The sequence below is a fragment of the Schistocerca gregaria genome, chromosome 11 (assembly GCF_023897955.1).
Source record: "Schistocerca gregaria isolate iqSchGreg1 chromosome 11, iqSchGreg1.2, whole genome shotgun sequence".
In the NCBI taxonomy this organism is placed as follows: domain Eukaryota; kingdom Metazoa; phylum Arthropoda; class Insecta; order Orthoptera; family Acrididae; genus Schistocerca; species Schistocerca gregaria.
In genome coordinates this window covers 98,198,421-98,342,599 of record NC_064930.1, presented here as the reverse complement: position 1 = coordinate 98,342,599, position 144,179 = coordinate 98,198,421, and positions in this window count along the sequence as shown.

Sequence of the window (144,179 nt, the reverse complement as noted above, 5' to 3'; positions counted from 1 at the left end):
ACAAAAAAAAAAAAGTTTTGCAGTCCAGAATCTTGGTCATTCGTATGGCTGAGGTGGTGCCTCGTTTCGTTACGTAATCCATTCAATGAGACATTAAGCATTGCTGCCATACGAGCATATCACCCTGTCACCCTGCTGTGGAGAACAAACAGATTAGTTGACTTTAAATAATGTAGGTATTTTGAACCTGAAGTAGTAGTATGTTACAACAGAAAGTATCAAAGAGGAAGGACTTACAAAAAAAAAAGAAGTTTTGCAGTCCAGTATCTTCGTCGTTCGTATGGCTGAGGTGGTGTCTCGTTTCGTACCGTAATACATTCAATGAGACATTAAGCATTGCTGCCATACGACCATGTCACCCTGCTGTGAAGAACAAGCAGATTAATTGACTTTAAACAAAGTAGCTAGCTCGAACCTGAACTAGTAGTATGTTACAATAAAAAGTATAAAAGGAGGAAAGAATTACAAAAAAGAAAGAAGTTTTGCAGTCCAGAATCTTCGTCGTTCGTATGGCTCATGTGGTGTCTTTTTCGTACCGTAATCCATTCAATGAGACATTAAGCATTGCTGCCATACGACCGTGTCACCCTGCTGTGAAGAACAAACAGATTAGTTGACTTTAAATAATGTAGGTAGTTCGAACCTGAACTAGTAGTATGCTACAATAGAAAGTATAAAACGAGGAAGGGCATAGAAAAAAAAAAAAAGAAGTTTTGCTGTCCAGAACCTTTGTCGTTCATATGGCCCATGTGGTGTCTCGTTTGTACCCTAATACATTTAATGAGACATTAAGCATTGCTGAAATACGACCATGTCACCCTGCTGTGAAGAACAAACAGATTAGTTGACTTTAAATAATGTAGGTAGCTCGAACCTGAACAAGTACTATGCTATAATAGAATGTATAAAAGGAGGAAGGACTTACAAAAAAAAACAGAAGTTTTGAAGTCCGGAATCTTCGTCGTTCGTATGGCTCATGTGGTGTCTCGTTTCGTACCGTAATCCATTCAATGAGACATTAAGCATTGCTGCCATACGACCATGTCACCCTGCTGTGAAGAACAAACAGATTAGTTGACTTAAAATAATGTAGGTAGCTCGAACCTGAACTAGTACTATACTACAATAGAAAGTATAAAAGGAGGAAGGACTTGCAAAAAATAGAAGTTTTGCAGTCCAGAATCTTCGTCGTTCGTCTGGCTCAGGTGGTGTCTCGTTTCGTACCGTAATCCATTCAATTAGACATTAATCATTGCTGCCATACGACCATGTCACCCTGCTGTGAAGAACAAACAGATTAGTTGACTTTAAATAATGTAGGTATCTCGAAACTGAACTAGTAGTAAGCTACAATAGAAAGTATAAAAGGAGGAAGGACTTACAAAAAAAAAAAAAAAGATGGTTTGCAGTCCAGAATCTTCGTCGTTCGTATGGCTCATGTGGTGTCTCGTTCGTACCGTAATTCATTTAATGAGACATTAAGCATTGCTGCCATACGACCATGTCACCCTGTTGTGAAGAACAAACAGATTAGTTCACTTTAAATAATGTAGGTAGCTCGAACCTGAACTAGTAGTATATTACAACAGCAAGTATAAGAGGAGGAAGGACTTACAAAAAAAAAAAAAAAGAAGTTTTCAAGTCCAGAATATTCGTCTTTAGTATGACTCAGGTGGTGTCTCGTTCGTACCGTAATCCATTCAATGAGACATTAAAGATTGCTGCCACACGACCATGTCACCCTGCTGTGAAGAACAAACAGATTAGTTGACTTTAAATAATGTAGGTAGCTCGAACCTGAAGTAGTAGTATGCTACAATAGAAAGTATAAAAGGAGGTAGGACTTACAAAAAAATAAGAAGTTTTGCAGTCCAGATTCTTCGTCGTTCGTATGGCTGAGGTGGTATCTCGTTTCGTACCATAATCCATTCAATGAGACATTAAGGATTGCTGCCATACGACCATGTCACCCTGCTGTGAAGAACAAGCAGATTAGTTGACTTTAAACAAAGTGGGTAGCTCGAGCCTGAACTAGTAGTATGATACAAGAGAAAGTATAAAAGGAGGAAGGACTTACAAAAATAAAAGAAGTTTTGTAGGACAGAATCTTCGTCGTTCGTATGGCTGAGGTGGTGTCTCGTTTCGTGCCGTAATCCACTCAATGAGACATTAAGCATTGCTGCCATACGACCATGTCAGCCAGCTGTGAAGAACAAACAGATTAGTTGACTTTAAACAAAGTAGGTAGCTCGAACCTGAACTAGTAGTATGCTACAATAGAAAGTATAAAAGAAGGAAGGACTTACAAAAAAAAAAGAAGTTTTGCAGTCCAGAATCTTCGTCGTTCGTATGGCTGAGGTGGTGTCTCGTTTCGTACCGTAATCCATTCAATGAGACATTAAGCATTGCTGGCATATGACCATGTCACCCTGCTGTGAAGAACAAACAGATTAGTGGACTTTAAATAATGTAGCTATTTTGAACCTGAAGTAGTAGTATGTTACAATAGAAAGTATAAAAGAGGAAGGACTTACAAAAAAAAAAGAAGTTTTGCAGTCCAGAATCTTCGTTGTTCGTATGGCTGAGGTGGTGTCTCGTTTCATACCGTAATCCATTCAATGAGACATTAAGCAGTCCTGCGATACGACAATGTCACCCAGCTGTGAAGAACAAACATATTAGTTGACTTTAAATAATGTAGGTATTTTGAAACTAAAGTAATAGTATGTTACAATAGAAACTATAAAAGGAGGAAGGACTTACAAAAAAAAAAAGAAGTTTTGCAGTCCAGAATCTTCGTCGTTCATATGGCTGAGGTGGTGTCTCGTTTCGTACCGTAATCCATTCAATGAGACATTAAGCAGTCCTGCGATACGACAATGTCACCCAGCTGTGAAGAACAAACATATTAGTTGACTTTAAATAATGTAGGTGTTTTGAACCTGAGTAGTAGCATGTTACAATAGAAAGTATAAAAGGAGGAAGGACTTACAAAAAAAAAAAGAAGTTTTGCATTCCGGAATCTTCGTCGTTCGTATGGCTGAGGTGGTGTCTCGTTTCGTACCGTAATCCATTCAATGAGACATTAAGCAATCCTGCCATACAACAATGTAACCCAGCTGTGAAGAACAAACAGATTCGTTGACTTTAAATGATGTAGGTTTTTTGAACCTGAAGTAGTAGTATGTTACAATAGGAAGTATAAAAGGAGGAAGGACTTACAAAAAAAAAAGAAGTTTTGCAGTCCAGAATCTTCGTCGTTCGTATGGCTGAGGTGGTGTCTCGTTTCGTACCGTAATCCATTCAATGAGACATTAAGCATTGCTGGCATATGACCATGTCACCCTGCTGTGAAGAACAAACAGATTAGTTGACTTTAAAAAATGTAGGTATTTTGAACCTGAAGTAGTAGTATGCTAGAATAGAAAGTATAAAAGGAGGAAGGACTTACAAAAAAAAAAGAAGTTTTGCATTCCAGAATCTTCGTCGTTCGTATGGGTGAGGTGGTGTCTCGTTTCGTACCGTAATCCATTCAATGAGACATTAAGCAATCCTGCCATACAACAATGTAACCCTGCTGTGAAGAACAAACAGATTAGTTGACTTTAAATGATGTAGGTATTTTGAACCTGAAGTAGTAGTATGTTACAATAGGAAGTATAAAAGGAGGAAGGACTTACAAAAAAAAAAAAAAAGTTTTGCAGTCCAGAATCTTCGTCGTTCGTACGGCTCATGTGGTGTCTCGATCGTACCGTAATCCATTCAATGAGACATTAAGCATTGCTGCCATACGACCATGTCACCCTGCTGTGAAGAACAAACATATTAATTGACTTTAAATAATGTAGGTATTTTGAATCTGAAGTAGTAGTATGTTACAATAGAAAGTATAAAAGACTAAGAACTTACAAAAAAAAAAAAGTTTTGCAGTCCAGAATCTTGGTCATTCGTATGGCTGAGGTGGTGCCTCGTTTCGTTACGTAATCCATTCAATGAGACATTAAGCATTGCTGCCATACGAGCATATCACCCTGTCACCCTGCTGTGGAGAACAAACAGATTAGTTGACTTTAAATAATGTAGGTATTTTGAACCTGAAGTAGTAGTATGTTACAACAGAAAGTATCAAAGAGGAAGGACTTACAAAAAAAAAAGAAGTTTTGCAGTCCAGTATCTTCGTCGTTCGTATGGCTGAGGTGGTGTCTCGTTTCGTACCGTAATACATTCAATGAGACATTAAGCATTGCTGCCATACGACCATGTCACCCTGCTGTGAAGAACAAGCAGATTAATTGACTTTAAACAAAGTAGCTAGCTCGAACCTGAACTAGTAGTATGTTACAATAAAAAGTATAAAAGGAGGAAAGAATTACAAAAAAGAAAGAAGTTTTGCAGTCCAGAATCTTCGTCGTTCGTATGGCTCATGTGGTGTCTTTTTCGTACCGTAATCCATTCAATGAGACATTAAGCATTGCTGCCATACGACCGTGTCACCCTGCTGTGAAGAACAAACAGATTAGTTGACTTTAAATAATGTAGGTAGTTCGAACCTGAACTAGTAGTATGCTACAATAGAAAGTATAAAACGAGGAAGGGCATAGAAAAAAAAAAAAAGAAGTTTTGCTGTCCAGAACCTTTGTCGTTCATATGGCCCATGTGGTGTCTCGTTTGTACCCTAATACATTTAATGAGACATTAAGCATTGCTGAAATACGACCATGTCACCCTGCTGTGAAGAACAAACAGATTAGTTGACTTTAAATAATGTAGGTAGCTCGAACCTGAACAAGTACTATGCTATAATAGAATGTATAAAAGGAGGAAGGACTTACAAAAAAAAACAGAAGTTTTGAAGTCCGGAATCTTCGTCGTTCGTATGGCTCATGTGGTGTCTCGTTTCGTACCGTAATCCATTCAATGAGACATTAAGCATTGCTGCCATACGACCATGTCACCCTGCTGTGAAGAACAAACAGATTAGTTGACTTAAAATAATGTAGGTAGCTCGAACCTGAACTAGTACTATACTACAATAGAAAGTATAAAAGGAGGAAGGACTTGCAAAAAAAAGAAGTTTTGCAGTCCAGAATCTTCGTCGTTCGTCTGGCTCAGGTGGTGTCTCGTTTCGTACCGTAATCCATTCAATTAGACATTAATCATTGCTGCCATACGACCATGTCACCCTGCTGTGAAGAACAAACAGATTAGTTGACTTTAAATAATGTAGGTATCTCGAAACTGAACTAGTAGTAAGCTACAATAGAAAGTATAAAAGGAGGAAGGACTTACAAAAAAAAAAAAAAGATGGTTTGCAGTCCAGAATCTTCGTCGTTCGTATGGCTCATGTGGTGTCTCGTTCGTACCGTAATTCATTTAATGAGACATTAAGCATTGCTGCCATACGACCATGTCACCCTGTTGTGAAGAACAAACAGATTAGTTCACTTTAAATAATGTAGGTAGCTCGAACCTGAACTAGTAGTATATTACAACAGCAAGTATAAGAGGAGGAAGGACTTACAAAAAAAAAAAAAAAAGAAGTTTTGAAGTCCAGAATATTCGTCTTTAGTATGACTCAGGTGGTGTCTCGTTCGTACCGTAATCCATTCAATGAGACATTAAAGATTGCTGCCACACGACCATGTCACCCTGCTGTGAAGAACAAACAGATTAGTTGACTTTAAATAATGTAGGTAGCTCGAACCTGAAGTAGTAGTATGCTACAATAGAAAGTATAAAAGGAGGTAGGACTTACAAAAAAATAAGAAGTTTTGCAGTCCAGATTCTTCGTCGTTCGTATGGCTGAGGTGGTATCTCGTTTCGTACCATAATCCATTCAATGAGACATTAAGGATTGCTGCCATACGACCATGTCACCCTGCTGTTTAGAACAAGCAGATTAGTTGACTTTAAACAAAGTGGGTAGCTCGAGCCTGAACTAGTAGTATGATACAAGAGAAAGTATAAAAGGAGGAAGGACTTACAAAAATAAAAGAAGTTTTGTAGGACAGAATCTTCGTCGTTCGTATGGCTGAGGTGGTGTCTCGTTTCGTGCCGTAATCCACTCAATGAGACATTAAGCATTGCTGCCATACGACCATGTCAGCCAGCTGTGAAGAACAAACAGATTAGTTGACTTTAAACAAAGTAGGTAGCTCGAACCTGAACTAGTAGTATGCTACAATAGAAAGTATAAAAGAAGGAAGGACTTACAAAAAAAAAAAAGAAGTTTTGCAGTCCAGATTCTTCGACGTTAGTATGGCTCATGTGGTGTCTCTTTCGTACCGTAATCCATTCAATGAGACATTAAGCATTGCTGCCATACGACCGTGTCACCCTGCTGTGAAGAACAAACAGATTAGTTGACTTTAAATAATGTAGGTAGTTCGAACCTGAACTAGTAGTATGCTACAATAGAAAGTATAAAACGAGGAAGGGCTTAGAAAAAAAAAAAAAAGAAGTTTTGCTGTCCAGAACCTTTGTCGTTCATATGGCCCATGTGGTGTCTCGTTTGTACCGTAATACATTTAATGAGACATTAAGCATTGCTGCCATACGACCATGTCACCCTGCTGTGATGAACAAACAGATTAGTTGACTTTAAATAATGTAGGTAGTTCGAACCTGAACTAGTAGTATGCTACAATAGAAAGTATAAAACGAGGAAGGGCTTAGAAAAAAAAAAAAAGAAGTTTTGCTGTCCAGAACCTTTGTCGTTCATATGGCCCATGTGGTGTCTCGTTTGTACCGTAATACATTTAATGAGACATTAAGCATTGCTGCCATACGACCATGTCACCCTGCTGTGAAGAACAAACAGATTAGTTGACTTTAAATAATGTAGGTAGCTCGAACCTGAACAAGTACTATGCTATAATAGAATGTATAAAAGGAGGAAGGACTTACAAAAAAAAACAGAAGTTTTGCAGTCCGGAATCTTCGTCGTTCGTATGGCTCATGTGGTGTCTCGTTTCGTACCGTAATCCATTCAATGAGACATTAAGCATTGCTGCCATACGACCATGTCACCCTGCTGTGAAGAACAAACAGATTAGTTGACTTAAAATAATGTAGGTAGCTCGAACCTGAACTAGTACTATACTACAATAGAAAGTATAAAAGGAGGAAGGACTTGCAAAAAATAGAAGTTTTGCAGTCCAGAATCTTCGTCGTTCGTCTGGCTCAGGTGGTGTCTCGTTTCGTACCGTAATCCATTCAATTAGACATTAATCATTGCTGCCATACGACCATGTCACCCTGCTGTAAAGAACAAACAGATTAGTTGACTTTAAATAATGTAGGTATCTCGAAACTGAACTAGTAGTAAGCTACAATAGAAAGTATAAAAGGAGGAAGGACTTACAAAAAAAAAAAAAAAAGATGGTTTGCAGTCCAGAATCTTCGTCGTTCGTATGGCTCATGTGGTGTCTCGTTCGTACCGTAATTCATTTAATGAGACATTAAGCATTGCTGCCATACGACCATGTCACCCTGTTGTGAAGAACAAACAGATTAGTTCACTTTAAATAATGTAGGTAGCTCGAACCTGAACTAGTAGTATATTACAACAGCAAGTATAAGAGGAGGAAGGACTTACAAAAAAAAAAAAAAGAAGTTTTCAAGTCCAGAATATTCGTCTTTAGTATGACTCAGGTGGTGTCTCGTTCGTACCGTAATCCATTCAATGAGACATTAAAGATTGCTGCCACACGACCATGTCACCCTGCTGTGAAGAACAAACAGATTAGTTGACTTTAAATAATGTAGGTAGCTCGAACCTGAAGTAGTAGTATGCTACAATAGAAAGTATAAAAGGAGGTAGGACTTACAAAAAAATAAGAAGTTTTGCAGTCCAGATTCTTCGTCGTTCGTATGGCTGAGGTGGTATCTCGTTTCGTACCATAATCCATTCAATGAGACATTAAGGATTGCTGCCATACGACCATGTCACCCTGCTGTGAAGAACAAGCAGATTAGTTGACTTTAAACAAAGTGGGTAGCTCGAGCCTGAACTAGTAGTATGATACAAGAGAAAGTATAAAAGGAGGAAGGACTTACAAAAATAAAAGAAGTTTTGTAGGACAGAATCTTCGTCGTTCGTATGGCTGAGGTGGTGTCTCGTTTCGTGCCGTAATCCACTCAATGAGACATTAAGCATTGCTGCCATACGACCATGTCAGCCAGCTGTGAAGAACAAACAGATTAGTTGACTTTAAACAAAGTAGGTAGCTCGAACCTGAACTAGTAGTATGCTACAATAGAAAGTATAAAAGAAGGAAGGACTTACAAAAAAAAAAAAGAAGTTTTGCAGTCCAGATTCTTCGACGTTAGTATGCCTCATGTGGTGTCTCGTTCGTACCGTATTCCATTCAATGAGACATTACAGTTTCCTGCCATACGACCATGTCACTCTGCTGTGAAGAACAAACAGATTAGTTGACTTTAAATAATGTAGGTAGCTCGAACCTGAACTAGTAGTATGCTACAATAGAAAGTATAAAAGGAGGAAGGACTTACAAAAAAAAAAAAAAAAAGAAAAGAAGGTTTGCAATCCAGAATCTTCGTCGTTCGTATGGCTCATGTGGTGTCTCGTTCGTACCGTAATCCATTCAATGAGACATTAAGCATTGCTGCCAAACGACCATGTCACCCTGCTGTGAAGAACAAACAGATTAGTGGACTTTAAATAATGTAGCTATTTTGAACCTGAAGTAGTAGTATGTTACAATAGAAAGTATAAAAGAGGAAGGACTTACAAAAAAAAAAGAAGTTTTGCAGTCCAGAATCTTCGTTGTTCGTATGGCTGAGGTGGTGTCTCGTTTCATACCGTAATCCATTCAATGAGACATTAAGCAATCCTGCCATACGACAATGTCACACTGCTGTGAAGAACAAACAGATTAGTTGACTTTAAATAATGTAGGTATTTTGAAACTAAAGTAATAGTATGTTACAATAGAAACTATAAAAGGAGGAAGGACTTACAAAAAAAAAAAGAAGTTTTGCAGTCCAGAATCTTCGTCGTTCATATGGCTGAGGTGGTGTCTCGTTTCGTACCGTAATCCATTCAATGAGACATTAAGCAGTCCTGCGATACGACAATGTCACCCAGCTGTGAAGAACAAACATATTAGTTGACTTTAAATAATGTAGGTGTTTTGAACCTGAGTAGTAGCATGTTACAATAGAAAGTATAAAAGGAGGAAGGACTTACAAAAAAAAAAAGAAGTTTTGCATTCCGGAATCTTCGTCGTTCGTATGGCTGAGTTGGTGTCTCGTTTCGTACCGTAATCCATTCAATGAGACATTAAGCAATCCTGCCATTCAACAATGTAACCCAGCTGTGAAGAACAAACAGATTCGTTGACTTTAAATGATGTAGGTTTTTTGAACCTGAAGTAGTAGTATGTTACAATAGGAAGTATAAAAGGAGGAAGGACTTACAAAAAAAAAAGAAGTTTTGCAGTCCAGAATCTTCGTCGTTCGTATGGCTGAGGTGGTGTCTCGTTTCGTACCGTAATCCATTCAATGAGACATTAAGCATTGCTGGCATATGACCATGTCACCCTGCTGTGAAGAACAAACAGATTAGTTGACTTTAAAAAATGTAGGTATTTTGAACCTGAAGTAGTAGTATGCTAGAATAGAAAGTATAAAAGGAGGAAGGACTTACAAAAAAAAAAGAAGTTTTGCATTCCAGAATCTTCGTCGTTCGTATGGGTGAGGTGGTGTCTCGTTTCGTACCGTAATCCATTCAATGAGACATTAAGCAATCCTGCCATACAACAATGTAACCCTGCTGTGAAGAACAAACAGATTAGTTGACTTTAAATGATGTAGGTATTTTGAACCTGAAGTAGTAGTATGTTACAATAGGAAGTATAAAAGGAGGAAGGACTTACAAAAAAAAAAAAAAAGTTTTGCAGTCCAGAATCTTCGTCGTTCGTACGGCTCATGTGGTGTCTCGATCGTACCGTAATCCATTCAATGAGACATTAAGCATTGCTGCCATACGACCATGTCACCCTGCTGTGAAGAACAAACATATTAATTGACTTTAAATAATGTAGGTATTTTGAATCTGAAGTAGTAGTATGTTACAATAGAAAGTATAAAAGACTAAGAACTTACAAAAAAAAAAAAGTTTTGCAGTCCAGAATCTTGGTCATTCGTATGGCTGAGGTGGTGCCTCGTTTCGTTACGTAATCCATTCAATGAGACATTAAGCATTGCTGCCATACGAGCATATCACCCTGTCACCCTGCTGTGGAGAACAAACAGATTAGTTGACTTTAAATAATGTAGGTATTTTGAACCTGAAGTAGTAGTATGTTACAACAGAAAGTATCAAAGAGGAAGGACTTACAAAAAAAAAAGAAGTTTTGCAGTCCAGTATCTTCGTCGTTCGTATGGCTGAGGTGGTGTCTCGTTTCGTACCGTAATACATTCAATGAGACATTAAGCATTGCTGCCATACGACCATGTCACCCTGCTGTGAAGAACAAGCAGATTAATTGACTTTAAACAAAGTAGCTAGCTCGAACCTGAACTAGTAGTATGTTACAATAAAAAGTATAAAAGGAGGAAAGAATTACAAAAAAGAAAGAAGTTTTGCAGTCCAGAATCTTCGTCGTTCGTATGGCTCATGTGGTGTCTCTTTCGTACCGTAATCCATTCAATGAGACATTAAGCATTGCTGCCATACGACCGTGTCACCCTGCTGTGAAGAACAAACAGATTAGTTGACTTTAAATAATGTAGGTAGTTCGAACCTGAACTAGTAGTATGCTACAATAGAAAGTATAAAACGAGGAAGGGCATAGAAAAAAAAAAAAAGAAGTTTTGCTGTCCAGAACCTTTGTCGTTCATATGGCCCATGTGGTGTCTCGTTTGTACCCTAATACATTTAATGAGACATTAAGCATTGCTGCCATACGACCATGTCACCCTGCTGTGAAGAACAAACAGATTAGTTGACTTTAAATAATGTAGGTAGCTCGAACCTGAACAAGTACTATGCTATAATAGAATGTATAAAAGGAGGAAGGACTTACAAAAAAAAACAGAAGTTTTGCAGTCCGGAATCTTCGTCGTTCGTATGGCTCATGTGGTGTCTCGTTTCGTACCGTAATCCATTCAATGAGACATTAAGCATTGCTGCCATACGACCATGTCACCCTGCTGTGAAGAACAAACAGATTAGTTGACTTAAAATAATGTAGGTAGCTCGAACCTGAACTAGTACTATACTACAATAGAAAGTATAAAAGGAGGAAGGACTTGCAAAAAAAAGAAGTTTTGCAGTCCAGAATCTTCGTCGTTCGTCTGGCTCAGGTGGTGTCTCGTTTCGTACCGTAATCCATTCAATTAGACATTAATCATTGCTGCCATACGACCATGTCACCCTGCTGTGAAGAACAAACAGATTAGTTGACTTTAAATAATGTAGGTATCTCGAAACTGAACTAGTAGTAAGCTACAATAGAAAGTATAAAAAGGAGGAAGGACTTACAAAAAAAAAAAAAAGATGGTTTGCAGTCCAGAATCTTCGTCGTTCGTATGGCTCATGTGGTGTCTCGTTCGTACCGTAATTCATTTAATGAGACATTAAGCATTGCTGCCATACGACCATGTCACCCTGTTGTGAAGAACAAACAGATTAGTTCACTTTAAATAATGTAGGTAGCTCGAACCTGAACTAGTAGTATATTACAACAGCAAGTATAAGAGGAGGAAGGACTTACAAAAAAAAAAAAAAAAAAGAAGTTTTGAAGTCCAGAATATTCGTCTTTAGTATGACTCAGGTGGTGTCTCGTTCGTACCGTAATCCATTCAATGAGACATTAAAGATTGCTGCCACACGACCATGTCACCCTGCTGTGAAGAACAAACAGATTAGTTGACTTTAAATAATGTAGGTAGCTCGAACCTGAAGTAGTAGTATGCTACAATAGAAAGTATAAAAGGAGGTAGGACTTACAAAAAAATAAGAAGTTTTGCAGTCCAGATTCTTCGTCGTTCGTATGGCTGAGGTGGTATCTCGTTTCGTACCATAATCCATTCAATGAGACATTAAGGATTGCTGCCATACGACCATGTCACCCTGCTGTTTAGAACAAGCAGATTAGTTGACTTTAAACAAAGTGGGTAGCTCGAGCCTGAACTAGTAGTATGATACAAGAGAAAGTATAAAAGGAGGAAGGACTTACAAAAATAAAAGAAGTTTTGTAGGACAGAATCTTCGTCGTTCGTATGGCTGAGGTGGTGTCTCGTTTCGTGCCGTAATCCACTCAATGAGACATTAAGCATTGCTGCCATACGACCATGTCAGCCAGCTGTGAAGAACAAACAGATTAGTTGACTTTAAACAAAGTAGGTAGCTCGAACCTGAACTAGTAGTATGCTACAATAGAAAGTATAAAAGAAGGAAGGACTTACAAAAAAAAAAAAGAAGTTTTGCAGTCCAGATTCTTCGACGTTAGTATGCCTCATGTGGTGTCTCGTTCGTACCGTATTCCATTCAATGAGACATTACAGTTTCCTGCCATACGACCATGTCACTCTGCTGTGAAGAACAACCAGATTAGTTGACTTTAAATAATGTAGGTAGCTCGAACCTGAACTAGTAGTATGCTACAATAGAAAGTATAAAAGGAGGAAGGACTTACAAAAAAAAAAAAAAAAAAAAGAAGGTTTGCAATCCAGAATCTTCGTCGTTCGTATGGCTCATGTGGTGTCTCGTTCGTACCGTAATTCATTCAATGAGACATTAAGCATTGCTGCCATACGACCATGTCACCCTGCTGTGAAGAACAAACAGATTAGTTGACTTTAAATAATGTAGGAAGCTCGAACCTGAACTAGTAGTATGCTACAATAGAAAGTATAAAAGGAGGAAGGACTTACAAAAAAAAAAGAAGTTTTGCATTCCAGAATCTTCGTCGTTCGTATGGCTGAGGTGGTGTCTCGTTTCGTACCGTAATCCATTCAATGAGACATTAAGCAATCCTGCCATACAACAATGTAACCCTCCTGTGAAGAACAAACAGATTAGTTGACTTTAAATGATGTAGGTTTTTTGAACCTGATGTAGTAGTATGTTACAATAGGAAGTATAAAAGGAGGAAGGACTTACAAAAAAAAAAGAAGTTATGCAAACCAGAATCTTCGTCGTTCGTATGGCTGAGGTGGTGTCTCGTTTCGTACCGTAATCCATTCAATGAGACATTAAGCACTCCTGCCATACGACAATGTCACCCTGCTGTGAAGAACAAACAGATTAGTTGACTTTTATAATTTAGGTATTTTGAACCTGAAGTAGTAGTATGTTACAATAGAACGTATAAAAGGAGGAAGGACTTACAAAAAAAAAAAAAAAAAGTTTTGCAGTCCAGAATCTTCGTCGTTCGTATGGCTCATGTGGTGTCTCGATCGTACCGTAATCCATTCAATGAGACATTAAGCATTGCTGCCATACGACCATGTCACCCTGCTGTGAAGAACAAACATATTAGTTGACTTTAAATAATGTAGGTATTTGAAACTGAAGTAGTAGTATGTTACAATAGAAAGTATAAAAGGAGAAAGTCTTACAAAGAAAAAGAAGTTTTGCAGTCCTGAATCTTCGTCGTTCGTATGGCTCATGTGGTGTCTCGTTCGTACCGTAATCCATTCAATGAGACATTAAGCATTGCTGCCATACGACCATGTCACCCTGCAGTGAAGAACAAACAGATTCGTTGACTTTAAATAATGTAGGTATTTTGAATCTGAAGTAGTAATATGTTACAATAGAAAGTATAAAAGAGGAAGAACTTACAAAAAAAAAAGAAGTTTTGCAGTCCAGAATCTTCGTCGTTCGTATGGCTGAGGTGGTGCCTCGTTTCGTTACGTAATCCATACAATGAGACTTTAAGCATTGCCGCCATACGAGCATGTCACCCTGCTGTGGAGAACAAACATATTAGTTGACTTTAAATAGTGTAGGTATTTTGAACCTGAAGTAATAGTATGTTACAACAGAAAGTATAAAAGAGGAAGGACTTAAAAAAAAAAAAAAATAAAAAAAAACGAAGTTTAGCAGTCCTGAATCTTCATCTTTCGTATGGCTGAGGTGGAGTCTCGTTTCGTAACGTAATCCATTCAATGAGAGACATGAAGCATTGCTGCCATACGACCACGTCACTCTGCTGTGAAGAACAAACAGATTAGTTGACTTTAAATAATGTAGGTATTTTGAACCTGAGTAGTAGCATGTTACAATAGAAAGTATAAAAGGAGGAAGGACTTACAAAAAAAAAAGAAGTTTTGCAGTCCAGAATCTTCGTCGTTCGTATGGCTGAGGTGGTGCCTCGTTTCGTTACGTAATCCATTCAATGAGACATTAAGCATTGCTGCCATACGAGCATGTCACCCTGCTGTGGAGAACAAACAGATTAGTTGACTTTAAATAGTGTAGATATTTTGAACCTGAAATAGTAGTATGTTACAACAGAAAGTATAAAAGAGGAAGGACGTACAAAAAAAAAAAGAACGAAGTTTTGCAGTCCAGAATCTTCGTCGTTCGTATGGCTCATGTGGTGTCTCGATCCTACCGTAATCCATTCAATGAGACATTAAGCATTGCTGCCATACGACCATGTCACCCTGCTGTGAGGAACAAACAGATTAGTTGACTTTTATAATGTAGGTATTTTGAACTTGACGTAGTAGTATGTTACAATAGAAAGTATAAATGGAGGAAGGACTTACAAAAAAAAAAAGAAGTTTCGCAGTCCAGAATCTTCGTCGTTCGTATGGCTGAGGTGGTGTCTCGTTTCGTACCGTAATCCATTCAGTGAGACATTAAGCATTGCTGCCAAACGACCATGTCACCCTGCTGTGAAGAACAAACAGATTAGTGGACTTTAAATAATGTAGCTATTTTGAACCTGAAGTAGTAGTATGTTACAACAGAAAGTATCAAAGAGGAAGGACTTACAAAAAAAAAAAGAAGTTTTGCAGTCCAGTATCTTCGTCGTTCGTATGGCTGAGGTGGTGTCTCGTTTCGTACCGTAATACATTCAATGAGACATTAAGCATTGCTGCCATACGACCATGTCACCCTGCTGTGAAGAACAAGCAGATTAATTGACTTTAAACAAAGTAGCTAGCTCGAACCTGAACTAGTAGTATGTTACAATAAAAAGTATAAAAGGAGGAAAGAGTTACAAAAAAGAAAGAAGTTTTGCAGTCCAGAATCTTCGTCGTTCGTATGGCTCATGTGGTGTCTCTTTCGTACCGTAATCCATTCAATGAGACATTAAGCATTGCTGCCATACGACCGTGTCACCCTGCTGTGAAGAACAAACAGATTAGTTGACTTTAAATAATGTAGGTAGTTCGAACCTGAACTAGTAGTATGCTACAATAGAAAGTATAAAACGAGGAAGGGCTTAGAAAAAAAAAAAAAAGAAGTTTTGCTGTCCAGAACCTTTGTCGTTCATATGGCCCATGTGGTGTCTCGTTTGTACCGTAATACATTTAATGAGACATTAAGCATTGCTGCCATACGACCATGTCACCCTGCTGTGATGAACAAACAGATTAGTTGACTTTAAATAATGTAGGTAGTTCGAACCTGAACTAGTAGTATGCTACAATAGAAAGTATAAAACGAGGAAGGGCTTAGAAAAAAAAAAAAAGAAGTTTTGCTGTCCAGAACCTTTGTCGTTCATATGGCCCATGTGGTGTCTCGTTTGTACCGTAATACATTTAATGAGACATTAAGCATTGCTGCCATACGACCATGTCACCCTGCTGTGAAGAACAAACAGATTAGTTGACTTTAAATAATGTAGGTAGCTCGAACCTGAACAAGTACTATGCTATAATAGAATGTATAAAAGGAGGAAGGACTTACAAAAAAAAACAGAAGTTTTGCAGTCCGGAATCTTCGTCGTTCGTATGGCTCATGTGGTGTCTCGTTTCGTACCGTAATCCATTCAATGAGACATTAAGCATTGCTGCCATACGACCATGTCACCCTGCTGTGAAGAACAAACAGATTAGTTGACTTAAAATAATGTAGGTAGCTCGAACCTGAACTAGTACTATACTACAATAGAAAGTATAAAAGGAGGAAGGACTTGCAAAAAATAGAAGTTTTGCAGTCCAGAATCTTCGTCGTTCGTCTGGCTCAGGTGGTGTCTCGTTTCGTACCGTAATCCATTCAATTAGACATTAATCATTGCTGCCATACGACCATGTCACCCTGCTGTGAAGAACAAACAGATTAGTTGACTTTAAATAATGTAGGTATCTCGAAACTGAACTAGTAGTAAGCTACAATAGAAAGTATAAAAGGAGGAAGGACTTACAAAAAAAAAAAAAAAGATGGTTTGCAGTCCAGAATCTTCGTCGTTCGTATGGCTCATGTGGTGTCTCGTTCGTACCGTAATTCATTTAATGAGACATTAAGCATTGCTGCCATACGACCATGTCACCCTGTTGTGAAGAACAAACAGATTAGTTCACTTTAAATAATGTAGGTAGCTCGAACCTGAACTAGTAGTATATTACAACAGCAAGTATAAGAGGAGGAAGGACTTACAAAAAAAAAAAAAAAGAAGTTTTCAAGTCCAGAATATTCGTCTTTAGTATGACTCAGGTGGTGTCTCGTTCGTACCGTAATCCATTCAATGAGACATTAAAGATTGCTGCCACACGACCATGTCACCCTGCTGTGAAGAACAAACAGATTAGTTGACTTTAAATAATGTAGGTAGCTCGAACCTGAAGTAGTAGTATGCTACAATAGAAAGTATAAAAGGAGGTAGGACTTACAAAAAAATAAGAAGTTTTGCAGTCCAGATTCTTCGTCGTTCGTATGGCTGAGGTGGTATCTCGTTTCGTACCATAATCCATTCAATGAGACATTAAGGATTGCTGCCATACGACCATGTCACCCTGCTGTGAAGAACAAGCAGATTAGTTGACTTTAAACAAAGTGGGTAGCTCGAGCCTGAACTAGTAGTATGATACAAGAGAAAGTATAAAAGGAGGAAGGACTTACAAAAATAAAAGAAGTTTTGTAGGACAGAATCTTCGTCGTTCGTATGGCTGAGGTGGTGTCTCGTTTCGTGCCGTAATCCACTCAATGAGACATTAAGCATTGCTGCCATACGACCATGTCAGCCAGCTGTGAAGAACAAACAGATTAGTTGACTTTAAACAAAGTAGGTAGCTCGAACCTGAACTAGTAGTATGCTACAATAGAAAGTATAAAAGAAGGAAGGACTTACAAAAAAAAAAGAAGTTTTGCAGTCCAGAATCTTCGTCGTTCGTATGGCTGAGGTGGTGTCTCGTTTCGTACCGTAATCCATTCAATGAGACATTAAGCATTGCTGGCATATGACCATGTCACCCTGCTGTGAAGAACAAACAGATTAGTGGACTTTAAATAATGTAGCTATTTTGAACCTGAAGTAGTAGTATGTTACAATAGAAAGTATAAAAGAGGAAGGACTTACAAAAAAAAAAGAAGTTTTGCAGTCCAGAATCTTCGTTGTTCGTATGGCTGAGGTGGTGTCTCGTTTCATACCGTAATCCATTCAATGAGACATTAAGCAGTCCTGCGATACGACAATGTCACCCAGCTGTGAAGAACAAACATATTAGTTGACTTTAAATAATGTAGGTATTTTGAAACTAAAGTAATAGTATGTTACAATAGAAACTATAAAAGGAGGAAGGACTTACAAAAAAAAAAAGAAGTTTTGCAGTCCAGAATCTTCGTCGTTCATATGGCTGAGGTGGTGTCTCGTTTCGTACCGTAATCCATTCAATGAGACATTAAGCAGTCCTGCGATACGACAATGTCACCCAGCTGTGAAGAACAAACATATTAGTTGACTTTAAATAATGTAGGTGTTTTGAACCTGAGTAGTAGCATGTTACAATAGAAAGTATAAAAGGAGGAAGGACTTACAAAAAAAAAAAGAAGTTTTGCATTCCGGAATCTTCGTCGTTCGTATGGCTGAGGTGGTGTCTCGTTTCGTACCGTAATCCATTCAATGAGACATTAAGCAATCCTGCCATACAACAATGTAACCCAGCTGTGAAGAACAAACAGATTCGTTGACTTTAAATGATGTAGGTTTTTTGAACCTGAAGTAGTAGTATGTTACAATAGGAAGTATAAAAGGAGGAAGGACTTACAAAAAAAAAAGAAGTTTTGCAGTCCAGAATCTTCGTCGTTCGTATGGCTGAGGTGGTGTCTCGTTTCGTACCGTAATCCATTCAATGAGACATTAAGCATTGCTGGCATATGACCATGTCACCCTGCTGTGAAGAACAAACAGATTAGTTGACTTTAAAAAATGTAGGTATTTTGAACCTGAAGTAGTAGTATGCTAGAATAGAAAGTATAAAAGGAGGAAGGACTTACAAAAAAAAAAGAAGTTTTGCATTCCAGAATCTTCGTCGTTCGTATGGGTGAGGTGGTGTCTCGTTTCGTACCGTAATCCATTCAATGAGACATTAAGCAATCCTGCCATACAACAATGTAACCCTGCTGTGAAGAACAAACAGATTAGTTGACTTTAAATGATGTAGGTATTTTGAACCTGAAGTAGTAGTATGTTACAATAGGAAGTATAAAAGGAGGAAGGACTTACAAAAAAAAAAAAAAAGTTTTGCAGTCCAGAATCTTCGTCGTTCGTACGGCTCATGTGGTGTCTCGATCGTACCGTAATCCATTCAATGAGACATTAAGCATTGCTGCCATACGACCATGTCACCCTGCTGTGAAGAACAAACATATTAATTGACTTTAAATAATGTAGGTATTTTGAATCTGAAGTAGTAGTATGTTACAATAGAAAGTATAAAAGACTAAGAACTTACAAAAAAAAAAAAGTTTTGCAGTCCAGAATCTTGGTCATTCGTATGGCTGAGGTGGTGCCTCGTTTCGTTACGTAATCCATTCAATGAGACATTAAGCATTGCTGCCATACGAGCATATCACCCTGTCACCCTGCTGTGGAGAACAAACAGATTAGTTGACTTTAAATAATGTAGGTATTTTGAACCTGAAGTAGTAGTATGTTACAACAGAAAGTATCAAAGAGGAAGGACTTACAAAAAAAAAAGAAGTTTTGCAGTCCAGTATCTTCGTCGTTCGTATGGCTGAGGTGGTGTCTCGTTTCGTACCGTAATACATTCAATGAGACATTAAGCATTGCTGCCATACGACCATGTCACCCTGCTGTGAAGAACAAGCAGATTAATTGACTTTAAACAAAGTAGCTAGCTCGAACCTGAACTAGTAGTATGTTACAATAAAAAGTATAAAAGGAGGAAAGAATTACAAAAAAGAAAGAAGTTTTGCAGTCCAGAATCTTCGTCGTTCGTATGGCTCATGTGGTGTCTTTTTCGTACCGTAATCCATTCAATGAGACATTAAGCATTGCTGCCATACGACCGTGTCACCCTGCTGTGAAGAACAAACAGATTAGTTGACTTTAAATAATGTAGGTAGTTCGAACCTGAACTAGTAGTATGCTACAATAGAAAGTATAAAACGAGGAAGGGCATAGAAAAAAAAAAAAAGAAGTTTTGCTGTCCAGAACCTTTGTCGTTCATATGGCCCATGTGGTGTCTCGTTTGTACCCTAATACATTTAATGAGACATTAAGCATTGCTGAAATACGACCATGTCACCCTGCTGTGAAGAACAAACAGATTAGTTGACTTTAAATAATGTAGGTAGCTCGAACCTGAACAAGTACTATGCTATAATAGAATGTATAAAAGGAGGAAGGACTTACAAAAAAAAACAGAAGTTTTGAAGTCCGGAATCTTCGTCGTTCGTATGGCTCATGTGGTGTCTCGTTTCGTACCGTAATCCATTCAATGAGACATTAAGCATTGCTGCCATACGACCATGTCACCCTGCTGTGAAGAACAAACAGATTAGTTGACTTAAAATAATGTAGGTAGCTCGAACCTGAACTAGTACTATACTACAATAGAAAGTATAAAAGGAGGAAGGACTTGCAAAAAAAAGAAGTTTTGCAGTCCAGAATCTTCGTCGTTCGTCTGGCTCAGGTGGTGTCTCGTTTCGTACCGTAATCCATTCAATTAGACATTAATCATTGCTGCCATACGACCATGTCACCCTGCTGTGAAGAACAAACAGATTAGTTGACTTTAAATAATGTAGGTATCTCGAAACTGAACTAGTAGTAAGCTACAATAGAAAGTATAAAAGGAGGAAGGACTTACAAAAAAAAAAAAAAGATGGTTTGCAGTCCAGAATCTTCGTCGTTCGTATGGCTCATGTGGTGTCTCGTTCGTACCGTAATTCATTTAATGAGACATTAAGCATTGCTGCCATACGACCATGTCACCCTGTTGTGAAGAACAAACAGATTAGTTCACTTTAAATAATGTAGGTAGCTCGAACCTGAACTAGTAGTATATTACAACAGCAAGTATAAGAGGAGGAAGGACTTACAAAAAAAAAAAAAAAAGAAGTTTTGAAGTCCAGAATATTCGTCTTTAGTATGACTCAGGTGGTGTCTCGTTCGTACCGTAATCCATTCAATGAGACATTAAAGATTGCTGCCACACGACCATGTCACCCTGCTGTGAAGAACAAACAGATTAGTTGACTTTAAATAATGTAGGTAGCTCGAACCTGAAGTAGTAGTATGCTACAATAGAAAGTATAAAAGGAGGTAGGACTTACAAAAAAATAAGAAGTTTTGCAGTCCAGATTCTTCGTCGTTCGTATGGCTGAGGTGGTATCTCGTTTCGTACCATAATCCATTCAATGAGACATTAAGGATTGCTGCCATACGACCATGTCACCCTGCTGTTTAGAACAAGCAGATTAGTTGACTTTAAACAAAGTGGGTAGCTCGAGCCTGAACTAGTAGTATGATACAAGAGAAAGTATAAAAGGAGGAAGGACTTACAAAAATAAAAGAAGTTTTGTAGGACAGAATCTTCGTCGTTCGTATGGCTGAGGTGGTGTCTCGTTTCGTGCCGTAATCCACTCAATGAGACATTAAGCATTGCTGCCATACGACCATGTCAGCCAGCTGTGAAGAACAAACAGATTAGTTGACTTTAAACAAAGTAGGTAGCTCGAACCTGAACTAGTAGTATGCTACAATAGAAAGTATAAAAGAAGGAAGGACTTACAAAAAAAAAAAAGAAGTTTTGCAGTCCAGATTCTTCGACGTTAGTATGCCTCATGTGGTGTCTCGTTCGTACCGTAATCCATTCAATGAGACATTAAGCATTGCTGCCAAACGACCATGTCACCCTGCTGTGAAGAACAAACAGATTAGTTGACTTTAAATAATGTAGGTATTTTGACCCTGAAGTAGTAGTATGTTAGAACAGAAAGTTTCAAAGGGGAAGGACTTACAAAAAAAAAAGAAGTTTTGCAGTCCAGAATCTTCGTCGTTCGTACGGCTGAGGTGGTGCCTCGTTTCGTTACGTAATCCATTCAATGAGACATTAAGCATTGCTGCCATACGAGCATGTCACCCTGCTGTGGAGAACAAACAGATTAGTTGACTTTAAATAATGTAGGTGTTTTGAACCTGAGTAGTAGCATGTTACAATAGAAAGTATAAAAGGAGGAAGGACTTACAAAAAAAAAAGAAGTTTTGCATTCCAGAATCTTCGTCGTTCGTATGGCTGAGGTGGTGTCTCGTTTCGTACCGTAATCCATTCAATGAGACATTAAGCAATCCTGCCATACAACAATGTAACCCTCCTGTGAAGAACAAACAGATTAGTTGACTTTAAATGATGTAGGTTTTTTGAACCTGATGTAGTAGTATGTTACAATAGGAAGTATAAAAGGAGGAAGGACTTACAAAAAAAAAAGAAGTTATGCAAACCAGAATCTTCGTCGTTCGTATGGCTGAGGTGGTGTCTCGTTTCGTACCGTAATCCATTCAATGAGACATTAAGCACTCCTGCCATACGACAATGTCACCCTGCTGTGAAGAACAAACAGATTAGTTGACTTTTATAATTTAGGTATTTTGAACCTGAAGTAGTAGTATGTTACAATAGAACGTATAAAAGGAGGAAGGACTTACAAAAAAAAAAAAAAAAGTTTTGCAGTCCAGAATCTTCGTCGTTCGTATGGCTCATGTGGTGTCTCGATCGTACCGTAATCCATTCAATGAGACATTAAGCATTGCTGCCATACGACCATGTCACCCTGCTGTGAAGAACAAACATATTAGTTGACTTTAAATAATGTAGGTATTTGAATCTGAAGTAGTAGTATGTTACAATAGAAAGTATAAAAGGAGAAAGTCTTACAAAGAAAAAGAAGTTTTGCAGTCCTGAATCTTCGTCGTTCGTATGGCTCATGTGGTGTCTCGTTCCTACCGTAATCCATTCAATGAGACATTAAGCATTGCTGCCATACGACCATGTCACCCTGCAGTGAAGAACAAACAGATTCGTTGACTTTAAATAATGTAGGTATTTTGAATCTGAAGTAGTAATATGTTACAATAGAAAGTATAAAAGAGGAAGAACTTACAAAAAAAAAAGAAGTTTTGCAGTCCAGAATCTTCGTCGTTCGTATGGCTGAGGTGGTGCCTCGTTTCGTTACGTAATCCATACAATGAGACTTTAAGCATTGCCGCCATACGAGCATGTCACCCTGCTGTGGAGAACAAACATATTAGTTGACTTTAAATAGTGTAGGTATTTTGAACCTGAAGTAATAGTATGTTACAACAGAAAGTATAAAAGAGGAAGGACTTAAAAAAAAAAAAAAAATAAAAAAAAACGAAGTTTAGCAGTCCTGAATCTTCATCTTTCGTATGGCTGAGGTGGAGTCTCGTTTCGTAACGTAATCCATTCAATGAGAGACATGAAGCATTGCTGCCATACGACCATGTCACTCTGCTGTGAAGAACAAACAGATTAGTTGACTTTAAATAATGTAGGTATTTTGAACCTGAGTAGTAGCATGTTACAATAGAAAGTATAAAAGGAGGAAGGACTTACAAAAAAAAAAGAAGTTTTGCAGTCCAGAATCTTCGTCGTTCGTATGGCTGAGGTGGTGCCTCGTTTCGTTACGTAATCCATTCAATGAGACATTAAGCATTGCTGCCATACGAGCATGTCACCCTGCTGTGGAGAACAAACAGATTAGTTGACTTTAAATAGTGTAGATATTTTGAACCTGAAATAGTAGTATGTTACAACAGAAAGTATAAAAGAGGAAGGACGTACAAAAAAAAAAAGAACGAAGTTTTGCAGTCCAGAATCTTCGTCGTTCGTATGGCTCATGTGGTGTCTCGATCCTACCGTAATCCATTCAATGAGACATTAAGCATTGCTGCCATACGACCATGTCACCCTGCTGTGAGGAACAAACAGATTAGTTGACTTTTATAATGTAGGTATTTTGAACTTGACGTAGTAGTATGTTACAATAGAAAGTATAAATGGAGGAAGGACTTACAAAAAAAAAAAGAAGTTTCGCAGTCCAGAATCTTCGTCGTTCGTATGGCTGAGGTGGTGTCTCGTTTCGTACCGTAATCCATTCAGTGAGACATTAAGCATTGCTGCCAAACGACCATGTCACCCTGCTGTGAAGAACAAACAGATTAGTGGACTTTAAATAATGTAGCTATTTTGAACCTGAAGTAGTAGTATGTTACAACAGAAAGTATCAAAGAGGAAGGACTTACAAAAAAAAAAAGAAGTTTTGCAGTCCAGTATCTTCGTCGTTCGTATGGCTGAGGTGGTGTCTCGTTTCGTACCGTAATACATTCAATGAGACATTAAGCATTGCTGCCATACGACCATGTCACCCTGCTGTGAAGAACAAGCAGATTAATTGACTTTAAACAAAGTAGCTAGCTCGAACCTGAACTAGTAGTATGTTACAATAAAAAGTATAAAAGGAGGAAAGAGTTACAAAAAAGAAAGAAGTTTTGCAGTCCAGAATCTTCGTCGTTCGTATGGCTCATGTGGTGTCTCTTTCGTACCGTAATCCATTCAATGAGACATTAAGCATTGCTGCCATACGACCGTGTCACCCTGCTGTGAAGAACAAACAGATTAGTTGACTTTAAATAATGTAGGTAGTTCGAACCTGAACTAGTAGTATGCTACAATAGAAAGTATAAAACGAGGAAGGGCTTAGAAAAAAAAAAAAAAGAAGTTTTGCTGTCCAGAACCTTTGTCGTTCATATGGCCCATGTGGTGTCTCGTTTGTACCGTAATACATTTAATGAGACATTAAGCATTGCTGCCATACGACCATGTCACCCTGCTGTGATGAACAAACAGATTAGTTGACTTTAAATAATGTAGGTAGTTCGAACCTGAACTAGTAGTATGCTACAATAGAAAGTATAAAACGAGGAAGGGCTTAGAAAAAAAAAAAAAGAAGTTTTGCTGTCCAGAACCTTTGTCGTTCATATGGCCCATGTGGTGTCTCGTTTGTACCGTAATACATTTAATGAGACATTAAGCATTGCTGCCATACGACCATGTCACCCTGCTGTGAAGAACAAACAGATTAGTTGACTTTAAATAATGTAGGTAGCTCGAACCTGAACAAGTACTATGCTATAATAGAATGTATAAAAGGAGGAAGGACTTACAAAAAAAAACAGAAGTTTTGCAGTCCGGAATCTTCGTCGTTCGTATGGCTCATGTGGTGTCTCGTTTCGTACCGTAATCCATTCAATGAGACATTAAGCATTGCTGCCATACGACCATGTCACCCTGCTGTGAAGAACAAACAGATTAGTTGACTTAAAATAATGTAGGTAGCTCGAACCTGAACTAGTACTATACTACAATAGAAAGTATAAAAGGAGGAAGGACTTGCAAAAAATAGAAGTTTTGCAGTCCAGAATCTTCGTCGTTCGTCTGGCTCAGGTGGTGTCTCGTTTCGTACCGTAATCCATTCAATTAGACATTAATCATTGCTGCCATACGACCATGTCACCCTGCTGTAAAGAACAAACAGATTAGTTGACTTTAAATAATGTAGGTATCTCGAAACTGAACTAGTAGTAAGCTACAATAGAAAGTATAAAAGGAGGAAGGACTTACAAAAAAAAAAAAAAAAGATGGTTTGCAGTCCAGAATCTTCGTCGTTCGTATGGCTCATGTGGTGTCTCGTTCGTACCGTAATTCATTTAATGAGACATTAAGCATTGCTGCCATACGACCATGTCACCCTGTTGTGAAGAACAAACAGATTAGTTCACTTTAAATAATGTAGGTAGCTCGAACCTGAACTAGTAGTATATTACAACAGCAAGTATAAGAGGAGGAAGGACTTACAAAAAAAAAAAAAAGAAGTTTTCAAGTCCAGAATATTCGTCTTTAGTATGACTCAGGTGGTGTCTCGTTCGTACCGTAATCCATTCAATGAGACATTAAAGATTGCTGCCACACGACCATGTCACCCTGCTGTGAAGAACAAACAGATTAGTTGACTTTAAATAATGTAGGTAGCTCGAACCTGAAGTAGTAGTATGCTACAATAGAAAGTATAAAAGGAGGTAGGACTTACAAAAAAATAAGAAGTTTTGCAGTCCAGATTCTTCGTCGTTCGTATGGCTGAGGTGGTATCTCGTTTCGTACCATAATCCATTCAATGAGACATTAAGGATTGCTGCCATACGACCATGTCACCCTGCTGTGAAGAACAAGCAGATTAGTTGACTTTAAACAAAGTGGGTAGCTCGAGCCTGAACTAGTAGTATGATACAAGAGAAAGTATAAAAGGAGGAAGGACTTACAAAAATAAAAGAAGTTTTGTAGGACAGAATCTTCGTCGTTCGTATGGCTGAGGTGGTGTCTCGTTTCGTGCCGTAATCCACTCAATGAGACATTAAGCATTGCTGCCATACGACCATGTCAGCCAGCTGTGAAGAACAAGCAGATTAGTTGACTTTAAACAAAGTAGGTAGCTCGAACCTGAACTAGTAGTATGCTACAATAGAAAGTATAAAAGAAGGAAGGACTTACAAAAAAAAAAAAGAAGTTTTGCAGTCCAGATTCTTCGACGTTAGTATGCCTCATGTGGTGTCTCGTTCGTACCGTATTCCATTCAATGAGACATTACAGTTTCCTGCCATACGACCATGTCACTCTGCTGTGAAGAACAAACAGATTAGTTGACTTTAAATAATGTAGGTAGCTCGAACCTGAACTAGTAGTATGCTACAATAGAAAGTATAAAAGGAGGAAGGACTTACAAAAAAAAAAAAAAAAAGAAAAGAAGGTTTGCAATCCAGAATCTTCGTCGTTCGTATGGCTCATGTGGTGTCTCGTTCGTACCGTAATCCATTCAATGAGACATTAAGCATTGCTGCCAAACGACCATGTCACCCTGCTGTGAAGAACAAACAGATTAGTGGACTTTAAATAATGTAGCTATTTTGAACCTGAAGTAGTAGTATGTTACAATAGAAAGTATAAAAGAGGAAGGACTTACAAAAAAAAAAGAAGTTTTGCAGTCCAGAATCTTCGTTGTTCGTATGGCTGAGGTGGTGTCTCGTTTCATACCGTAATCCATTCAATGAGACATTAAGCAATCCTGCCATACGACAATGTCACACTGCTGTGAAGAACAAACAGATTAGTTGACTTTAAATAATGTAGGTATTTTGAAACTAAAGTAATAGTATGTTACAATAGAAACTATAAAAGGAGGAAGGACTTACAAAAAAAAAAAGAAGTTTTGCAGTCCAGAATCTTCGTCGTTCATATGGCTGAGGTGGTGTCTCGTTTCGTACCGTAATCCATTCAATGAGACATTAAGCAGTCCTGCGATACGACAATGTCACCCAGCTGTGAAGAACAAACATATTAGTTGACTTTAAATAATGTAGGTGTTTTGAACCTGAGTAGTAGCATGTTACAATAGAAAGTATAAAAGGAGGAAGGACTTACAAAAAAAAAAAGAAGTTTTGCATTCCGGAATCTTCGTCGTTCGTATGGCTGAGGTGGTGTCTCGTTTCGTACCGTAATCCATTCAATGAGACATTAAGCAATCCTGCCATTCAACAATGTAACCCAGCTGTGAAGAACAAACAGATTCGTTGACTTTAAATGATGTAGGTTTTTTGAACCTGAAGTAGTAGTATGTTACAATAGGAAGTATAAAAGGAGGAAGGACTTACAAAAAAAAAAGAAGTTTTGCAGTCCAGAATCTTCGTCGTTCGTATGGCTGAGGTGGTGTCTCGTTTCGTACCGTAATCCATTCAATGAGACATTAAGCATTGCTGGCATATGACCATGTCACCCTGCTGTGAAGAACAAACAGATTAGTTGACTTTAAAAAATGTAGGTATTTTGAACCTGAAGTAGTAGTATGCTAGAATAGAAAGTATAAAAGGAGGAAGGACTTACAAAAAAAAAAGAAGTTTTGCATTCCAGAATCTTCGTCGTTCGTATGGGTGAGGTGGTGTCTCGTTTCGTACCGTAATCCATTCAATGAGACATTAAGCAATCCTGCCATACAACAATGTAACCCTGCTGTGAAGAACAAACAGATTAGTTGACTTTAAATGATGTAGGTATTTTGAACCTGAAGTAGTAGTATGTTACAATAGGAAGTATAAAAGGAGGAAGGACTTACAAAAAAAAAAAAAAAGTTTTGCAGTCCAGAATCTTCGTCGTTCGTACGGCTCATGTGGTGTCTCGATCGTACCGTAATCCATTCAATGAGACATTAAGCATTGCTGCCATACGACCATGTCACCCTGCTGTGAAGAACAAACATATTAATTGACTTTAAATAATGTAGGTATTTTGAATCTGAAGTAGTAGTATGTTACAATAGAAAGTATAAAAGACTAAGAACTTACAAAAAAAAAAAAGTTTTGCAGTCCAGAATCTTGGTCATTCGTATGGCTGAGGTGGTGCCTCGTTTCGTTACGTAATCCATTCAATGAGACATTAAGCATTGCTGCCATACGAGCATATCACCCTGTCACCCTGCTGTGGAGAACAAACAGATTAGTTGACTTTAAATAATGTAGGTATTTTGAACCTGAAGTAGTAGTATGTTACAACAGAAAGTATCAAAGAGGAAGGACTTACAAAAAAAAAAGAAGTTTTGCAGTCCAGTATCTTCGTCGTTCGTATGGCTGAGGTGGTGTCTCGTTTCGTACCGTAATACATTCAATGAGACATTAAGCATTGCTGCCATACGACCATGTCACCCTGCTGTGAAGAACAAGCAGATTAATTGACTTTAAACAAAGTAGCTAGCTCGAACCTGAACTAGTAGTATGTTACAATAAAAAGTATAAAAGGAGGAAAGAATTACAAAAAAGAAAGAAGTTTTGCAGTCCAGAATCTTCGTCGTTCGTATGGCTCATGTGGTGTCTCTTTCGTACCGTAATCCATTCAATGAGACATTAAGCATTGCTGCCATACGACCGTGTCACCCTGCTGTGAAGAACAAACAGATTAGTTGACTTTAAATAATGTAGGTAGTTCGAACCTGAACTAGTAGTATGCTACAATAGAAAGTATAAAACGAGGAAGGGCATAGAAAAAAAAAAAAAGCAGTTTTGCTGTCCAGAACCTTTGTCGTTCATATGGCCCATGTGGTGTCTCGTTTGTACCCTAATACATTTAATGAGACATTAAGCATTGCTGCCATACGACCATGTCACCCTGCTGTGAAGAACAAACAGATTAGTTGACTTTAAATAATGTAGGTAGCTCGAACCTGAACAAGTACTATGCTATAATAGAATGTATAAAAGGAGGAAGGACTTACAAAAAAAAACAGAAGTTTTGCAGTCCGGAATCTTCGTCGTTCGTATGGCTCATGTGGTGTCTCGTTTCGTACCGTAATCCATTCAATGAGACATTAAGCATTGCTGCCATACGACCATGTCACCCTGCTGTGAAGAACAAACAGATTAGTTGACTTAAAATAATGTAGGTAGCTCGAACCTGAACTAGTACTATACTACAATAGAAAGTATAAAAGGAGGAAGGACTTGCAAAAAAAAGAAGTTTTGCAGTCCAGAATCTTCGTCGTTCGTCTGGCTCAGGTGGTGTCTCGTTTCGTACCGTAATCCATTCAATTAGACATTAATCATTGCTGCCATACGACCATGTCACCCTGCTGTGAAGAACAAACAGATTAGTTGACTTTAAATAATGTAGGTATCTCGAAACTGAACTAGTAGTAAGCTACAATAGAAAGTATAAAAAGGAGGAAGGACTTACAAAAAAAAAAAAAAGATGGTTTGCAGTCCAGAATCTTCGTCGTTCGTATGGCTCATGTGGTGTCTCGTTCGTACCGTAATTCATTTAATGAGACATTAAGCATTGCTGCCATACGACCATGTCACCCTGTTGTGAAGAACAAACAGATTAGTTCACTTTAAATAATGTAGGTAGCTCGAACCTGAACTAGTAGTATATTACAACAGCAAGTATAAGAGGAGGAAGGACTTACAAAAAAAAAAAAAAAAAAGAAGTTTTGAAGTCCAGAATATTCGTCTTTAGTATGACTCAGGTGGTGTCTCGTTCGTACCGTAATCCATTCAATGAGACATTAAAGATTGCTGCCACACGACCATGTCACCCTGCTGTGAAGAACAAACAGATTAGTTGACTTTAAATAATGTAGGTAGCTCGAACCTGAAGTAGTAGTATGCTACAATAGAAAGTATAAAAGGAGGTAGGACTTACAAAAAAATAAGAAGTTTTGCAGTCCAGATTCTTCGTCGTTCGTATGGCTGAGGTGGTATCTCGTTTCGTACCATAATCCATTCAATGAGACATTAAGGATTGCTGCCATACGACCATGTCACCCTGCTGTTTAGAACAAGCAGATTAGTTGACTTTAAACAAAGTGGGTAGCTCGAGCCTGAACTAGTAGTATGATACAAGAGAAAGTATAAAAGGAGGAAGGACTTACAAAAATAAAAGAAGTTTTGTAGGACAGAATCTTCGTCGTTCGTATGGCTGAGGTGGTGTCTCGTTTCGTGCCGTAATCCACTCAATGAGACATTAAGCATTGCTGCCATACGACCATGTCAGCCAGCTGTGAAGAACAAACAGATTAGTTGACTTTAAACAAAGTAGGTAGCTCGAACCTGAACTAGTAGTATGCTACAATAGAAAGTATAAAAGAAGGAAGGACTTACAAAAAAAAAAAAGAAGTTTTGCAGTCCAGATTCTTCGACGTTAGTATGCCTCATGTGGTGTCTCGTTCGTACCGTATTCCATTCAATGAGACATTACAGTTTCCTGCCATACGACCATGTCACTCTGCTGTGAAGAACAACCAGATTAGTTGACTTTAAATAATGTAGGTAGCTCGAACCTGAACTAGTAGTATGCTACAATAGAAAGTATAAAAGGAGGAAGGACTTACAAAAAAAAAAAAAAAAAAAAGAAGGTTTGCAATCCAGAATCTTCGTCGTTCGTATGGCTCATGTGGTGTCTCGTTCGTACCGTAATTCATTCAATGAGACATTAAGCATTGCTGCCATACGACCATGTCACCCTGCTGTGAAGAACAAACAGATTAGTTGACTTTAAATAATGTAGGAAGCTCGAACCTGAACTAGTAGTATGCTACAATAGAAAGTATAAAAGGAGGAAGGACTTACAAAGATAAAAGAAGTTTTGTAGGACAGAATCTTCGTCGTTCGTATGGCTGAGGTGGTGTCTCGTTTCCTGCCGTAATCCATTCAATGAGAAATTAAGCATTGCTGCCATACGACCATGTCACCCTGCTGTGAAGAACAAACCGATTAGTTGACTTTAAACAAAGTAGGTAGCTCGAACCTGAACTAGAAGTATGTTACAATAGAAAGTATAAAAGGAGGAAGGACTTACAAAAATAAAAGAAGTTTTGCAGTCCAGAATCTTTGTCGTTCGTATGGCTCATGTGGTGTCTCGTTCGTACCGTAATCCATTCAATGAGACATTAAGCATTGCTGCCATACGACCATGTCACCCTGCTGTGAAGAACAAACAGATTAGTTGACTTGAAATAATGTAGGTAGCTCGAACCTGAACTAGTAGTATGCTACAATAGAAAGTATAAAATGAGGAAGGACTTACAAAAAAAAAAGAAGTTTTGCAGTCCAGAATCTTCGTCGTTCGTATGGCAGAGGTGGTGTCTCGTTTCGTACCGTAATCCATTCAATGAGACATTAAGCATTGCTGCCTAAGACCGTGTCACCCTGCTGTGAAGAACAAACAGATTAGTTGACTTGAAGTAATGTAGGTAGCTCGAACCTGAACTAGTAGTATGATACAAGAGAAAGTATAAAAGAAGGAAGGACTTACAAGAAAAAAAAGAAAATTTGCAGTCCAGAATCTTCGTCGTTCGTATGGCTGAGGTGGTGTCTCGTTTCGTACCGTAATCCATTAAATGAGACATTAAGCATTGCTGCCATACGACCATGTCACCCTGCTGTGAAGAACAAGCAGATTGGTTAACTTTAAACAAAGTAGGTAGCTCGAACCTGAACTAGTAGTATGTTACAATAAAAAGTATAAAAGGAGGAAGGACTTACAAAAAAAAAAGAAGTTTTGCAGTCCAGAATCTTCGTTGTTCGTATGGCTCATGTGGTGTCTCGTTTCGTACCGTAATCCATTCAATGAGACATTAACCATTGCTGCCATACGACCATGTCACCCTGCTGTGAAGAACAAACAGATTAGTTGACTTTAAATAATGTAGGTAGCTCGAAACTGAACTAGTAGTATGTTACAAAAGAAAGTTTAAAAGGAGGAAGGACATACAAAAAAAACAGAAGTTTTGCAGTCCAGAATCTTCATCCTTCGTATGCCTGAGGTGGTGTCTCGTTTCGTACAGTAATCCATTCAATGAGAAATTAAGCATTGCTGCCATACGACCATGTCACCCTGCTGTGAAGAACAAACAGATTAGTTGACTTTAAATAATGCAGGTAGCTCGAACGTGAACTAGTACTTTACTACAATAGAAAGTATAAATGGAGGAAGGACTTACAAAAAAAAAGAAGTTTTGCAGTCCAGAATCTTCGTCGTTCGTCTGGCTCAGGTGGTGTCTCGTTTCGTACCGTAATCCATTCAATTAGACATGAAGCATTGCTGCCATACGACCATGTCACCCTGCTGTGAAGAACAAACAGATTAGTTGACTTTAAATAATGTAGGTATCTCGAACCTGAACTAGTAGTATGCTACAATAGAAAGTATAAAAGGAGGAAGGACTTACAAAAAAAAAAAAAGTTTTGCAGTCCACAATCTTTGTCGTTCGTATGGCCCATGTGGAGTCTCGTTTGTACCGTAATCCATTCAATGAGACATTAAGCATTGCTGCCATACGACCATGTCAACCTGCTGTGAAGAACAAACACATTAGTTGCATTTAAATAATGTATGTAGCTCGAACCTGAGCTAGTAGTGTGATACAATAGAAAGTATAAAAGGAGGAAGGACTTACAAAATAAAAAGAAGTTTTGTAGTCCAGAATCTTCGTCGTTCGTATGGCTGAGGTGGTGTCTCGTTTCGTACAGTAATCCATTCAATGAGAAATTAAGCATAGCTGCCATACGACCATGTCACCCTGCTGTGAAAAACAAAGAGATTAGTTGACTTTAAAAAAAGTAGGTAGCTCGAACCTGAACTAGTAGTATGTTACAATAGAAAGTATAAAAGAGGAAGGACTTACAAAAAAAAAAAGAAGTTTTGCAGTCCAGAATCTTTGTTGTTCGTATGGCTCATGTGGTGTCTCGTTCGTACCGTAATCCATTATATGAGACATTAAGCATTGCTGCCATACGACCATGTCACCCTGCTGTGAAGAACAAACAGATTAGTTGATTTTAAATAATGTAGGTAGCTCGAACCTGAACTAGTAGTATGCAAAAATAGAACGAATAAAAGGAGGAAGGACTTACAAAAATAAAAGAAGTTTTGCAGGACAGAATCTTTGTCGTTCGTATGGCTGAGTTGGTGTCTCGTTTCGTGCCGTAATCCACTCAATGAGACATTAAGCATTGCTGCCATACGACCATGTCACCCTGCTGTGAAGAACAAACACATTAGTTGACTTTAAACAAAGTAGGTAGCTCGAACTTGAACTAGTAGTATGTTACAATAGAAAGTATAAAAGGAGGAAGGACTTACAAAAAAAAAGAAGTTTTGGAGTCCAGAATCTTCGTCGTTCGTATGGCTGAGGTGGTGTGTCGTTTCGTACAGTAATCCATTCAATGAGAAATTAAGCATTGCTGCCATACGACCATGTCACCCTGCTGTGAAAAACAAAGAGATTAGTTGACTTTAAAAAAAGTAGGTAGCTCGAACCTGAACTAGTAGTATGTTACAATAGAAAGTATAAAAGAGGAAGGACTTACAAAAAAAAAAAGAAGTTTTGCAGTCCAGAATCTTTGTTGTTCGTATGGCTCATGTGGTGTCTCGTTTGTACCGTAATCCATTATATGAGACATTAAGCATTGCTGCCATACGACCATGTCACCCTGCTGTGAAGAACAAACAGATTAGTTGATTTTAAATAATGTAGGTAGCTCGAACCTGAACTAGTAGTATGCAAAAATAGAACGTATAAAAGGAGAAAGGACTTACAAAAATAAAAGAAGTTTTGCAGGACAGAATCTTCGTCGTTCGTATGGCTGAGTTGGTGTCTCGTTTCGTGCCGTAATCCACTCAATGAGACATTAAGCATTGCTGCCATACGACCATGTCACCCTGCTGTGAAGAACAAACACATTAGTTGACTTTAAACAAAGTAGGTAGCTCGAACTTGAACTAGTAGTATGTTACAATAGAAAGTATAAAAGGAGGAAGGACTTACAAAAAAAAAGAAGTTTTGGAGTCCAGAACCTTCGTCGTTCGTATGGCTGAGGTGGTGTGTCGTTTCGTACAGTAATCCATTCAATGAGAAATTAAGCATTGCTGCCATACGACCATGTCACCCTGCTGTGAAGAACAAACAGATTAGTTGACTTTAAACAAAGTAGGTAACTCGAACCTGAACTAGTAGTATGTTACAATAGAAAGTATAAAAGAGGAAGGACTTACAAAAAAAAAAAGAAGTTTTGCAGTCCAGAATCTTCGTTGTTCGTATGGCTCATGTGGTGTCTCGTTCGTACCGTAATCCATTCAATGAAACATTAAGCAATCCTGCATTACAACAATGTCACCCTGCTGTGAAGAACAAACAGATTAGTTGACTTTAAATAATGTAGGTAGCTCGAACCTGAAGTAGTAGTATGTTACAATAGAAAGTACAAAAGGAGGAAAGACTTACAAAAAAAACAGCAGTTTTGCAGTCCAGATTCTTCGTCGTTCGTATGGCTGAGGTGGTGTCTCATTTCGTACCGTAATCCATTCAATGAGAAATTAAGCATTGCTGCCATACGACGATGTCACCCTGCTGTGAAGGTCAAACAGATTAGTTGACGTTATATAATGTAGGTAGCTCGAACCTGAACTAGTAGTATGTTACAATAGAATGTATAAAAGGAGGAAAAGCTTATAAAAAAAAAAGTTTTGCAGTCTTGAATCTTCGTCGTTCGTATGGCTGAGGTGGTGTCTCGTTTCGTACCGTAATCCATTCAATGAGACATTAAGCATTGCTCCCATACGACCATGTTACCCTGCTGTGAAGAACAAACAGATTAGTTGACATTAAATAATGTAGGTAGTTCGAACCTGAACTAGTAGTATGTTACAATAGAATGTATAAAAGGAGGAAGGACTTACAAAAAAACAGAACTTTTGCAGTCCAGAATCTTCGTCGTTCGTATGGCTGAGGTAGTGTCTCGTTTCATACCGTAATCCATTCAATGAGAAATTAAGCATTGCTGCCATACGACCATGTCACCCTGCTGTGAAGAACAAACAGATCAGTTGACTTTAAATAATGTAGGTAGCTCGAACCTGAACTAGTAGTATGTTACAATAGAAAGTATAAAAGGAGGAAGGATTTAAAAAAAAAGGAATTTTTGCAGTCCAGAATCTTCGTCGTTCGTATGGCTCATGTGGTTTCTCGTTCATACTGTAATCCATTCAATGAGACATTAAGCATTGCTGCCATACGACCATGTCACCCTGCTGTGAAGAACAAACAGATTAGTTGACTTTAAATAATGTAGGGAGCTCTAACCTGAACTAGTAGTGTGTTACAATAGAAAGTATTAAAGGAGGAGGGACTTACAAAAAAAAAAAAGAAGTTTTGCAGTCCAGAATCTTTGCGTTCGTGTGGCTCATGTGGTGTCTCGTTTCGTACCGTAATCCATTCAATGAGACATTAAGCATTGCTGCCATACGACCATGTCACCCTGCTGTGAAGAACAAACAGATTAGTTGACTTTAAATAATGTAGGTAATTCGAACCTGAACTAGTAGTAGGTTACGATAGAAAGTACAAAAGTTGGAAGGACTTACAAAAAAAACAGAAGTTTTGCAGTCAAGATTCTTCGTCGTTCGTATGGCTGAGGTGGTGTCTCATTTCGTACCATAATCCATTCCATGAGAAATTAAGCATTGCTGCCATACGACCATGTCACCCTACTGTGAAGATCAAACAGATTAGTTGACGTTAAATAATGTAGGTAGCTCGAACCTGAACTAGTAGTATGTTACAATAGAGTGTATAAAAGGAGGAAGGACTTACAAAAAAAACAGAAGTTTTGCAGTCCAGAATCTTCGTCGTTCGTATAGCCCATGTGGTGTCACCTTCGTACCGTATTCCATTCAATGAGACATTAAGCAATGCTGCCATACGACCATGTCACCCTGCTGTGAAGAACATACAGATTAGTTGACATTAAATAATGTAGGTATTTTGAACCTGAAGTAGTAGTATGTTACAATAGAAAGTATAAAAGTAGGAAGGTCTTACAAAAAAAAAAAAAAAAAAAAAGAAGTTTTGCAGTCCAGAATCCTCGTCGTTCCTATGGCTGAGCTCATGTCTCGTTTCGTACCGTAATCCATTCAATGAAACATTAAGCAATCCTGCATTACAACAATGTAACCCTGCAGTGAAGGACAAACAGATTAGTTGACTTTAAATAATGTACGTATTTTGAACCTGAAGTAGTAGTATGTTACAATAGAAAGTATAAAAGGAGGAAGGACTTACAAAAAAACAGAAGTTTTGCAGTCCAAAATCTTCGTCGTTCATATGGCTGAGGTGGTGTCTCGTTTCGTACCGTAATCCATTCAATGAGACATTAAGCATTGCTGCCATACGACCATGTCACCCTGCTGTGAAGGACAAACAGATTAGTTGACTTTAAATAATGTAGGTAGCTCGAACCTGAACTAGTAGTATGTTACAATAGAAAGTATAAACAGAAGAAGGACTTAAAAAAAAAGAATTTTTGCAGTCCAGAATCTTCGTAGTTCGTATGGCTCATGTGGTGTTTCGTTCGTACTGTAATCCATTCAATGAGACATTAAGCATTGCTGCCATACAACCATGTCACCCTGCTGTGAAGAACAAACAGATTAGTTGACTTTAAATAATGTAGGCAGCTCTAACCTGAACTAGTAGTATGCTACAATAGAAAGTATAAAAGGAGGAGGGACTTACAAAAAAAAAAAAAAGGTTCGCAGTCCAGAATCTTTGTCGTTCGTATGGCTCATGTGGTGTCACGTTCGTAGCGTAATCCATTCAATGAGACATTCAGCATTGCTGCCATGCGACCATGTCGCCCTGCTGTGAAGAACAAACAGATTAGTTGACTTTAAATAATGTAGGTAGCTCGAACCTGAACTAGTAGTATGTTACAATAGAAAGTATAAAAGGAGGAGGGACTTACAAAAAAAAAAAAAAGGAAGTTTTGCAGTCCAGAATCTTCGTAGTTCGTATGGCTCAGGTGGTGTCTCGTTTCGTACCGTAATCCATTCAATGAGACATTAAGCATTGCTGCCATACGACCATGTCACCCTCCTGTGAAGAACAAACAGATTAGTTACTTTAAATAATGTAGGTAGCTAAAACTTGAACTAGTAGTATGCTACAATAGAAAGTATAAAAGGAGGAGGGACTCACAAAAAAAACAGAAGTTTTGCAGTCCAGAATCTTCTTCGTTCGTATGGCTGAGGTGGTGTCTCGTTTCGAACCGTAATCCATTCAATGAGACATTAAGCATTTCTGCCATACGACCATGTCACCCAGCTGTGAAGAACAAACAGATTAGTTGACTTACGTAGCTCGAACCTGAATAGGAGTATGCTACAATAGAAAGTATTAAAGGAGGAAGGACTTACAAAAAAAACTATGTTTAGAAGTCCAGAATCTTCGTCGTTCGTATAGCTGATGTGGTGTCTCGTTTCCTACCGTAATCCATTCAATGAGACATTAAGCATTGCTGCCATACGACAATGTCACCCTGCTGTGAAGAACAAACAGATTAGTTGATTTAAATAATGTAGGTAGCTCGAAACTGAACTAGTAGTATGCTACAATAGAAAGTATAAAAGGAGGAAGGACCTACAAAAAAAAAAAGAGTTTTTGCAGTCCAGAATCTTCGTCGTTCGTATGGCCCATGTGGTGTCTCCTTCGTACTATAATACATTCAATGAGACATTAAGCATTGCTGCCATACGACAATGTCACCCTGCTGTGAAGAACAAACAGATTAGTTGACTTTAAATAATTTAGGTAGCTCGAACCTGAACTAGTAGTATGCTACAATAGAATGTATAAAAGGAGGAAGGACCTACAAAAAAAAAAAAGAATTTTTACAGTCCAGAATCTTCGTCGTTCGTATGGCCCATGTGGTGTCTCCTTCGTACTGTAACCCATTCAATGAGACATTAAGCATTGCTGCCATACGACCATGTCACCCTGCTATGAAGGACAAACAGATTAGTTGACTTTAAATAATGTAGGCAGATCAAACCAGAACTAGTGGTAAGCTACAATAGAAAGTATAAAAGGAGGAAGGACTTACAAAAAAAAAAAGAAAATTTGCAGTCCAGAATCTTCGTTGTTCGTATGGCTCATGTGGTGTCTCGTTTCGTACCGTAATCCATTCAATGAGACATTAAGCATTACTGCCATACGACCATGTCACCCTGCTGTGAAGAACAAACAGATTAGTTGACTTTAAGTAATGTAGGAAAATCGAAACTGAACTAGTAGTATGCTACAATAGAAAGTATAAAAGGAGGAAGGACTTACAAAAAAAAAAGAAGTTTTGCAGTCCAGAATCTTCGTCGTTCGTATGGCTGAGGTGGTGTCTCGTTTCGTACCGTAATCCATTCAATGAGACATTAAGCATTGCTGCCATACGACTACGTCACCCTGCTGTGAAGGACAAACAGATTAGTTGACTTTAAACAATGTAGGTAGCTCGAACCTGAACTAGCAGTATGCTACAATAGAAAGTATAAAAGGAGGAAGGACTTACAAAAAAAAAAATTTTTTTCAGTCCAGAATCTTCGTCGTTCGTACGGCTCAGTTGGTGTCTCGTTTCGTACCGTAATCCATTAAATGAGACATCAAGCATTGCTGCCATACGACCATGTCACCCTGCTGTGAAAAACAAACAGATTAGTTGACTTTAAATAATGTAGGTAGCTCAAACCTGAACTAGTAGTATGTTACAATAGAAATTACAAAAGGTGGAAGGACTTACAAAAAAACCAGAAGTTTTTCAGTCCAGATTCTTCGTCGTTCGAATGGCTGAGGTGGTGTCTCATTTCGTACCGTAATCCATTCAATGAGACATTAAGCATTGCTGCCACATGACCATGTCACCCTCCTGTGAAGAACAAACAGATTAGTTACTTTAAATAATGTAGGTAGCTCGAACGTGAACTAGTAGTATGCTACAATAGAAAGTATAAAAGGAGGAAGGATTTACAAAAAAAACAGAAGTTTTGCAGTCCAGAATCTTCGTCGTTCGTATGGCTGAGGTGGTGTCTCGTTTCGTACCGTAATCCATTCAATGAGACATTAAGCATTGCTGCCATACGACCATGTCACCCAGCTGTGAAGAACAAACAGATTAGTTGACTTACGTAGCTCGAACCTGAATAGGAGTATGCTACAATAGAAGGTATAAATGGAGGAAGGACTTACAAAAAAACAGAATTTTTGCAGTCCAGAATCTTCGTCGTTCGTATCGCTGAGGTGGTGTCTCGTTTCGTACCGTAATCCATTCAATGAGACATTAAGCATTGCTGCCATACGACCATGTCACCCAGCTGTGAAGAACAAACAGATTAGTTGACTTACATAGCTCGAACCTGAATAGGAGTATGCTACAATAGAAAGTATAAAAGGAGGAAGGATATACAAAAAAAAATAAATTTTGCAGTCCAGAATCTTCGTCGTTCCTATGGCTGAGCTCATGTCTCGTTTCGTACCGTAATCCATTCAATGAAACATTAAGCAATCCTGCATTACAACAATGTAACCCTGCTGTGAAGAACAAACAGATTAGTTGACTTTAAATAATGTACGTATTTTGAACCTGAAGTAGTAGTATGTTACAATAGAAAGTATAAAAGGAGGAAGGACTTACAAAAAAACAGAAGTTTTGCAGTCCAGAATCTTCGTCGTTCGTATGGCTGAGGTGGTGTCTCGTTTCGTACCGTAATCCATTCAATGAGACATTAAGCATTGCTGCCATACGACCATGTCACCCTGCTGTGAAGGACAAACAGATTAGTTGACTTTAAATAATGTAGGCAGCTCTAACCTGAACTAGTAGTATGATACAATAGAAAGTATAAAAGGAGGAGGGACTTACAAAAAAAAAAAAGAAGCTTCGCAGTCCAGAATCTTTGTCGTTCGTATGGCTCATGTGGTGTCACGTTCGTAGCGTAATCCATTCAATGAGACATTAAGCATTGCTGCCGTGCGACCATGTCGCCCTGCTGTGAAGAACAAACAGATTAGTTGACTTTAAATAATGTAGGTAGCTCGAACCTGAACTAGTAGTATGTTACAATAGAAAGTATAAAAGGAGGAGGGACTTACAAAAAAAAAAAAAAAAAAAAGGAAGTTTTGCAGTCCAGAATCTTCGTAGTTCGTATGGCTCAGGTAATGTCTCGTTTCGTACCGTAATCCATTCAATGATACATTAAGCATTGCTGCCATACGACCATGTCACCCTCCTGTGAAGAACAAACAGATTAGTTACTTTAAATAATGTAGGTAGCTAAAACTTGAACTAGTAGTATGCTACAATAGAAAGTATAAAAGGAGGAGGGACTTACAAAAAAAACAGAAGTTTTGCAGTCCAGAATCTTCTTCGTTCGTATGGCTGAGGTGGTGTCTCGTTTCGAACCGTAATCCATTCAATGAGACATTAAGCATTTCTGCCATACGACCATGTCACCCAGCTGTGAAGAACAAACAGATTAGTTGACTTACGTAGCTCGAACCTGAATAGGAGTATGCTACAATAGAAAGTATTAAAGGAGGGAGGACTTACAAAAAAAAAAAAGTTTAGAAGTCCAGAATCTTCGTCGTTCGTATGGCTGATGTGGTGTCTCGTTTCGTACCGTAATCCATTCAATGAGACATTAAGCATTGCTGCCGTACGACAATGTCACCCTGCTGTGAAGAACAAACAGATTAGTTGATTTAAATAACGTAGGTAGCTCGAAACTGAACTAGTAGTATGCTACAATAGAAAGTATAAAAGGAGGAAGGACCTACAAAAAAAAAAAGAGTTTTTGCAGTCCAGATTCTTCGTCGTTCGTATGGCCCATGTGGTGTCACCTTCGTACTATAATCCATTCAATGAGACATTAAGCATTGCTGCCATACGACCATGTCACCCTGCTGTGAAGGACAAACAGATTAGTTGACTTTAAGTAATGTAGGAAAATCGAACCAGAACTAGTAGTATGCTACAATAGAAAGTATAAAAGGAGGAAGGACTTACAAAAAGAAAAAGTTTTGCAGTCCAGAATCTTTGTTGTTCGTATGGCTCATGTGGGGTTTCGTTTCGTACCGTAATCCATGGAATGAGACATTAAGCATTACTGCCATACGACCATGTCACCCTGCTGTGAAGAACAAACAGAATAGTTGACTTTAAGTAATGTAGGAAAATCGAAACTGAACTAGTAGTATGCTACAATAGAAAGTATAAAAGGAGGAAGGACTTACAAAAAAAAAAGAAGTTTTGCAGTCCAGAATCTTCGTCGTTCGTATGGCTGAGGTAGTGTCTCGTTTCGTACCGTAATCCATTCAATGAGACATTAAGCATTGCTGCCATACGACCATGTCACCCTGCAGTGAAGAACAAACTGATTAGTTGACTTTAAAGAATGAAGGTATTTTGAAGCTGAAGTAGTAGTATGTTACAATAGAAAGTATAAAAGAGGAAGGACTTACAAAAAAAAGAAGTTTCGCAATCCAGAATCTTCGTCGTTCGTATGGCTGAGGTGGTGCCTCGTTTCGTACCGTAATCCTATTCAATGAGACATTAAGCATTGCTGCCATACGACCATGTCACCCTGCTGTGAAGAACAAACAGTTTAGTTGACTTTAAATAATGTAGGTAGCTCGAACCTGAAGTAGTAGTATGCTACAATAGAAAGTATAAAAGGAGGGGGGACTTACAAAAAAAAAAAAAGTTTTGCAATCAAGAATCTTCGTCGTTCATATAGCTGAGGAGGTGTCTCGTTTCGTACCGTAATCCATTCAATGAGACAGTAAGCATTGCTGCCATACGACCATGTCACCCAGCTGTGAAGAACAAACAGAGGAGTTGTCTTTAAATAATGTAGGTAGCTCGAACCTGAACTAGTAGTATGCTACAATAGAAAGTATTAAAGGAGGAAGGACTTAAAAAAAATAGAAGTTTTGCAGTCCAGAATCTTTGCGTTCGTGTGGCTCATGTCGTGTCTCGTTTCGTACCGTAATCCATTCAATGAGACATTAAGCATTGCTGCCATACGACCATGTCAACCTGCTGTGAAGAACAAACAGATTAGTTGACGTTAAATAATGTAGGTTGCTCGAACCTGAACTAGTATTAAGCTACAGTAGAAAGTACAAAAGGAGGAGGGACTTACAAAAAAAAAAAGAAATTTTGCAGTCCAGAGTCTTCGTCGATCGTATGGCTGAGGTGGTGTCTCGTATCGTACCGTAATCCATTCAATGAGACATTCAGCATTTCTGCATTACGAACATGTCACCCTGCTGTGAAGAACAAACAGTTTAGTTGACTTTAAATAATGTAGGTAGCTCGAACCTGAACTAGTAGTAAGCTACAATAGAAAGTATAAAAGGAGGAAGGACCTACAAAAAAAAAAAGAATTTTTGTAGTCCAGAATCTTCGTCGATCGTATGGCCCATGTGGTGTCTCCTTCGTACTGTAATCCATTCAATGAGACATTAAGCATTGCTGCCATACGACCACGTCACCCTGCTGTGAAGGACAAACAGATTAGTTGACTTTAAATAATGTAGGCAGATCGAACCAGAACTAGTGGTAAGCTACAATAGAAAGTATAAAAGGAGGAAGGACTTACAAAAAAAAAAAGTTTTGCAGTCCAGAATCTTCGTTGTTCGTATGGCTCATGTGGTGTCTCGTTTCGTACCATAATCCATTCATTGAGACATTAAGCATTGCTGCCATACGACCATGTTACCCTGCTGTGAAGAACAAACAGATTAGTTGACTTTAAGTAATGTGGGAAGCTCGAAACTGAACTAGTAGTGTGCTACAATAGAAAGTATAAAAGGAGGAAGGACTTACAAAAAAAAAAGAAGTTTTGCAGTCCAGAATCTTCGCCGTTCGTATGGCTGAGGTGGTGTCTCGTTTCGTACCGTAATCCACTCAATGAGACATTAAGCTTTGCAGCCATACGACCATGTCACCCTGCTGTGAAGAACAAGCACATTAGTTGACTTTAAGTAATGTAGGAAGCTCGAAACTGAACTAGTAGTATGCTACAATAGAAAGTATAAAAGGAGGAAGGACTTACAAAAAAAAAAAGTTTTGCAGTCCAGAATCTTCGTCGTTCGTATGGCTAAGGTGGTGTCTCGTTTCGTACCATAATCCATTCATTGAGACATTAAGCATTGCTGCCATACGACCATGTCACTCTGCTGTGAAGAACAAACAGATTAGTTGACTATAAATAATGAAGGCAAATCGAACCTGAACAAGTAGTAAGCTACAATAGAAAGTATAAAAGGAGGAAGGACTTACAAAAAAATAGAAGTTTTGCAGTCCAGAATTTCGTCGTTCGTATGGCTGAGGTGGTGTCTCGTTTCGTACTATAATCCATTCAATGAGACATTTAGCATTGCTGCCATACGACCATGTCACCCTGCTGTGAAGAACAAACAGATTAGTTGACTTTAAGTAATGTAGGCAGCTAGAACCTGAACTAGTAGTGAGCTACAATAGAAAGTATAAAACGAGGAAGAACTTACAAAGAAATAGAAGTTTTGCAGTCCAGAATCTTCGTCGTTCGTATGGCTCATGTGGTGTCTCGTTTCGTACAGTAATCCATTCAATGAGACATTAAGCATTGCTGCCATACGACCATGTCACCCTGCTGTGAAGAACAAACAGATTAGTTGACTTTAAATTATGTAGGAAGCTCGAACCTGAACTAGTAGTATGCTACAATAGAAAGTATAAAAGGAGGAAGGACTTACAAAAAAAAAAGAAGTTTTGCAGTCCTGAATCTTCGTCGTTCATATGGCTGAGGTGGTGTCTCGTTTCGTACCGTAAACCATTCAATGAGACATTAAGCTTTGCAGCCATACGACCATGTCACCCTGCTGTGAAGAACAAACATATTAGTTGACTATAAGTAATGTAGGAAGCTCGATACACAACTAGTAGTATGCTACAATAGAAAGTATAAAAAGAGGAAGGACCTACAAAAAAAAAAGAAGTTTTGCAGTCCAGAATCTTCGTCGTTCGTATGGCTGAAGTGGTGTCTCGTTTCGTACCGTAATCCATTCAATGAGACATTAAGCATTGCTGCCATACGACCATGTCACCCTGCTGTGAAGAACAAACAGTTTAGTTGACTTTAAATAATGTAGGAAGCTCGAAACTGAACTAGTAGTATGCTACAATAGAAAGTATAAAAGGAGGAACGACTTACAAAAAAAAAGGAAGTTTTGCAGTCCAGAATCTTCGTCGTTCGTATGGCTGAGGTGGTGTCTTCGTTTCGTACCGTAATCCATTCAATGAGACATTAAGCATTGCTGCCATACAACCATGTCACCCTGCTGTGAAGAACAAACAGATTAGTTGACTTTAAACAATGTAGGCAGGTCGAACCTTAACTAGTAGTGAGCTACAATAGAAAGTATAAAAGGAGGAAGGACTTATAAGAAAATAGAAGTTTTGCAGTCCAGAATCTTTGCGTTCGTGTGGCTCATGTGGTGTCTCGTTTCGTACCGTAATCGATTCAATGAGACATGAAGCATTGCTGGCATACGATTACGTCACCTTGATGTGAAGAACAAACAGATTAGTAGACTTTAAGTAATGTAGGTAGCTCGAACCTGAACTAGTAGTATGTTACAATAGAAAGTATAAAAGGAGGAAGGACGTACAAAAAAAAAGAAGTTTTGCAGTCCAGAATCTTCGTCGTTCGTATGGCTGAGGTGGTGTCTCGTTTCGTACCGTAATCCACTCAATGAGACATTAAGCATTGCTGCCATACGACCATGTCACCCTCCTGTGAATAACAAACAGATTACTTGACTTTAAATAATGTAGGTAGCTCGAACCTAACTAGTAGTATGTTACAATAGAAGGTATAAATGGAGGAAGGACTTACAAAAAAAAAAGAATTTTTGCAGTCCAGAATCTTCGTCGTTCGCATGGCTGAGTTGGTGTCTCGTTTCGTACCGTAATCCATTCAATGAGACATTAAGCATTGCTGCCATATGACCATGTCACCCTGCTGTGAAGAACAAACATATTAGTTGACTTTAAGTAATGTAGGAAGCTCGATACACAACTAGTAGTATGCTACAATAGAAAGTATAAAAGGAGGAAGGACTTACAAAAAAAACAGAAGTTTTGCAGTCCAGAATATTCGTCGTTCGTATGGCTGAGGTGGTGTCTCGTTTCGTACCATAATCCATTCAATGAGACATTAAGCATTGCTGCCATACGACTATGTCACCTTGATGTGAAGAACAAACAGATTAGTTGACTTTACGTAATGTAGGTAGCTCGAACCTGAACTAGTAGTATGTTACAATAGAAAGTATAAAAGGAGGAAGGACTTACAAAAAAAAAAGAAGTTTTGAAGTCCAGAATCTTCGTCGTTCGTATGGCTGAGGTGGTGTCTCGTTTCGTACCGTAATCCACTGAATGAGACATTAAGCTTTGCAGCCATACGACCATGTCACCCTGCTGTGAAGAACAAGCACATTAGTTGACTTTAAGTAATGTAGGAAGCTCGAAACTGAACTAGTAGTATGCTACAAAAGAAAGTATAAAAAGAGGAAGGACTTACAAAAAAAAAGAAGTTTTGCAGTCCAGAATCTTCGTCGTTCGTATGGCTAAGGTGGTGTCTCGTTTCGTACCGTAATCCATTCAATGAGACATTAAGCATTGCTGCCATACGACCATGTCACCCTCCTGTGAATAACAAACAGATTAGTTGACTTTAAATAATGTAGGTAGCTCGAACCTGAACTTGTAGTATGTTACAATAGAAAGTATAAAAGGAGGAAGGACTTACAAAAAAAAAGAAGTTTTGCAGTCCAGAATCTTCGTCGTTCGTATAGCCCATGTGGTGTCTCTTTCGTACCGTAATCCATTCAATGAGACATTAAGCATTGCTGCCATACGACCATGTCACCCTGCTGTGAAGAACAAACAGATTAGTTGACTTTAAATTATGTAGGAAGCTCGAACCTGAACTAGTAGTATGCTACAATAGAAAGTATAAAAGGAGGAAAGACTTACAAAAAAAAAAAGAAGTTTTGCAGTCCAGAATCTTCGTCGTTCGTATGGCTCATGTGGTGTCTCGTTTCGTACCGTAATCCATTCAATGAGACATTAAGCATTGCTGCCATACGACGATGTCACCCTGCTGTGAAGAACAAACAGATTAGTTGACTTAAAATAATGTAGGTAGCTCGAACCTGAACTAGTACTATACTACAATAGAAAGTATAAAAGGAGGAAGGACTTACAAAAAAGAAGAAGTTTTGCAGTCCAGAATCTTCGTCGTTCGTCTGGCTCAGGTGGTGTCTCGTTTCGTACCGTAATCCATTCAATTAGACATTAATCATTGCTGCCATATGACCATGTCACCCTGCTGTGAAGAACAAACAGATTAGTTGACTTTAAATAATGAAGGTATTTTGAACCTGAAGTAGTAGTATGTTACAATAGAAAGTATAAAAGGAGGAAGGACTCATAAAAAAAAAAAGGAGTTTTGCAGTCCAGAATCTTCGTCGTTCGTATGGCTCAGGTGGTGTCTCGTCTCGTACCGTAATCCATTCAATGAGACATTAAGCATTGCTGCCATACGACAATGTCACCCTGCTGTGAAGAACAAACAGATTAGTTGACTTTAAATAATGTAGGTAGCTCGAACCTGAACTAGTAGTATGCTACAATAGAAAGTATAAAAGGAGGAAGGACTTACAAAAAAAAAAGAAGTTTTGCAGTCCAGAATCTTCGTCGTTCGTATGGCTGAGGTGGTGTCTCGTTTCGTACCGTAATCCATTCAATGAGACATTAAGCATTGCTGCCATACGACCATGTCACCCTGCAGTGAAGAACAAACTGATTAGTTGACTTTAAATAATGAAGGTATTTTGAAGCTGAAGTAGTAGTATGTTACAATAGAAAGTATAAAAGAGGAAGGACTTACAAAAAAAAGAAGTTTCGCAATCCAGAATCTTCGTCGTTCGTATGGCTGAGGTGGTGCCTCGTTTCGTACCGTAATCCTATTCAATGAGACATTAAGCATTGCTGCCATACGACCATGTCACCCTGCTGTGAAGAACAAACAGTTTAGTTGACTTTAAATAATGTAGGTAGCTCGAACGTGAAGTAGTAGTATGCTACAATAGAAAGTATAAAAGGAGGGCGGACTTACAAAAAAAAAAGAAGTTTTGCAATCAAGAATCTTCGTCGTTCATATAGCTGAGGAGGTGTCTCGTTTCGTACCGTAATCCATTCAATGAGACAGTAAGCATTGCTGCCATACGACCATGTCACCCAGCTGTGAAGAACAAACAGAGGAGTTGTCTTTAAATAATGTAGGTAGCTCGAACCTGAACTAGTAGTATGCTACAATAGAAAGTATTAAAGGAGGAAGGACTTAAAAAAAATAGAAGTTTTGCAGTCCAGAATCTTTGCGTTCGTGTGGCTCATGTCGTGTCTCGTTTCGTACCGTAATCCATTCAATGAGACATTAAGCATTGCTGCCATACGACCATGTCAACCTGCTGTGAAGAACAAACAGATTAGTTGACGTTAAATAATGTAGGTTGCTCGAACCTGAACTAGTATTAAGCTACAATAGAAAGTACAAAAGGAGGAGGGACTTACAAAAAAAAAAGAAATTTTGCAGTCCAGAGTCTTCGTCGATCGTATGGCTGAGGTGGTGTCTCGTATCGTACCGTAATCCATTCAATGAGACATTAAGCATTTCTGCATTACGAACATGTCACCCTGCTGTGAAGAACAAACAGTTTAGTTGACTTTAAATAATGTAGGTAGCTCGAACCTGAACTAGTAGTAAGCTACAATAGAAAGTATGAAAGGAGGAAGGACCTACAAAAAAAAAAAGAAGTTTTGCAGTCCAGAATCTTCGTCGATCGTATGGCCCATGTGGTGTCTCCTTCGTACTGTAATCCATTCAATGAGACATTAAGCATTGCTGCCATACGACCATGTCACTCTGCTGTGAAGAACAAACAGATTAGTTGACTATAAATAATGTAGGCAAATCGAACCTGAACAAGTAGTAAGCTACAATAGAAAGTATAAAAGGAGGAAGGACTTACAAAAAAATAGAAGTTTTGCAGTCCAGAATCTTCGTCGTTCGTATGGCCCATGTGGTGTCTCCTTCGTAGAGTAATCCATTCAATGAGACATTAAGCATTGCTGCCATACGACTACGTCACCCTGCTGTGAAGGACAAACAGATTAGTTGACTTTAAATAATGTAGGCAGATCGAACAAGAACTAGTGGTAAGCTACAATAGAAAGTATAAAAGGAGGAAGGACTTACAAAAAAAAAAAGTTTTGCAGTCCAGAATCTTCGTTGTTCGTATGGCTCATGTGGTGACTCGTTTCGTACCGTAATCCATTCAATGAGACATTAAGCATTGCTGCCATACGACCATGTCACCCTGCTGTGAAGAACAAACAGATTAGTTGACTTTAAATAATGAAGGTAGCTCGATCCTCAACTAGTAGTATGCTATAATAGAAAGTATAAAAGGAGGAAGGACTTAGAAAAAAAAAAAAAAAAAAAAGTTTTGAAGTCCAGAGTCTTCGTCGTTAGTATGGCTCATGTGGTGTCTCGATCGTACCGTAATCAATTCAATGAGACATTACAGTTTGCTGCCATACGACTATGTCACCCTGCTGTGAAGAACAAACAGATTAGTAGACTTTAAATAATGTAGGTAGCTCGAACCTGAACTAGTAGTATGTTACAATAGAAAGTATAAAAGGAGGAAGGACTTACAAAAAAAACAAGTTTTATAGTCCAGAATCTTCGTCGTTTGTGTGGCTGAGGTGGTGTCTCGTTTCGTACCGTAATCCATTCAATGAGACATCAAGCATTGCTGCCCTATGACCATGTCACGCTGCTGTGAAGAACAAACAGATTAGTTGACATTAAATAATGTAGGTAGCTCAAACCTGAACTAGTATTAAGCTACAATAGAAAGTACAAAAGGAGGAGGGACTTAGAAAAAAAAAAAAGAAAATTTGCAGTCCAGAATCTTCGTCGTTCGTATGGCTGAGGTGGTGTCTCGTTTCGTACCGTAATCCATTCAATGAGACATTAAGCATTGCAGCCATACGTCCATGTCACCCAGCTGTGAAGAACAAACAGATTAGTTGACTTAGGTAGCTCGAACCTGAACTAGTAGTATGTTACAATAGAAAGTATAAAAGGTTGAAGGACTTACAAAAAAAAAGAAGTTTTGCAGTCCAGAATCTTCGTCGTTCGTATGGCTGAGGTGGTGTCTCATTTCGTACCGTAATCCATTCAATGAGACATTAAGCATTCCCGCCATACGACCATGTCACCCTGCTGTGAAGAACAAACATATTAGTTGACTTTAAATAATGAAGGTATTTTGAACCTGAAGTAGTAGTATGTTACAATAGAAAGTATAAAAGGAGGAAGGACTCACAAAAAAAAAAGGAGTTTTGCAGTCCAGAATCGTCGTCGTTCCTATGGCTCAGGTGCTGTTTCGTTTCGTACTGTAATCCATTCAATGAGACATTAAGCATTGCTGCCATACGACCATGTCACCCTGCCGTGAAGAACAAACTGATTAGTTGACTTTGAATAATGTAGGTATTTTGAAGCTGAAGTAGTAGTATGTTACAATAGAAAGTATAAAAGAGGAAGGACTTACAAAAAAAAGAAGTTTCGCAGTCCAGAATCTTCATCGTTCGTATGGCTGAGGTGGTGTCTCGTTTCGTACCGTAATCCATTCAATGAGACATTAAGCATTGCTGCCATACGACCATGTCACCCTGCTGTGAAGAACAAACAGTTTAGTTGACTTTAAATAATGTAGGTAGCTCGAACCTGAAGTAGTAGTATGCTACAATAGAAAGTATAAAAGGAGGGGGGACTTACAAAAAAAAAAAGAAGTTTTGCAGTCAAGAATCTTCGTCATTCATATAGCTGAGGAGGTGTCCCATTTCGTACCGTAATCCATTCAATGAGACATTAAGCATTGCTGCCATACGACCGTGTCACCAAGCTGTGAAGAAGAAACAGATGAGTTGACTTTAAATAACGTAGGTAGCTCGAACCTGAACTAGTAGTATGCTACATTAGAAAGTATAAAAGGAGGAAGGACTTATAAAAAAAAAGAAGTTTTGCAGTCCAGAATCTTCGTCGTTCGTATGGCTGAGGTGGTGTCTCGTTTCGTACCGTAATCCATTCAATGAGACATTAAGCATTGCTGCCATACGACCATGTCACCCTGCTGTGAAGAACAAACAGATTACTTGACTTTAAATAATGTAGGCAGCTCGAACCTGAACTAGTAGTGAGCTACAATAGAAAGTATAAAAGGAGGAAGGACTTACAAAAAAATAGCAGTTTTGCAGTCCAGAATCTTCGTCGTTCGTATGCCTGAGGTGGTGTCTCATTTCGTACCGTAATCCATTCAATGAGACATTAAGCATTCCCGCCATACGACCATGTCACCCTGCCGTGAAGAACAAACAGATTTGTTGTAGGAAGCTCGAACCTGAACTAGTAGTATGCTACAATAGAAAGTATAAAAGGAGGAAGGACTTACAAAAAAAAAGAAGTTTTGCAGTCCAGAATCTTCGTCGTTCGTATGGCTCAGGTGGTGTCTCGTTTCGTACCGTAATCCATTCAATGAGACATTAAGCATTGCTGCCTTACGACTATGTCACCTTGATGTGAAGAACAAACAGATTAGTTGACTTTAAGTAATGTAGGTAGCTCGAACCTGAACTAGTAGTATGTTACAATAGAAAGTATAAAAGCAGGAAGGACGTACAAAAAAAAAAAGAAGTTTTGCAGTCCAGAATCTTCGTCATTCGTATGGCTGAGGTGGTGTCTCGTTTCGTACCGTAATCCATTCAATGAGACATTAAGCTTTGCAGCCATACGACCATGTCACCCAGCTGTGAAGAACAAGCACATTAGTTGACTTGAAGTAATGTAGGAAGCTCGAAACTGAACTAGTAGTATGCTACAATAGAAATTATAAAAGGAGGAAGGACTTACAAAAAAAAAGAAGTTTTGCAGTCCAGAATCTTCGTTGTTCGTATGGCTAAGGTGGTGTCTCGTTTCGTACCGTAATCCATTCAATGAGACATTAAGCATTGCTGCCATACGACCATGTCACCCTCCTGTGAATAACAAACAGATTAGTTGACTTTAAATAATGTAGGTAGCTCGAACCTGAACTAGTAGTATGTTACAATAGAAAGTATAAAAGGAGGAAGGACTTACAAAAAAAAAAAAGTTTTGCAGTCCAGAATCTCCGTCGTTCGTATAGCCCATGTGGTGTCTCCTTCGTACCGTAATCCATTCAATGAGACATTAAGCATTGCTGCCATACGACCATGTCACCCTGCTGTGAAGAATAGACAGATTAGTTGACTTTAAATAATGTAGGCAAATCGAACCTGAACTCTTAGTAAGCTACAGTAGAAAGTATAAAAGGAGGAAAGACTTACAAAAAAATAGAAGTTTTGCAGTCCAGAATCTTCGTCGTTCGTATGGCTCATGTGGTGTCTCGTTTCGTACCGTATTCCATTCAATGAGACATTAAGCATTGCTGCCATACGACCATGTCACACTGCTGTGAAGAACAAACAGATTAGTTCACTTTAAATAATGTAGGAAGCTCGAACCTGAACTAGTAGTATGCTATAATAGAAAGTATAAAAGGAGGAAGGACTTACAAAAAAAAAGAAGTTTTGCAGTCCAGAATCTTCGTCGTTCGTATGGGTCAGGTGGTGTCTCGTTTCGTACCATAATCCATTCAATGAGGCATTAAGCATTGCTGCCATACGACCATGTCACCCTGCTGTGAAGAACAAACAGATTAGTTGACTTTAAGTAATGTAGGCAGCTCAAACCTGAACTAGTAGTAAGCTACAATAGAAAGTATAAAACGAGGAAGGACTTACAAAAAAATAGAAGCTTTGCAGTCCAGAATCTTCGTCGTTCGTATGGCTCCTGTGGTGTCTCGTTTCATACCGTAATATATTCAATGAGACATTAAGCATTGCTGCCATACGACCATGTCACCCTGCTGTGAAGAACAAACAGATTAGTTGACTTTATATTATGTAGGAAGCTCGAACCTGAACTAGTAGTATGCTACAATAGAAAGTATAGAAGGAGGAAGAACTTACAAAAGAAAAGAAGTTTTGCAGTCTTGAATCTTCGTCGTTCGTATGGCTGAGGTGGTGTCTCGTTTCGTACCGTAATCCATTCAATGAGATATTAAGCACTGCTGCTATACGACCATGTCACCCTGCTGTGAAGAACGAACAGATTAGTTGACTTTAAATAATGTAGGTATTTTGAACCAAAAGTAGTAGTGTGTTACAATAGAAAGTATAAAAGAGGAAGGACTGACAAAAAAAAAAAAAAGACGTTTTTCAGTCCAGAATCTTCGTCGTTCGTATGGCTAAGGTGGTGTCTCGTTTCGTACCGTAATCCATTCAATGAGACATTAAGCATTGCTGCCATACGACCATGTCACACTGCTGTGAAGAACAAACAGATTAGTTCACTTTAAATAATGTAGGAAGCTCGAACCTGAACTAGTAGTATGCTATAATAGAAAGTATAAAAGGAGGAAGGACTTACAAAAAAAAAGAAGTTTTGCAGTCCAGAATCTTCGTCGTTCGTATGGGTCAGGTGGTGTCTCGTTTCGTACCATAATCCATTCAATGAGGCATTAAGCATTGCTGCCATACGACCATGTCACCCTGCTGTGAAGAACAAACAGATTAGTTGACTTTAAGTAATGTAGGCAGCTCAAACCTGAACTAGTAGTAAGCTACAATAGAAAGTATAAAACGAGGAAGGACTTACAAAAAAATAGAAGCTTTGCAGTCCAGAATCTTCGTCGTTCGTATGGCTCCTGTGGTGTCTCGTTTCATACCGTAATATATTCAATGAGACATTAAGCATTGCTGCCATACGACCATGTCACCCTGCTGTGAAGAACAAACAGATTAGTTGACTTTATATTATGTAGGAAGCTCGAACCTGAACTAGTAGTATGCTACAATAGAAAGTATAGAAGGAGGAAGAACTTACAAAAGAAAAGAAGTTTTGCAGTCTTGAATCTTCGTCGTTCGTATGGCTGAGGTGGTGTCTCGTTTCGTACCGTAATCCATTCAATGAGATATTAAGCACTGCTGCTATACGACCATGTCACCCTGCTGTGAAGAACGAACAGATTAGTTGACTTTAAATAATGTAGGTATTTTGAACCAAAAGTAGTAGTGTGTTACAATAGAAAGTATAAAAGAGGAAGGACTGACAAAAAAAAAAAAAAGACGTTTTTCAGTCCAGAATCTTCGTCGTTCGTATGGCTCATGTGGTGTCTCGTTTCGTACCGTATTCCATTCAATGAGACATTAAGCATTGCTGCCATACGACCATGTCACACTGCTGTGAAGAACAAACAGATTAGTTCACTTTAAATAATGTAGGAAGCTCGAACCTGAACTAGTAGTATGCTATAATAGAAAGTATAAAAGGAGGAAGGACTTACAAAAAAAAAGAAGTTTTGCAGTCCAGAATCTTCGTCGTTCGTATGGGTCAGGTGGTGTCTCGTTTCGTACCATAATCCATTCAATGAGGCATTAAGCATTGCTGCCATACGACCATGTCACCCTGCTGTGAAGAACAAACAGATTAGTTGACTTTAAGTAATGTAGGCAGCTCAAACCTGAACTAGTAGTAAGCTACAATAGAAAGTATAAAACGAGGAAGGACTTACAAAAAAATAGAAGCTTTGCAGTCCAGAATCTTCGTCGTTCGTATGGCTCCTGTGGTGTCTCGTTTCATACCGTAATATATTCAATGAGACATTAAGCATTGCTGCCATACGACCATGTCACCCTGCTGTGAAGAACAAACAGATTAGTTGACTTTATATTATGTAGGAAGCTCGAACCTGAACTAGTAGTATGCTACAATAGAAAGTATAGAAGGAGGAAGAACTTACAAAAGAAAAGAAGTTTTGCAGTCTTGAATCTTCGTCGTTCGTATGGCTGAGGTGGTGTCTCGTTTCGTACCGTAATCCATTCAATGAGATATTAAGCACTGCTGCTATACGACCATGTCACCCTGCTGTGAAGAACGAACAGATTAGTTGACTTTAAATAATGTAGGTATTTTGAACCAAAAGTAGTAGTGTGTTACAATAGAAAGTATAAAAGAGGAAGGACTGACAAAAAAAAAAAAAAGACGTTTTTCAGTCCAGAATCTTCGTCGTTCGTATGGCTAAGGTGGTGTCTCGTTTCGTACCGTAATCCATTCAATGAGACATTAAGCATTGCTGCCATACGACCATGTCACCCTCCTGTGAATAACAAACAGATTAGTTGACTTTAAATAATGTAGGTAGCTCGAACCTGAACTAGTAGTATGTTACAATAGAAAGTATAAAAGGAGGAAGGACATACAAAAAAAAAAAGTTTTGCAGTTCAGAATCTCCGTCGTTCGTATAGCCCATGTGGTGTCTCCTTCGTACCGTAATCCATTCAATGAGACATTAAACATTGCTGCCATACGACCATGTCACCCTGCTGTGAAGAACAAACAGATTAGTTAACTTTAGATAATATAGGTAGCTTGAACCTGAAATAGTAGTATGCTACAATAGAAAGTATAAAAAGAGGAGGGACATACAAAAAAAAGAAAAAGAAGTTTTGCAGTCCAGAATCTTCGTCGTTCGTATGGCTGAGGTGGTGTCTCATTTCGTACCGTAATCCATTCAATGAGACATTATTCATTGCAGCTATACGACCATGTCACCCTGCTGTGAAGAACAAACAGATTAGTTGACTTTAAATAATGTAGGTAGCTCGAACTTGAACTAGTAGTATATTACAATAGAAAGTATAAAAGGACGAAGGACTTCCAAAAAAAAAAAAGAAGTTTCGCAGTCCAGAACTTTCGTCGTTCATATGGCTCAGGTGGTGTCTCGTTTTGTACCGTAATCCATTCAATGAGACATTACGCATTGCTGCCATAGGACCATGTCACCCTGCTGTGAAGAACAAACAGATTAGTTGACTTTAAATAATGTAGGTAGCTCGAACCTGAACTAGTAGTATGTTACAATAGAAAGTATAAAAGGAGGAAGGACTTAGAAAAAAGAAAGAAGTTTTGCAGTCCAGAATCTTCGTCGTTCGTATGGCTGAGGTGGTGTCTCGTTTCGTACCATAATCCATTCAATGAGACATTAAGCATTGCTGCCATACGACTATGTCACCTTGATGTGAAGAACAAACAGATTAGTTTTTTTAATAATGAAGGTAGCTCGAACCTGAACTAGTAGTATGTTACAATAGAAAGTATAAAAGGAGGAAGGACGTACAAAAAAAAAAAGTTTTGCAGTCCAGAATCTTCGTCGTTCGTATGGCTGAGGTGGTGTCTCATTTCGTACCGTAATCCATTCAATGAGACATTATTCATTGCAGCTATACGACCATGTCACCCTGCTGTGAAGAACAAACAGATTAGTTGACTTTAAATAATGTAGGTAGCTCGAACTTGAACTAGTAGTATATTACAATAGAAAGTATAAAAGGACGAAGGACTTCCAAAAAAAAAAAGAAGTTTCGCAGTCCAGAACTTTCGTCGTTCATATGGCTCAGGTGGTGTCTCGTTTTGTACCGTAATCCATTCAATGAGACATTACGCATTGCTGCCATAGGACCATGTCACCCCGCTGTGAAGTACAAACAGATTAGTTGACTTTAAATAATGTAGGTAGCTCGAACCTGAACTAGTAGTATGCTACAGTAGAAAGTATAAAAGGAGGTAGGACTTACAAAAAAAAAGATGTTTTGCAGTCCAGAATCTTTTTCGTTCGTATGGAATAGGTGGTGTCTCGTTTCGTACCGTAATCCATTCAATGAGACATTAAGCATTCCTGCCATACGACCATGTCACCCTGCTGTGAAGATCAAACAGATTAGTTGACTTTAAATAATGTAGGCACCTCGAATTTGAACTAGTAGTAAGCTAGAATAGAAAGCATAAAAGGAGGAGGGACTTACAAAAAAATGGAAGTTTTGCAGTCTGGAATCTTCGTCGTTCGTATGGCTCATGTGGTGTCTCGTTTCGTACCGTAATCCATTCAATGAGACATTAAGCATTGCTGCCATACGACTATGTCACCTTGATGTGAAGAACAAACAGATTAGTTTTTTTAATAATGAAGGTAGCTCGAACCTGAACTAGTAGTATGTTACAATAGAAAGTATAAAAGGAGGAAGGACGTACAAAAAAAAAAAGTTTTGCAGTCCAGAATCTTCGTCGTTCGTATGGCTGAGGTGGTGTCTCATTTCGTACCGTAATCCATTCAATGAGACATTATTCATTGCAGCTATACGACCATGTCACCCTGCTGTGAAGAACAAACAGATTAGTTGACTTTAAATAATGTAGGTAGCTCGAACTTGAACTAGTAGTATATTACAATAGAAAGTATAAAAGGACGAAGGACTTCCAAAAAAAAAAAGAAGTTTCGCAGTCCAGAACTTTCGTCGTTCATATGGCTCAGGTGGTGTCTCGTTTTGTACCGTAATCCATTCAATGAGACATTACGCATTGCTGCCATAGGACCATGTCACCCCGCTGTGAAGTACAAACAGATTAGTTGACTTTAAATAATGTAGGTAGCTCGAACCTGAACTAGTAGTATGCTACAGTAGAAAGTATAAAAGGAGGTAGGACTTACAAAAAAAAAGATGTTTTGCAGTCCAGAATCTTTTTCGTTCGTATGGAATAGGTGGTGTCTCGTTTCGTACCGTAATCCATTCAATGAGACATTAAGCATTCCTGCCATACGACCATGTCACCCTGCTGTGAAGATCAAACAGATTAGTTGACTTTAAATAATGTAGGCACCTCGAATTTGAACTAGTAGTAAGCTAGAATAGAAAGCATAAAAGGAGGAGGGACTTACAAAAAAATGGAAGTTTTGCAGTCTGGAATCTTCGTCGTTCGTATGGCTCATGTGGTGTCTCGTTTCGTACCGTAATCCATTCAATGAGACATTAAGCATTGCTGCCATACGACCATGTCACCCTGCTGTGAAGAACAAACAGATTAGTTGACTTTAAATAATGTAGGATGCTCGAACCTGAACTAGTAGTATGCTACAGTAGAAAGTATAAAAGGAGGTAGGACTTACAAAAAAAAAGAAGTTTTGCAGTCCAGAATCTTCGTCGTTCGTATGGCTGAGGTGGTGTCTCGTTTCGTACCGTAATCCATTCAATGAGACATTAAGCATTGCTGCCATACGACTATGTCACCTTGATGTGAAGAACAAACAGATTAGTGTTTTTAATAATGAAGGTAGCTCGAACCTGAACTAGTAGTATGTTACAATAGAAAGTATAAAAGGAGGAAGGACGTACAAAAAAAAAAAGTTTTGCAGTCCAGAATCTTCGTCGTTCGTATGGCTGAGGTGGTGTCTCATTTCGTACCGTAATCCATTCAATGAGACATTATTCATTGCAGCTATACGACCATGTCACCCTGCTGTGAAGAACAAACAGATTAGTTGACTTTAAATAATGTAGGTAGCTCGAACTTGAACTAGTAGTATATTACAATAGAAAGTATAAAAGGACGAAGGACTTCCAAAAAAAAAAAAGAAGTTTCGCAGTCCAGAACTTTCGTCGTTCATATGGCTCAGGTGGTGTCTCGTTTTGTACCGTAATCCATTCAATGAGACATTACGCATTGCTGCCATAGGACCATGTCACCCCGCTGTGAAGTACAAACAGATTAGTTGACTTTAAATAATGTAGGTAGCTCGAACCTGAACTAGTAGTACGCTACAATAGAAAGTATAAAAGGAGGATGGACTTACAAAAAAAAAGATGTTTTGCAGTCCAGAATCTTTTTCGTTCGTATGGAATAGGTGGTGTCTCGTTTCGTACCGTAATCCATTCAATGAGACATTAAGCATTGTTGCCATACGACCATGTCACCCTGCTGTGAAGAACAAACAGATTAGTTGACTATAAACAATGTAGGTAGCTCGAACCTGAACTAGTAGTATGCTACAGTAGAAAGTATAAAAGGAGGTAGGACTTACAAAAAAAAAGAAGTTTTGCAGTCCAGAATCTTCGTCGTTCGTATGGCTGAGGTGGTGTCTCATTTCGTACCGTAATCCATTCAATGAGACATTAAGCATTCCTGCCATAAGACCATGTCACCCTGCTGTGAAGAACAAACAGATTAGTTGACTTTAAATAATGTAGGTAGCTCGAACCTGAACTAGTAGTATGCTACAATAGAAAGTATAAAAGTAGGAAGGATTTACAACAAAAAAAAGAAGTTTTAAAGTCCAGAATCTTTGTCGTTCGTATGACTCAGGTGGTGTCTCGTTTCGTACCGAAATCCATTCAATGAGACATTAAGCATTGCTGCCATATGACCATGTCACTCTGCTGTGAAGAACAAACAGATTAGTTGACTTTAATTAATGTAGGTAGTTTGAACCTGAACTAGTAGTATGTTACAATAGAAAGTATAAAAGGTTGAAGGACTTAGAAAAAAAAAGAAGTTTTGCAGTCCAGAATCTTCGTCGTTCGTATGGCTGTGGTGGTGTCTCATTTCGTACCGTAATCCATTCAATGAGACATTAAGCATTCCTGCCATAAGACCATGTCACCCTGCCGTGAAGAACAAACAGATTTGTTGACTTTAAATAATGTAGGTAGCTCGAACCTGAACTAGTAGTATGCTACAGTAGAAAGTATAAAAGGAGGTAGGACTTACAAAAAAAAAGAAGTTTTGCAGTCCAGAATCTTCGTTGTTCGTATGGCTCAGGTGGTGTCTCGTTTCGTACCGTAATCCATTCAATGAGACATTAATCATTGCTGCCATACGACCATGTCACCCTGCTGTGAAGAACAAACAGATTAGTTGACTTTAAATAATGTAGGTAGTTCGAACCTGAACTAGTAGTATGTTAGAATAGAAAGTATAAAATGTTGAAGGAGTTAGAAAAAAAAAGTTTTGAAGTCCGAAATCTTCGTCGTTCGTATGGCTGAGGTGGTGTCTCGTTTCGTACCGTAATCCATTCAATGAGACATTAAGCATTGCTGCCATACGACCATGTCACCCTGCTGTGAAGATCAAACAGATTAGTTGACTTTAAACAATGTAGGTAGCTCAAACCTGAACTAGTAGTATGCTACAATAGAAAGTATTAATGGAGGAAGGACTTACAAAAAAAAAAACAAAAGTTTTGCAGTCCAGAATCTTCGTCGTTCGTATGGCTGACGTGGTGTCTCGTTTTGTACCGTAATCCATTCAATGAGACATTAAGCATTGCTGCCATACGACAATGTCACCCTGCTGTGAAGAACAAACAGATCAGTTGACTTTAAATAATGTACGTAGCTCGAACCTGAACTAGTAGTATGTTACAATAGAAAGTATAAAAGGAGGAAGGACTTAGAAAAAAGAAAGAAGTTTTGCAGTCCAGAATCTTCGTCGTTCGTATGGCTGAGGTGGTGTCTCGTTTCATACCGTAATCCATTCAATGGGACATTAAGCATTGCTGCCATACGACCATGTCACCCTGCTGTGAAGAACAAACAGATTAGTTGACATTAAATAATGTAGGTAGTTCGAACCTGAACTAGTAGTATGTTACAATAGAATGTATAAAAGGAGGAAAGACTTACAAAGAAAAAGATGTTTTGCAGTCCAGAATCTTCGTCGTTCGTATGGCTCAGGTGGTGTCTCGTTTCGTACCGTAATCCTTTCAATGAGACATTAAGCAATCCTGCCATACGACCATGTCACCCTGCTGTGAAGATCAAACAGATTAGTTGACTTTAAATAATGTAGGCAGCTCGAATTTGAACTAGTGGTAAGCTACAATAGAAAGCATAAAAGGAGGAGTGACTTACAAAAAAATAGAAGTTTTGCAGTCAGGAATCTTCGTCGTTCGTATGGCTCATGTGGTGTCTCGTTTCGTACCGTAATCCATTCAATGAGACATTAAGCATTGCTGCCATACGACCACGTCACCCTGCTGTGAAGAACAAACAGATTAGTTGACTTTAAATAATGTAGGAAGCTCGAACCTGAACTAGTAGTATGCTACAGTAGAATGTATAAAAGGAGGACGGACTTACAAAAAAAAAAAAAAAAGAAGTTTTGCAGTCCAGAATCTTCGTCGTTCGTATGGCTGAGGTGGTGTCTCGTTTCGTACCATAATCCATTCAATGAGACATTAAGCATTGCTGCCATATGACTATGTCACCTTGATGTGAAGAACAAACAGATTAGTTTTTTTAATAATGAAGGTAGCTCGAACCTGAACTAGTAGTATGTTACAATAGAAAGTATAAAAGGAGGAAGGACGTACAAAAAAAAAAAGTTTTGCAGTCCAGAATCTTCGTCGTTCTTATGGCTGAGGTGGTGTCTCATTTCGTACCGTAATCCATTCAATGAGACATTATTCATTGCAGCTATACGACCATGTCACCCTGCTGTGAAGAACAAACAGATTAGTTGACTTTAAATAATGTAGGTAGCTCGAACTTGAACTAGTAGTATATTACAATAGAAAGTATAAAAGGACGAAGGACTTCCAAAAAAAAAAAGAAGTTTCGCAGTCCAGAACTTTCGTCGTTCATATGGCTCAGGTGGTGTCTCGTTTTGTACCGTAATCCATTCAATGAGACATTACGCATTGCTGCCATAGGACCATGTCACCCCGCTGTGAAGTACAAACAGATTAGTTGACTTTAAATAATGTAGGTAGCTCGAACCTGAACTAGTAGTATGCTACAGTAGAAAGTATAAAAGGAGGTAGGACTTACAAAAAAAAAGATGTTTTGCAGTCCAGAATCTTTTTCGTTCGTATGGAATAGGTGGTGTCTCGTTTCGTACCGTAATCCATTCAATGAGACATTAAGCATTCCTGCCATACGACCATGTCACCCTGCTGTGAAGATCAAACAGATTAGTTGACTTTAAATAATGTAGGCACCTCGAATTTGAACTAGTAGTAAGCTACAATAGAAAGCATAAAAGGAGGAGGGACTTACAAAAAAATGGAAGTTTTCCAGTCTGGAATCTTCGTCGTTCGTATGGCTCATGTGGTGTCTCGTTTCGTACCGTAATCCATTCAATGAGACATTAAGCATTGCTGCCATACGACCATGTCACCCTGCTGTGAAGAACAAACAGATTAGTTGACTTTAAATAATGTAGGAAGCTCGAACCTGAACTAGTAGTATGCTACAGTAGAAAGTATAAAAGGAGGTAGGACTTACAAAAAAAAAGAAGTTTTGCAGTCCAGAATCTTCGTCGTTTGTATGGCTGAGGTGGTGTCTCGTTTCGTACCGTAATCCATTCAATGAGACATTAAGCATTGCTGCCATACGACTATGTCACCTTGATGTGAAGAACAAACAGATTAGTGTTTTTAATAATGAAGGTAGCTCGAACCTGAACTAGTAGTATGTTACAATAGAAAGTATAAAAGGAGGAAGGACGTACAAAAAAAAAAAAGTTTTGCAGTCCAGAATCTTCGTCGTTCGTATGGCTGAGGTGGTGTCTCATTTCGTACCGTAATCCATTCAATGAGACATTATTCATTGCAGCTATACGACCATGTCACCCTGCTGTGAAGAACAAACAGATTAGTTGACTTTAAATAATGTAGGTAGCTCGAACTTGAACTAGTAGTATATTACAATAGAAAGTATAAAAGGACGAAGGACTTCCAAAAAAAAGAAAGAAGTTTCGCAGTCCAGAACTTTCGTCGTTCATATGGCTCAGGTGGTGTCTCGTTTTGTACCGTAATCCATTCAATGAGACATTACGCATTGCTGCCATAGGACCATGTCACCCCGCTGTGAAGTACAAACAGATTAGTTGACTTTAAATAATGTAGGTAGCTCGAACCTGAACTAGTAGTACGCTACAATAGAAAGTATAAAAGGAGGATGGACTTACAAAAAAAAAGATGTTTTGCAGTCCAGAATCTTTTTCGTTCGTATGGAATAGGTGGTGTCTCGTTTCGTACCGTAATCCATTCAATGAGACATTAAGCATTGTTGCCATACGACCATGTCACCCTGCTATGAAGAACAAACAGATTAGTTGACTATAAACAATGTAGGTAGCTCGAACCTGAACTAGTAGTATGCTACAGTAGAAAGTATAAAAGGAGGTAGGACTTACAAAAAAAAAGAAGTTTTGCAGTCCAGAATCTTCGTCGTTCGTATGGCTGAGGTGGTGTCTCATTTCGTACCGTAATCCATTCAATGAGACATTAAGCATTCCTGCCATAAGACCATGTCACCCTGCCGTGAAGAACAAACAGATTTGTTGACTTTAAATAATGTAGGTAGCTCGAACCTGAACTAGTAGTAGGCTACAGTAGAAAGTATAAAAGAAGGAAGGACTTACAAAAAAAAAAGAAGTTTTGCAGTCAGGAATCTTCGTCGTTCGTATGGCTCATGTGGTGTCTCGTTTCGTACCGTAATCCATTCAATGAGACATTAAGCATTGCTGCCATACGACCACGTCACCCTGCTGTGAAGAACAAACAGATTAGTTGACTTTAAATAATGTAGGAAGCTCGAACCTGAACTAGTAGTATGCTACAGTAGAAAGTATAAAAGGAGGACGGACTTACAAAAAAAAAAAAAAAAGAAGTTTTGCAGTCCAGAATCTTCGTCGTTCGTATGGCTGAGGTGGTGTCTCGTTTCGTACCATAATCCATTCAATGAGACATTAAGCATTGCTGCCATATGACTATGTCACCTTGATGTGAAGAACAAACAGATTAGTTGACTTTAAATAATGTAGGTAGCTCGAACTTGAACTAGTAGTATATTACAATAGAAAGTATAAAAGGACGAAGGACTTCCAAAAAAAAAAAGAAGTTTCGCAGTCCAGAACTTTCGTCGTTCATATGGCTCAGATGGTGTCTCGTTTTGTACCGTAATCCATTCAATGAGACATTACGCATTGCTGCCATAGGACCATGTCACCCCGCTGTGAAGTACAAACAGATTAGTTGACTTTAAATAATGTAGGTAGCTCGAACCTGAACTAGTAGTATGCTACAGTAGAAAGTATAAAAGGAGGTAGGACTTACAAAAAAAAAGATGTTTTGCAGTCCAGAATCTTTTTCGTTCGTATGGAATAGGTGGTGTCTCGTTTCGTACCGTAATCCATTCAATGAGACATTAAGCATTCCTGCCATACGACCATGTCACCCTGCTGTGAAGATCAAACAGATTAGTTGACTTTAAATAATGTAGGCACCTCGAATTTGAACTAGTAGTAAGCTACAATAGAAAGCATAAAAGGAGGAGGGACTTACAAAAAAATGGAAGTTTTGCAGTCTGGAATCTTCGTCGTTCGTATGGCTCATGTGGTGTCTCGTTTCGTACCGTAATCCATTCAATGAGACATTAAGCATTGCTGCCATACGACCATGTCACCCTGCTGTGAAGAACAAACAGATTAGTTGACTTTAAATAATGTAGGAAGCTCGAACCTGAACTAGTAGTATGCTACAGTAGAAAGTATAAAAGGAGGTTAGGACTTACAAAAAAAAAGAAGTTTTGCAGCCCAGAATCTTCGTCGTTCGTATGGCTGAGGTGGTGTCTCGTTTCGTACCGTAATCCATTCAATGAGACATTAAGCATTGCTGCCATACGACTATGTCACCTTGATGTGAAGAACAAACAGATTAGTTTTTTTAATAATGAAGGTAGCTCGAACCTGAACTAGTAGTATGTTACAATAGAAACTATAAAAGGAGGAAGGACGTACAAAAAAAAAAAGTTTTGCAGTCCAGAATCTTCGTCGTTCGTATGGCTGAGGTGGTGTCTCATTTCGTACCATAATCCATTCAATGAGACATTATTCATTGCAGCTATACGACCATGTCACCCTGCTGTGAAGAACAAACAGATTAGTTGACTTTAAATAATGTAGGTAGCTCGAACTTGAACTAGTAGTATATTACAATAGAAAGTATAAAAGGACGAAGGACTTCCAAAAAAAAAAAGAAGTTTCGCAGTCCAGAACTTTCGTCGTTCATATGGCTCAGGTGGTGTCTCGTTTTGTACCGTAATCCATTCAATGAGACATTACGCATTGCTGCCATAGGACCATGTCACCCCGCTGTGAAGTACAAACAGATTAGTTGACTTTAAATAATGTAGGTAGCTCGAACCTGAACTAGTAGTATGCTACAGTAGAAAGTATAAAAGGAGGTAGGACTTACAAAAAAAAAGATGTTTTGCAGTCCAGAATCTTTTTCGTTCGTATGGAATAGGTGGTGTCTCGTTTCGTACCGTAATCCATTCAATGAGACATTAAGCATTCCTGCCATACGACCATGTCACCCTGCTGTGAAGATCAAACAGATTAGTTGACTTTAAATAATGTAGGCACCTCGAATTTGAACTAGTAGTAAGCTACAATAGAAAGCATAAAAGGAGGAGGGACTTACAAAAAAATGGAAGTTTTGCAGTCTGGAATCTTCGTCGTTTGTATGGCTCATGTGGTGTCTCGTTTCGTACCGTAATCCATTCAATGAGACATTAAGCATTGCTGCCATACGACCATGTCACCCTGCTGTGAAGAACAAACAGATTAGTTGACTTTAAATAATGTAGGAAGCTCGAACCTGAACTAGTAGTATGCTACAGTAGAAAGTATAAAAGGAGGTTAGGACTTACAAAAAAAAAGAAGTTTTGCAGCCCAGAATCTTCGTCGTTCGTATGGCTGAGGTGGTGTCTCGTTTCGTACCGTAATCCATTCAATGAGACATTAAGCATTGCTGCCATACGACTATGTCACCTTGATGTGAAGAACAAACAGATTAGTTTTTTTAATAATGAAGGTAGCTCGAACCTGAACTAGTAGTATGTTACAATAGAAACTATAAAAGGAGGAAGGACGTACAAAAAAAAAAAGTTTTGCAGTCCAGAATCTTCGTCGTTCGTATGGCTGAGGTGGTGTCTCATTTCGTACCATAATCCATTCAATGAGACATTATTCATTGCAGCTATACGACCATGTCACCCTGCTGTGAAGAACAAACAGATTAGTTGACTTTAAATAATGTAGGTAGCTCGAACTTGAACTAGTAGTATATTACAATAGAAAGTATAAAAGGACGAAGGACTTCCAAAAAAAAAAAGAAGTTTCGCAGTCCAGAACTTTCGTCGTTCATATGGCTCAGGTGGTGTCTCGTTTTGTACCGTAATCCATTCAATGAGACATTACGCATTGCTGCCATTGGACCATGTCACCCCGCTGTGAAGTACAAACAGATTAGTTGACTTTAAATAATGTAGGTAGCTCGAACCTGAACTAGTAGTACGCTACAATAGAAAGTATAAAAGGAGGATGGACTTACAAAAAAAAAGATGTTTTGCAGTCCAGAATCTTTTTCGTTCGTATGGAATAGGTGGTGTCTCGTTTCGTACCGTAATCCATTCAATGAGACATTACGCATTGCTGCCATTGGACCATGTCACCCCGCTGTGAAGTACAAACAGATTAGTTGACTTTAAATAATGTAGGTAGCTCGAACCTGAACTAGTAGTACGCTACAATAGAAACTATAAAAGGAGGAAGGACGTACAAAAAAAAAAAGTTTTGCAGTCCAGAATCTTCGTCGTTCGTATGGCTGAGGTGGTGTCTCATTTCGTACCGTAATCCATTCAATGAGACATTAAGCATTCCTGCCATAAGACCATGTCACCCTGCCGTGAAGAACAAACAGATTTGTTGACTTTAAATAATGTAGGTAGTTCGAACCTGAACTAGTAGTATGCTACAGTAGAAAGTATAAAAGGAGGTAGGACTTACAAAAAAAAAGAAGTTTTGCAGTCCAGAATCTTCGTTGTTCGTATGGCTCAGGTGGTGTCTCGTTTCGTACCGTAATCCATTCAATGAGACATTAATCATTGCTGCCATACGACCATGTCACCCTGCTGTGAAGAACAAACAGATTAGTTGACTTTAAATAATGTAGGTAGTTCGAACCTGAACTAGTAGTATGTTAGAATAGAAAGTATAAAAGGTTGAAGGAGTTACAAAAAAAAAGTTTTGAAGTCCGAAATCTTCGTCATTCGTATGGCTGAGGTGGTGTCTCGTTTCGTACCATAATCCATTCAATGAGACATTAAGCATTGCTGCCATACGACCATGTCACCCGGCTGTGAAGATCAAACAGATTAGTTGACTTTAAACAATGTAGGTAGCTCAAACCTGAACTAGTAGTATGCTACAATAGAAAGTATTAATGGAGGAAGGACTTACAAAAAAAAAACAGAAGTTTTGCAGTCCAGAATCTTCGTCGTTCGTATGGCTGACGTGGTGTCTCGTTTTGTACTGTAATCCATTCAATGAGACATTAAGCATTGCTGCCATACGACAATGTCACCCTGCTGTGAAGAACAAACAGATCAGTTGACTTTAAATAATGTACGTAGCTCGAACCTGAACTAGTAGTATGTTACAATAGAAAGTATAAAAGGAGGAAGGACTTAGAAAAAAGAAAGAAGTTTTGCAGTCCAGAATCTTCGTCGTTCGTATGGCTGAGGTGGTGTCTCGTTTCGTACCGTAATCCATTCAATGAGACATTAAGCATTGCTGCCATACGACCATGTCACCCTGCTGTGAAGAACAAACAGATTAGTTGACATTAAATAATGTAGGAAGTTCGAACCTGAACTAGTAGTATGTTACAATAGAATGTATAAAAGGAGGAAAGACTTACAAAGAAAAAGAAGTTTTGCAGTCCAGAATCTTCGTCGTTCGTATGGCTCAGGTGGTGTCTCGTTTCGTACCGTAATCAATTCAATGAGACATAAGCATTCCTGCCATACGACCATGTCACCCTGCTGTGAAGATCAAACAGATTAGTTGACTTTAAATAATGTAGGCAGCTCGAATTTGAACTAGTAGTAAGCTACAATAGAAAGCATAAAAGGAGGAGGGACTTACAAAAAAATAGAAGTTTTGCAGTCCGGAATCTTCGTCGTTCGTATGGCTCATGTGGTGTCTCGTTTCGTACCGTAATCCATTCAATGAGACATTAAGCATTGCTGCCATACGACCATGTCACCCTGCTGTGAAGAACAAACAGGTTAGTTGACTTTAAATAATGTAGGAAGCTCGAACCTGAACTAGTAGTATGTTACAATAGAAAGTATAAAAGGAGGAAGGACGTACAAAAAAAAAAAGTTTTGCAGTCCAGAATCTTCGTCGTTCGTATGGCTGAGGTGGTGTCTCATTTCGTACCGTAATCCATTCAATGAGACATTATTCATTGCAGCTATACGACCATGTCAGCCTGCTGTGAAGAACAAACAGATTAGTTGACTTTAAATAATGTAGGTAGTTCGAACCTGAACTAGTAGTATGTTACATTTGAAAGTATAAAAGGTTGAAGGACTTACAAAAAAAAAAGAAGTTTATAAGTCCGGAATCTTCGTCATTCTTATGGCTGAGGTGGTGTCTCATTTTGTACGGTAATCCATTCAATGAGACATTAAGCATTGCTGCCATACGACCATGTCACCCTGCTGTGAAGAACAAACAGATTAGTTGACATTAAATAATGTTGGTAGTTCGAACCTGAACTAGTAGTATGTTACAAAAGAATGTATAAAAGGAGGAAAGACTTACAAAAAAAAAAAAGTTTTGCAGTCCGGATTCTTTGTCGTTCGTATGGCTCATGTGGTGTCTCGTTTCGTACCGTAATCCATTCAATGAGACATTAAGCATTGCTGCCATACGACCATGTCACCCTGCTGTGAAGAACAAACAGATTAGTCGACTTTAAATAATGTAGGCAGCTCGAATTTGAACTAGTAGTAAGCTACAATAGAAAGCATAAAAGGAGGAGGGACTTACAAAAAATAGAAGTTTTGCAGTCCGGAATCTTCGTCGTTCGTATGGCTCATGTGGTGTCTCGTTTCGTACCGTAATCCATTCAATGAGACATTAAGCATTGCTGCCATACGACCATGTCACCCTGCTGTGAAGAGCAAACAGACTAGTTGACTTTAAATAATGTAGGAAGCTCGAACCTGAACTAGTGGTATGCTACAATAGAAAGTATGAAAGGAGGAGGGACTTACAAAAAAAAAAAAAAAAAAAAAAAAAAAAAAAAAAAAAAAAAAAAAAAAAAAAAAAAAAAAAAAGAAGAAGAAGAAGAAGAAGAAGAAGTTTTGCAATCCAGAATCTTCGTCGTTCGTATGGCTGAGGTGGTGTCTCGTTTCGTACCGTAATCCATTCAATGAGACATTAAGCATTGCTGCCATACGACTATGTCACCTTGATGTGAAGAACAAACAGATTAATTTTTTTAATAATGTAGGTAGCTCGAATCTGAACTAGTAGTATGTTACAATAGAAAGTATAAAAGGAGGAAGGACGTACAAAAAAAAAAAAGAAGTTTTGCAGTCCAGAATCTTCGTCGTTCGTATGGCTGAGGTGGTGTCTCGTTTCGTACCGTAATCCATTCAATGAGACATTAAGCATTGCTGCCATAGGACCATGTCACCCTGCTGTGAAGTACAAAAAGATTAGTTGACTTTAAATAATGTAGGTAGCTCGAACCTGAACTAGTAGTAAGCTACAACAGAAAGTATAAAAGGAGGATGGACTTACAAAAAAAAAGATGTTTTGCAGTCCAGAATCTTTGTCGTTCAAATGGAATAGGTGGTGTCTCGTTTCGTACCGTAATCCATTCAATGAGACATTAAGCATTGCTGCCATACGACCATGTCACCCTGCTGTGAAGAACAAACAGATTAGTTGACTTTAAATAATGTAGGTAGCTCGAACCTGAACTAGTAGTATGCTACAGTAGAAAGTATAAAAGGAGGTAGGACTTACAAAAAAAAAGATGTTTTGCAGTCCAGAATCTTCGTCGTTTGTATGGCTCAGGTGGTGTCTCGTTTCGTACCGTAATCCATTCAATGAGACATTAAGCATTGCTGCCATACGACCATGTCAACTTGCTGTGAAGAACAAACTGATTAGTTGACTTTAAATAATGTAGGTAGTTCGAACCTGAACTAGTAGTATGTTACTATAGAAAGTGTAAAAGGTTGAAGGACTTACAAAAAAGAAGAAGTTTATATGTCCGGAATCTTCGTCATTCGTATGGCTGAGGTGGTGTCTCATTTTGTACCGTAATCCTTTCAATGAGACATTAAGCATTGCTGCCATACGACCATGTCACCCTCCTGTAAAGAACAAACAGATTAGTTGACTTTAAATAATGTAGGTAGCTCGAACCTGAACTAGTAGTATGCTACAGTAGAAAGTATAAAAGGAGGTAGGACTTACAAAAAAAAAGATGTTTTGCAGTCCAGAATCTTCGTCGTTCGTATGGCTCAGGTGGTGTCTCGTTTCGTACCGTAATCCATTCAATGAGACATTAAGCATTGCTGCCATACGACCATGTCACCCTGCTTTGAAGAACAAACAGATTAGTTGACATTAAATAATGTAGGTAGTTCGAACCTGAACTAGTAGTATGTTACAATAGAATGTATAAAAGGAGGAAAGACTTACAAAAAAAAAAGAAGTTTTGCAGTCCAGAATCTTCGTCGTTCGTATGGCTCAGGTGGTGTCTCGTTTCGTACCGTCATCCATTCAATGAGACATTAAGCATTCCTGCCATACGACAATGTCACCCTGCTGTAAAGAACAAACAGATTAGTTGACTTTAAATAATGTAGGCAGCTCGAATTTGAACTAGTAGTAAGCTACAATAGAAAGTATAAAAGGAGGAAGGACAAAAAAAAAATTAGAAGTTTTGCAGTCCGGAATCTTCGTCGTTCGTATGGCTCATGTGGTGTCTCGTTTCGTACCGTAATCCATTCAATGAGACATTAAGCATTGCTGCCATACGACCATGTCACCCTGCTGTGAAACACAAACAGATTAGTTGACTTTAAATAATGTAGGAAGCTCGAACAAGAACTAGTACTATACTACAATAGAAAGTATAAAAGGAGGAAGGACTACAAAAAAAAAAGAAGTTTTGCAGTCCAGAATCTTCGTCGTTGGTGTGGCTCAGGTGGTGTCTCGTTTCGTACCGTAATCCATTCAATGAGACATTAAGCATTCCTGCCATACGACCATGTCACCCTGCTGTGAAGAACAAACAGATTAGTTGACATTAAATAATGTTGGTAGTTCGAACCTTAACAAGTGGTATGTTACAAAAGACTGTATAAAAGGAGGAAAGACTTACAAAAAAAAAGAAGTTTTGCAGTCCAGAATCTTTGTCGTTCGTATGGCTGAGGTGGTGTCTCGTTTCGTACCGTAATCCATTCAATGAGACATTAAGCATTGCTGCCATACGGCCATATCACCCTGCTGTGAAGAACAAACAGATTAGTTGACTTTAAATAATGTAGGTAGCTCGAACCTGAACTAGTGGTATGTTACAATAGAAAGTATAAAAGGAGGATGGACTTACAAAAAAAACGAAGTTTTGCAGTCCAGTATCTTCGGCTTTCGTATGGCTGAGGTGGTGTCTCGTATCGTACTGTAATCCATTCAATGAGACATTAAGCATTGCTACCATACGACCATGTCACCCTGCTGTGAAGAACAAACAGATTAGTTGACATTAAATAATGTAGGTAGTTCGAACCTGAACTGGTAGTATGTTACAATAGAGTGTATAAAAGGAGGAAAGACTTACAAAAAAAAGAAGTTTTGCAGTCCAGAATCTTCGTCACTCGTATGGCTGAGGTGGAGTCTCGTTTCGTACCGTAATCCATTCAATGAGACATTTAGCATTCCTGCCATACGACCATGTCACCCTGCTGTGAAGTACAAACAGATTAGTTGACTTTAAATAATGTAGGTAGCTCGAACCTGAACTAAAGTATGCTGCAATAGAAAGTATAAATGGAGGTAGGACTTACAAAAAAAAAGAAGTTTTGCACTCCAGAATTTTCGTCGTTCGTATTGCTGAGGTGGTGTCTCGTTTCGTACCATAATCCATTCAATCAGACATTAAGCATTGCTGCCATATGACCATGTCACCCTGCAGTGAAGAACAAACAGCTTAGTTGACATTAAATAATGTAGGTAGCACGAACCTGAATTAGTAGTATGCTACAATAGAAATTATAAAAAGATGAAGGACTTACAAAAAAAAAAAGAAGTTTTGCAGTCCACAATCGTCGTCGTTCGTATGGCTCAGGTGGTGTCTCGTTTCGTACCGTCATCCATTCAATGAGACATTAAGCATTGCTGCCATACGACCATGTCACCCTGCTGTGAAGAGCAAACAGATTAGTTGACATTAAATAATGTAGGTAGTTCGAACCTGAACTAGTAGTATGTTACAATAGAATGTATAAAAGGAGGAAAGACTAAAAAAAAATAAGAAGTTTTGCAGTCCACATTCTTCGTCGTTCGTATGGCTCAGGTGGTGTCTCGTTTCGTACCGTAATCCATTCAATGAGACATTAAGCATTGCTGCCATACGACCATGTCACCCTGCTGTGAAGAACAAACAGATTAGTTGACATTAAATAATGTAGGTAGTTCGTACCTGAAGTAGTAGTATGTTACAATAGAATGTATAAAAAGAGGAAAGACGTACAAAAAAAAAAGAAGTTTTGCAGTCCAGAATCTTCGTCGTTCGTATGGCTCAGGTGGTGTCTCGTTTCGTACCGTAATCCATTCAATGAGACATTAACCATTGCTGCCATACGACCATGTCACCCTGCTGTGAAGAACAAACAGATTAGTTGACTTTAAATAATGTAGGTAGCTCGAACCTGAACTAGTAGCATGTTACAATAGAAAGTATAAAAGGAGGAAGGATTTACAAAAAAAAAAGAAGTTTTGCAGTCCAGAATCTTCGTCGTTCGTATGGCTCAGGTGGTGTCTCGTTTCGTACTGTAATCCATTCAATGAGACATTAAGCATTGCTGCCATACGACCATGTCACCCTGCTGTGAAGAACAAACAGGTTTGTTGACTTTAAATAATGTAGGTACCTTGAACCTGAACTAGTAGTATGCTACAATAGAAAGTATAAAAGGAGGTAGGACTTACAAAAAAAAAGAAGTTTTGCAGTCCAGAATCTTCGTCGTTCGTATGGCTGAGGTGGTGTTTCGTTTCGTACCACAATCCATTCAATGAGAAATTAAGCATTGCTGCCATACGACCATGTCACCCTACTCTGAAGATCAAACAGAATAGTTGACATTAAATAATGTAGGTAGCTCGAACCTGAACTAGTAGTATGTTACAATAGAACGTATAAAAGGTTGAAGGAATTACAAAAAAAAAGAAGTTTTGCAGTCCAGAATCTTCGTCGTTCGTATGGCTGAGGTGGTGTCTCGTTTCGTACCGTAATCCATCCAATGAGACATTAAGCATTGCTGCCATATGACCATGTCACCCTGCTGTGAAGAACAAACAGATTAGTTGACTTTAAATAATGTAGGAAGCTCGAACTTGAACTAGTAGTATATTACAATAGAAAGTATAAAAGGACGAAGGACTTCCAAAAAAAAAAAGAAGTTTCGCAGTCCAGAACCTTCGGCGTTCATATGGCTCAGGTGGTGTCTCGTTTTGTACCGTAATCCATTCAATGAGACATTACGCAGTGCTGCCATAGGACCATGTCACCCCGCTGTGAAGTACAAACAGATTAGTTGACTTTAAATAATGTAGGTAGCTAGAACCTGAACTAGTAGTACGCTACAATTGAAAGTATAAAAGGAGGATGGACTTACAAAAAAAAAGATGTTTTGCAGTCCAGAATCTTTTTCGTTCGTATGGAATAGGTGGTGTCTCGCTTCGTACCGTAATCCATTCAATCAGACATTAAGCATTGCTGCCATACGTCCATTTCACCCTGCTGTGAAGATCAAACAGATTAGTTGACTTTAAATAATGTAGGAAGCTCGAACCTGAACTAGTAGTATCCTACAATAGAAAGTATTAATGGAGGAAGGACTTACAAAAAAAAAAACAGAAGTTTTGCAGTCCAGAATCTTCGTCGTTCGTATGGCTGAGGTGGTGTCTCGTTTTGTACCGTAATCCATTCAATGAGGCATTAAGCATTGCTGCCATACGACCATGTCATTCTGCTGTGAAGAACAAACAGATTAGTTTACTTTATATAAAGTAGGTAGCTCGAACCTGAACTAGTAGTATGTTACAATAGAATGTATAAAAGGAGGAAAGACTTACAAAAAAAAGAAGCTTTGCAGTCCAGGATCTTCGTCACTCGTATGGCACAGGTGGAGTCTGATTTCGTACCGTAATCCATTCAATGAGACATTAAGCATTGCTGCCATACGACCATGTCACCCTGCAGTGAAGAACAAACAGCTTAGTTGACATTAAATAATGTAGGTAGCTCGAACCTGAATCAGTAGTATGCTACAATAGAAATTATAGAAGGATGAAGGACTTACAAAAAAAAAGAAGATTTGCAGTCCACAATCGTCGTCGTTCGTATGGCTGAGGTGGTGCCTCGTTTCGTACTGTAATCCATTCAATGAGACATTAAGCATTGCTGCCATACGACCATGTCACCCTGCTGTGAAGAACAAACAGATTAGTTGACATTAAATAATGTAGGTAGTTCGAACATGAACTAGTAGTATGTTACAATAGAATGTATAAAAGGAGGAAAGACTTACAAAAAAGAAGAAGTATTGCAGTCCAGAATCTTCGTCGTTCGTATGGCTCAGGTGGTGTCTCGTTTCGTACCGTAATCCATTCAATGAGACATTAAGCATTGCTGCCATACGACCATGTCACCCTGCTGTGAAGAACAAACAGATTAGTTGACATTAAATAATGTTGGTAGTTCGAACCTGAACAAGTAGTATGTTACAAAAGAATGTATAAAGGAGGAAAGACTTACAAAAAAAAAGATGTTTTGCAGTCCAGAATCTTTGTCGTTCGTATGGCTGAGGTGGTGTCTCGTTTCGGACCGTAATCCATTCAATGAGACATTAAGCATTGCTGCCATACGACCATGTCACCCTGCTGTGAAGAACGAACAGATTAGTTGACTTTAAATAATGTAGGTAGCTCGAACCTGAACTAGTAGTATGTTACAATAGAAAGTATAAAAGGAGGAAGGACTTACAAAAAAAACGAAGTTTTGCAGTCCAGTATCTTCGGCGTTCGTATGGCTGAGGTGGTGTCTCGTTTCGTACTGTAATCCATTCAATGAGACATTAAGCATTGCTGCCATACGACCATGTCACCCTGCTGTGAACAACAAACAGATTAGTTGACATTAAATAATGTTGGTAGTTCGAACCTGAACTAGTAGTATGTCACAAAAGAATGTATAAAAGGAGCAAATACTCACATAAAAAAGAAGTTTTGCAGTCCAGAATCTTCGTCACTCGTATGGCTGAGTTGGAGTCTCGTTTCGTACCGTAATCCATTCAAAGAGACATTAAGCACTGCTCCCATATGTCCATGTCACCCTGCTGTGAAGATCAAACAGATTAGTTGACTTTAAATAATGTAGGAAGCTCGGACCTGAACTAGTAGTATGCTACAATAGAAAGTATTAATGGAAAAAGGACTTCCAAAAAAAAAAAAAAAACAGAAGTGTTGCAGTTCAGAATCTTCGTCGTTCGTATGGCTGAGGTGGTGTCTCGTTTCGTACCATAATCCATTCAATGAGACATTAAGCATTGCAGCCATACGACCATGTCACCCTGCTGTGAAGAACAAACAGATTAGTTGACTTTAAATAATGTAGGTACCTCGAACTTGAACTAGTAGTATGTTACAATAGAAAGTATAACAGGAAGAAGGATTTACAAAAAAAAAAAAAAAGAAGTTTTGCAGTCCAGAACCTTCGTCGTTCGTATGGCTCAGGTGGTGTCTCGTTTCGTACCGTAATCCATTCAATTAGACATTAAGCATTGCTGCCATAGGACCATGTCACCCTGTTGTGAAGAACAAACAGATTAGTTGACTTTAAATAATGAAGGGAGCTCGAACCTGAACTAGTAGTATGCTACAATAGAAAGTATAAAAGGAGGAAGGATTTACAAAAAAAAAAAGAAGTTTTGCAGTCCAGAATCGTCGTCGTTCGTATGGCTCAGGTGGTGTCTCGTTTCGTACCGTAATCCATTCAATGAGACATTAAGCATTGCTGCCATACGACCATGTCACCCTGCTGTGAAGAACAAACAGGTTTGTTGACTTTAAATAATGTAGGTAGCTCGAACCTGAACTAGTAGTATGCTACAATAGAAAGTATAAAAGGAGGTAGGACTTACAAAAAAAAAGAAGTTTTGCAGTCAAGAATCTTCGTCGTTCGTATGGCTGATGTGGTGTCTCGTTTCGTACCGTAATCCATTCAATGAGACATAAAGCTTTCCTGCCATACGACCATGTCACCCTGCTGTGAAGATCAAACAGATTAGTTGACTTTACACAATGTAGGTAGCTCGAACCTGAACTAGTAGTATGTTACAATAGAAAGTATAAAATCAGGAAGGACTTACAAAAAAAAAGAAGTTTTGCAGTCCAGAATCTTCGTCGTTCGTATGGCTGTGGTGGTGTCTCGTTTCGTACCGTAATCAATTCAATGAGACATTAAGCATTGCTGCCATACGAGCATGTCACCCTGCTGTGAAGAACAAACAGGTTTGTTGACTTTAAATAATGTAGGTAGCTCGAACCTGAACTAGTAGTATGCTACAATAGAAAGTATAAAAGGAGGTAGGACTTACAAAAAAAAAGAAGTTTTGCAGTCAAGAATCTTCGTCGTTCGTATGGCTGATGTGGTGTCTCGTTTCGTACCGTAATCCATTCAATGAGACATAAAGCTTTCCTGCCATACGACCATGTCACCCTGCTGTGAAGATCAAACAGATTAGTTGACTTTACATAATGTAGGTAGCTCGAACCTGAACTAGTAGTATGTTACAATAGAAAGTATAAAATCAGGAAGGACTTACAAAAAAAAAGAAGTTTTGCAGTCCAGAATCTTCGTCGTTCGTATGGCTGTGGTGGTGTCTCGTTTCGTACCGTAATCAATTCAATGAGACATTAAGCATTGCTGCCATACGACCATGTCACCCTGCTGTGAAGAACAAACAGATTAGTTGACATTAAATAATGTTGGTAGTTCGAACCTGAACTACTAGTATGTTACAATAGAATGTATAAAAGGAGGAAAGACTTACAAAAAAAAAGAAATTTTGCAGTCCAGAAACTTCGTCGTTCATATGGCTGAGGTGGTGTCTCGTTTCGTATCATAATCCATTCAATGAGACATTAAGCATTGCTGCCATTCGACCATGTCACCCTGCTGTGAAGGACAAACAGATTAGTTGACTGTAAATAATGTAGGTAGCTCGAACCTGAACTAGTAGTATGCTACAATAGAAAGTATAAAAAAAGGAAGGACTTACAAAAAAAAAAGAAGTTTTGGAGTCCAGAATCTTCGTTGTTCGTATGGCTGAGGTGGTGTCTCGTTTCGTACCGTAACCCATTCAATGAGACATTAAGCATTCCTGCCATACGACCATGTCACCCTGCTCTGAAGGACAAACAGATTAGTTGACTTAAATAATGTAGGTATTTTGAACCTGAATTAGTAGTATGTTACAATAGAAAGTATAAAAAAAGGAAGGACTAACAAAAAAAAGAATTTTCGCCGTCCAGAATCTTCGTCGTTCATATGGCTCAGGTGGTGTATCGTTTCGTACCGTAATCCATTCAATGAGACATTAAGCATTCCTGCCATACGACCATGTCACCCTGCTGTGAAGAACAAACAGATTAGTTGACTTTAAATAATGGAGGTAGCTCGAACCTGAACTAGTTGTATGCTACAACAGAAAGTATAAAAGGAGGAAGGACTTACAAAAACAAAAAGAAGTTTCACAGTCCAGAATCTTCGTCGTTCGTATGGAATAGGTGGTGTCTCGTTTCGTACCGTAATCCATTCAATGAGACATTAAGCATAGCTGACATACGACTATGTCACCCTGCTGAGAAGAACAAACAGATTAGTTGACTTTAAATAACGTAGGTATTTTGAACCTGAAGTAGTAGTATGCTACAATAAAAAGTATTAATGGAGGAAGGACTTACAAAAAAAAACAACCGAAGTTTTGCAGTCCAGAATCTTCGTCGTTCGTATGGCTGAGGTGGTGTCTCGTTTCGTACCGTAATCCATTCAATGAGACATTAAGCATTCCTGCCATATGACCATGTCACCCTGCTGTGAAGAACAAACAGATTAGTTGACATTAAATAATGTAGGTTGTTCGAACCTGAACTAGTAGTACGTTACAATAGAATGTATAAAAGGAGGAAAGACTTACAAAAAAAAAGAAGTTTTGCAGTCCAGAAACTTCGTCGTTCGTATGGCTGAGGTGGTGTCTCGTTTCGTACTGTAATCCATTCAATGAGACATTAAGCATAGCTGACATACGACTATGTCACCCTGCTGAGAAAAACAAACAGATTAGTTGAATTTAAAGAATGTAGGTAGCTCGAACCTGAACTGGCGGTATGCTACAATAGAAAGTATAAAAGGAGGTAGGACTTAATAAAGAAAAGAAGTTTTGCAGTCCAGAATCTTCGTCGTTTGTATGGCTGAGGTGGTGTCTCATTTCGTACCATAATTCATTCAATGAGACATTAAGCATTGCTGCCATACGACCATGTCACCCTGCTGTGAAAAACAAACAGATTAGTTGACATTAAATAATGTAGGTATTTTGAACCTGAAGTACTGCTATGTTACAATAGAAAGTATAAAAGGTGGAAGGACTTACAAAAAAAAAAAGAAGTTTCGCCGTCCAGAATCTTCGTCGTTCATATGTCTGAGGTGCTGTATCGTTTCGTACCGTAATCCATTCAATGAGACATTAAGCATTGCTGCCATACGACCATGTCACCCTGCTGTGAAGGACAAACAGATTAGTTGACTTTAAATAATGTAGGTAGCTCGAACCTGAACTAGTAGTAGGCTACAGTAGAAAGTATAAAAGAAGGAAGGACTTACAAAAAAATAAGAAGTTTTGCAGTCCAGAATCTTCGTCGTTCGTATGGCTGAGGTGATGTCTCATTTCGTACCATAATTCATTCAATGAGACATTAAGCATTGCAGCCATACGACCATGTCACCCTGCTGTGAAGAACAAACAGATTAGTTGACTTTAAATAATGTAGGTAGCTCGAACCTGAACTAGTAGTATGTTACAATAGAAAGTATAAAAGGATGAAGGACTTACAAAAAAAAAAAAGATGTTTTGCAGTCCGGAATCTTCGTCATTCGTTTGGCTGAAGTGGTGTCTCGTTTCGTACCGTAATCCATTCAATGAGACATTAAGCATTGCTGCCATATAACCATGTCATGCTGTTGTGAAGAAGAAACAGATTAGTTGACTTTAAATAATGTAGGTATTTTGAACCTGAAGTACTGCTATGTTACAATAGAAAGTATAAAAGGTGGAAGGACTTACAAAAAAAAAAAGAAGTTTCGCCGTCCAGAATCTTCGTCGTTCATATGGCTGAGGTGCTGTATCGTTTCGTACCGTAATCCATTCAATGAGACATTAAGCATTGCTGCCATACGACCATGTCACCCTGCTGTGAAGGACAAACAGATTAGTTGACTTTAAATAATGTAGGTAGCTCGAACCTGAACTAGTAGTAGGCTACAGTAGAAAGTATATAAGGAGGAAGGACTTACAAAAAAAAAAGAAGTTTCGCCGTCCAGAATCTTCGTCGTTCATAAGGCTCAGGTGGTGTCTCGTTTCGTACCGTAATCCATTCAATGAGACATTAAGGATTGCTGCCATACGACCATGTCACCCTGCTGTGAAGAACAAACAGATTAGTTGACTCTTAATAATGTAGGTATTTTGAACCTGAAGTAGTAGTATGTAACAATAGAAAGTATAAAAAAAGGAAGGAATTACTAAAAAGAAAAGAAGTTTTGCAGTCCAGAATCTTCGTCGCTCGTATGGCTCATGTGGTGTCTCGTTCGTACCGTAATCCATTTAATGAGACATTAAGCAATCCTGCCATACGACAAGGTCACCCTGCTGTGAAGAACAAACAGATTAGATGACTTTAAATAATGTAGGTTGCTCGAATCTGAACTAGTAGTATGTTACAATAAAAGTATAAAAGAGGAATGACTTACAAAAAAAAAAGAAGTTTTGCAGTCCAGAATCTTCGTCGTTCATATGGCTGAGGTGGTGTCTCTTTTCGTACCGTAATCCATTCATGGAGACATTAAGCATTGCTGCCGTATGACCATGTCACCCTGCTGTGAAGGACAAACAGATTAGTTGACTTTAAATAATGTAGTTAGCTCGAACCTGAACTAGTAGTATGCTACAGTAGAAAGTATAAAAGAAGGAAGGACTTACAAAAAAAAAAAGAAGTTTTGGAGTCTAGAATCTTCGTCGTACGTATGGCTGAGGTGGTGTCTCGTTTCGTACCGTAATCCATTTAATGAGACATTAAGCATTCCTGCCATTCGACCATGTCACCCCGCTCTGAAGGACAAACAGAATAGTTGACTTTTAATAATGTAGGTATTTGAAACTAAAGTAGTAGTATGTTACAATAGAAAGTATAAAAATAGGAATGACTTACAAAAAAAAGAAGTTTTGCAGTCCAGAATCTTCGTCGTTCGTATGGCTGATGTGGTGTCTCATTTCGTACCATAATCCATTCAATGAGACATTAAGAATTTCTGCCATACGACCATGTCACCCTGCTGTGAAGAACAAACAGGTTAGTTGACCTTAAATAATGTAGGTAGCTCGAACCTGAACTAGTAGTACGCTACAATAGAAAGTATAAAAGGAGGAAGAACTTACAAAAAAAAAAGAAGTTTCGCCGTCCAGAATCTTCGTCGTTCATATGGCTCAGGTGGTGTATCGTTTCGTACCGTAATCCATTCAATGAGACATTAAGCATTGCTGCCATACGACTATGTCACCTTGATGTGAAGAACAAACAGATTAGTTGACTTTAAATAATGTAGGTTGCTCGAACCTGAACTAGTAGTAAGCTACAATAGAAAGTATAAAAGGAGGAAGGACTTACAAAAAAAAGAAGTTTTGCAGTCCAGAATGTTCGTCGTTCGTATGGCTGAGGTGGTGTCTCGTTTCGTACCGTAATCCATTCAATGAGACATTAAGAATTGCTGCCATACGACCATGTCACCCTGTTGTGAAGGACAAACAGATCAGTTGACTCTAAATAATGTGGGTATTTTGAACCTGAAGTAGTAGTATGTTACAAAAGAAAGTATAAAAAAAGGAAGGACTTACTAAAAAAAAAAGAAGTTTTGCAGTCCAGAATCTTCGTCGTTCGTATGTCTCATGTGGTGTCTCGTTCGTACCGTAATCCATTCAATGACACATTAAGCAATCCTGCCATACGACATGGTCACCCTGCTGTGAAGAACAAACAGATTAGTTGACTTTAAATAATGTAGGTTGCTCGAACCTGAACTAGTAGTATGTTAAAATAGAAAGTATAAAAGAGGAATGACTTACAAAAAAAAAAGAAGTTTTGCAGTCCAGAATCGTCGTCGTTCGTATTTCTGAGGTGGTGTCTCTTTTCGTACCGTAATCGATTCATGGAGACATTAAGCATTGCTGTCATACGACCATGTCACCCTGTTGTGAAGGACAAACAGATTAGTTGACTGTAAATAATGTATGTATTTTGAACCTGAAGTAGTAGTATGTTACAATAGAAAGTATAAAAAAAGGAAGGACTTACAAAAAAAAAGAAGTTTTGCAGTCCAGAATCTTCGTCGTTCGTATGGCTGAGGTGGTGTCTCGTTTCGTACCGTAATCCATTCAATGAGACATTAAGCATTGCTGCCATACGACCATGTCACCCAGTTGTGAAGGACAAACAGATTAGTTGACTCTAAATAATGTAGGTATTTTGAACCTGAAGTAGTAGTATGTTACAATAGAAAGTATAAAAAAAGGAAGGACTTACAAAAAAAAAGAAGTTTTGCAGTCCAGAATCTTCGTCGTTCGTATGGCTCATGTGGTGTCTCGTTTCGTACAGTAATCCATTCAATGAGACATTAAGCAATCCTGCCATACGACAATGTCACCCTGCTGTGAAGAACAAACAGATTAGTTGACTTTAAATAATGTAGGTAGCTCAAAGCTGAACTAGTAGTATGCTACAATAGAAAGTATAAAAGGAGGGAGAGCTAATAAAAAAAAAGCAGTATTGCAGTACAGAATTTTCGTCGTTCGTATGGCTGAGGTGGTAACTCGTTTCGTACCGTAATCCATTCAATGAGTCATTAAGCATTGCTGCCATACGACCATGTCACCCTGCTGTGAAGGACAAACAGATTAGTTGACTTTAAATAATGTAGTCATTTTGAAACTGAAGTAGTAGTATGTTACAATAGAAAGTATAAAAAAAGGAAGGACTTACAAAAAAAACAGAAGTTTTGCAGTCCAGAATCTTCGTCGTTCGTATGGCTGAGGTGGTGTCTCGTTTCGTACCGTAATCCATTCAATGAGACATTAAGCAATCCTGCCGTACGACAATGTCACCCTGCTGTGAAGAAAAACAGATTAGTTGACTTTATCTAATGTAGGTATTTTGAACCTGAAGTAGTAGAATGTTACAATAGAAAGTATAAAAGAGGAAGAACTTACAATAAAAAAAAAGAAATTTTGCAGTCCAGATTCTTCGTCGTTCGTATGGCTGATGTGGTGTCTCGTTTCGTACCATAATCCATTCAAGGAGACATTAAGAATTGCTGCCATACGATCATGTCACCCTGCTGTGAAGAACAAACAGGTCAGTTGACTTTAAATAATGTAGGCATTTTGAACCTGAAGTAGTAGTATGTTACAATAGAAAGTATAAAAAAAGGAAGGACTTACAAAAAAAACAGAAGTTTTGCAGTCCAGAATCTTCGTCGTTCGTATGGCTGAGGTGGTGTCTCGTTTCGTACCGTAATCCATTCAATGAGACATTAAGGATTGCTGCCATACGACCACGTCACCCTGCTGTGAAGAACAAACAGATTAGTTGACTCTAAATAATGTAGGTATTTTGAAACCTGAAGTAGTAGTATGTAACAATAGAAAGTATAAAAAAAGGAAGGACTTACTAAAAAAAAAAGAAGTTTTGCAGTCCAGAATCTTCGTCGTTCGTATGGCTCATGTGGTGTCTCGTTTGTACCGTAATCCATTCAATGAGACATTAAGCAATCCTGCCATACGACAAGGTCACCCTGCTATAAAAGAGGAAGGACTTACAAAAAAAAAAGAAGTTTTGCAGTCCAGAATCTTCTTCGTTCGTATGGCTGAGGTGGTGTCTCCTTTCGTACCGTAATCCATTCATGGAGACATTAAGCAATCCTGCCATACGACAATGTCACCCTGCTGTGAAGAACAAACAGATTAGTTAACTTTAAAAAATGTAGGTAGCTCGAACCTGAACTAGTAGTATGCTACAATAGAAAGTATAAAAGGAGGAAGGACTTACAAAAAAAAAAGAAGTTTCGCCGTCCAGAATCTTCGTCGTTCATATGGCTCAGGTGGTGTATCGTTTCGTACCATAATCCATTCAATGAGACATTAAGCATTGCTGCCATACTACTATGTCACCCTGATGTGAAGAACAAACAGATTAGTTGACTTTAAATAATGTAGGTAGCTCGAACCTGAACTAGTAGTAAGCTACAATAGAAAGTATAAAAGGAGGAAGGACTTACAAAAAAAAGAAGTTTTGCAGTCCAGAATCTTCGTCGTTCGTATGGCTGAGGTGGTGTCTTGTTTCGTACCGTAATCCATTCAATGAGACATTAAGCATTGCTGCCATACGACCATGTCACCCTGTTGTGAAGGACAAACAGATTAGTTGACTCTAAATAATGTAGGTATTTTGAACCTGAAGTAGTAGTATGTTACAATAGAAAGTATAAAAAAAGGAAGGACTTACAAAAAAAAAAGAAGTTTTGCAGTCCAGAATCTTCGTAGTTCGTATGGCTGAGGTGGTGTCTCGTTTCGTACAGTAATCCATTCAATGAGACATTAAGCAATCCTGCCATACGACAATGTCACCCTGCTGTGAAGAACAAACAGATTAGTTGACTTTACATAATGTAGGTAGCTCAAAGCTGAACTAGTAGTATGCTACAATAGAAAGTATAAAAGGAAAGAGAACTAATAAAAAAAAAGCAGTATTGCAGTACAGAATTTTCGTCGTTCGTATGGCTGAGGTGGTAACTCGTTTCGTACCGTAATCCATTCATGGAGACATTAAGCATTGCTGCCGTATGACCATGTCACCCTGCTGTGAAGGACAAACAGATTAGTTGACTTTAAATAATGTAGGTAGCTCGAACCTGAACTAGTAGTATGCTACAGTAGAAAGTATAAAAGAAGGAAGGACTTACAAAAAAAAAAAGAAGTTTTGGAGTCCAGAATCTTCGTCGTTCGTATGGCTGATGTGGTGTCTCGTTTCGTACCATAATCCATTCAATGAGACATTAAGAATTGCTGCCATACGACCATGTCACCCTGCTGTGGAGAACAAACAGGTTAGTTGACTTTAAATAATGTAGGTAGCTCGAACCTGAACTAGTAGTATGCTACAATAGAAAGTATAAAAGGAGGAAGGACTTACAAAAAAAAGAGAAGTTTCGCCGTCCAGAATCATCGTCGTTCATATGGCTCAGGTGGTGTATCGTTTCATACCGTAATCCATTCAATGAGACATTAAGCATTGCTGTCATACGACCATGTCACCCTGCTGTGAAGAACAAACAGATTTGTTGACTTTAAATAATGTCGGTAGCTCGAACCTGAGCTAGTAGTATGTTACAATAGAAAGTATAAAAGAGGAAGGACTTACAAAAAAAAAGAAGTTTTGCAGTCCAGAATCTTCGTCGTTCATATGGCTGAGGTGGTGTTTTTTTTCGTACCGTAATCCATTCATGGAGACATTAAGCATTGCTGTCATACGACCATGTCACCCTGCTGTGAAGAACAAACAGATTTGTTGACTTTAAATAATGTCAGTAGCTCGAACCTGAGCTAGTAGTATGATACAATAGAAAGTATAAAAGAGGAAGGACTTACAAAAAAAAAGAAGTTTTGCAGTCCAGAATCTTCGTTGTTCATATGGCTGAGGTGGTGTCTCTTTTCGTACCGTAATCCATTCATGGAGACATTAAGCATTGCTGCCGTATGACCATGTCACCCTGCTGTGAAGGACAAACAGATTAGTTGACTTTAAATAATGTAGGTAGCTCGAACCTGAACTAGTAGTATGCTACAGTAGAAAGTATAAAAGAAGGAAGGACTTACAAAAAAAAAAAGAAGTTTTGGAGTCCAGAATCTTCGTCGTTCGTATGGCTGATGTGGTGTCTCGTTTCGTACCATAATCCATTCAATGAGACATTAAGAATTGCTGCCATACGACCATGTCACCCTGCTGTGGAGAACAAACAGGTTAGTTGACTTTAAATAATGTAGGTAGCTCGAACCTGAACTAGTAGTATGCTACAATAGAAAGTATAAAAGGAGGAAGGACTTACAAAAAAAAGAGAAGTTTCGCCGTCCAGAATCATCGTCGTTCATATGGCTCAGGTGGTGTATCGTTTCATACCGTAATCCATTCAATGAGACATTAAGCATTGCTGTCATACGACCATGTCACCCTGCTGTGAAGAACAAACAGATTTGTTGACTTTAAATAATGTCGGTAGCTCGAACCTGAGCTAGTAGTATGTTACAATAGAAAGTATAAAAGAGGAAGGACTTACAAAAAAAAAGAAGTTTTGCAGTCCAGAATCTTCGTCGTTCATATGGCTGAGGTGGTGTTTTTTTTCGTACCGTAATCCATTCATGGAGACATTAAGCATTGCTGCCGTATGACCATGTCACCCTGCTGTGAAGGACAAACAGATTAGTTGACTTTAAATAATGTAGGTAGCTCGAACCTGAACTAGTAGTAAGCTACAATAGAAAGTATAAAAGGAGGAAGGACTTACAAAAAAAAAAAGTTTTGCAGTCCAGAATCTTCGTCGTTCGTATGGCTGAGGTATTGTCTTGTTTCGTACCGTAATCCATTCAATGAGACATTAAGCATTGCTGCCATACGACCATGTCACCCTGTTGTGAAGGACAAACAGATTAGTTGACTCTAAATAATGTAGGTATTTTGAACCTGAACTAGTAGTATGTTACAATAGAAAGTATAAAAAAAGGAAGGACTTACAAAAAAAAAAGAAGTTTTGCAGTCCAGAATCTTCGTCGTTCGTATGGCTCTTGTGGTGTCTCGTTTCGTACAGTAATCCATTCAATGAGACATTAAGCAATCCTGCCATACGACAATGTCACCCTGCTGTGAAGAACAAACAGATTAGTTGACTTTAAATAATGTAGGTAGCTCAAAGCTGAACTAGTAGTATGCTACAATAGAAAGTATAAAAGGAGGGAGAACTAATAAAAAAAAAGCAGTATTGCAGTACAGAATTTTCGTCGTTCGTATGGCTGAGGTGGTAACTCGTTTCGTACCGTAATCCATTCAATGAGTCATTAAGCATTGCTGCCATACGACCATGTCACCCTGCTGCGAAGAACAAACAGATTAGTTGACTTTAAATAATGTGGGTAGCTCGAACCTGAACTAGTAGTATGTTACAATAGAAAGTATAAAAGAGGAAGGACTTACAAAAAAAAAAAGAAGTTTTGCAGTCCAGAATCTTCGTCGTTCGTATGGCTGAGGTTGTGTCTCTCTTCATACCGTAATCCATTCATGGAGACATTAAGCATTGCTGCCGTACGACCATGTCACCCTGCTGTGAAGAACAAACAGAATAGTTGACTTTAAATAATGTAGGTAGCTCGAACCTGAACTTGTAGTATGCTACAATAGAAAGTATAAAAGGAAGAAGGACTTACAAAAAAAAAAAAGTTTTGCAGTCCAGAATCTTCGTCGTTCGTATGACTCATGTGGTGTCTCGTTTAGTACCGTAATCCATTCAATGAGACCTTAAGCAATCCTGCCATACGACAAGGTCACCCTGCTGTGAAGAACAAACATATAAATTGACTTTAAGTAATGTAGGTAGCTCGAAACCTGAACTAGTAGTATGTTACAATAGAAAGTATAAAAGATGAATGACTTACAAAAAAAAAAGAAGTTTTGCAGTCCAGAATCTTCGTCGTTCGTATGGCTGAGATGGTGTCTCTTTTCGTACCGTAATCGATTCATGGAGACATTTAGCATTGCTGCCATACGACCATGTCACCCTGCTGTGAAGAACAAAGAGATTAGTCGACTTTAAATAATGTAGGTAATTTGAACCTGTAGTAGTAGAGTGTTACAATAGAAAGTATAAAAGAGGAAGGACTTACAATAAAAAAAAAGAAATTTAGCAGTCCAGAATCTTCGTCGTTCGTATGGCTCATGTGGTGTCTCGTTCGTACCGTAATCGATTCAATGAAACATTAAGCATTGGTGCCATACAACCATGTCACCCTGCTGTGAAGGACAAACAGATTAGTTGTCTTTAAATAATGTAGGCATTTTGAAACTGAAGTACTAGTATGTTACAATAGAAAGTACAAAAAAAGGAAGACGTTAAAAAAAAAAAAAAAAAAACAGAAGTTTTGCAGTCCAGAATCTTTGTCGTTCGTATGGCTGAGGTGGTGTCTCGTTTCGTACCGTAATCCATTCATGGAGACATTAAGCATTGCTGCCATACGACCATGTCACCCTGCTGTGAAGGACAAACAGATTAGTTGACTTTAAATAATGTAGGCATTTTGAACCTGAAGTAGTAGTATGTTACAATAGAAAGTATAAAAAAAGGAAGGACTTACAAAAAAAACAGTAGTTTTGCAGTCCAGAATCTTCGTCGTTCGTATGGCTGAGGTGGTGTCTCGTTTCGTACCGTAATCCATTCAATGAGACATTAAGGATTGCTGCAATACGACCATGTCACCCTGCTGTGAAGAACAAACAGATTAGTTGACTCTAAATAATGTAGGTATTTTGAACCTGAAGTAGTAGTATGTAACAATAGAAAGTATAAAAAAAGGAAGGACTTACTAAAAAAAAAAGGAGTTTTGCAGTCCAGAATCTTCGTCGTTCGTATAGCTCATGTGGTGTCTCGTTTGTACCGTAATCCATTCAATGAGACATTAAGCAATCCTGCCATACGACAAGGTCACCCTGCTGTGAAGAACAAACAGATTAGTTGACTTTAAATAATGTCGGTAGCTCTAACCTGAGCTAGTAGTATGTTACAATAGAAAGAATAAAAGAGGAAGGACTTACAAAAAAAAAGAAGTTTTGCAGTCCAGAATCTTCATCGTTCATATGGCTAGGGTGGTGTCTCTTTTCGTACCGTAATCCATTCATGGAGACATTAAGCATTGCTGCCGTATGACCATGTCACCCTGCTGAGAAGGACAAACAGATTAGTTGACTTTAAATAATGTAGGTTGCTCGAACCTGAACTAGTAGTATGTTACAATAGAATGTATAAAAGAGGAATGACTTACAAAAAAAAAAAGAAGTTTTGCAGTCCAGAATCGTCGTCGTTCGTATTTCTGAGGTGGTGTCTCTTTTCGTACCGTAATCGATTCATGGAGACATTAAGCATTGCTGTCATACGACCATGTCACCCTGCTGTGAAGAACAAACAGATTAGTTGACTTTAAATAATGTCGGTAGCTCGAACCTGAACTAGTAGTATGCTACAGTAGAAAGTATAAAAGAAGGAAGGACTTACAAAAAATAAAGAAGTTTTGGAGTCCAGAATCTTCGTCGTTCGTATGGCTGAGGTGGTGTCTCGTTTCGTACCGTAATCCATTTAATGAGACATTAAGCAATCCTGCCATTCGACCATGTCACCCCGCTCTGAAGGACAAACAGAATAGTTGACTTTCAATAATGTAGGTATTTGAACCTGAAGTAGTAGTATGTTACAATAGAAAGTATAAAAAAAGGAATGACTTAAAAAAAAAGAAGTTTTGCAGTCCAGAATCTTCGTCGTTCGTATGGCTGATGTGGTGTCTCGTTTCGTACCATAATCCATTCAATGAGACATTAAGAATTGCTGCCATACGACCATATCACCCTGCTGTGGAGAACAAACAGGTTAGTTGACTTTAAATAATGTAGGTAGCTCGAACCTGAACTAGTAGTATGCTACAATAGAAAGTATAAAAGGAGGAAGGACTTACAAAAAAAAAAGAAGTTTCGCCGTCCAGAATCTTCGTCGTTCATATGGCTCAGGTGGTGTATCGTTTCGTACCATAATCCATTCAATGAGAAGTTGAGCATTGCTGCCATACTACTGTGTCACCTTGATGTGAAGAACAAACAGATTAGTTGACTTTAAATAATGTAGGTAGCTCGAACCTGAACTAGTAGTAAGCTACAATAGAAAGTATAAAAGGAGGAAGGACTTACAAAAAAAAGAAGTTTTGCAGTCCAGAATCTTCGTTGTTCGTATGGCTGAGGTGGTGTCTTGTTTCGTACCGTAATCCATTCAATGAGACATTAAGCATTGCTGCCATACGACCATGTCACCCTGTTGCGAAGGACAAACAGATTAGTTGACTCTAAATAATTTAGGTATTTTGAACCTGAAGTAGTAGTATGTTACAATAGAAAGTATAAAAAAAGGAAGGACTTACAAAAAAAAAAGAAGTTTTGCAGTCCAGAATCTTCGTAGTTCGTATGGCTGAGGTGGTGTCTCGTTTCGTACAGTAATCCATTCAATGAGACATTAAGCAATCCTGCCATACGACAATGTCACCCTGCTGTGAAGAACAAACAGATTAGTTGACTTTAAATAATGTAGGTAGCTCAAAGCTGAACTAGTAGTATGCTACAATAGAAAGTACAAAAGGAAAGAGAACTAATAAAAAAAAAGCAGTATTGCAGTACAGAATTTTCGTCGTTCGTATGGCTGAGGTGGTAACTCGTTTCGTACCGTAATCCATTCAATGAGTCATTAAGCATTGCTGCCATACGACCATGTCACCCTGCTGCGAAGAACAAACAGATTAGTTGACTTTAAATAATGTGGGTCGCTCGAACCTGAACTAGTAGTATGTTACAATAGAAAGTATAAAAGAGGAAGGACTTACAAAAAAAAAAGAAGTTTTGCAGTCCAGAATCTTCGTCGTTCGTATGGCTGAGGTTGTGTCTCTTTTCGTACCGTAATCCATTCATGGAGACATTAAGCATTGCTGCCGTACGACCATGTCACCCTGCTGTGAAGAACAAACAGAATAGTTGACTTTAAATAATGTAGGTAGCTCGAACCTGAAGTAGTAGTATGTAACAATAGAAAGTATAAAAGAGGAAGGACTTACAAAAAAAAAGAAGTTTTGCAGTCCAGAATCTTCGTCGTTCATATGGCTAGGGTGGTGTCTCTTTTCGTACCGTAATCCATTCATGGAGACATTAAGCATTGCTGCCGTATGACCATGTCACCCTGCTGTGAAGGACAAACAGATTAGTTGACTTTCAATAATGTAGGTTGCTCGAACCTGAACTAGTAGTATGTTACAATAGAAAGTATAAAAGAGGAATGACTTACAAAAAAAAAAGAAGTTTTGCAGTCCAGAATCGTCGTCGTTCGTATTTCTGAGGTGGTGTCTCTTTTCGTACCGTAATCGATTCATGGAGACATTAAGCATTGCTGTCATACGACCATGTCACCCTGCTGTGAAGAACAAACAGATTTGTTGACTTTAAATAATGTCAGTAGCTCGAACCTGAGATAGTAGTATGTTACAATAGAAAGTATAAAAGAGGAAGGACTTACAAAAAAAAAGAAGTTTTGCAGTCCAGAATCTTCGTCGTTCATATGGCTGAGGTGGTGTCTCTTTTCGTACCGTAATCCATTCATGGAGACATTAAGCATTGCTGCCGTATGACCATGTCACCCTGCTGTGAAGGACAAACAGATTAGTTGACTTTAAATAATGTAGGTAGCTCGAACCTGAACTAGTAGTATGCTACAGTAGAAAGTATAAAAAAAGGAAGGACTTACAAAAAAAAAAGAAGTTTTGGAGTCCAGAATCTTCGTCGTTCGTATGGCTGATGTGGTGTCTCGTTTCGTACCATAATCCATTCAATGAGACATTAAGAATTGCTGCCATACGACCATGTCACCCTGCTGTGGAGAACAAACAGGTTAGTTGACTTTAAATAATGTAGGTAGCTCGAACCTGAACTAGTAGTATGCTACAATAGAAAGTATAAAAGGAGGAAGGACTTACAAAAAAAAGAGAAGTTTCGCCGTCCAGAATCATCGTCGTTCATATGGCTCAGGTGGTGTATCGTTTCATACCGTAATCCATTCAATGAGACATTAAGCATTGCTGTCATACGACCATGTCACCCTGCTGTGAAGAACAAACAGATTTGTTGACTTTAAATAATGTCGGTAGCTCGAACCTGAGCTAGTAGTATGTTACAATAGAAAGTATAAAAGAGGAAGGACTTACAAAAAAAAAGAAGTTTTGCAGTCCAGAATCTTCGTCGTTCATATGGCTGAGGTGGTGTTTTTTTTCGTACCGTAATCCATTCATGGAGACATTAAGCATTGCTGTCATACGACCATGTCACCCTGCTGTGAAGAACAAACAGATTTGTTGACTTTAAATAATGTCAGTAGCTCGAACCTGAGCTAGTAGTATGATACAATAGAAAGTATAAAAGAGGAAGGACTTACAAAAAAAAAGAAGTTTTGCAGTCCAGAATCTTCGTTGTTCATATGGCTGAGGTGGTGTCTCTTTTCGTACCGTAATCCATTCATGGAGACATTAAGCATTGCTGCCGTATGACCATGTCACCCTGCTGTGAAGGACAAACAGATTAGTTGACTTTAAATAATGTAGGTAGCTCGAACCTGAACTAGTAGTATGCTACAGTAGAAAGTATAAAAGAAGGAAGGACTTACAAAAAAAAAAAGAAGTTTTGGAGTCCAGAATCTTCGTCGTTCGTATGGCTGATGTGGTGTCTCGTTTCGTACCATAATCCATTCAATGAGACATTAAGAATTGCTGCCATACGACCATGTCACCCTGCTGTGGAGAACAAACAGGTTAGTTGACTTTAAATAATGTAGGTAGCTCGAACCTGAACTAGTAGTATGCTACAATAGAAAGTATAAAAGGAGGAAGGACTTACAAAAAAAAGAGAAGTTTCGCCGTCCAGAATCATCGTCGTTCATATGGCTCAGGTGGTGTATCGTTTCATACCGTAATCCATTCAATGAGACATTAAGCATTGCTGTCATACGACCATGTCACCCTGCTGTGAAGAACAAACAGATTTGTTGACTTTAAATAATGTCGGTAGCTCGAACCTGAGCTAGTAGTATGTTACAATAGAAAGTATAAAAGAGGAAGGACTTACAAAAAAAAAGAAGTTTTGCAGTCCAGAATCTTCGTCGTTCATATGGCTGAGGTGGTGTTTTTTTTCGTACCGTAATCCATTCATGGAGACATTAAGCATTGCTGCCGTATGACCATGTCACCCTGCTGTGAAGGACAAACAGATTAGTTGACTTTAAATAATGTAGGTAGCTCGAACCTGAACTAGTAGTAAGCTACAATAGAAAGTATAAAAGGAGGAAGGACTTACAAAAAAAAAAAGTTTTGCAGTCCAGAATCTTCGTCGTTCGTATGGCTGAGGTATTGTCTTGTTTCGTACCGTAATCCATTCAATGAGACATTAAGCATTGCTGCCATACGACCATGTCACCCTGTTGTGAAGGACAAACAGATTAGTTGACTCTAAATAATGTAGGTATTTTGAACCTGAACTAGTAGTATGTTACAATAGAAAGTATAAAAAAAGGAAGGACTTACAAAAAAAAAAGAAGTTTTGCAGTCCAGAATCTTCGTCGTTCGTATGGCTCTTGTGGTGTCTCGTTTCGTACAGTAATCCATTCAATGAGACATTAAGCAATCCTGCCATACGACAATGTCACCCTGCTGTGAAGAACAAACAGATTAGTTGACTTTAAATAATGTAGGTAGCTCAAAGCTGAACTAGTAGTATGCTACAATAGAAAGTATAAAAGGAGGGAGAACTAATAAAAAAAAAGCAGTATTGCAGTACAGAATTTTCGTCGTTCGTATGGCTGAGGTGGTAACTCGTTTCGTACCGTAATCCATTCAATGAGTCATTAAGCATTGCTGCCATACGACCATGTCACCCTGCTGCGAAGAACAAACAGATTAGTTGACTTTAAATAATGTGGGTAGCTCGAACCTGAACTAGTAGTATGTTACAATAGAAAGTATAAAAGAGGAAGGACTTACAAAAAAAAAAAGAAGTTTTGCAGTCCAGAATCTTCGTCGTTCGTATGGCTGAGGTTGTGTCTCTCTTCATACCGTAATCCATTCATGGAGACATTAAGCATTGCTGCCGTACGACCATGTCACCCTGCTGTGAAGAACAAACAGAATAGTTGACTTTAAATAATGTAGGTAGCTCGAACCTGAACTTGTAGTATGCTACAATAGAAAGTATAAAAGGAAGAAGGACTTACAAAAAAAAAAAAGTTTTGCAGTCCAGAATCTTCGTCGTTCGTATGACTCATGTGGTGTCTCGTTTAGTACCGTAATCCATTCAATGAGACCTTAAGCAATCCTGCCATACGACAAGGTCACCCTGCTGTGAAGAACAAACATATAAATTGACTTTAAGTAATGTAGGTAGCTCGAAACCTGAACTAGTAGTATGTTACAATAGAAAGTATAAAAGATGAATGACTTACAAAAAAAAAAGAAGTTTTGCAGTCCAGAATCTTCGTCGTTCGTATGGCTGAGATGGTGTCTCTTTTCGTACCGTAATCGATTCATGGAGACATTTAGCATTGCTGCCATACGACCATGTCACCCTGCTGTGAAGAACAAAGAGATTAGTCGACTTTAAATAATGTAGGTAATTTGAACCTGTAGTAGTAGAGTGTTACAATAGAAAGTATAAAAGAGGAAGGACTTACAATAAAAAAAAAGAAATTTAGCAGTCCAGAATCTTCGTCGTTCGTATGGCTCATGTGGTGTCTCGTTCGTACCGTAATCGATTCAATGAAACATTAAGCATTGGTGCCATACAACCATGTCACCCTGCTGTGAAGGACAAACAGATTAGTTGTCTTTAAATAATGTAGGCATTTTGAAACTGAAGTACTAGTATGTTACAATAGAAAGTACAAAAAAAGGAAGACGTTAAAAAAAAAAAAAAAAAAAACAGAAGTTTTGCAGTCCAGAATCTTTGTCGTTCGTATGGCTGAGGTGGTGTCTCGTTTCGTACCGTAATCCATTCATGGAGACATTAAGCATTGCTGCCATACGACCATGTCACCCTGCTGTGAAGGACAAACAGATTAGTTGACTTTAAATAATGTAGGCATTTTGAACCTGAAGTAGTAGTATGTTACAATAGAAAGTATAAAAAAAGGAAGGACTTACAAAAAAAACAGTAGTTTTGCAGTCCAGAATCTTCGTCGTTCGTATGGCTGAGGTGGTGTCTCGTTTCGTACCGTAATCCATTCAATGAGACATTAAGGATTGCTGCAATACGACCATGTCACCCTGCTGTGAAGAACAAACAGATTAGTTGACTCTAAATAATGTAGGTATTTTGAACCTGAAGTAGTAGTATGTAACAATAGAAAGTATAAAAAAAGGAAGGACTTACTAAAAAAAAAAGGAGTTTTGCAGTCCAGAATCTTCGTCGTTCGTATAGCTCATGTGGTGTCTCGTTTGTACCGTAATCCATTCAATGAGACATTAAGCAATCCTGCCATACGACAAGGTCACCCTGCTGTGAAGAACAAACAGATTAGTTGACTTTAAATAATGTCGGTAGCTCTAACCTGAGCTAGTAGTATGTTACAATAGAAAGAATAAAAGAGGAAGGACTTACAAAAAAAAAGAAGTTTTGCAGTCCAGAATCTTCATCGTTCATATGGCTAGGGTGGTGTCTCTTTTCGTACCGTAATCCATTCATGGAGACATTAAGCATTGCTGCCGTATGACCATGTCACCCTGCTGAGAAGGACAAACAGATTAGTTGACTTTAAATAATGTAGGTTGCTCGAACCTGAACTAGTAGTATGTTACAATAGAATGTATAAAAGAGGAATGACTTACAAAAAAAAAAAGAAGTTTTGCAGTCCAGAATCGTCGTCGTTCGTATTTCTGAGGTGGTGTCTCTTTTCGTACCGTAATCGATTCATGGAGACATTAAGCATTGCTGTCATACGACCATGTCACCCTGCTGTGAAGAACAAACAGATTAGTTGACTTTAAATAATGTCGGTAGCTCGAACCTGAACTAGTAGTATGCTACAGTAGAAAGTATAAAAGAAGGAAGGACTTACAAAAAATAAAGAAGTTTTGGAGTCCAGAATCTTCGTCGTTCGTATGGCTGAGGTGGTGTCTCGTTTCGTACCGTAATCCATTTAATGAGACATTAAGCAATCCTGCCATTCGACCATGTCACCCCGCTCTGAAGGACAAACAGAATAGTTGACTTTCAATAATGTAGGTATTTGAACCTGAAGTAGTAGTATGTTACAATAGAAAGTATAAAAAAAGGAATGACTTAAAAAAAAAGAAGTTTTGCAGTCCAGAATCTTCGTCGTTCGTATGGCTGATGTGGTGTCTCGTTTCGTACCATAATCCATTCAATGAGACATTAAGAATTGCTGCCATACGACCATATCACCCTGCTGTGGAGAACAAACAGGTTAGTTGACTTTAAATAATGTAGGTAGCTCGAACCTGAACTAGTAGTATGCTACAATAGAAAGTATAAAAGGAGGAAGGACTTACAAAAAAAAAAGAAGTTTCGCCGTCCAGAATCTTCGTCGTTCATATGGCTCAGGTGGTGTATCGTTTCGTACCATAATCCATTCAATGAGAAGTTGAGCATTGCTGCCATACTACTGTGTCACCTTGATGTGAAGAACAAACAGATTAGTTGACTTTAAATAATGTAGGTAGCTCGAACCTGAACTAGTAGTAAGCTACAATAGAAAGTATAAAAGGAGGAAGGACTTACAAAAAAAAGAAGTTTTGCAGTCCAGAATCTTCGTTGTTCGTATGGCTGAGGTGGTGTCTTGTTTCGTACCGTAATCCATTCAATGAGACATTAAGCATTGCTGCCATACGACCATGTCACCCTGTTGCGAAGGACAAACAGATTAGTTGACTCTAAATAATTTAGGTATTTTGAACCTGAAGTAGTAGTATGTTACAATAGAAAGTATAAAAAAAGGAAGGACTTACAAAAAAAAAAGAAGTTTTGCAGTCCAGAATCTTCGTAGTTCGTATGGCTGAGGTGGTGTCTCGTTTCGTACAGTAATCCATTCAATGAGACATTAAGCAATCCTGCCATACGACAATGTCACCCTGCTGTGAAGAACAAACAGATTAGTTGACTTTAAATAATGTAGGTAGCTCAAAGCTGAACTAGTAGTATGCTACAATAGAAAGTACAAAAGGAAAGAGAACTAATAAAAAAAAAGCAGTATTGCAGTACAGAATTTTCGTCGTTCGTATGGCTGAGGTGGTAACTCGTTTCGTACCGTAATCCATTCAATGAGTCATTAAGCATTGCTGCCATACGACCATGTCACCCTGCTGCGAAGAACAAACAGATTAGTTGACTTTAAATAATGTGGGTCGCTCGAACCTGAACTAGTAGTATGTTACAATAGAAAGTATAAAAGAGGAAGGACTTACAAAAAAAAAAGAAGTTTTGCAGTCCAGAATCTTCGTCGTTCGTATGGCTGAGGTTGTGTCTCTTTTCGTACCGTAATCCATTCATGGAGACATTAAGCATTGCTGCCGTACGACCATGTCACCCTGCTGTGAAGAACAAACAGAATAGTTGACTTTAAATAATGTAGGTAGCTCGAACCTGAAGTAGTAGTATGTAACAATAGAAAGTATAAAAGAGGAAGGACTTACAAAAAAAAAGAAGTTTTGCAGTCCAGAATCTTCGTCGTTCATATGGCTAGGGTGGTGTCTCTTTTCGTACCGTAATCCATTCATGGAGACATTAAGCATTGCTGCCGTATGACCATGTCACCCTGCTGTGAAGGACAAACAGATTAGTTGACTTTCAATAATGTAGGTTGCTCGAACCTGAACTAGTAGTATGTTACAATAGAAAGTATAAAAGAGGAATGACTTACAAAAAAAAAAGAAGTTTTGCAGTCCAGAATCGTCGTCGTTCGTATTTCTGAGGTGGTGTCTCTTTTCGTACCGTAATCGATTCATGGAGACATTAAGCATTGCTGTCATACGACCATGTCACCCTGCTGTGAAGAACAAACAGATTTGTTGACTTTAAATAATGTCAGTAGCTCGAACCTGAGATAGTAGTATGTTACAATAGAAAGTATAAAAGAGGAAGGACTTACAAAAAAAAAGAAGTTTTGCAGTCCAGAATCTTCGTCGTTCATATGGCTGAGGTGGTGTCTCTTTTCGTACCGTAATCCATTCATGGAGACATTAAGCATTGCTGCCGTATGACCATGTCACCCTGCTGTGAAGGACAAACAGATTAGTTGACTTTAAATAATGTAGGTAGCTCGAACCTGAACTAGTAGTATGCTACAGTAGAAAGTATAAAAAAAGGAAGGACTTACAAAAAAAAAAGAAGTTTTGGAGTCCAGAATCTTCGTCGTTCGTATGGCTGATGTGGTGTCTCGTTTCGTACCATAATCCATTCAATGAGACATTAAGAATTGCTGCCATACGACCATGTCACCCTGCTGTGGAGAACAAACAGGTTAGTTGACTTTAAATAATGTAGGTAGCTCGAACCTGAACTAGTAGTATGCTACAATAGAAAGTATAAAAGGAGGAAGGACTTACAAAAAAAAGAGAAGTTTCGCCGTCCAGAATCATCGTCGTTCATATGGCTCAGGTGGTGTATCGTTTCATACCGTAATCCATTCAATGAGACATTAAGCATTGCTGGCATACGACTATGTCACCTTGATGTGAAGAACAAACAGATTAGTTGACTTTAAATTATGTAGGTAGCTCGAACCTGAACTAGTAGTAAGCTACAATAGAAAGTGTAAAAGGAGGAAGGACTTACAAAAAAAAAAAGTTTTGCAGTCCAGAATCTTCGTCGTTCGTATGGCTCATGTGGTGTCTCGTTTCGTACAGTAATCCATTCAATGAGACATTAAGCAATCCTGCCATACGACAATGTCACCCTGCTGTGAAGAACAAACAGATTAGTTGACTTTAAATAATGTAGGTAGCTCAAAGCTGAACTAGTAGTATGCTACAATAGAAAGTATAAAAGGAGGGAGAACTAATAAAAAAAAAGCAGTATTGCAGTACAGAATTTTCGTCGTTCGTATGGCTGAGGTGGTAACTCGTTACGTACCGTAATCCATTCAATGGGTCATTAAGCATTGCTGCCATACGACCATGTCACCCTGTTGCGAAGAACAAACAGATTAGTTGACTTTAAATAATGTGGGTAGCTCGAACCTGAACTAGTAGTATGTTACAATAGAAAGTATAAAAGAGGAAGGACTTACAAAAAAAAAAGAAGTTTTGCAGTCCAGAATCTTCGTCGTTCGTATGGCTGAGGTTGTGTCTCTCTTCATACCGTAATCCATTCATGGAGACATTAAGCATGGCTGCCGTACGACCATGTCACCCTGCTGTGAAGAACAAACAGAATAGTTGACTTTAAATAATGTAGGTAGCTCGAACCTGAACTTGTAGTATGCTACAATAGAAAGTATAAAAGGAAGAAGGACTTACAAAAAAAAAAAAGTTTTGCAGTCCAGAATCTTCGTCGTTCGTATGACTCATGTGGTGTCTCGTTTAGTACCGTAATCCATTCAATGAGACCTTAAGCAATCCTGCCATACGACAAGGTCACCCTGCTGTGAAGAACAAACATATAAATTGACTTTAAGTAATATAGGTAGCTCGAAACCTGAACTAGTAGTATGTTACAATAGAAAGTATAAAAGATGAATGACTTACAAAAAAAAAAGAAGTTTTGCAGTCCAGAATCTTCGTCGTTCGTATGGCTGAGATGGTGTCTCTTTTCGTACCGTAATCGATTCATGGAGACATTTAGCATTGCTGCCATACGACCATGTCACCCTGCTGTGAAGAACAAAGAGATTAGTCGACTTTAAATAATGTAGGTAATTTGAACCTGTAGTAGTAGAGTGTTACAATAGAAAGTATAAAAGAGGAAGGACTTACAATAAAAAAAAAGAAATTTAGCAGTCCAGAATCTTCGTCGTTCGTATGGCTCATGTGGTGTCTCGTTCGTACCGTAATCGATTCAATGAAACATTAAGCATTGGTGCCATACAACCATGTCACCCTGCTGTGAAGGACAAACAGATTAGTTGTCTTTAAATAATGTAGGCATTTTGAAACTGAAGTACTAGTATGTTACAATAGAAAGTACAAAAAAAGGAAGAAGTTAAAAAAAAAAAAAAAAACCAGAAGTTTTGCAGTCCAGAATCTTTGTCGTTCGTATGGCTGAGGTGGTGTCTCGTTTCGTACCGTAATCCATTCATGGAGACATTAAGCATTGCTGCCATACGACCATGTCACCCTGCTGTGAAGCACAAACAGATTAGTTGACTTTAAATAATGTAGGCATTTTGAACCTGAAGTAGTAGTATGTTACAATAGAAAGTATAAAAGAAGAAGGACTTACAAAAAAAACAGAAGTTTTGCTGTCCAGAATCTTCGTCGTTCGTATGGCTGAGGTGGTGTCTCGTTTCGTACCGTAATCCATTCAATGAGACATTAAGGATTGCTGAAATACGACCATGTCACCCTGCTGAGAAGGACAAACAGATTAGTTGACTCTAAATAATGTAGGTATTTTGAACCTGTAGTAGTAGTATGTTACAATAGCAAGTATAAAAAAAGGAAGGACTTACAAAAAAAAAGAAGTTTTGCAGTCCGGAATCTTCGTCGTTGGTATGGCTGAGGTGGTGTCTCGTTTCGTACAGTAATCCATTCAATGAGACATTAAGCAATCCTGCCATACGACAATGTCACCCTGCTGTGAAGAACAAACAGATTAGTTGACTTTAAAAAATGTAGGTAGCTCAAAGCTGAACTAGTAGTATGCTACAATAGAAGGTATAAAAGGAGGGAGAACTAACAAAAAAAAAGCAGTTTTGCAGTACATAATTTTCGTCGTTCGTATGGCTGATGTGGTAACTCGTTTCGTACCGTAATCCATTCAATGAGTCATTAAGCATTGCTGCCATACGACCATGTCACCCTGCTGCGAAGAACAAACAGATTAGTTGACTTTAAATAATGTGGGTAGCTCGAACCTGAACTAGTAGTATGTTACAATAGAAAGTATAAAAGAGGAAGGACTTACAAAAAAAAAAGAAGTTTTGCAGTCCACAATCTTCGTCGTTTGTATGTCTGAGGTGGTGTCTCTTTTCGTACCGTAATCCATTCATGGAGACATTAAGCATTGCTGCCCTACGACCATGTCACCCTGCTGTGAAGAACAAACAGAATAGTTGACTTTAAATAATGTAGGTAGCTCGAACCTGAACTTGTAGTATGCTACAATAGAAAGTATAAAAGGAAGAAGGACTTACAAAAAAAAAAAAGTTTTGCAGTCCAGAATCTTCGTAGTTCATATGGCTGAGGTGGTGTCTCGTTTCGTACCGTAATCCATTCATGGAGACATTAAGCATTGCTGCCATATGACCATGTCACCCTGCTGTGAAGGACAAACAGATTAGTTGACTTTAAATAATGTAGGCATTTTGAACCTGAAGTAGTAGTATGTTACAATAGAAAGTATAAAAAAAGGAACGACTTACAAAAAAAACAGAAGTTTTGCAGTCCAGAATCTTCGTCGTTCGTATGGCTGAGGTGGTGTCTCGTTTCGTACCGTTATCCATTCAATGAGACATTAAGGATTGCTGCCATACGACCATGTCACCCTGCTGTGAAGGACAAACAGATTAGTTGACTCTAAATAATGTAGGTAATTTGAACCTTAAGTAGTAGTATGTTACAATAGAACGTATAAAAAAAGGAAGGACTTACTAAAAAAAAAAGAAGTTTTGCAGTCCAGAATCTTCGTCGTTCGTATGGCTCATGTGGTGTCTCGTTCGTACCGTAATCCATTCAATGAGACATTAAGCAATCCTGCCATACGAGCATGTCACCCTGCTGTGAAGAACAAACAGAATAGTTGACTTTAAATAATGTAGGTAGCTCGAACCTGAACTAGTAGTATGCTACAATAGAAAGTATAAAAGGAAGAAGGACTTACAAAAAAAACAGAAGTTTTGCGGTCCAGAATCTTCGTCGTTCGTATGGCTGAGGTGGTGTCACGTTTCGTGCCGTAATCCATTCAATGAGACATTAAGCATTGCTGCCATACGACCATGTCACCCTCCTGAGAGGAACAAACATATAAGTTTGATCTAGTAGTATGCTACAATAGAAAGTATAAAAGGAGGAAGGACTTAAAAAAAAAAAAAAGTTTTGCAGTCAAGAATCTTCGTCGTTCGTATGGCTGAGGTGGTGTCTCGTTTCGTACCGTAATCCATTCAATGAGACATTAAGCATTGCTGTCATACGACGATGTCAACCTGCTGTGAAGAACAAACAGATTAGTTGACTTTAAATAATGTAGGTAGCTCGAACCTGAACTAGAAGTATGTTACAATAGAAAGTATAAAGGAGGAAGGACATACAAAAAAAAAAAAAAGTTGTGCTGTCCAGTATCTTCGTCGTGCGTATGGCTGAGGTGGTGTCTCGTTTCGTACCGTAATCCATTCAATGAGACATTAAGCAATCCAGCCATACGACAATGTCACCCTGCTGTGAAGAACAAACAGATTAGTTGACATTAAATAATGTAGGTATTTTGAACCTGAAGTAGTAATATGTTACAATAGAAAGTATAAAAGGAGGAATTACTTACAAAAGAAAAGAAGTTTTGCAGTCCAGAATCTTCGTCGTTCGTATGGCTCCTGTGGTGTCTCGTTCGTACCCTAATCCATTCAATGAGACATTAAGCATTGGTGCCATACAACCATGTCACCCTGCTGTGAAGGACAAACAATTTGTTGACTTTAAATAATGTAGGTATTTTGAACCTGTAGTAGTAGTATGTTACAATAGCAAGTATAAAAAAAGGAAGGACTTACAAAAAAAAAGAAGTTTTGCAGTCCGGAATCTTCGTCGTTGGTATGGCTGAGGTGGTGTCTCGTTTCGTACAGTAATCCATTCAATGAGACATTAAGCAATCCTGCCATACGACAATGTCACCCTGCTGTGAAGAACAAACAGATTAGTTGACTTTAAAAAATGTAGGTAGCTCAAAGCTGAACTAGTAGTATGCTACAATAGAAGGTATAAAAGGAGGGAGAACTAACAAAAAAAAAGCAGTTTTGCAGTACATAATTTTCGTCGTTCGTATGGCTGATGTGGTAACTCGTTTCGTACCGTAATCCATTCAATGAGTCATTAAGCATTGCTGCCATACGACCATGTCACCCTGCTGCGAAGAACAAACAGATTAGTTGACTTTAAATAATGTGGGTAGCTCGAACCTGAACTAGTAGTATGTTACAATAGAAAGTATAAAAGAGGAAGGACTTACAAAAAAAAAAGAAGTTTTGCAGTCCACAATCTTCGTCGTTTGTATGTCTGAGGTGGTGTCTCTTTTCGTACCGTAATCCATTCATGGAGACATTAAGCATTGCTGCCCTACGACCATGTCACCCTGCTGTGAAGAACAAACAGAATAGTTGACTTTAAATAATGTAGGTAGCTCGAACCTGAACTTGTAGTATGCTACAATAGAAAGTATAAAAGGAAGAAGGACTTACAAAAAAAAAAAAGTTTTGCAGTCCAGAATCTTCGTAGTTCATATGGCTGAGGTGGTGTCTCGTTTCGTACCGTAATCCATTCATGGAGACATTAAGCATTGCTGCCATATGACCATGTCACCCTGCTGTGAAGGACAAACAGATTAGTTGACTTTAAATAATGTAGGCATTTTGAACCTGAAGTAGTAGTATGTTACAATAGAAAGTATAAAAAAAGGAACGACTTACAAAAAAAACAGAAGTTTTGCAGTCCAGAATCTTCGTCGTTCGTATGGCTGAGGTGGTGTCTCGTTTCGTACCGTAATCCATTCAATGAGACATTAAGCAATCCTGCCATACGACAAGGTCACACTGCTGTGAAGAACAAACAGATTAGTTGACTTTAAATAATGTAGGTTGCTCGAAACTGAACTAGTAGTATGTTACAATAGAAAGTATAAAAGAGGAATGACTTACAAAAAAAAAAGAAGTTTTGCAGTCCAGAATCGTTGTCGTTCGTATTTCTGAGGTTGTGTCTCTTTTCGTACCGTAATCGATTCATGGAGACATTAAGCATTGCTGTCATACGACCATGTCACCCTGCTGTGAAGAACACACAGATTAGTTGACTTTAAATAATGTCGGTAGCTCGAACCTGAGCTAGTAGTATGTTACAATAGAAAGTATAAAAGAGGAAGGACTTACAAAAAAAAAGAAGTTTTACAGTCCAGAATCTTCGTCGTTCATATGGCTGAGGTGGTGTCTGTTTTCGTACCGTAATCCATTCATGGAGACATTAAGCATTGCTGCCGTATGACCATGTCACCCTGCTGTGAAGAACAAACAGAATAGTTGACTTTAAATAATGTAGGTAGCTCGAACCTGAACTAGTAGTATGCTACAATAGAAAGTATAAAAGGAAGAAGGACTTACAAAAAAAACAGAAGTTTTGCGGTCCAGAATCTTCGTCGTTCGTATGGCTGAGGTGGTGTCACGTTTCGTGCCGTAATCCATTCAATGAGACATTAAGCATTGCTGCCATACGACCATGTCACCCTCCTGAGAGGAACAAACATGTAAGTTTGATCTAGTAGTATGCTACAATAGAAAGTATAAAAGGAGGAAGGACTTAAAAAAAAAAAAAAGTTTTGCAGTCAAGAATCTTCGTCGTTCGTATGGCTGAGGTGGTGTCTCGTTTCGTACCATAATCCATTCAATGAGACATTAAGCATTGCTGTCATACGACGATGTCAACCTGCTGTGAAGAACAAACAGATTAGTTGACTTTAAATAATGTAGGTAGCTCGAACCTGAACTAGTAGTATGTTACAATAGAAAGTATAAAGGAGGAAGGACATACAAAAAAAAAAAAAAGTTGTGCTGTCCAGTATCTTCGTCGTGCGTATGGCTGAGGTGGTGTCTCGTTTCGTACCGTAATCCATTCAATGAGACATTAAGCAATCCAGCCATACGACAATGTCACCCTGCTGTGAAGAACAAACAGATTAGTTGACATTAAATAATGTAGGTATTTTGAACCTGAAGTAGTAATATGTTACAATAGAAAGTATAAAAAAAGGAAGGACTTACTAAAAAAAAAAGGAGTTTTGCAGTCCAGAATCTTCGTCGTTCGTATAGCTCATGTGGTGTCTCGTTTGTACCGTAATCCATTCAATGAGACATTAAGCAATCCTGCCATACGACAAGGTCACCCTGCTGTGAAGAACAAACAGATTAGTTGACTTTAAATAATGTCGGTAGCTCTAACCTGAGCTAGTAGTATGTTACAATAGAAAGAATAAAAGAGGAATTACTTACAAAAGAAAAGAAGTTTTGCAGTCCAGAATCTTCGTCGTTCGTATGGCTGAGGTGGTGTCTCGTTTCGTACCGTAATCCATTCATGGAGACATTAAGCATTGCCGATATACGACCATGTCACCCTGCTGTGAAGAACAAACAGATAAGTTGACTTTAAATAATGTAGGTAATTTGAACCTGAAGTAGTAGTGTCTTACAATAGAAAGTATAAAAGAGGAAGTACTTACAATAAAAAAAAAAAGAAATTTTGCAGTCCAGAATCTTCGTCGTTCGTATGGCTCCTGTGGTGTCTCGTTCGTACCCTAATCCATTCAATGAGACATTAAGCATTGGTGCCATACAACCATGTCACCCTGCTGTGAAGGACAAACAATTTGTTGACTTTAAATAATGTAGGCATTTTGAACCTGAAGTAGTAGTATGTTACAATAGAAAGTATAAAAAAAGGAAGGACTTACAAAAAAAAAGAAGTTTTGCAGTACGGAGTCTTCGTCGTTCGTATGGCTGAGGTCGTGTCTCGTTTCGTACCGTAATACACTGAATGAGACATTAAGCAATCCTGCCATACGAATATGTCACCCTGCTGTGAAGAACAAACAGAATAGTTGACTTTAAATAATGTAGGTAGCTCGAACCTGAACTAGTAGTATGCTACAATAGAAAGTATAAAAGGAAGAAGGACTTACAAAAAAAAACAGAAGTTTTGCAGTCCAGAATCTTCGTCGTTGTATGGCTGAGGTGGTGTCTCGTTTCGTACCGTAATCCATTCAAAGAGACATTAAGCATTGCTGCGATACGACCATGTCCACCTGCTGTGAAGGACAAACAGATTAGTTGACTCTAAATAATGTACGTATTATGAACCTGAAGTAGTAGTATCTTACAGTAGAAGGTATACAAAAAGGAAGGACTTACAAAAAGAAAGAAGTTTTGACGTCCAGAATCTTCGTCGTTCGTATGGCTGAGGTGGTGTCTCGTTTCGTACCCTAATCCATTCAATGAGACATTAAGCATTGCTGCCATACGACCATGTCACCCTGCAAAGAACAATAAACAGATTAGTTGACTTTAAATAATGTAGGTAATTAGAACCTGAAGTAGTAGTATGTTACAATAGAAAGTATAAAAAAAGGAAGAACGGACGAAAAAAAAAAAAAAACAGAAGTGTTGCAGTCCAGAATCTTCGTCATTCATATGGCTGAGCTGGTGTCTCTTTTCGTACCGTAATCCATTCATGGAGACATTAAGCATTGCCGATATACGACCATGTCACCCTGCTGTGAAGAACAAACAGATTAGTCGACTTTAAATAATGTAGGTAATTTGAACCTGAAGTAGTAGTGTCTTACAATAGAAAGTATAAAAGAGGAAGGACTTACAATAAAAAAAAAAAAAAAAATTGCAGTCCAGAATGTTCGATGTTCGTATGGCTCATGTGGTGTCTCGTTCGTACCGTAATCCATTCAATGAGACATTAAGCATTGGTGCCATACAACCATGTCACCCTGCTGTGAAGGACAAACAGATTAGTTGACTTTAAATAATGTAAACATTTTGAACCTGAAGTAGCAGTATGTTACAATAGAAAGTATAAAAAAGGGAAGGACTTACAAAAAAAAAGAAGTTTTGCAGTCCGGAATCTTCGTCGTTCGTATGGCTGAGGTCGTGTCTCGTTTCGTACCGTAATCCATTGAATGAGACATTAAGCAATCCTGCCATACGACAATGTCACCCTGCTGTGAAGAACAAACAGAATAGTTGACTTTAAATAATGTAGGTAGCTCGAACCTGAACTAGTAGTATGCTACAATACAATGTATAAAAAGAGGAAGAACTTACAAAAAAAAAGAAGTTTTGCAGTCCGGAATCTTCGTCGTTCGTATGGCTCATGTGGTGTCTCGTTCGTACCGTAATCCATTCAATGAGACATTAAGCATTGGTGCCATACCACCATGTCACCCTGCTGTGAAGGACAAACAGATTAGTTGACTTTAAATAATGTAGGTATTTTGAACCTGAAGTAGTAGTATGTTCCAATAGAAAGTATAAAAGGAGGAATTAGTTACAAAAAAAAAAAAAGTTTTGCAGTCCAGAAACTTCGTCGTTCGTATGGCTGAGGTGGTGTCTCGTTTCGTACCGTAATCCATTCAATGAGACATTAAGCATTGCTGCCATACGACCATGTCACCCTGCTGTGAAGTACAAACACATTAGTTGACTCTCAATAATGTAGGTATTTTGAACCTGAAGTAGTAGCATGTTACAATAGAAAGTATAAAAAAAGGAAGGACTTACAAAAAAAAAAAGTTTGGAGTCCAGAATCTTCGTCGTTCGTATGGCTGAGGTGGTGTCGCGTTTCGTACCGTAATCCATTCAATGAGACATTAAGCATTGCTGCCATACGACAATGTCACCCTGCTGTGAAGAACAAACAGATTAGTTGACTTTAAATAATGTAGGTATTTTGAAACTGAAGTTGTAGTATGTTACAATAGAAAGTATAGAACGAGGAATTACTTACAAAAAAAAAGAAGTTTTGCAGTCCAGAATCTTCGTCGTTCGAATGGCTGATTTGATGTCTCGTTTCGTACCGTAATCCATTCAATGAGACATTAAGCATTGCTGCCATACGACCATGTCACCCTGCTGTGAAGAACAAACAGATTAGTTGACTTTAAATAATGTAGGTAATTTGAAACTGAGGTAGTAGTATGTTACAATAGAAAGTATAAAAAAGGAAGGACCTACAAAAACAAACAAAAAAAAAAAAACCAGAAGTTTTGCAGTCCAGAATCTTCGTCGTTCGTATGGCTGAGCTGGTGTCTCGTTTCGTACCGTAATCCATTCAATGAGACATTAAGCATTGCTGCCATACGACAATGTCACCCTGCTGTGAACAACAAACAGATTAGTTGACTTTTAATAATGTAGGTAATTTGAACCTGAAGTAGTAGAATGTTACAATAGAAAGTATAAAAAAAGGAACGACTTACAAAAAAAACAGAAGTTTTGCAGTGCAGAATCTTCGTCGTTCGTATGACTGAGGTGGTGTCTCGTTTCGTACTGTAATCCATTCAATGAGACATTAAGGATTGCTGCCATACGACCATGTCACCCTGCTGTGAAGGACAAACAGATTAGTTGACTCTAAATAATGTAGGTAATTTGAACCTTAAGTAGTAGTATGTTACAATAGAACGTATAAAAAAAGGAAGGACTTACTAAAAAAAAAAAGAAGTTTTGCAGTCCAGAATCTTCGTCGTTCGTATGCCTCATGTGGTGTCTCGTTCGTACCATAATCCATTCAATGAGACATTAAGCAATCCTGCCATACGACAAGGTCACACTGCTGTGAAGAACAAACAGATTAGTTGACTTTAAATAATGTAGGTTGCTCGAACCTGAACTAGTAGTATGTTACAATAGAAAGTATAAAAGAGGAATGACTTACAAAAAAAAAAGAAGTTTTGCAGTCCAGAATCGTCGTCGTTCGTATTTCTGAGGTTGTGTATCTTTTCGTACCGTAATCGATTCATGGAGACATTAAGCATTGCTGTCATACGACCATGTCACTCTGCTGTGAAGAACACACAGATTAGTTGACTTTAAATAATGTCGGTAGCTCGAACCTGAGCTAGTAGTATGTTACAATAGAAAGTATAAAAGAGGAAGGACTTACAAAAAAAAAGAAGTTTTTCAGTCCAGAATCTTCGTCGTTCGTATGGCTGAGGTGGTGTCACGTTTCGTGCCGTAATCCATTCAATGAGACATTAAGCATTGCTGCCATACGACCATGTCACCCTCCTGAGAGGAACAAACATATAAGTTTGATCTAGTAGTATGCTACAATAGAAAGTATAAAAGGAGGAAGGACTTAAAAAAAAAAAAAGTTTTGCAGTCCAGAATCTTCGTCTTTCGTATGGCTGAGGTGGTGTCTCGTTTCGTACCGTAATCCATTCATGGAGACATTAAGCATTGCTGCCATACGCCCATGTCACCCTGCTGTGAAGAACAAACAGATTAGTTGACTTTAAATAATGTAGGTAATTTGAACCTGAAGTAGTAGAATGTTACAATAGAAAGTATAAAACAGGAAGGACTTACAATAAAAAAAAAGAAATTTGGCAGTCCAGAATCTTCGTAGTTCGTATGGCTCATGTAGTGTCTCGTTCGTTCCGTAATCCATTCAATGAGACATTAAGCATTGGTGCCATACAACCATGTCACCCTGCTGTAAAGGACAAACAGATTAATTGACTTTAAATAATGTAGGCATTTGAACCTGAAGTAGTAGTATGTTACAATAGAAAGTATATAATAATAATAATAATAATAATAATAATAATAATAATAATAATAATAATAATAAAAAAACCTGAAGTTTTGCAGTCAAGAATCTTCGTCGTTCGTATGGCTGAGGTGGTGTCTCGTTTCGTACCGTAATCCATTCAATGAGACATTAAGCATTGCTGTCATACGACGATGTCAACCTGCTGTGAAGAACAAACAGATTAGTTGACTTTAAATAATGTAGGTAGCTCGAACCTGAACTAGTAGTATGTTACAATAGAAAGTATAAAAGAGGAAGGACATACAAAAAAAAAAAAAAGTTGTCCTGTCCAGTATCTTCGTCGTGCGTATGGCTGAGGTGGTGTCTCGTTTCGTACCGTAATCCATTCAATGAGACATTAAGCAATCCAGCCATACGACAATGTCACCCTGCTGTGAAGAACAAACAGATTAGTTGACATTAAATAATGTAGGTATTTTGAACCTGAAGTAGTAATATGTTACAATAGAAAGTATAAATGGAGGAATTACTTACAAAAGAAAAGAAGTTTTGCAGTCCAGAATCTTCGTCGTTCGTATGGCTGAGGTGGTGTCTCGTTTCGTACCGTAATCCATTCATGGAGACATTAAGCATTGCCGATATACGACCATGTCACCCTGCTGTGAAGAACAAACAGATAAGTTGACTTTAAATAATGTAGGTAATTTGAACCTGAAGTAGTAGTGTCTTACAATAGAAAGTATAAAAGAGGAAGTACTTACAATAAAAAAAAAAAGAAATTTTGCAGTCCAGAATCTTCGTCGTTCGTATGGCTCCTGTGGTGTCTCGTTCGTACCCTAATCCATTCAATGAGACATTAAGCATTGGTGCCATACAACCATGTCACCCTGCTGTGAAGGACAAACAATTTGTTGACTTTAAATAATGTAGGCATTTTGAACCTGAAGTAGTAGTATGTTACAATAGAAAGTATAAAAAAAGGAAGGACTTACAAAAAAAAAAAGAAGTTTTGCAGTACGGAGTCTTCGTCGTTCGTATGGCTGAGGTCGTGTCTCGTTTCGTACCGTAATCCATTGAATGAGACATTAAGCAATCCTGCCATACGAATATGTCACCCTGCTGTGAAGAACAAACAGAATAGTTGACTTTAAATAATGTAGGTAGCTCGAACCTGAACTAGTAGTATGCTACAATAGAAAGTATAAAAGGAAGAAGGACTTGCAAAAAAAAAACAGAAGTTTTGCACTCCAGAATCTTCGTCGTTGTATGGCTGAGGTGGTGTCTCGTTTCGTACCGTAATCCATTCAAAGAGACATTAAGCATTGCTGCGATACGACCATGTCCCCCTGCTGTGAAGGACAAACAGATTAGTTGACTCTAAATAATGTAGGTATTATGAACCTGAAGTAGTAGTATCTTACAGTAGAAGGTATACAAAAAGGAAGGACTTACAAAAAGAAAGAAGTTTTGACGTCCAGAATCTTCGTCGTTCGTATGGCTGAGGTGGTGTCTCGTTTCGTACCGTAATCCATTCAATGAAACATTAAGGATTGCTGCCATACGACCATGTCACCCTGCTGTGAAGGACAAACAGATTAGTTGACTCTAAATAATGTAGGTAATTTGAACCTTAAGTAGTAGTATGTTACAATAGAACGTATAAAAAAAGGAAGGACTTACTAAAAAAAAAAGAAGTTTTGCAGTCCAGAATCTTCGTCGTTCGTATGGCTCATGTGGTGTCTCGTTCGTACCGTAATCCATTCAATGAGACATTAAGCAATCCTGCCATACGACAAGGTCACACTGCTGTGAAGAACAAACAGATTAGTTGACTTTAAATAATGTAGGTTGCTCGAACCTGAACTAGTAGTATGTTACAATAGAAAGTATAAAAGAGGAATGACTTACAAAAAAAAAAGAAGTTTTGCAGTCCAGAATCGTCGTCGTTCGTATTTCTGAGGTTGTGTCTCTTTTCGTACCGTAATCGATTCATGGAGACATTAAGCATTGCTGTCATACGACCATGTCACCCTGCTGTGAAGAACACACAGATTAGTTGACTTTAAATAATGTCGGTAGCTCGAACCTGAGCTAGTAGTATGTTACAATAGAAAGTATAAAAGAGGAAGGACTTACAAAAAAAAAGAAGTTTTTCAGTCCAGAATCTTCGTCGTTCATATGGCTGAGGTGGTGTCTGTTTTCGTACCGTAATCCATTCATGGAGACATTAAGCATTGCTGCCGTATGACCATGTCACCCTGCTGTGAAGAACAAACAGAATAGTTGACTTTAAATAATGTAGGTAGCTCGAACCTGAACTAGTAGTATGCTACAATAGAAAGTATAAAAGGAAGAAGGACTTACAAAAAAAAACAGAAGTTTTGCGGTCCAGAATCTTCGTCGTTCGTATGGCTGAGGTGGTGTCTCGTTTCGTACCGTAATCCATTCAATGAGACATTAAGCATTGCTGCCATACGACCATGTCACCCTGCTGTGAAGAACAAACAGATTAGTTGACTTTAAATAATGTAGGTAATTTGAAACTGAGGTAGTAGTATGTTACAATAGAAAGTATAAAAAAGGAAGGACCTACAAAAACAAACAAAAAAAAAAAAACCAGAAGTTTTGCAGTCCAGAATCTTCGTCGTTCGTATGGCTGAGGTGGTGTCTCGTTTCGTACTGTAATCCATTCAATGAGACATTAAGGATTGCTGCCATACGACCATGTCACCCTGCTGTGAAGGACAAACAGATTAGTTGACTCTAAATAATGTAGGTAATTTGAACCTTAAGTAGTAGTATGTTACAATAGAACGTATAAAAAAAGGAAGGACTTACTAAAAAAAAAAAGAAGTTTTGCAGTCCAGAATCTTCGTCGTTCGTATGCCTCATGTGGTGTCTCGTTCGTACCGTAATCCATTCAATGAGACATTAAGCAATCCTGCCATACGACAAGGTCACACTGCTGTGAAGAACAAACAGATTAGTTGACTTTAAATAATGTAGGTTGCTCGAACCTGAACTAGTAGTATGTTACAATAGAAAGTATAAAAGAGGAATGACTTACAAAAAAAAAAGAAGTTTTGCAGTCCAGAATCGTCGTCGTTCGTATTTCTGAGGTTGTGTATCTTTTCGTACCGTAATCGATTCATGGAGACATTAAGCATTGCTGTCATACGACCATGTCACTCTGCTGTGAAGAACACACAGATTAGTTGACTTTAAATAATGTCGGTAGCTCGAACCTGAGCTAGTAGTATGTTACAATAGAAAGTATAAAAGAGGAAGGACTTACAAAAAAAAAGAAGTTTTTCAGTCCAGAATCTTCGTCGTTCGTATGGCTGAGGTGGTGTCACGTTTCGTGCCGTAATCCATTCAATGAGACATTAAGCATTGCTGCCATACGACCATGTCACCCTCCTGAGAGGAACAAACATATAAGTTTGATCTAGTAGTATGCTACAATAGAAAGTATAAAAGGAGGAAGGACTTAAAAAAAAAAAAAGTTTTGCAGTCCAGAATCTTCGTCTTTCGTATGGCTGAGGTGGTGTCTCGTTTCGTACCGTAATCCATTCATGGAGACATTAAGCATTGCTGCCATACGCCCATGTCACCCTGCTGTGAAGAACAAACAGATTAGTTGACTTTAAATAATGTAGGTAATTTGAACCTGAAGTAGTAGAATGTTACAATAGAAAGTATAAAACAGGAAGGACTTACAATAAAAAAAAAGAAATTTGGCAGTCCAGAATCTTCGTAGTTCGTATGGCTCATGTAGTGTCTCGTTCGTTCCGTAATCCATTCAATGAGACATTAAGCATTGGTGCCATACAACCATGTCACCCTGCTGTAAAGGACAAACAGATTAATTGACTTTAAATAATGTAGGCATTTGAACCTGAAGTAGTAGTATGTTACAATAGAAAGTATATAATAATAATAATAATAATAATAATAATAATAATAATAATAATAATAATAAAAAAAAAAAACCTGAAGTTTTGCAGTCAAGAATCTTCGTCGTTCGTATGGCTGAGGTGGTGTCTCGTTTCGTACCGTAATCCATTCAATGAGACATTAAGCATTGCTGTCATACGACGATGTCAACCTGCTGTGAAGAACAAACAGATTAGTTGACTTTAAATAATGTAGGTAGCTCGAACCTGAACTAGTAGTATGTTACAATAGAAAGTATAAAAGAGGAAGGACATACAAAAAAAAAAAAAAAGTTGTCCTGTCCAGTATCTTCGTCGTGCGTATGGCTGAGGTGGTGTCTCGTTTCGTACCGTAATCCATTCAATGAGACATTAAGCAATCCAGCCATACGACAATGTCACCCTGCTGTGAAGAACAAACAGATTAGTTGACATTAAATAATGTAGGTATTTTGAACCTGAAGTAGTAATATGTTACAATAGAAAGTATAAATGGAGGAATTACTTACAAAAGAAAAGAAGTTTTGCAGTCCAGAATCTTCGTCGTTCGTATGGCTGAGGTGGTGTCTCGTTTCGTACCGTAATCCATTCATGGAGACATTAAGCATTGCCGATATACGACCATGTCACCCTGCTGTGAAGAACAAACAGATAAGTTGACTTTAAATAATGTAGGTAATTTGAACCTGAAGTAGTAGTGTCTTACAATAGAAAGTATAAAAGAGGAAGTACTTACAATAAAAAAAAAAAGAAATTTTGCAGTCCAGAATCTTCGTCGTTCGTATGGCTCCTGTGGTGTCTCGTTCGTACCCTAATCCATTCAATGAGACATTAAGCATTGGTGCCATACAACCATGTCACCCTGCTGTGAAGGACAAACAATTTGTTGACTTTAAATAATGTAGGCATTTTGAACCTGAAGTAGTAGTATGTTACAATAGAAAGTATAAAAAAAGGAAGGACTTACAAAAAAAAAAAGAAGTTTTGCAGTACGGAGTCTTCGTCGTTCGTATGGCTGAGGTCGTGTCTCGTTTCGTACCGTAATCCATTGAATGAGACATTAAGCAATCCTGCCATACGAATATGTCACCCTGCTGTGAAGAACAAACAGAATAGTTGACTTTAAATAATGTAGGTAGCTCGAACCTGAACTAGTAGTATGCTACAATAGAAAGTATAAAAGGAAGAAGGACTTACAAAAAAAAGAGAAGTTTTGCAGTCCAGAATCTTCGTCGTTGTATGGCTGAGGTGGTGTCTCGTTTCGTACCGTAATCCATTCAAAGAGACATTAAGCATTGCTGCGATACGACCATGTCCCCCTGCTGTGAAGGACAAACAGATTAGTTGACTCTAAATAATGTAGGTATTATGAACCTGAAGTAGTAGTATCTTACAGTAGAAGGTATACAAAAAGGAAGGACTTACAAAAAGAAAGAAGTTTTGACGTCCAGAATCTTCGTCGTTCGTATGGCTGAGGTGGTGTCTCGTTTCGTACCGTAATCCATTCAATGAAACATTAAGGATTGCTGCCATACGACCATGTCACCCTGCTGTGAAGGACAAACAGATTAGTTGACTCTAAATAATGTAGGTAATTTGAACCTTAAGTAGTAGTATGTTACAATAGAACGTATAAAAAAAGGAAGGACTTACTAAAAAAAAAAGAAGTTTTGCAGTCCAGAATCTTCGTCGTTCGTATGGCTCATGTGGTGTCTCGTTCGTACCGTAATCCATTCAATGAGACATTAAGCAATCCTGCCATACGACAAGGTCACACTGCTGTGAAGAACAAACAGATTAGTTGACTTTAAATAATGTAGGTAATTTGAACCTTAAGTAGTAGTATGTTACAATAGAACGTATAAAAAAAGGAAGGACTTACTAACTGAACTAGTAGTATGTTACAATAGAAAGTATAAAAGAGGAATGACTTACAAAAAAAAAAGAAGTTTTGCAGTCCAGAATCGTCGTCGTTCGTATTTCTGAGGTTGTGTCTCTTTTCGTACCGTAATCGATTCATGGAGACATTAAGCATTGCTGTCATACGACCATGTCACCCTGCTGTGAAGAACACACAGATTAGTTGACTTTAAATAATGTCGGTAGCTCGAACCTGAGCTAGTAGTATGTTACAATAGAAAGTATAAAAGAGGAAGGACTTACAAAAAAAAAGAAGTTTTTCAGTCCAGAATCTTCGTCGTTCATATGGCTGAGGTGGTGTATGACCATGTCACCCTGCTGTGAAGAACAAACAGAATAGTTGACTTTAAATAATGTAGGTAGCTCGAACCTGAACTAGTAGTATGCTACAATAGAAAGTATAAAAGGAAGAAGGACTTACAAAAAAAAGAGAAGTTTTGCAGTCCAGAATCTTCGTCGTTGTATGGCTGAGGTGGTGTCTCGTTTCGTACCGTAATCCATTCAAAGAGACATTAAGCATTGCTGCCATACGACCATGTCACCCTCCTGAGAGGAACAAACATATAAGTTTGATCTAGTAGTATGCTACAATAGAAAGTATAAAAGGAGAAAGGACTTAAAAAAAAAAAAAAAAGTTTTGCAGTCCAGAATCTTCGTCTTTCGTATGGCTGAGGTGGTGTCTCGTTTCGTACCGTAATCCATTCATGGAGACATTAAGCATTGCTGCCATATGCCCATGTCACCCTGCTGTGAAGAACAAACAGATTAGTTGACTTTAAATAATGTAGGTAATTTGAACCTGAAGTAGTAGAATGTTACAATAGAAAGTATAAAACAGGAAGGACTTACAATAAAAAAAAAGAAATTTGGCAGTCCAGAATCTTCGTAGTTCGTATGGCTCATGTGGTGTCTCGTTCGTTCCGTAATCCATTCAATGAGACATTAAGCATTGGTGCCATACAACCATGTCACCCTGCTGTGAAGGACAAACAGATTAGTTGACTTTAAATAATGTAGGCATTTGAACCTGAAGTAGTAGTATGTTACAATAGAAAGTATAAAAGAGGAAGGACATACAAAAAAAAAAAAAAGTTGTGCTGTCCAGTATCTTCGTCGTGCGTATGGCTGAGGTGATGTCTCGTTTCGTACCGTAATCCATTCAATGAGACATTAAGCAATCCAGCCATACGACAATGTCACCCTGCTGTGAAGAACAAACAGATTAGTTGACATTAAATAATGTAGGTATTTTGAACCTGAAGTAGTAATATGTTACAATAGAAAGTATAAAAGGAGGAATTACTTACAAAAGAAAAGAAGTTTTGCAGTCCAGAATCTTCGTCGTTCGTATGGCTGAGGTTGTGTCTCGTTTCGTACCGTAATCCATTCATGGAGACATTAAGCATTGCCGATATACGACCATGTCACCCTGCTGTGAAGAACAAACAGATAAGTTGACTTTAAATAATGTAGGTAGCTCGAACCTGAACTAGTAGTATGCTACAATAGAAAGTATAAAAGGAAGAAGGACTTACAAAAAAAAGAGAAGTTTTGCAGTCCAGAATCTTCGTCGTTGTATGGCTGAGGTGGTGTCTCGTTTCGTACCGTAATCCATTCAAAGAGACATTAAGCATTGCTGCGATACGACCATGTCCCCCTGCTGTGAAGGACAAACAGATTAGTTGACTCTAAATAATGTAGGTATTATGAACCTGAAGTAGTAGTATCTTACAGTAGAAGGTATACAAAAAGGAAGGACTTACAAAAAGAAAGAAGTTTTGACGTCCAGAATCTTCGTCGTTCGTATGGCTGAGGTGGTGTCTCGTTTCGTACCCTAATCCATTCAATGAGACATTAAGCATTGCTGCCATACGACCATGTCACCCTGCAAAGAACAATAAACAGATTAGTTGACTTTAAGTAATGTAGGTAATTAGAACCTGAAGTAGTAGTATGTTACAATAGAAAGTATAAAAAAAGGAAGAACGTACGAAAAAAAAAAAAAAACAGAAGTGTTGCAGTCCAGAATCTTCGTCATTCATATGGCTGAGCTGGTGTCTCTTTTCGTACCGTAATCCATTCATGGAGACATTAAGCATTGCAGATATACGACCATGTCACCCTGCTGTGAAGAACAAACAGATTAGTCGACTTTAAATAATGTAGGTAATTTGAACCTGAAGTAGTAGTGTCTTACAATAGAAAGTATAAAAGAGGAAGGACTTACAATAAAAAAAAAAAAAAAATTTGCAGTCCAGAATGTTCGATGTTCGTATGGCTCATGTGGTGTCTCGTTCGTACCGTAATCCATTCAATGAGACATTAAGCATTGGTGCCATACAACCATGTCACCCTGCTGTGAAGGACAAACAGATTAGTTGACTTTAAATAATGTAAACATTTTGAACCTGAAGTAGCAGTATGTTACAATAGAAAGTATAAAAAAGGGAAGGACTTACAAAAAAAAAGAAGTTTTGCAGTCCGGAATCTTCGTCGTTCGTATGGCTGAGGTCGTGTCTCGTTTCGTACCGTAATCCATTGAATGAGACATTAAGCAATCCTGCCATACGACAATGTCACCCTGCTGTGAAGAACAAACAGAATAGTTGACTTTAAATAATGTAGGTAGCTCGAACCTGAACTAGTAGTATGCTACAATACAATGTATAGAAAGAGGAAGAACTTACAAAAAAAAAGAAGTTTTGCAGTCCGGAATCTTCGTCGTTCGTATGGCTCATGTGGTGTCTCGTTCGTACCGTAATCCATTCAATGAGACATTAAGCATTGGTGCCATACCACCATGTCACCCTGCTGTGAAGGACAAACAGATTAGTTGACTTTAAATAATGTAGGTATTTTGAACCTGAAGTAGTAGTATGTTCCAATAGAAAGGATAAAAGGAGGAATTAGTTACAAAAAAAAAAAAGTTTTGCAGTCCAGAAACTTCGTCGTTCGTACGGCTGAGGTGGTGTCTCGTTTCGTACCGTAATCCATTCAATGAGACATTAAGCATTGCTGCCATACGACCATGTCACCCTGCTGTGAAGTACAAACACATTAGTTGACTCTAAATAATGTAGGTATTATGAACCTGAAGTAGTAGCATGTTACAATAGAAAGTATAAAAAAAGGAAGGACTTACAAAAAAAAAAAGTTTGGAGTCCAGAATCTTCGTCGTTCGTATGGCTGAGGTGGTGTCGCGTTTCGTACCGTAATCCATTCAATGAGACATTAAGCATTGCTGCCATACGACAATGTCACCCTGCTGTGAAGAACAAACAGATTAGTTGACTTTAAATAATGTAGGTATTTTGAAACTGAAGTTGTAGTATGTTACAATAGAAAGTATAAAACGAGGAATTACTTACAAAAAAAAAGAAGTTTTGCAGTCCAGAATCTTCGTCGTTCGAATGGCTGATTTGATGTCTCGTTTCGTACCGTAATCCATTCAATGAGACATTAAGCATTGCTGCCATACGACCATGTCACCCTGCTGTGAAGAACAAACAGATTAGTTGACTTTAAATAATGTAGGTAATTTGAAACTGAGGTAGTAGTATGTTACAATAGAAAGTATAAAAAAGGAAGGACCTACAAAAACAAAAAACAAAAAAAAACCAGAAGTTTTGCAGTCCAGAATCTTCGTCGTTCGTATGGCTGAGCTGGTGTCTCGTTTCGTACCGTAATCCATTCAATGAGACATTAAGCATTGCTGCCATACGACAATGTCACCCTGCTGTGAACAACAAACAGATTAGTTGACTTTAAATAATGTAGGTAATTTGAACCTGAAGTAGTAGAATGTTACAATAGAAAGTATAAAAGAGGAAGGACTTACAATAAAAAAAAAGAAATTTTGCAGTCCAGAATCTTCGTCGTTCGTATGGCTCATGTGGTGTCTTGTTCGTACCGTAATCCATTCAATGAGACATTAAGCATTGGTGCCATACCACCATGTCACCCTGCTGTGAAGGACAAACAGATTAGTTGACTTTAAATAATGTAGGTATTTTGAACCTGAAGTAGTAGTATGTTACAATAGAAAGTATAAAAGGAGGATGGACTTACAAAAAAAACGAAGTTTTGCAGCCCGGAATCTTCGTCGTTCGTATGGCTGAGGTCGTGTCTCGTTTCATACCGTAATCCATTGAATGAGACATTAAGCAATTCTGCCATACGACAATGTCACCCTGCTGTGAAGAACAAACAGAATAGTTGACTTTAAATAATGTAGGTAGCTCGAGCCTGATCTAGTTGTATGCTACAATAGAAAGTATAAAAGGAGGAAGGAATTACAAAAAAAAGAGAAGTTTTGCAGTCCAGAATCTTCGTCGATAGCATGGCTGAGGCGGTGTCTCGTTTCGTACCGTAATCCATTCAATGAGACATTAAGCATTGCTGCCATACGACCATGTCACCCTGCTGTGAAGAACAAACAGATTAGTTGACTTTAAATAATGTAGGTAATTTGAAGCTGAGGTAGTAGTATGTTACAATAGAAGGTATAAAAAAGGAAGGACCTAAAAAAAAAAAAAAAAAAAAAAAAACAGAAGTTTTGCAGTCCAGAATCTTCGTCGTTCGTATGGCTGAGGTGGGGAAAAAAAAAAAAAAAAAAAAAAAAAAAAAAAAAAAAAAAAAAAAAAAAAAAAAAAAAGAAGTTTTGCAGTCCAGAATCTTCGTCGTTCGTATGGCTGAGGTGGTGTCTCGTTTCGTACCGTAATCCATTCAATGAGACATTAAGCATTGCTGCCATACGACCATGTCACCCTACTGTGATGGACAAACAGATTAGTTGACTCTAAATAATGTAGGTATTTTGAACATGAAGTAGTAGTATGTTACAATAGAATATATAAAAAAAGGGAGGACTTACAAAAAAAAATAAGTTTTGCTGTCCAGAATCTTCGTCGTTCGTATGGCTGAGGTGATGTCTCGTTTCATACCGTAATCCATTCAATGAGACATTAAGCATTGCTGCCCTACGACCATGTCACCCTGCCGTGAAGGGCAAACAGATTAGTTGACTGTAAATAATGTAGGTAGCTCGGACCTGAACTAGTAGTATGCTACAATAGAAAGTATAAAAGGAAGAAGGACTTACAAAAAAAACAGAAGTTTTGCAGTCCAGACTCTTCGTTGTTCGTATGGCTCATGTGGTGTCTCGTTCTTACCGTAATCCATTCAATGAGACATTAAGCATTGCTGGCATACAACCATGTCACCCTGCTGTGAAGGACAAACAGATTAGTTGACTTTAAATAATGTAGGTATTTTGAACCTCACGTAGTAGTTTGTTACAATAGAAAGTATAAAAAAAAAGAAGGACTTACAAAAAAAAAGAAGTTTTGCAGTCCAGAATCTTCGTCGTTCATATGGCTGAGGTTGTGTCTCTTTTCGTACCGTAATCGATTCATGGAGACATTAAGCATTGCTGCCATACGAGAATGTCACCCTGCTGTGAAGAACAAACAGATTAGTTGACTTTAAATAATGTAGGTAGCTCGAACCTGAACTAGCAGTATGTTACAATAGAAAGTATAAAAGAGGAAGGACTTACAATAAAAAAAAAAAAATTTTACTGTCCAGAATGTTCGTCGTTCGTATGGCTCATGTGGTGTCTCGTTCGTACCGTAATCCATTCAATGAGACATTAAGCATTGGTGCCATACAACCATGTCACCCTGCTGTGAAGGACAAACAGATTAGTTGACTTTAAATAATGTAGGTAATTTGAACCTGAAGTAGTAGAGTGTTACAATAGAAAGTATAAAAGGAGTAAGGGCTTACAAAAAAAAAGAAGTTTTGCAGTCCAGAATCTTCGTCATTCATATGGCTGAGCTGGTGTCTCTTTTCATACCGTAATCCATTCATGGAGACATTAAGCACTGCCGATATACGACCATGTCACCCTGCTGCGAAGAACAAACAGATTAGTTGACTTTAAATAATGTAGGTAATTTGAACCTGAAGTAGTAGAGTGTTACAATAGAAAGTATAAAAGGAGTAAGGACTTACAAAAAAAAAAGGAGTTTTTCAGTCCAGAATCTTCGTCGTTCGTATGGCTGAGGTGGTGTCTCGTTTCGTACCGTAGTCCATTCAAAGAGGCATTAAGCATTGCTGCGATACGACCATGTCCCCCTGCTGTGAAGGACAAACAGATTAGTTGACTCTAAATAATGTAGGTAGTTTGAACCTGAAGTAGTAGTATGTTACAATAGAAAGTATAAAAAAAGGAAGGACTTACAAAAAAAAAGAAATTTTGCCGTCCAGAATCTTCGTCGTTCGTATGGCTGAGGTGCTGAATCGTTCATACCGTAATCCATTCAATGAGACATTAAGCAATGGTGCCATACAACCATGTCACCCTGCTGTGAAGGACAAACAATTTGTTGACTTTAAATAATGTAGGTAGCTCGAACCAGAACTAGTAGTATGTTATAATAGAAAGAATAAAAGAGGAAGGACTTAAAATAAAAAAAAAAAAATTTTACTGTCCAGAATGTTCGTCGTTCGTATGGCTCATGTGGTGTCTCGTTCGTACCGTAATCCATTCAATGAGACATTAAGCATTGGTGCCATACAACCATGTCACCCTGCTGTGAAGGACAAACAGATTAGTTGACTTTAAATAATGTAGGCAGCTCGAAACTGAACTAGTAGTATGCTACAATAGAATGTATAAAAGGAGGAAGTTATTACAAAAAAAAGAGAAGTTTTGCAGTCCAGAATCTTCGTCGTTAGCATGGCTGAGGCGGCGTCTCGTTTCGTACCGTAATCCTTTCAATGAGACATTAAGCATTGCTGCCAGACGACAATGTCACCCTGCTGTGAAGAACAAACAGAATAGTTGACTTTAAATAATGTAGGTAGCTCGAAACTGAACTAGTAGTATGCTACAATAGAATGTACAAAAAGAGGAAGAACTTACAAAGAAAACCGAAGTTTTGCAATCCAGAATCTTCGTCGTTCGTATGGCTGAGGCGGTGTCTCGTTTCGTACCGTAATCCATTCAATGAGACATTAAGCATGGCTGTCATACGACCATGTCACCCTGCTATGAAGGACAAACAGATTAGTTGACTTTAAATAATGTAGGCATTTTGAACCTGAAGTAGTAGTATGTTCCAATAGAAAGTATAAAAGGAGGAATTACTTACAAAAAAAAAAAAGTTTTGCAGTCCAGAAACTTCGTCGTTCGTATGGCTGAGGTGGTGTCTCGTTTCGTACCCTAATCCATTCAATGAGACATTAAGCAATCCTGCCATACGACAATGTCACCCTGCTGTGAAGAACGAACAGATTAGTTGACTTTAAATAATGTAGGTAGTTTGAACCTGAAGTAGTAGTATGTTACAATAGAAAGTATAAAAAAAGGAAGGACTTACAAAAAAAAAGAAATTTTGCCGTCCAGAATCTTCGTCGTTCGTATGGCTGAGGTGCTGAATCGTTCGTACCGTAATCCATTCAATGAGACATTAAGCAATGGTGCCATACAACCATGTCACCCTGCTGTTTAGGACAAACAATTTGTTGACTTTAAATAATGTAGGTATTTTGAACCCGAAGTAGTAGTATCTTACAGTAGAAGGTATACAAAGAGGAAGGACTTACAAAAAGAAAGAAGTTTTGCCGTCCAGAATCTTCGTCGTTCGTATGGCTGAGGTGGTGTCTCGTTTCGTACCCTAATCCACTCAATGAGACATTAAGCAATCCTGCCATACGACAATGTCACCCTGCTGTGAAGAACAAACAGAATAGTTGACTTCAAATAATGTAGGTAGCTCAAACCAGAACTAGTAGTATGTTACAATAGAAAGTATAAAAGAGGAAGGACTTACAATTAAAAAAAAAAATTTTGCAGTCCAGAATGTTCGTCGTTCGTATGGCTCATGTGGTGTCTCGTTCGTACCGTAATCCATTCAATGAGACATTAAGCATTGGTGCCATACAACCATGTCACCCTGCTGTGAAGGACAAACAGATTAGTTGACTTTAAATAATGTAAACATTTTGAACCTGAAGTAGCAGTACGTTACAATAGAAGGTATAAAAAAAGGAACGACTTACAAAAAAAAAGAAGTTTTGCAGTCCGGAATCTTCGTCGTTCGTATGGCTGAGGTCGTGTCTCGTTTCAAACCGTAATCCATTGAATGAGACATTAAGCAATCCTGCCATACGACAATGTCACCCTGCTGTGAAGAACAAACAGAATAGTTGACTTTAAATAATGTAGGTAGCTCGAACCTGAACTAGTAGTATGCTACAATAGAATGTACAAAAAGAGGAAGAACTTACAAAGAAAACCGAAGTTTTGCAGTCCAGAATCTTCGTCGTTCGTATGGCTGAGGCGGTGTCTCGTTTCGTACCGTAATCCATTCAAAGAGACATTAAGCATTGCTGCGATACGACCATGTCCCCCTGCTGTGAAGGACAAACAGATTAGTTGACTCTAAATAATGTAGGTATTTTGAACCTGAAGTAGTAGTATGTTACAATAGAAAGTATAAAAAAAGGAAGGACTTACAAAAAAAAAGAAATTTTGCCGTCCAGAATCTTCGTCGTTCGTATGGCTGAGGTGGTGAATCTTTCGTACCGTAATCCATTCAATGAGATTATTAAGCAATGGTGCCATACAACCATGTCACCCTGCTGTGAAGGACAAACAATTTGTTGACTTTAAATAATGTAGGTATTTTGAACCTGAAGTAGTAGTATCTTACAGTAGAAGGTATACAAAGAGGAAGGACTTACAAAAAGAAAGAAGTTTTGCCGTCCAGAATCTTCGTCGTTCGTATGGCTGAGGTGGTGTCTCGTTTCGTACCCTAATCCATTCAATGAGACATTAAGCAATCCTGCCATACGACAATGTCACCCTGCTGTGAAGAACAAACAGAATAGTTGACTTCAAATAATGTAGGTAGCTCGAACCAGAACTAGTAGTATGTTACAATAGAAAGTATAAAAGAGGAAGGGCTTACAATAAAAAAAAAAAAAATTTTGCAGTCCAGAATGTTCGTCGTTCGTATGGCTCATGTGGTGTCTCGTTCGTACCGTAATCCTTTCAATGAGACATTAAGCAATGGTGCCATACAACCATGTCACCCTGCTGTGAAGGACAAACAGATTAGTTGACTTTAAATAATGTAGGCAGCTCGAACCTGAACTAGTAGTATGCTACAATAGAACGTATAAAAGGAGGAAGGAATTACAAAAAAAAGAGAAGTTTTGCAGTCCAGAATCTTCGTCGTTAGCGTGGCTGAGGCGGCGTCTCGTTTCGTACCGTAATCCATTCAATGAGACATTAAGCATTGCTGCCATACGACCATGTCACCCTGCTGTGAAGAACAAACAGATTAGTTGACTTTAAATAATGTAGGTAGTTTGAAACTGAGGTAGTAGTATGTTACAATAGAAAGTATAAAAAAGGAAGGACCTACAAAAAAAAAAAACAAAAAAAACAAAAAAAAAAAACCAGAAGTTTTGCAGTCCGGAATCTTCGTCGTTCGTATGGCTGAGGTCGTGTCTCGTTTCGTACCGTAATCCATTGAATGAGACATTAAGCATTGCTGCGATACGACCATGTCCCCCTGCTGTGAAGGACAAACAGATTAGTTGACTCTAAATAATGTAGGTATTTTGAACCTGAAGTAGTAGTATGTTACAATAGAAAGTATAAAAAAAGGAAGGACTTACAGAAAAAAAGAAATTTTGCCGTCCAGATACTTCGTCGTTCGTATGGCTGAGGTGGTGAATCGTTCGTACCGTAATCCATTCAATGAGACATTAAGCAATGGTGCCATACAACCATGTCACCCTGCTGTGAAGGACAAACAATTTGTTGACTTTAAATAGTGTAGGTATTTTGAACCTGAAGTAGTAGTATCTTACAGTAGAAGGTATACAAAGAGGAAGGACTTACAAAAAGAAAGAAGTTTTGCCGTCCAGAATCTTCGTCGTTCGTATGGCTGAGGTGGTGTCTCGTTTCGTACCCTAATCCATTCAATGAGACATTAAGCAATCCTGCCATACGACAATGTCTCCCTGCTGTGAAGAACAAACAGAATAGTTGACTTCAAATAATGTAGGTAGCTCGAACCTGAACTAGTAGTATGCTACAATAGAATGTACAAAAAGAGGAAGAACTTACAAAGAAAACCGAAGTTTTGCAGTCCAGAATCTTCGTCGTTCGTATGGCTGAGGCGGTGTCTCGTTTCGTACCGTAATCCATTCAATGAGACATTAAGCATGGCTGTCATACGACCATGTCACCCTGCTATGAAGGACAAACAGATTAGTTGACTTTAAATAATGTAGGCATTTTGAACCTGAAGTAGTAGTATGTTACAATAGAAAGTATACAAAGAGGGAGAACTTACAAAAAAAAAAAGTTTTGCAGTCCGGTATCTTCGTCGTTCGTATGGCTGAGGTCGTTTCTCGTATCGTACCGTAATCCATTGAATGAGACATTAAGCAATCCTGCTATACGACAATGTAACCCTGCTGTGAAGAACAAACAGAATAGTTGACTTTAAATAATGTAGGTAGCTCGAACCTGAACTAGTAGTATGCTACAATAGAAAAAATAAAAGGAGGAAGGACTTAAAAAAAAAAAAAAAGTTTTGCAGTCCAGAATCTTCGTCGTTCGTATGGCTGAGGTGGTGTCTCATTTCGTACCGTAATCCATTCAATGAGACATTAAGCATTGCTGCCATACGACCATGTCACCCTGCTGTGAAGGACAAACACATTAGCTGACTCTAAATAATGTAGGTATTTTGAACCTGAAGTAGTAGTATGTTACAATAGAAAGTATAAAAAAAGGAAGGACTTACAAAAAAAAAGAAATTTGGAGTCCAGAATCTTCGTCGTTCGTATGGCTGAGGTGGTGTCTCGTTTCGTACCGTAATCCATTCAATGAGACATTAAGCATTGCTGCCATACGACCATGTCACCCTGCTGTGAACAACAAACAGATTAGTTGACTTTAAATAAAGTAGGTAATTTGAACCTGAAGTAGTAGAATGTTACAATAGAAAGTATAAAAGAGGAAGGACTTACAATAAAAAAAAAAGAAATTTTGCAGTCCAGAATCTTCTTCGTTCGTATGGCTCATGTGGTGTCTCGTTCGTACCGTAATCCATTCAATGAGACATTAAGCATTGGTGCCATACCACCATGTCACCCTGCTGTGAAGGACAAACAGATTAGTTGACTTTAAATAATGTAGGTATTTTGAACCTGAAGTAGTAGTATGTTACAATAGAAAGTATAAAAGGAGGAATTACTTACAAAAAAAACAGAAGTTTTGCAGTCCAGAATCTTCGTCGTTCGTATGGCTGAGGTGGTGTCTCGTTTCGTACCGTAATCCATTCAATGAGACATTAAGCATTGCTGCCCTACGACCATGTCACTCTGCCGTGAAGGGCAAACAGATTAGTTGACTTTAAATAATGTAGGTAGCTCAAACCTGAACTAGTACTATGCTACAATAGAAAGTATAAAAGAAGAAGGACTTACAAAAAAAAGAGAAGTTTTGCAGTCCAGAATCTTCGTCGTTCGTATGGCTCATGTGGTGTCTCGTTCTTACCGTAATCCATTCAATGAGACATTAAGCATTGCTGGCATACAACCATGTCACCCTGCTGTGAAGGACAAACAGATTAGTTGACTTTAAATAATGTAGGTATTTTGAACTTGAAGTAGTAGTTTGTTACAATAGAAAGTATAAAAAAAAGAAGGTCTTACAAAAAAAAAGAAGTTTTGCAGTCCAGAATCTTCGTCGCTCGTATGGCTGAGGTGGTGTCTCTTTTCGTAAAGTAATCCATTCAATGAGACATTTAGCATTGCTGCCATACGACAATGTCACCCTGCTGTGAAGAACAAACAGATTAGTTGACTTTAAATAATGTAGGTAATCTGAACCTGAAGTAGTAGAATGTTACAATAGAAAGTATAAAAGAGGAAGAACTTACAAAAAAAAAGAAGTTTTCAAGTCCAGAATCTTCGTCGTACATATGGGTAAGGTGGTGTCTCGTTTCGTACCGTAATCCATTCAATGAGACATTAAGCAAACCTGGCATATGGCAATGGCACCCTGCTGTGAAGAAAAATCAGATTAGTTGACTTTAAATAATGTAGGTATTTTGAACCTGAAGTAGTAGTATGTTACAATAGAAAGTATAAAAGAAGGAATTACTTACAAAAAAAAAAGAAATTTGGCAGCCCAGAATCTTCGCCATTCGTATGGCTCATGTGGTGTCTCGTTTGTACCGTAATCCATTAAATGAGACATTAAGCATTGCTGCCATACAACCATGACACCCTGCTGTGAAGGACAAACAGATTAGTTGACTTTAAATAATGTAGGTATCTTGAACCTGTAGTAGTAGTATGTTACAATAAAAAGTATAAAAAAAGGAAGGTCTTACAAAAAAAAAAGAAGTTTTGCAGTCCGGAAACTTTGTCTTTGGTATGGCTGAGGTGGTGTCTCGTTTCGTACCGTAATCCATTCAATGAGACATTAGCAATCCTGCCATACGACAATGTCACCCTGCTGTGAAGAACAAACATATTAGTTGACTTTAAATAATGTAGGTAGCTCGAACCTGAACTAGTAGTATGCTACAATAGAAAGTATAAAGTGAAGAAGGACTTACAAAAAAAACAGAAGTTTTGCAGTCCAGAAACTTCGTCGTTCGTATGGCTGAGAAGGTGTCTCGTTTCGTACAGTAATCCATTCAGTGAGACATTAAGCATTGCTGCCATACGACCATGTCACCGTGCTGTGAAGAACAAACAGATTAGTTGACTTTATATAATGTAGGTTCCTCGCAATTGAACTAGTAGTTTGCTACAATAGAAAGTATAAAAGGAGGAAGGACTTACAAAAAAAAAAAAAAGAAGTTTTGCAGTCCAGAATCTTCGTCGATTGTATGGCTCATGTGGTATCTCGTTCATACCGTAATCCATTCAATGAGACAGTAAGCATTGCTGCATTACGACCATGTCACCCTGCTGTGAATAACAAACAGATTAGTTGACATTAAATAATGTAGGTAGCTCGGACCTGAACTAGTAGTATGCTACAATAGAAAGTATAAATGGAGGAAGGACTTACAAAAAAAAAAAAGAAGTTTCGCTGTCCAGAATCTTCGTCGTTCGTATGGCTGAGGTGGTGTCTCGTTTCGTACCGTAATCCATTCAAAGAGACATTAAGCATTGCTGCGATACGACCATGTCCCCCTGCTGTGAAGGACAAACAGATTAGTTGACTCTAAATAATGTAGGTATTTTGAATCTGAAGTAGTAGTATGTTACAATAGAAAGTATAAAAAAAGGAAGGACTTACAAAAAAAAGAAATTTTGCCGTCCAGAATCTTCGTCGTTCGTATGGCTGAGGTGGTGAATCGTTCGTACCGTAATCCATTCAATGAGACATTAAGCAATGGTGCCATACAACCATGTCACCCTGCTGTGAAGGACAAACAATTTGTTGACTTTAAATAATGTAGGTATTTTGAACCTGAAGTAGTAGTATCTTACAGTAGAAGGTATACAAAGAGGAAGGACTTACAAAAAGAAAGAAGTTTTGCCGTCCAGAATCTTCGTCGTTCGTATGGCTGAGGTGGTGTCTCGTTTCGTACCCTAATCCATTCAATGAGACATTAAGCAATCCTGCCATACGACAATGTCACCCTGCTGTGAAGAACAAACAGAATAGTTGACTTCAAATAATGTAGGTAGCTCAAACCAGAACTAGTAGTATGTTACAATAGAAAGTATAAAAGAGGAAGGACTTACAATAAAAAAAAAAAATTTTGCAGTCCAGAATGTTCGTCGTTCGTATGGCTCATGTGGTGTCTCGTTCGTACCGTAATCCATTCAATGAGACATTAAGCATTGGTGCCATACAACCATGTCACCCTGCTGTGAAGGACAAACAGATTAGTTGACTTTAAATAATGTAAACATTTTGAACGTGAAGTAGCAGTACGTTACAATAGAAGGTATAAAAAAAGGAACGACTTACAAAAAAAAAGAAGTTTTGCAGTCCGGAATCTTCGTCGTTCGTATGGCTGAGGTCGTGTCTCGTTTCGTACCGTAATCCATTGAATGAGACATTAAGCAATCCTGCCATACGACAATGTCACCCTGCTGTGAAGAACAAACAGAATAGTTGACTTTAAATAATGTAGGTAGCTCGAACCTGAACTAGTAGTATGCTACAATAGAATGTACAAAAAGAGGAAGAACTTACAAAGAAAACCGAAGTTTTGCAGTCCAGAATCTTCGTCGTTCGTATGGCTGAGGCGGTGTCTCGTTTCGTACCGTAATCCATTCAATGAGACATTAAGCATGGCTGTCATACGACCATGTCACCCTGCTATGAAGGACTAACAGATTAGTTGACTTTAAATAATGTAGGCATTTTGAACCTGAAGTAGTAGTATGTTACAATAGAAAGTATAAAAGGAGGAATTACTTACAAAAAAAACACAAGTTTTGCAGTCCAGAATCTTCGTCGTTCGTATGGCTGAGGTGGTGTCTCGTTTCGTACCGTAATCCATTCAATGAGACATTAAGCATTGCTGCCCTACGACCATGTCACTCTGCCGTGAAGGGCAAACAGATTAGTTGACATTAAATAATGTAGGTAGCTCGAACCTGAACTAGTACTATGCTACAATAGAAAGTATAAAAGAAGAAGGACTTACAAAAAAAAGAGAAGTTTTGCAGTCCAGAATCTTCGTCGTTCGTATGGCTCATGTGGTGTCTCGTTCTTACCGTAATCCATTCAATGAGACATTAAGCATTGCTGGCATACAACCATGTCACCCTGCTGTGAAGGACAAACAGATTAGTTGACTTTAAATAATGTAGGTATTTTGAACTTGAAGTAGTAGTTTGTTACAATAGAAAGTATAAAAAAAAGAAGGACTTACAAAAAAAAAGAAGTTTTGCTGTCCAGAATCTTCGTCGCTCGTATGGCTGAGGTGGTGTCTCTTTTCGTAAAGTAATCCATTCAATGAGACATTTAGCATTGCTGCCATACGACCATGTCACCCTGCTGTGAAGAACAAACAGATTAGTTGACTTTAAATAATGTAGGTAATCTGAACCTGAAGTAGTAGAATGTTACAATAGAAAGTAAAAAAGAGGAAGAACTTACAAAAAAAAAAGAAGTTTTCAAGTCCAGAATCTTCGTCGTACATATGGGTAAGGTGGTGTCTCGTTTCGTACCGTAATCCATTCAATGAGACATTAAGCAATCCTGGCATATGGCAATGGCGACCTGCTGTGAAGAAAAATCAGATTAGTTGACTTTAAATAATGTAGGTATTTTGAACCTGAAGTAGTAGTATGTTACAATAGAAAGTATAAAAGAAAGAATTACTTAAAAAAAAAAAAAGACATTTTGCAGCCCAGAATCTTCGCCATTCGTATGGCTCATGTGGTGTCTCGTTTGTACCGTAATCCATTAAATGAGACATTAAGCATTGCTGCCATACAACCATGTCACCTTGCTGTGAAGGACAAACAGATTAGTTGACTTTAAATAATGTAGGTATCTTGAACCTGTAGTAGTAGTATGTTACAATAGAAAGTATAAAAAAAGGAAGGTCTTACAAAAAAAAAAAGAAGTTTTGCAGTCCGGAAACTTTGTCTTTGGTATGGCTGAGGTGGTGCTCGTTTCGTACCGTAATCCATTCAATGAGACATTAAGCAATCCTGCCATACGACAATGTCACCCTGCTGTGAAGAACAAACAGATTAGTTGACTTTAAATAATGTAGGTAGCTCGAACCTGAACTAGTAGTATGCTACAATAGAAAGTATAAAGTGAAGAAGGACTTACAAAAAAAACAGAAGTTTTGCAGTCCAGAAACTTCATCGTTCGTATGGCTGAGGTGGTGTCTCTTTTCGTACCGTATTCCATTCAATGAGACATTAAGCAATCCCGGCATACGACAATGGCACCCTGCTGTGAAGAACAAACAGATTAGTTGACTTTAAATAATGTAGGTATTTTGAACGTGAAGTAGTAGTATGTTACAATAGAAAATATAAAAAGAGGAATTATTTACAAAGAAAAAAGAAGTTTTGAAATCCAAAATCTTCGTCGTTCGTATGGCTGAGGTGGTGTCTCGTTTCGTAACGTAATCCATTCAATGAGACATTAAGCATTGCTGTCATACGACCATGTCACCCTGCTGTGAAGAACAAACAGATTAGTGGACTTTAAATAATGTAGGTAATTTGAACCTGAAGTAGTTGAATGTTACAATAGAGAGTATAAAAGAGGTAGCACTTACAAAAAAAAAAAAAAAGAAGTTTTCCAGTCCAGAAACTTCGTCATTCGTATGGCTGAGAAGGTGTCTCGTTTCGAACAGTAATCCATTCAGTGAGACATTAAGCATTGCTGCCGTACGACCATGTCACCCTCCTGTGAAGAACAAAATGATTAGTTGACTTTAATTAATGTAGGTACCTCGAACCTGAACTAGTAGTATGCTACAATAGAAATCATAAAAGGAGGAAGGACTTAGAAAAAAAAAAAAAAAGAAGTTTTGCAGTCCAGAATCCTCGTCATTCGTATGGCCCATGTGGTGTCTCCTTTATACCGTAATCCATTCAATGAGACATTAAGCATTGCTGCCATACGACCATGTCACACTGCTGTGAGGAACAAACAGATAAGTTGACTTTAAATAATGTAGGTAGCCCGAACCTGAACTAGTAGTATGCTACAATAGAAAGTATAAAAGGAGGATGGACTTACAATAAAAAAAAATGAAGTTTTGCAGTCCAGAATCTTCGTCGTTCGTATTGCTGAGATGGTGTCTCGTTTTGTATCGTAATCCATTCAATGAGACATTAAGCATTGCTGCCATATGACCATGTCAACCTGCTGTGAATAACAAACAGATTAGTTGACTTTAAATAATGTAGGTAGCTTGAACCTGAACTAGTAGTATGCTACAATAGAAAGTATAAAAGGAGGAAGGAGTTACAAAAAAAAGAAAGAAGTTTTGCAGTCCAGAATCTTCATCATTCGTATGGCTGAGGTGGTGTCTCGTTTCGTACCGTAATCCATTCAATGAGACATTAAGCATTGCTGCCATACGACCATGTCATTCTGCTGTGAAGAACAAACAGATTAGTTCACTTTAAATAATGTAGGTAGCTCGAACCTGATCTAGTAGTATGCTACAATAGAAAGTATAAAAATGAGGAAGGACTTACAAAAAAAAAAGAAGTTTTGCAGTCCAGAATCTTCATCATTCGTATGGCTGAGGTGGTGTCTCGTTTCGTACCGTAAACCATTCAATGAGACATTAAGCATTGCTGCCATATGACCATGTCATCCTGCTGTGAAGAACAAACAGATTAGTTCACTTTAAATAATGTAGGTAGCTCGAACATGAACTAGTAGTATGCTACAATAGAAAGTATAAAAGGAGGAAGGACTTACAAAAAAAAAAGAAGAAGTTTTGCAGTCCAAAATCTTATTCGTTTGTATGGCCCATGTGGTGTCTCCTTTATACCGTAATCCATTCAATAAGACATAAAGCATAGCTGCCATATGACCATGTCATCCTGCTGTGAAGAACAAACAGATAAGTTCACTTTAAATAATGTAGATAGCTCGAACCTGAACTAGTAGTATGCTACAATAGAAAGTATAAATGGAGGAAGGACTTACAAAAAAAAAAAAGAAATTTTGCAGTACAGAATCTTCGTCGTTCGTATGCCTGATGTGGTGTCTCGTTTTGTACCGTAATCCATTCAATGAGACATTAAGCATTGCTGCCATATGACCATGCCACACTGCTGTGAAGAACAAACAGATTAGTTGACTTTAAATAATGAAGGTAGCTCGAACCTGAACTAGTAGTATGCTAAAATAGAAAGTACAAAAGGAGGCTGGACTTACAAAAAAAACAGAAGTTTTGCAGTCCAGAATCTCCGTCGTACGTATGGCTGAGGTGGTGTCTCATTTCGTACCGTGATCCATTCAATGAGACATTAAGCATTACTGCCATACGACCATGTCACCCTGCTGTGAAGAACAAACAGATTAGTTGACTTTAAATATTTTAGGTACCTCGCACCTGAACTAGTAGTTTGCTACAATAGAAAGTATAAAAAGAGGAAGGACTTACAAAAAAAAAAGAAATTTTGCAGTCCAGAATCTTCGTCGTTCATATGGCTGAGGTGGTGTCTCTTGTTTCGTACCGTATTCCATTCAATGAGACATTAAGCAATCCTGCCATACGACAATGTCACCCTGCTGTGAAGAACAAACAGATTAGTTGACTATAAATAATGTAGGTATCTCGAACGTGAACTAGTAGTATGCGTGAAAAGAAAGTATAAAAGGAGGAAGGACTTACAAAAAAAAAAAAAAAAAAAAAAAAAAAAAAAAGAAGTTTTGCAGTCCAGAATCTTCGTCGATCGTATGGCTCATGTGGTGTCTCTTTCGTACCGTAATCCATTCAATGAGACATTAAGCATTGCTGCCGTATGACCATGTCACCCTGCTGCGAAGAACAGACAGATTAGTTGACTTTAAATAATGTAGGTAGCTCGAACCTAAACTAGTAGTTTGCTACAAGAGAAAGTATAAGACAACGAAGGACTTACAAAAAAAACCGAAGTTTTGCAGTCCAGAATCTTCGTCGTTCGTATGGCTCATGTGGTGTCTTATTCGTACCGTAATCCATTCAATGAGACATTAAGCATTGCTGCCATACGAGCATGTCATCCTGCTGTGAAGAACAAACAGATTAGTTCACTTTAAATAATGTAGGTAGCTGGAACCTGAACTAGTAGTATGCTACAATAGAAAGTATAAAAGGAGGAAGGACTTACAAAAAATAAAGAAGAAGTTTTGAAGTCCAAAATCTTCGTCGTTTGTATGGCCCATGTGGTGTCTCCTTTATACCGTAATCCATTCAATGAGACATTAAGCATTGCTGCCGTATGACCACGTCATCCTGCTGTGAAGAACAAACAGATTAGTTCACTTTAAATAATGTAGGTAGCTTGAACCTGAACTAGTAGTATTCTACAATAGAAAGTATAAAAGGAGGAAGGACTTCCAAAAAAAAAAGAAGTTTTGCAGTCCAGAATCTTCGTCGTTCATATGGCTGAGGTGGTGTCTCGTTTCGTACCGTAATCATTTCAATGAGACATTAAGCATTGCTGCCATACGACCATGTCACCCTGCTGTGAATAACAAACAGATTAGTTGAATTTAAATAAAGTAGGTATCTCGAACCTGAACTAGAAGCATGCTACAATAGAAAGTATAAAAGGAGGAAGGACTTACAAAAAAAAAAAAAGAAATTTTGCAGTACAGAATCTTCGTCGTTCGTATGGCTGATGTGGTGTCTCGTTTTGTACCGTAATCCATTCAATGAGACATTAAACATAGCTGCCATATGACCATGCCACCCTGCTGTGAAGAACAAACAGATTAGTTGACTTTAAATAATGTAGGTAGCTCGAACCTGAACTAGTAGTATGCTACAATAGAAAGTATAAAAGGAGGCTGGACTTACAAAAAAAACAGAAGTTTTGCAGTCCAGAATCTCTGTCATTCGTATGGCTGAGGTGGTGTCTCGTTTCGTACCGTAATCAATTCAATGAGACATTAAGCATTGCTGCCATACGACCATGTCACCCTGCTGTGAATAACAAACAGATTAGTTGAATTTAAATAAAGTAGGTAGCTCGAACCTGAACTAGTAGCATGCCACAATAGAAAGTATAAAAGGGGAAGGAATTACAAAAAAAAAAAGACGTTTTGCAGTCCAGAATATTCGTCGTTCGTATGGCTGAGGTCGTGTTCCGTTTCGTACCATAATCCATTCCGTGAGACATTAAGCATTGCTGCATTACGACCATGTCACCCTGCTGTGATGAACAAACAGATAAGTTCACTTTAAATGATGTAGGTAGCTCGAACATGAACTAGTAGTATGCTATAATAGAAAGTATAAATGGAGGAAGGACTTACAAAAAAAAAAAAAAGAAATTTTGCAGTACAGAATCTTCGTCGTTCGTATGGCTGATGTGGTGTCTCGTTTTGTACCGTAATCCATTCAATGAGACATTAAGCATTGCTGCCATATGACCATGCCACCCTGCTGTGAAGAACAAACAGATTAGTTGACTTTAAATAATGAAGGTAGCTCGAACCTGAACTAGTAGTATGCTACAATAGAAAGTACAAAAGGAGGCTGGACTTACAAAAAAAACAGAAGTTTTGCAGTCCAGAATCTCCGTCGTACGTATGGCTGAGGTGGTGTCTCGTTTCGTACCGTGATCCATTCAATGAGACATTAAGCAATCCTACCATACGACAATGTCACCCTGCTGTGAAGAACAAACAGATTAGTTGACTTTAAATAATGTAGGTAGCTCGAACCTGAACTAGTAGTATGCTACAATAGAAAGTTTAAAAGGAGGAAGGACTTACAAAAAAAAAAAAGAAGTTTTGCAGTCCAGAATCTTCGTCGATCGTATGGCTCATGTGGTGTCTCGTTCGTACCGTAATCCATTCAATGAGACATTAAGCATTGCTGCCATACGACCATGTCACCCTGCTGTGATGAAAACAGATAGTTGACTTTAAATAATGTAGGTAGCTTTAACCCGAACTAGTAGTATGCTAAAATAGAAAGTATTGAAGGAGGAAGGACTTAAAAAAAAAAAAAAAAGACGTTTTGCAGTCCAGAATCTTCGTCGTTTGTATGGCTCATGTGGTGTCTCGTTCGTACCGTAATCCATTCAATGAGACATTAAGCATTGCTGCCACATGGTCAAGTCACTCTGCTGTGAAGAACAAACAGATTAGTTCACTTAAAATAATGTAGGTAGCTGGAACCTGAACTAGTAGTATACTACAATAGAAAGTATAAAAGGGGGAAGGACTTACAAAAAAAAAAAAAGAAGAAGTTTTGCAGTCCAAAATCTTCGTCGTTTGTATGGCCCATGTGGTGTCTCCATTATACCGTAATCCATTCAATGAGACATTAAGCATTGCTGCCGTATGACTATGTCATCCTGCTGTGAAGAACAAACAGATTAGTTCACTTTAAATAATGTAGGTAGCTTGAACCTGAAATAGTAGTATTCTACAATAGAAAGTATAAAAGGAGGAAGGACTTCCAAAAAAAAAAAGAAGTTTTGCAGTCCAGAATCTTCGTCGTTCATATGGCTGAGGTCGTGTCTCGTTTCGTACCGTAATCCATTCAATGAGACATTAAGCATTGCTGCCATAGGACCATGTCACCCTGCTGTGAATAACAAACAGATTAGTTGAATTTAAATAAAGTAGGTAGCTCGAACCTGAACTAGTAGCAAGCTACAATAGAAAGTATAAAAGGAGGAAGGACTTACAAAAAAAAAAAAGAAGTTTTGCAGTACAGAATCTTCGTCGTTCGTATGGCTGATGTGGTGTCTCGTTTTGTACCGTAATCCATTCAATGAGACATTAAGCATTGCTGCCATACGACCATGTCACCCTGCTGTGAAGAACAAACAGATTAGTTGACTTAAAATAATGTAGGTAGCTCGAACCTGAACTAGTAGTATGCTACAATAGAAAGTATAAAATGAGGCTGGACTTACAAAAAAAAACAGGAGTTTTGCAGTCCAGAATCTCTGTCATTCGTATGGCTGAGGTGGTGTCTCGTTTCGTACCGTAATCCATTCAATGAGACATTAGGCATTGCTGCCATACGACCATGTCACCCTGCTGTGAATAACAAACAGATTAGTTGAATTTAAATAAAGTAGGTAGCTCGAACCTAAACTAGTAGCATGCCACAATAGAAAGTATAAAAGGAGGAAGGAATTACAAAAAAAAAAAAGACGTTTTGCCGTCCAGAATATTCGTCGTTCGTATGGCTGAGGTGGTGTTCCGTTTCGTACCGTAATCCATTCCATGAGACATTAAGCATTGCTGCCATACGACCATGTCACCCTGCTGTGAGTAACAAACAGATTAGTTGAATTTAAATAGAGTAGGTAGCTCGGACCTGAACTAGTAGTATGCTACAATAGAAAGTTTAAAAGGAGGAAGGACTTACAAAAAAATAAGAAGTTTTGCAGTCCAGAATCTTCGTCGATCGTATGGCTCATGTGGTGTCTCGTTTGTACCGTAATCCATTCAATGAGACATTAAGCATTGCTGCCATATGGTCAAGTCACTCTGCTGTGAAGAACAAACAGATTAGTTCACTTGAAATAATGTAGGTAGCTCAGACCTGAACTAGTAGTATGCTACAATAGAAAGTATAAAAGGAGGAAGGACTTACAAAGAAAAAAAGAAGTTTTGCAGTACAGAATCTCCGTCGTTCGTATGGCTCATGTGGTGTCTCATTCGTACCGTAATCCATTCAATGAGACATTAAGCATTGCTGCCATACGACCATCTCATCCTGCTGTGAAGAACAAACAGATTAGTTGACATTAAATAATGTAAGTAGCTCGAACCTGATCTAGTAGTATGCTACAATAGAAAGTATAAAAGGAGGAAGGACTTACAAAGAAAAAAAAAAAAAAAAAAAAAGAAGTTTTGCAGTTCAGAATCTTCATCGTTCGTATGGCTGAGGTTGTGTCTCGTTTCGTACCGTAATCCATTCAATGAGACATTAAGCATTCCTGCCATACGACCATGTCACCCTGCTGTGAATAACAAACAGATTAGTTGAATTTAAATAGAGTAGGTAGCTCGGACCTGAACTAGTAGTATGCTACAATAGAAAGTATAAAAGGAGGAAGGACTTACAAAAAAAAAAAGAAGTTTTGCAGTCAAGAATCTTCGTCGTTCGTATGGCTCATGTGGTGTCTCGTTCGTACCGTAGTCCATTCAATGAGACATTAAACATTGCTGCATTACGACCATGTCACCCTGCTGTGAATAACAAACAGATTAGTTGACTTTAAATAATGTAGGTATCTCGAACCTGAACTAGTAGTTTGCTATAATAGAAAGTATAAAAGGCGGAAGGACTTGAAAAATTACAGGAGTTTTGCAGTCCAGAATCTTCATCGTTAGTATGGCTGAGGTGGTGTCCCGTTTCGTACCGTAATCCATTCCATGAGACATTAAGCATTGCTGCATGACGACCATGTCACCCTGCTGTGAGGAACAAACAGAAAAGTTGACTTTAAATAATGTAGGCAGCTCGAACCTGAACTAGTGGTATGCTACAATAGAATGTATAAAAGGAAGAAGGACTTACAAAAAAAAAAAGAAGTTTTGCAGTCCAGAATCTTCGTCGTTCGTATGGCTGAGATGGTGTCTCGTTTTGTACCGTAATCCATTCAATGAGACATTAACCATTGCTGCCATATGACCATGTCATCCTGCTGTGAAGAACAAACAGATTAGTTCACTTTAAATAATGTAGGTAGCTCGAACCTGAACTAGTAGTATGCTACAATAGAAAGTATAAAAGGAAGAAGGACTTACAAAAAAAAAAAGAAGAAGTTTTGCAGTCCAAAATCTTCGTCGTTTGTATGGCCCATGTGGTGTCTCCTTTATACCGTAATCCATTCAATGAGACATTAAACATTGCTGCCATATGACCATGTCATCCTGCTGTGAAGAACAAACAGATTAGTTCACTTTAAATAATGTAGGTAGCTCGAACATGAACTAGTAGTATGCTACAATAGAAAGTATAAAAGGAGGAAGGCCTTACAAAAAAAAAAAGAAGAAGTTTTGCAGTCCAAAATCTTCGACGTTTGTATGGCCCATGTGGTGTCTCCTTTATACCGTAATCCATTCAATGAGACATAAAGCATTGCTGCCATATGACCATGTCATCCTGCTGTGAAGAACAAACAGATAAGTTCACTTTAAATAATGTAGATAGCTCGAACCTGAACTAGTAGTATTCTACAATAGAAAGTGTAAAAGGAGGAAGGACTTACAAAAAAAAAAAAGAAGTTTTGCAGTCCAGAATCTTCATCGTTCGTATGGCTCAGGTGGTGTCTCGTTTCGTACCGTAATCCATTCAATGAGACATTGAGCATTGCTGCCATACGACCATGTCAACCTGCTGTGAATAACAAACAGATTAGTTGACTGTAAATAATGTAGGTAGCTCGAACCTGAACTAGTAGTATGCTACAATAGAAAGTATAAAAGGAGGAAGAGTTACAAAAAAGATAAAGAAGTTTTGCAGTCCAGAATCTTCGTCGTTCGTATGGCTGATGTGGTGTCTCATTTCGTACCGTAATCCATTCAATGAGACATTAAGCAATCCTGCCATACAACAATGTCACCCTGCTGTGAAGAACAAACAGATTAGTTCACTTTAAATAATGTAGGTAGCTCGAACCAGAACTAGTAGTATGCTACAATAGAAAGTGTAAAAGGAGGGAGGACTTACAAAAAAAAAAAAGAAGTTTTGCAGTCCAGAATTTTCGTCGATTGTATGGCTCATGTGGTGTCTCGTTCGTACCGTAATCCATTCAATGAGACATTAAGCATTGCTGCCATACGACCATGCCACCCTGCTGTGAAGAACAAACAGATTAGTTGACTTTAAATATTGTAGGTACCTCGCACCTGAACTAGTAGTTTGCTACAATAGAAAGTATAAAAGGAGGATGGACTTACAAAAAAAAAAAGAAATTTTGCAGTCCAGAATCTTCGTCGTTCATATGGCTGATGTGGTGTCTCATTTTGTACCGTAATCCATTCAATGAGACATTAAGCATTGCTGACATATGACCATGCCACCCTGCTGTGAAGAACAAACAGATTAGTTGACTTTAAATAATGTAGGTAGCTCGAACCTAAACTAGTAGTTTGCTACAATAGAAAGTATACGACAACGAAGGACTTACAAAAAAAACCGAAGTTTTGCAGTCCAAAATCTTCGTCGTTCGTATGGCTCATGTGGTGTCTCATTCGTACCGTAATCCATTGAATGAGACATTAAGCATTGCTGCCATATGAGCATGTCATCCTGCTGTGAAGAACAAACAGATTAGTTCACTTTAAATAATGTAGGTAGCTCGAACCAGAACTAGTAGTATGCTACAATAGAAAGTATACAAGGAGGCAGGACTTACAAAAAAAACAGAAGTTTTCCAGTCCAGAATCTCCGTCGTTCGTATGGCTGAGGTGGTGTCTCATTTCGTACCGTAATCCATTCAATGAGACATTAAGCAATGCTGCCATACAACAATGTCACCCTGCTGTGAAGAACAAACAGATTAGTTCACTTTAAATAATGTAGGTAGCTCGAACCAGAACTAGTAGTATGCTACAATAGAAAGTGTAAAAGGAGGGAGGACTTACAAAAAAAAAAAAGAAGTTTTGCAGTCCAGAATTTTCGTCGATTGTATGGCTCATGTGGTGTCTCGTTCGTACCGTAATCCATTCAATGAGACATTAAGCATTGCTGCCATACGACCATGCCACCCTGCTGTGAAGAACAAACAGATTAGTTGACTTTAAATAATGTAGGTATCTCGAACTTGAACTAGTAGTACGCTACAATAGAAAGTATAAAAGGAGGCAGGACTTACAAAACAACACAAAAAAAATAAACAAAAAAAAGAAAAAACACAAAAAAAAAATAAAGAGTTTTGCAGTCCAGAATCTCAGTCATTCGTATGGCTGAGGTGGTGTCTCGTTTCGTACCGTAATCCATTCAATGAGACATTAAGCAATCCTGCCATACAACAATGTCACCCTGCTGTGAAGAACAAACAGATTAGTTGACTTTAAATAATGTAGGTAGATCGAACCTGAACTAGTAGTATGCTACAATAGAAAGTGTAAAAGGAGGAAGGACTTACAAAAAAACAAAACGAAGTTTTGCAGTCCAGAATCTTCGTTGATCGTATGGCTCATGTGGTGTCTCGATTCGTACCGTAATCCATTCAATGAGACATTAAGCATTGCTGCCATATGGCCAAGTCATCCTGCTGTGAAGAACAAACAGATTAGTTCACTTGAAATAACGTAGGTAGCTCAGACCTGAACTAGTGGTATGCTACAATAGAAAGTATAAAAGGAGGAAGGACTTACAAAAAAAAAAAAAAAGAAATTTTGCAGTATAGAATCTTCGTCGTTCGTATGGCTCATGTGGTGTCTCGTTCGTACCGTAATCCATTCAATGAGACATTGAGCATTGCTGCCATACGACCATGTCAATCTGCTGTGAATAACAAACAGATTAGTTGACTTTAAATAATGTAGATAGCTCGAACCTGAACTAGTAGTATTCTACAATAGAAAGTGTAAAAGGAGGAAGGACTTACAAAAAAAAAAGAAGTTTTGCAGTCCAGAATCTTCGTCGTTCATATGGCTGATGTGGTGTCTCATTTTGAACCGTAATCCATTCAATGAGACATTAAGCATTGCTGCCATATGACCATGCCACCCTTCTGTGAAGAACAAACAGATTAGTTGACTTTAAATAATGTAGGTAGCTCGAACCTAAACTAGTAGTTTGCTAAAATAGAAAGTATAAGACAACGAAGGACTTACAAAAAAAACCGAAGTTTTGCAGTCCAGAATCTTCGTCGTTCGTATGGCTGATGTGGTGTCTCGTTTTGTACCGTAATCCATTCAATGAGACATTAAGCATTGCTGCCATATGACCATGCCACCCTGCTGTGAAGAACAAACAGATAAGTTGACTTTAAGTAATGTACGTAGCTCGAACCTGAACCAGTAGTATGCTACAATAGAAGGTATAAAAAGAGGCTGGACTTACAAAAAAAACAGAAGTTTTGCAGTCCAGAATCTCCGTCGTTCGTATGGCTGAGGTGGTGTCTCGTTTCGTACCGTAATCCATTAAATGAGATATTAAGCAATCCTGCCATACGACAATGTCTCCCTGCTGTGAAGAACAAACAGATTAGTTGACTTTAAATAATGTAGGTAGCTCGAACCTAAACTAGTGGTATGCTACAATAGAAAGTATAAAACAAGGAAGGACTTACAAAAAAAACCGAAGTTTTGCAGTCCAGAATCTTCGTCGTTTGTATGGGTCATGTGGTGTCTCATTCGTACTGTAATCCATTCAATGAGACATTAAGCATTGCTGCCATACGAGCATGTCATCCTGATGTGAAGAACAAACAGATTAGTTCACTTTAAATAATGTAGGTAGCTCGAACCAGAACTAGTAGTATGCTACAATAGAAAGTATACAAGGAGGAAGGACTTACAAAAAAAAAAAAAAGAAGTTTTGCAGTCCAAAATCTTCGCCGTTTGTATCGCCCATGTGGTGTCTCCTTCGCACCGTAATCCACTCAATGAGACATTAAGCATTACAACCATACGACCATGTCACCCTGCTGTGAAGAACAAACAGATTAGTTGACTTTAATTAATGTAGGTACTCGAAACTGAACTAGTAAATTGTTATATAGAAAGTATAAAAGGAGGAAGGACTTAAAAAATAACAGAAGTTTTGCAGTCCAGAATCTTCATCGTTCGTATAGCTGAGGTGGTGTCCCGTTTCGTACCGTAATCCATTCAATGAGACATTAAGCATTGCTGCCATACGACCATGCCACCCTGCTGTGAAGAACAAACAGATTAGTTGACTTTAAATAATGTAGGTATCTCGAACCTGAACTAGTAATACGCTACAATAGAAAGTATAAAAAGAGGCTGGACTTACAAAAAAAACAGAAGTTTTGCAGTCCAGAATCTCCGTCGTACGTATGGCTGAGGTGGTGTCTCGTTTCATACCGTAATCCATTCAATGAGACATTAAGCATTGCTGCCATACGACCATGTCACCATGCTGTGAAGAACAAACACATTAGTTGACTTTAAATAATGTAGGTAGCTCGAACCTAAACTACTAGTATGCTACAATAGAAAGTATAAAAGGAGGAAGGACTTACAAAAAAAACCGAAGTTTAGCAGTCTAGAATCTTCGTTGTTCGTATGGCTCATGTGGTGTCTCATTCGTACCGTAATCCATTCAATGAGACATTAAGCATTGCTGCCATACGACCATGTCATCCTGCTGTGAAGAACAAACAGATTAGTTCACTTTAAATAATGGAGGTAGTTCGAACCTGAACTAGTAGAATGCTACAATAGAAAGTATAAAAGGACGAAGGACTTACAAAGAAAAAAAGAAGATTTCCAGTCCACAATCTTCGTCGTTTGTATGGACCATGTGGTGTCTCCTTCGTACCGTAATCCATTCAATGAGACATTAAGCATTGCTGCCATACGACCATGTCACCCTGCTGTGAAAACAAACAGATTAGTTGACTTTAAATAATGTAGACAGCTCTAACCTGAACTAGTAGTGTGCTACAATACAAAGTATAAAATGAGGAAGGACTTACAAAAAAAAACAGAAGTTTTGCAGTCCAGAATCTTCGTCTTTCGTATGGCTTAAGTGGTGTCTCTTTTCGTACCGTAATCCATTCAATGAGACATTAAGCATTGCTGCATTACGACCATGTCACCCTGCTGTGAACAACAAACAGATTTGTTGATTTAAATAATGTAGGTAGCTCGAACCTGAACTAGTATTATGCTACAATAGAAACTATAAAAGTAGGAAGGACTTACAAAAAAAAAAAGAAGTTTTGCAGTCCAGAATCTTCATCGTTCGTATGGCTGGTGTGGTGTCTCCTTTTGTATTGCAATCCATTCAATGAGACATTAAACATTGCTGCCATATGACCATGCCACCCTGCTGTGAAGAACAAACAGATTAGTTGACTTTAAATAATGTAGGTAGCTCGAACCTGAACCAGTAGTATGCTACAATAGAAAGTATAAAAAGAGGCTGGACTTACAAAAAAAACAGAAGTTTTGCAGTCCAGAATCTCCGTCGTTCGTATGGCTGAGGTGGTGTCTCGTTTCGTACCGTAATCCATTCAATGAGACATCAAGCAATCCTGCCATACGACAATGTCACCCTGCTGTGAAGAACAAACAGATTAGTTGACTTTAAATAATGTAGGTAGCTCGAACCTAAACTAGTAGTATGCTACAATAGAAAGTATAAAACAAGGAAGGACTTACAAAAAAAAACCGAAGTTTTGCAGTCCAGAATCTTCGTCGTTTGTATGGCTCATGTGGTGTCTCATTCGTACCGTAATCCATTCAATGAGACATTAAGCATTGGTGCCATACGACCATGTCATCCTGCTGTGAAGAACAAACAGATTAGTTGACTTTAAATAATGTAGGTAGCTCGAACCTGAACTAGTAGTAGGATACAATAGAAAGTATAAAAGGAGGAAGGACTTACAAAAAAAAAAAAAAAAAAATAAGTTTTGAAGTCCAGAATCTTCGTCGTTCGTATGGCTGATGTGGTGTCTTGTTTTGTACCGTAATCCATTCAATGAGACATTAACCATTGCTGCCATACGACCATGTCACCCTGCTGTGAAGAACAAACAGATTAGTTGACTTTAAATAATGTAGGTATCTCGAACCTGAACTAGTAGTACGCTACAATAGAAAGTATAAAAGGAGGCAGGACTTACAAAAAAAACAGAAGTTATCCAGTCCAGAATCTCCGTCGTACGTATGGCTGAGGTGGTGTCTCATTTCGTAACGTAATCCATTCAATGAGACATTAAGCAATCCTGCCATACAACAATGTCACCCTGCTGTGAAGAACAAACAGATTAGTTGACTTAGGATAATGTAGGTAGCTCGAACCTGAACTAGTAGTATGCTACAATAGAAAGTGTAAAAGGAGGAAGGACTTACAAAAAAAAAAAAAAAAAAAGAAGTTTTGCAGTCCAGAATCTTCGTCGATCGTATGGCTCATGTGATGTCTTGTTCGTACCGTAATCCATTCAATGAGACAATAGGTATTGCTGCCATACGACCATGTCACCATGCTGTGAAGAACAAAGAGATTAGTTGACTTTAAATAATGTAGGTAGCTCGAAACAAAACTAGTAGTATGCTACAATAGAAAGTATAAAAGGAGGAAGGACTTACAAAAAAAACCGAAGTTTAGCAGTCCAGAATCTTCGTTGTTCGTATGGCTCATGTGGTGTCTCATTCGTACCGTAATCCATTCAATGAGACATTAACAGATTAGTTAACTTAAAATAATGTAGGTAGCTCGAACCTCAACTAGTAGTATGCTACAATAGAAAGTATAAAAGGAGGAAGGACTTACAAAGAGAAAAAAAGAAGATTTCCAGTCCATAACCTTCGTCGTTTGTATGGCCCATGTGGTGTCGCCTTCGTACCGTAATCTATTCAATGAGACATTAAGCATTACTCCCATACGACCATGTCACCCTGCTGTGAAGAACAAACAGATTAGTTGACTTTAAATAATGTAGGTAGCTCGAACCTGAACTAGTAGTTTGCTATAATAGAAAGTAT